The sequence below is a fragment of the Bufo bufo genome, chromosome 1 (genome assembly GCF_905171765.1).
Source record: "Bufo bufo chromosome 1, aBufBuf1.1, whole genome shotgun sequence".
Lineage (NCBI taxonomy): Eukaryota > Metazoa > Chordata > Amphibia > Anura > Bufonidae > Bufo > Bufo bufo.
This window is the reverse complement of record NC_053389.1, coordinates 769693692-769813068: the sequence shown is the minus strand read 5'-3', so window position 1 is coordinate 769813068 and position 119377 is coordinate 769693692. Positions and strand designations below refer to the sequence as shown.

The 119377-nt window shown below is 45.4% G+C and overlaps 1 protein-coding gene across 1 annotated transcript; it reads right to left on the bottom strand.

Moving 5' to 3' along the window:
- Nucleotides 1–8949: 8949 nt before the first annotated feature.
- BMP1 (bone morphogenetic protein 1) lies at nucleotides 8950–104490 on the bottom strand. The gene is made up of 20 exons (XM_040414772.1): nucleotides 104284–104490; nucleotides 82285–82380; nucleotides 62169–62324; nucleotides 60677–60794; nucleotides 60404–60582; nucleotides 59523–59628; nucleotides 59279–59403; nucleotides 51104–51219; nucleotides 49292–49394; nucleotides 49087–49203; nucleotides 38293–38438; nucleotides 35940–36135; nucleotides 33016–33141; nucleotides 32741–32901; nucleotides 31062–31242; nucleotides 28893–29018; nucleotides 25221–25348; nucleotides 23097–23310; nucleotides 21520–21770; nucleotides 8950–9751 (listed from the first exon to the last, which is right to left on the bottom strand). Exons 1-20 carry the CDS (start codon nucleotides 104417–104419, stop codon nucleotides 9617–9619), a joined length of 2916 nt encoding a protein of 971 aa, XP_040270706.1. The 5' UTR covers nucleotides 104420–104490; the 3' UTR covers nucleotides 8950–9616.
- Nucleotides 104491–119377: the final 14887 nt, after the last annotated feature.

Below are 119377 nucleotides of genomic sequence, written 5' to 3'. Positions count from 1 at the left end.
TATTGGGTGCTCTACGGCCGTGTGAACAAGGCCTAAGCCTGATTCACACGTCCCTGCTCAAATCCGTGAGCAGGTGGTCAGTGATGCATCTGTGAAGCTGTTCGTGAAAGATCCGTGTTGGGTCCGTGTTTCACTGACACTGAACAGTTGAAAAATAATTTTCAAAGCATCTCTTCCTAATCATCCATGAAACACGGATGTAACACGGACCCATAGACTATAATGAGCATGATGGATCTGTGAAAATGGACAAAATAGAGCATGCATCCATACTAAAAACACGGACCATGCTAAAACACTGATGTGTTAATGCACACATTAAAATGAATGGGGACGTGTGCTGTCTGTGGAAAACACGTACAGCACACGTCCGTGGAACACTGATGTGGGAATGAGGCTATATACCTTATGTCTGTGTAGCCTCCACTCCTGGTTTTGGCTCACAATCACTAATGGAAATCACTGACCAAAACGCTAAAGCCTCATGCACACGTCCGTGAAACACGGACCGTGTGATACCGGCCTGGATTTCTTCTGAGCGCAGGGCGTCATTGGTTGCTATGACGCCGTGCGCTTCCTGCTGCCGCCGCAGTACAGTGATACACTGGTATGATCTATACCAGTGTATTACTGTACTGCGGTGGCAGCAGGAAGCGCACGGCGTCATAGCAACCAATGACGCCGTGCGCTCCTGCGCTCAGAAGAAATCCAGGCCAGTATCACACGGTCCGTGTTTCACGGACGTGTGCATGAGGCTTTATGTGTGAGTGAGGCATAATGCAAAGAAAATGGCAGTTCGCTGCATGAGAGCGCTTCCTGCTGCACGGCCGATCCCTGTGCTTGGATGGTCTTCGGCTGCCAACACCAGTATAGCAAACTGTCATCTATTAGCCTCAGTGCAGGGCACCAACAAACATAGCGTCTCTCCCTGAAGGACCCGGCGTGCCTGTGCCTAAAGGTCCTTCTACCCATACCGATAATTGGCTGAAAGCTTGTCCCTGGTCATTGGCTCCTGTAAACATAGCAGCGATCAGCCAACATATGCGCGAATCCTTATAGGTCAGCCGATTGCATCATTTAGGCCTAAGAAATCATTGCTGTGGGCAGCGAATCCCCTCATGTAAAGAAGCAGATGTGACGCTGACAATATCCAAACTGTAGGGAGGCAAATGTCTCAGTGAGAAAAGCCCTTAAAGGGGCATCTGTCAGCAGTTTTGTACCTAAGACACTGGCTGACCTGTTACATGTGCACTTGGCAGCTGAAGACATCTGTGTTGGTCCCATGTTCATATGTCCCCGCATTGCTGAGAAACATGATGTCTTAATATATGCAAATGAGCCTCTAGGAGCAACGGGGGCGTTACCATTACACTTAGAGGATCTGTTCTCTCTGCAACTGTTGTGCCCTCTCCATTTTGATTGGCATGGCCAGGTGTGCTGATGTTTTCACTGCCTGGCCGTGTCAATCAAAGTGAAGGGAGCGCGGCATTTGCAGAGAGAACTAAGCCTCTAGGTGTAATGGTAACGCCCCCGTTGCTCCTAGAGGCTCATTTGCATACATTAAAACATCGTTTTTCTCAGCAATGCGAGCACATATGAACATGGGATCAACACAGATGTCTTCAGCTGCCGAGCGCACATCTAACAGGTCAGCCAGTGTCATACTGTAGGTAATTTAATTTCTATAGGCACCATTAATACTTTGTGTGCCCTGTGGAGGCGCTGCAGGGGAAATGAACACTTGCTGCTTACTGAAGGTTTAACTCCTGTTCTAAGAAAAAAGATACTGAGCCATGACTTTACATAATAGAAGCAAATATGTAATTACAGCTTTGGGTGTGACTAGAGAGAAATCGCATCTTTTCTGCAGATTTTGTATTCCTTTATGTTTAGATTTAAAGGAGGTCACCCAGACACCTGTGCCTGGAAATGAAGGACTCCTATAGGACCTATGGAGGAAGGTGCCTGATGTCAGGCTAATCCCATCACCCGCTGCTATGGAAAGCTACACAGCGCTGTCCCTCTGCAATCACAGCAACATGAGGGGAGATTTACCAGAATGGCAAACCACTGTCTTGGCCAACGAAGCATAGAAAGAGCAGCAACAGCAGAGGGCGCCATTTTCCCTTTTTGCTTTGGGGCTCTCTATGTCTCCTCTCCTGACACATCTGCATTAATAGCTACTTGCATCCCCCATGTAATAACAATTATGGAGCATCTATTCTTAGGACGCTATGCTGTGCTGTTCCTCTATTATTCCTGCTGGTATTTATGAATGAATTGCAAGAAGTTTGCAATGAAGGTCCAGATGAGTGTTACCAGTTAGGACGCTGCCCCAGTACTGATTAGATAATGTGCACAGAGACTGGTGGGAATTCATTCATAATAGAGGAATGTCACCTCAGATAGATGCTACTTTTAGTAGGAAGGTGTTTGCTCCTGCCCGTGTTTATTTTGGATCTTTCATTTGTTCCGATAAAATCCAGACGTTATCTCTGCACAGATCTCACACCTCACGTAGCAGTATCATGGCAACCCGCTAATGAGGCTGCAATCATATTAATAACCCCTTTGTGAGATATGGAATGTGTGATCTACTGTACCCTCGGACCCTAATTTGATCGCTGCCCCCTCCTTTGCTCACGGTTGTTGCCATGGCCACCAGTCACGGGTATATTCTAGCATGTGCACTGCCTTGCCGCTAAAAGCAATGCTTTATATATTACCTTGGCTATTTCAATAGGAAGAGTTATTGCGAATGTGGGAGAAAATGTCTTTAGGAGGATTAAAGAGATTGGGTCACGTCGGCAAATGTCATTTATCATGTAAAGAAAGTTACTACAAGGCTCTTACTGATGTACTGTGATTGTCCATATTGCTTCCTTTGCTGGCTGGATTAGTTTTTTCCATCACATTATACACAGCTCGTTTCCATGGTTACAGACCACCCTGCAATCCAGCAGCAGTGGCCGTGCTTGCACACTATAGAAAAAGGCACCAACCTATTTACCCCTTGCAAGGAGGCACCCATGAAATTTGCCATGTCTTCCAGTTATCCAAGAGGTGTCCCCTTTTTCCGGGAGCATTTGCATGTATGCACTAAACCAGAGGTGCACAACCTGCGGCCCTCGATATCATTCTGTGCGGCCCTCAACCATCTGGTGACAGACATGTATGTCTATGTCTTGTGGCTACTCACATGCATTTTTCATGTATTCTCCCATTAGATGGGAGTCCTGGAGGTGTAAGCAGACATTTATGGTGTATACTGTATGTACAATATGCAATAAATACCCCTTTAACTTTTATTTTCGGCCCATGGGATTCCTTCAGTCTGACAATGTGGCCCCCAACCGGAAAAGGTTGTGCACCCCTGCACTAAACCCTAGCGATAATAGCAAGAAGCTGACTTACATGGCAGCCATTCTAACCAACGGCCATCCAGGTGACAGCTGGACACTCCAGGTCTGCCACAGCGGGGGCCACACTCCATTCTGGCACATAGAGGGGACTCACACGTTTTAGGACCCCTCTATGAAGTCCATATGTCCTAATAAAGTATATAGACAGGGGGGTTCTTGTCATGACACAGCCCCATGAAGGACATGTTCAATATCCGATACTGAAAAATAAGCCGCTAATTTGAAAAAAAAATCCAGGGCAGAGATTTGAGGTGAAGCATCGAATTTCCGTCACAAATTTGCAGTCTCTACTGCTATGTGGATTAGCCCTAAAAGAAAAATCCCAAACGCATCTAGTGCTGTCTTTACCGGATGCGCCACACAACGGGCCTCGTTAAAGGGGTTGTCTCACCTCAGTAAATAGCATTTATCATGTAGAGAAAGTTAATACAAGACACTTACTAATGTATTGTGATTTGTCCATATTGCCTCCTTTGCTGGCTGCATTCATTTTTCCATCGCATTATATACACTGTTCGTTTGCATGGTTACGACCACCCTGCAATCCAGCATCGGTGGTCGTGCTTGCGCCAGCCTATGTGCACTCCCACGGTCCCGTCCACCAGAGAGGCCCGATGCTTTTTCCTGTAGTGAGCAAGCATGGCCACCGTAGCTGGATGACAGGATGGTCGTAACCATGGAAACAAGAAATATATAATGTGAGGGGAAAATGAATCACGCCAGCACAGGAGGCAATATGGATAATCACAATACATTAGTAAGAGCTTTGTATTAACTTCGTCTACGTGATAAATGCCATTTGCTGAAGTGAGGGTACTTTCACACTAGCGTTAGTCTGATCCGGCAGGCAGTTCCGTCGTCTGAGCTGCCTGACGGATCCGCCGATCAGTGTGACAACTGACAGCATTTGTACAAATGCATTGCAAGAACGGATCCGTCTCTCCGCTTGTCATGCGGATGGACAGATCCGTCTTGCAGTCTTTTTCACAGTTTTCCCGGTCTGTATTATATCTGGCCAAAACGCCTGACAGTGACTGAACAGAAGTCATACTGATGCAAACTGAACGGATTTCTATCCACTCAGAATGCATTGGGATATGCCTGATCAGTTCTTTTCCGGCATAGAGCCCTTTTGATGGAACTCTATGCCGGAAAAGAATAACGCTAGTGTGAAAGTACCCTGAGACAACCCTTCAAATAATCAAAAGCTGGCCTTGTTGCTCATAGCAACCAATCAGAGCTCGGCTCTCACTTTTTCACAGCAGATTAAGAAATGGAACACGAACTCTGATTGGTTGCTATGGGCAACGAGGGCCGGTCTTCTGGAAAGTATTGAATAAGTGAGGCTCGCTGCTTCTGTACATTTACAGGAAAAGTCGGTTTACATTGATGGCTAAAATCTAGTTCAGTAGATTTCCATCCAAATGCCATTGGCCCACATTTAGGCCATGTTTCTTCTATATTTCTTGCACGCATAACAGCCCGACTGAGGCTTCAACTGGGGCCTTGTTCACACTTCAGCATCCGTTTGACATCTTTGAGAAAAATCAGTTCGGGTTTTGTCCGTGAACGATTCGCGTTTGGTCTGTGTCCATTTTTTTTCTCCCTCCGTGTGTCATCCATATTCCACGGACACCGCTCAGCCGAAAATTTATTTCAAAAGTATCTCCTGCCTGATTTTCACAGACCCATAGACTTCAATGGGAGTGTTTGGTCTGCATCACCGACCAAAGTAGTCCATGTCTCCGTGATTTTATCTTCACTGACCCACGGTCAGTAAAAAAAATAAAAAAATAAATACTGATGTGTGAACACGCACATTAAAATCAATGGGTAAGTGTGCTGTCCGTAGGAAATGCGGACAGGAACATGTCAGTGAAAAACAGAAATGTCAACAAGGCCTGATCCGTACAGACAGCATCTTAGGGATCATAGCCTGAACACGGATGTCTGAATCTGGCCTAAAGCCTCATGCCCACGCCTGTTCTGTGGTCTGCTAACCACGGACCTGCAAAATACAGAGACCTTCCAAGTAAAATCCACATTTTTCTCACTGCCATTACTAGAAATTACTATTCTTGTCCGCAATACGGGCAACAATAGGACATGTTCTATAAACTGTGGAACGGACACATGGATGTGGACAGCAAATATGACATCCGTTTTTTGCAGACCCATACAAATAAATTAGGTCCATGTGTAATCTGCACAAAAACAATACAAAATATGGTCGTGTGCATGAGGACTTACTAATATAATAATGCTTAGACCTTGTCATAAAATGTGCCACAATTTGGAGTATTTCTGGTCAAAATGTCACATGAAGGTTTAGACATATTTATGAAACAAATGCGCCAAAAAGGATAATTCACTGCATCTTGCTTGATTAGGGGTGTGGCTAATTGGGAAAGATCCTCATCTACTTGCGCCACAATTTTGGCCCAAAGTTCTGTTGCAAAGTATGGCAACTAATGAGTAGTACAGACAGTGGGCCACCAGTGGGAGAACATGCTTTTTCACATCCATGTGACCTAACAAGGCATATGGACAGGGATGGTCGGTGACAACCCCTTTAAGAAACATGTTATTCAGATACACATACTGGGGGTCATTTATCAAGGGACTTGACACTATTTTAGTTGTAATAATAGTCGCAAGTTGCACGGCCGGTGTCGAAAAGTTTTCGACAGTTGGGTGGAAGGGGAGCATGTCAGGGCCAGGACTCCGACCCCGGCAAATTTACCTGAAGCTAGGTGTACATAGGCCAATCACACAGAAATCAGCAGGTTTGGCCGACATACATTTAATATGCAAGAGCACCCTTACGTTTGAGGATAGTCACCAAAACGTGGCATAGTCAACTACAGCTGTATACACCTGCCATCTTGTAAAAAATTAAACACAAATCCGCAAAACTTGGATACCGTGTGCATTCCGTATTTTGTGTAACGAAACGGCCAGCCCCTAATAGAACAGTCCTAGCCTTGTTCGTAATGTGGACAATAATAGGACATGTTCTATTTTTTTATGCGGAAAAGGCATGCGGACATACGGACACGAAATGCCCATGGAGTGAATTCCGTTTCTTTAAGCGGCCTCATTGGAGTGAATGGATCAGGCCAGAAAGAAATGGAATGGACATGGACAAAAAAATACATTTGTGTGCACGAGTCCTAAAGGTGCATTCACACGACTGTAGATTCGGTCTGCATTTTTTGTGGATCATACGTGGACCCATTTGTTTCAATGGGTCCGCAAAAAACATGGACAGCACACTGCGTGGTGTCCAAATCTGTATGTCCATTCCACAGCGCCGAAAAAAAGAAAGCAGAATATGTCCTATTCTTGTCCACAGCGGCATTTATTACATAGTGGGAGACTTGTGGAAGGGGATATTGCGGGATGCACATGGCCAGTGTCCGTGTTTTGCGGATGCATGGTTTACAAAACAGGCTCAGATTGATTTTATCTTTGGATGTGAATGGAGAGGAACACACAAAAAAATTATAAAAAAATAAATAAATAAATAAAAAATCTTCTGTTCTGAAAAAGAGTATTTTTCCTTTAGGCCAGTGAATCACAGACGTGTACTGTACGTGGTCTCCATAGACCACTCGCGTTTGTTCACACATCAGTGGTGACACTACGAAGGATGCCCTATTTTCTCTGTGAATATGGATCCCTCACATGCACTATAGTCTACTTGTCTGTGAAAACCATGGACACCACAAGGATGGTATCCGCGTTTGGTCCGTGGTTTTCACGGATTATTGGTAGGAGAGGCTCTGGAAATAAATTTTCAGTCTAGCGGTGTCTGTGGAATATGGAAGGCACAGGGAGGGCAAAAAACAGACACATGGACAAAACACTGATCCTTCACAGACATCTTCACAGATTACCAGTGACCATCTTGCCATGGATGTCATCATGGACATGTAAAGAGGCCTATATGTCGTCCCACAAACTGAGTTTTTTTTAGGTAAACAAACAGTCCCCATAGGTCGCTTTCACACGTCAGTACACAGCTGTATATGTCAGGGCTACAGGTCTGTAGTGTTTTCAGGCATATACTGTACATTGATAAAATACACCTCTGTGGGAGACTTATAGCATGTTTTCTACCGCCAGAGGTGTCCAGAGACATTTGTCAAATTGGCGCCATATAGCAGTCCAGGTGACCGGACTACTTGCTCTGTCAACTACATCACCTGCCTTAACTTTCAATCCGTGGCTGGGGACGTGGCCACGCTTATAACTGGGGGTACACATTAAACGGGTTTGCCTGGTGTAGAATATTGATGAGTCAGGTCATCAATATCTGATTGGTGGGGGTCCGCCTCCTGGCACCCCTGTCAATCCGCTGTTTGAAGAGGCTGTGGCACTCACACACCATTGGTCACATGGACTTGGTGCAGCTCAGTCCCATTCAAACGAATGGGTGCCGGGAGTCGGAAAACCACTGAACAGACGCTGACCTACTCTGAGGATAGGTCATCAATATTTAAAGGGGTATTCCGGGAATTAAATACTGATGGATAACTTGCTTAGGTTTTTTGCTGAAACCTAAATTTGCCTTTAAATGGGCATTTTAGGTATCAAAGGAATATTTTGTTTTCAGCACAAAAAAAACATAAGCAAGTTACTTATTGTATAATGAAATTTACAATTTTCTGTATCGATTCCTCACAGTTCTTAAAATCTCTGCTTGCTGTCATCCAATAGAAACGTCCATTATTTTCAGTGGAAAAGAATCTGTCCTGGTCACGTGGTGGTCATGGCTATGGGTGTCAGATCATGTCCTGTTTTGGTCCGTACAGAGGATGAAAGTAGTCCTTTCTATCGATGGGAGTGAGAAAAACATGGAACGCACACCGAAGGCATCTGTATTTTGTGTGCCCGTGGTTTGTGGCCTGAAATAAGGACATGATCGTGTGCATGAAGCCTAAACAACAGTCAATGACAGCAAGCAGAGATCTTGCAAACTGGAGAAATTGAGCATGTTAAACATTGTATAGCTTTTAATCATGCTACACGACTGTATCCGTTTTGTAGTCTGTAAATTGCAGATCCACTAAACAGGGATACCGACCATGTGCATCCCGCACTTTCCCGAAACGCCTATTCTTGTCTGCAAGACGGCAGAACGGACGTATGGAAGCGTACAGCATGCGGTGTGCTGTCCGCATTTTTTGCAGACCCAATCGTGTGGGTCCGCATCCGATCCGAAAAAAAAAAAAACGTGGATCGGATGTGGACCAAATATTTGGTCGTCTGCATGAGGCCTAAGTGACATACTTAACCCTGCCAATCTGGTCCACCCCAAAAATGGTGAGAAGGGAGCTTCTGGCTGAATAACGCGATTCAGGGGTAATAATTGGGTGGGGTTTGACTGGACCCCTCTATGCAGTTGGAGTATATAACATACTCAGGCGTCCGGCACACTCATGTGCATTCCTATTTAATTGGCGTTCCCTTTGCATTAAATGCCACACCACCACGAGCAGAGCACCGACCCAAAACTTGGAACCACAGTGGCGACCATCTTTAATGAGTCCATAGATTACACACATTCATGGCAGACGCTCTCACTGAGGGGGGCGCAGGTCCCGAACCTGTGTATATGGCTCAGCGAGTACAATTTTTGTCTTTTTTCGAGATAGGATGAAGCAGGGAGATGCCTATAAAATGAGGGGGAAGAGGAGGGGGGGCCTTTACACAGACTTAGAATACGAGTCAAAGAACGCCAAATTTGAGAGGGGACAGAATAAGGGTTAAGTAGTATTAGAGAGAAGAAGGTGCATACAATGAGTTAGGGGGGCAGGTCGTCAGAATGACTTGGATGCAGAATTCACAGGATAACGTAGGACCCTCCCCTTTATATGTGTAACCAGCACTCAGCACAGCACCCATGACTTTCCAGCAGACTGTATGTCACGTGTATACATGTATGTAGGAATGGAATACGCTGTATATAGATGGAAAAAGTCCAGTTTCTTCTGCCAACATGAGTCTGTATCCTTGGGTATCCCTGAGGCTCATCTAGTTCTTTATTCCATGTGATATGGCTTTCAACCATAGATTTCTTCTTTTTTTTTTTGGGGGGGTGGGGGGTGGTCCCGTAGTTCAGGAGGCTTTCCCCGATAACGACCTTGGTTCCAGATCCAACGAGGCAGGGGACAGGGAGCGGTGGGGTGTCACTTGCGGGCTTGAAGAGTGTCCTGGAATTTAGTGCTGGTGTATCGAATGTGAAATCCCTTCTTGTTAATGGAGTCGTCCGAGTGGAACTTGATTGTCAGCGAGTCACCAGATGAATACACTTCCTCTGGGGGCTGCAGAATGGGGAAGGGGGGGGGGATAAAAAGAAAAACAAAAAAACAGGTGATGAAGCTTTTCACATTAAGGATAATACAGAAAGTTCATTCTACATTCAACAAAAGACAGAAACGCGTGAGCGATTTTCTATTCAGGAGTCAGGGAGCAGAATGAAAGCAAGGGGAGCTGCAATTGTCAAAGGGGGGTTCGGCACAAAGACCACACAAAAACGACAGTCCCCGGCTCCAGGGGCTATTCATGGCTGGGGAAGCGATCACAATGGCGACGACGTCCGGCTTCTCCGATTTATAATAGCGGCAGGAGAAAACAACGAGCCCACAAATTATTGAGTAGACGATAATTAGAGAACGCCACCATTTCTTCTGTTACTGAGGTCTGTACTGGAGATTTTAGCCAACAGGATCTGTTGAAACCAGACTTGGCTCTGGAAGATATTCTATATTGTGCCAATGTAGTTGCTATGGTGCCCATAAAAAGAAGAGAGCCAGCTTAGGTTGGCATCATCCCCCTTCTGCTATGGGCAGCCTTCTCAACTGCAAGTCAGCGGATTCAAGACCAGGTACAAGGGATGGGAAGGGGAGCAACAACATATGGACCCTCTTGTCCCCAGGAAGGGGGTATAATGGCACGAGCCAGTGCTAGAATTCAGAAGAGTGCCATATTTTTGGTTTTGCCATGGGTAAAGAAGTTCCGTAATAGCATGTTATCAATATGTGATTGATGAGGTCCCAGCGGTCGGACCATCACCTATCACAAGAACGAAGGAGGCAGTGGCCGCTGCGGTTTTACTATCCTTAACATGAGTCTCCACCCTTTACACTATTTTCTTATATAGAACCCAAATTACCATAATTTGCAGTCCACAAAAAAAAAAAAGGATACCGGAAAAAAGGATATGAACTAGAAAAGCTACAATTTCTGGGGAAATTGTGTGAAGTGTTCTGGTCTCCTCCAGTAGTCTACAACTGGAGTGGCTTGAGTAACTGTTGTGTGGTTGGAGTGGGAAGAGTAACTTTATGGAGTGGGCAGAGTAACTGTGTGGAGTGTTTGGAGTGAGTAAAGATAGTTAACATAACACTAACCAATTGATTGATCAAATTTAAATAGTGCACATGGCAAGCTTGATAAAGTGAGAAATTTCAACTTTTATTTATTTATATAGCACATTTAAGTGCAATATTGTTGCCTAAAGTGCTTCACAGTTACATTAAAACATACATTTATAAAAACATTAGCAGCCGATTTGTGTAGGTGGGCTTGAAAATGAGGGAGTGGTGGCAGTTTAGAAATCATGTCCTGATTTTTCAGCTCGCACTCTAGCTTTTGTCAGCTCGCACTCTAGTTAAGTGTTCTTGCATGGCAAGACCACTTACTGTTATTTTGAACATTCCACCATTCATTCCTATGTGACCAATGTCGCCACAAAAACGCTAATATTTCGTGAACCATTCGGCGAAACGTTCCACAAAGTAATAGCACACCAATCTGGAACAATCCGCACGTTTTATATTACTATCTATGTAGTATAAAAACTGTGGGAGGAGTTAGGGTGGTAAATTTGGCTATAATAATAATAAGAATATATATGTGAGATAACAGTAAGTGGTCTTGCCATGCAAGAACTTGTACTCACTGTACAAGGAAAAGCTCTACAACTTTCTAATATACCTTGGGGGTCATTTATTAACACTGGCGTTTTAGACGCCGGTCTTAATAACCCTGTGGCTGGCGGTGGATCCGTCGAAGTTATTAAGAAGCGCCGGCCTCTACATAACTTCGGCGCATCAACCGCTGGTCTAAATTTAAGACAGCTTCCTTGCTGGCTTAAATTTACACCATTTTCTACACCTAAAACAGGCGTAGAAAATGATGAATAAGTCAGGCCTGCCATCCCGTCCCAGCCCACATTTTAAGACTGGCGTATATGTGATAGTAAATGACCCCCTTTGTTTCTATTCTTCACCATTTTCAAGATATGCGCTTGCTTGCTGTCAGTGAATGAGAACACTCTTGTTTACATTCAGAGGCAGTAAACCTCTACTATTGTAATGTCCCGGAGTGCCATTACCACTCCTTGGCACTAATATAAAGTGTCATCTAAGGCTACTTTCACACTCGTGTTTGGTGCAGATCCGTCATGGATCTGCAGAGACGGATCCGTTCATATAATACAACCATCTGCATCTGTTCAGAACGGATCCGTTTGTATTATCTTTAACATAGCCAAGATGGATCCGTCTTGAACACCATTGAAAGTCAATAAAGGACGGATCCGTTTTCTATTGTGCCAGATTGACTCATAGAAAACGGATCCGTCCCCATTGACTTACATTTTGTGTCAGAACGGATCTGTTTGGCTCAGTTTCGTCAGACGGACCCCAAAACGCTACAAGCAGCGTTTTGGTGTCCGCCTCCAAAGCGGAATGGAGACAAACTGATGCATTCTGAGCGGATTCTTTTCCATTCAGAATGCATTAGGGCAAAACTGATCCGTTTTGGACCGCTTGTGAGAACGGATCTCACAAACAGAAAGCCAAAACGCCAATGTGAAAGTATCCTAATAAAGTAGTGTATTTATCTTCACCGTGCATATTTATTCATGTAAAACTGTTATGTTCATGCTATTGCCAGGTTTACCAGCAGGTGGCAGTGTAGTGTCCCACTACGTAAGGGTGGGCACTACACAAGGGTCAATTGGGTCACGTTGTTCTCCACCTCCTGTGGAACATGGTCATTGTATTTTATATTGCATTTTAATCTATATTGTCATGTTATTTATGTTATCTCATGTGTACCAGGCCTGTTAGGGGTGTAGTTCCTCCTCCTAGACAGTAGAGGGAGCTAGGGAACCCCCTAGTATAAATAGCCAGGTCCAAACCAGAGAGAGTCAGTCAGGGGAGAGTGTTCAGAAGCCAAGTGTGCACCTTAGCCAGAGGAGTAGCTGAGAAGCAGTTTCTGACATGCAGCTAGATAGCCCAGGCTTCTAGCTTGCCACCAGGAGAAGAGTCTGCCTCCTGAGAAACTGAGTTCCTACAAGAGTACAGTGCAGATCCAAGCTTGTTCCAGCCAAACAGAGAGCTGAAGGGCAGAAGGATATATTCACAGCAAGGAGTCATATACGAGAGGAAGTTTTCCCTAACCAAGGATAAAGCCAGCAATAGGGCATACGGGCCTTGGAATAAAGACAGACAGGATCTGAGGAAAAGTGCAGCCTGATCTGTAAGTGTTTAACCCTCTGAGTATCTTGCAAGAACATTGTGCCTGCCATTTGATGTAAAGCCTGCCTGTCACCATCTTATACATGTGGAACTGACCAAAGACTGTTAATAGTTAACCTGTTCAGTAAAATCAACTTTTGTTTCACTGCAACGTGTGTTCCTCACTTATTACTGCAAGAAATCGGTGTGCCACCGTTACCGGCACTGGCGTCACGAACTTTAAGGGATCTTGCCACAGGCACACTAAACCTACAACACCTAGGGCACCTCACCTACCACCTGGCCTGGTACCTATACACAGAGAGTGCCCCAGAGGATCCATGTGCCAACCACTCCATCACTGCTGTACGCCTGCCCGGGGTATATAAAAACTGTGAGTACCAAGAGCAACCCTCGTTCTGCCTATTAACCGTGATCTCACATTCGCTCACCCTGCAGGACTGGCGCACTGCAGCAGCAAATCTGTGCAGAGATAGTTTCTCTGGAGAGGAACCTTCTGGTTCCTTCCAGCCCTCTCTAGAGAGGGAGGAGTTAGTTAGTCAGTGTGTTAGTGTCTAGCCACCCTCCTTAGGCCTCCTGCACACGACTGTATGACTTTTTCAGTATTTTGCGGTACGTCTTTAACGGATCCGTTGTTCAGTTTTTTGTTTCCGTTGTGTTTCCGTTCCGTTTTTCCATTTGGTTTCCGTTTGCGATCTATTTTTTGCGGATCACAAACGGAAACGGAAGCATACAATAATGTTTAAACAGTAGGTACTGAAAAGAATTGGGCTAGGCATAAAATTTTCAATAGATGGCTCAGCAAAAACAGAACGAATACGGAAGACATACGGATGCATTCCATATGCATTCACTTTAATGAAGCCATGGAACTTGATTTCCGGGCAATAATAGGACATGTTCTATGTTTGAGGGCTCATTCACACGCCCGTGGTTTTGTTCCGCATCCGTGTGTGGACCTATTCACTTCAATGGGGCCGCAAAAGATGCGGACAGCACTCCATGTGCTGTCCGCATCCGTTGCTCCGTTCTGTGGCCCCGCAAAAATTATGAGGCATGTCCTATTCTTGTCCGTTTTGAGGGCAAGAATAGGCATTTCTATAATGGGCCTCCTGTTCCATTCCGCAAATTGCGGAAGGCACACAGAACGCAAAAAACGGAACGTAAACGGAAAAAAAAAACGTTTGTGGGCAGGTGGCCTTAGGCCTCTTGCACACGCCCGTATGGCTTTTTCAGTATTTTACGGTCCACAAAAAACGGATCTGCAAAAAATACGGATGACGTTCGCGTGCATTTCGTTTTTTGAAGAACGGAACAGCTGGCCCCTGATAGAACAGTACTATCCTTGTCTGTTATGAGGACAATAATAGGACATGTTCTATCTTAAGAACAAAACGGAAATACGGAAGCGGAATGCATACGAAATACATTCAGTTTCTTTTGCGGACCCATTGAAATAAATGATTCCGTATACGGAACGTAAAAAATGGAATGTAAACGGAATTTTTTATTTTTCCTGTGCAAGAGGCCTTAGGCTACATGTGGATCCATTGTAATAATGCCTATCCTTGTCCGCAAAACAGACTAGAATAGGACATCAGGGCTCCAGATGGCGACCAAAATGGTTGCCAATGCGACTTAGAATTTACAAATGGCGACAAGACTTTTTAGTCTTGTCGCCATTTGCGACTAGACCCGCCGCCGCAGCTCTGCAGTTGAATACAGCGGCGGGGCACAGGAGATGATAGTTCTCTGCCCCGCCGCCGATGTTCTATTCAGCAGCGCAGTGGAGAAGGAATCTCTCCCTCCCCCCTGTGCTGCTGCCGCCAATAAGAAGAGACGGGAGGAGGAGGAGGAGGGGCTGTGGCCACTGCGCCACCAATGAAGATAATTGACCTGTTAATACAAATACAGGAGGCGGGTGCTGGAATCAAATAGCCGGCACCCGACCTCTATGACAGGGAGCTGCACCTGAGGGGTTAACTGCAGCGGATCGCAGCACCCTGTCATAGAGGTCGGGTGCCGGCTATTTGATTCCGGCACCCGCCTCCTGTATTTGTATTAACAGGTCAGTTATCTTCATTGGTGGCGCAGTGCACCCCCCCCCAATATAATAAACATTGGTGGCGCAGTGCACACTGCGCCACCAATGTTTATTATACTGGGGTGTTGGGGGGGCGCACTGCGCCACCAATGTTTATTATAATGGGGTGTTGGGGGGGGCGCACTGTGCCAGCAATGTTTATTATACAGGGGCGTTGGGGGGCGCACTGCGCCACCAATGTTTATTATACTAGGGTGTATATGTTTATTATATTGACCTTCTACTATGCATTCTGTATTAAAGAATGCTATTATTTTCCCTTATAACCATGTTGTTATAAGGGAAAATAATACAGTGAATAGACTTTCATCCTAGCAACCATGCGTGAAAATCACACGGTTCAACCGGAAGGACGGATCCTGCATTCCGGTATTTTGAATGCCGGATCTGGCATTAATACATTCCTATGGGGAAAAATGCCGGATCCGGCATTCAGGCAAATCTTCAGTTTTTTTCGCCGGAGATAAAACCGTAGCATGCTGCGGTTTTATCTTTTGCCTGATCAGTCAAAAAGACTGAACTGAAGACATCCTGATGCATCCTGAACGGATTACTCTCCATTCAGAATGCATGGGGATAAAACTGATCAGTTCTTTTCCGGTATAGAGCCCCTGTGACGGAACTCTATGCCAGAAATGAAAAACGCTAGTGTGAAAGTACCCTAAAATATTAAGTTTAAATCCCCCCTTTCCCAATTTTAAATATAAAATATATAAACAATAAATAAACATATTACATAGCGCTGTGTCCGAAAAGTCCAAACTATTAAATTATTAAAAAATATCTCCTATGCGGTGAGCATTCGCCATTTTTTAGTCACCTTGTCACCCCAAAAAATAGGTTAGGACTGTTCTGTTATGGCCCGAACGTTTCATAAAATGCGAAATGCATGCTGCTTTTTTTGGTGTTTTTTATTTTTTTTTGCGCGGTATTGAGTATCGCAATACTTTTTTATGGTGACGAAAGCGAATCAAAATTTTGGTATCGAAACAACCCTACGCCAATCTGATCGGCGTAGCGTTGTCACGATACCAAAATTTTGAATTCGGTTTAGATTTGGCGACTAAAAATTTAATTTGGCTCCTTAATTTTTCAGTTCAGGAGCCAATGGCTACTAGGTATTTTTTTTAGTCTGGAGCACTGGACATGCTCTATTTTTTTTGTGTAGCTACGTAACAGACATACAGATGCAGATAGCACACGGTGTGCTATACAAATTTTTTGCGGACCCATTGAAATTAATGGGCCTGCATCCTATCCGCAAAAAAACGGAACGGACATGGAAACAAAATACGTTTGTGTGCATGTAGCCTTAGGTAGAGGTTGTGTGCTGGCTAGCAGAGCACTGTCTGCTCTGCTAGGCCCAGAGGCTCGGCCTCTGAAGTCTACATGGTTGCTTGTCCCCTCCTGGGCTTGCATTGCCTTCACCCAAGCTAAAGCTAGAGCTTGAGGTACTCCAAAGCCAGGAAAAGAAGTTCCTAGGATTGAAGTGAGAGACAGACTACAGACAGCTAAACTAAGTTCCAGCAGAAGAGGAAGAGTTCCTATTTACTCCAGCTAGCATATCAGAGCTAAGATTTTTGCAGAGAAGTAATTGCCTGCCAGATTAAGCCAATACCTGCTGATGACCAAGATACCGTTTGGAAACTGTTTGGATTACTATTTATGCCAAGTAAAGCGGTGTCCAACGTTACTACAAAGTCTGGACTCAATTTATTCAATTTCTACACTAACCAAGTTCAACTACCCCTTTTTGCACTTGCCTTGGACTACACCACGTCTGGGATCCACGGATATCCAGGTAGGAACACCGTAACACGTGTATATAACATCTACAGAGACTATAGGCCACCCTGCACCACTCTGGCAATCCTACCCCCGGGTACCAACATTACCATTTACAATAGGGAGCCTTGTGCTGCCGCTGCTTAACCTCAGCTGGCGTCACATTTACTTGCTCTATAAGAGGGACATATTTTGTTGAAACCTCCTAAGGGGCAAAGGATCCCCCAGACGCTGGCAGTGGGCCGCTTCACTAGTACTGCTCTTGGCTGAGGAGAGGATATAATTGTATCAGACAATGCTCTGTGAGCTGAACACATCAGCAGATGTACTAAACTCTCTGCTGGTTTGCTACAATGTATCAGTCAGGAGTCCTGGTTGTTTGACTCACAGAGCATTGTCTAGACCAGGGATCAGCAACCTCCAGCACTCCAGCTGTTCTGAAACGACAACTCCCAGAATCCTCCTCTCACTTTTATGGGAGTTACAAGAATGGTCGAGTAAGTGTGCATGCTGGGAGTTGTAGTTTCACAGCAGCTGGAGTGCAGAAGGTTGCTGATCCCTGGTCTACAATTGTATCCACTTCTTGAGCAGGGCTACATACAGGCTTACTGACTAACAGTAAGGGCTCGTTCAGACGTCCGTGAGTGTTTTCCTGTCTTCTAATTTCAGATCAGCAAAACACGGATACCAGCCCGTGTGTGTTACGCTAAATTCCAGCCCTATACAGAAAATAGGACAAGAATAGGACATGCTTTATCTTTTTTTGCGGACAGCACATGGTGTGCTGTCCGCATCTTTTGTGGCCCCATTGAAAATGTATGGGTGAGCTGATGCGGACTCATTCATATGGTGGTGTGAATGAGCCCTTACCAAGAGTGGTCTCATTCACTGACAGCAAGCAAATATTGAAAATGGTGAAGAATAGAAACAAAGGGGGAAAATTTATCATAAAACTTTTGATATGTCTCTGACATTTGACATTTTCAGTTTGCTGGAAACTCACTGAACCTTTAAGGAATGTGTTGAGCGAAGCGAGTTTCGGAGAGACGGATCTCCGTACAGTATTATTTCGAAGTTTTGAACTAAGCGACTTCAGATGAAGCATCCGAAACTAGCTTCGCTCAACACTAGTTGGAAATATAAAAATAAGCAAATTAATAATATATATTTATTAGAAATTCACTGATTTCTCAATTTGTGAAGACACACCCACTTGTTAGTTAAAGCCTTCTCGATGTTCTGCAGAGCGCTCCTGTCCTGAAAATGGCCGCTGATGGGGGGCCTCATATCATATACATCAGTCATTGTCTTCTAGGTATGCATGTCTCATCCCATGCCATTTACAGGAATGGAACGCTCTGCAGTCTCTGGAGAAGGCTTTTGCTTTATAAAGTGAGAAATCAGCGTAAAAACGGTATTAAATTAGTATGTTGCATATCTTTGTGTTTCCAACATATTTGTTATAATAACCATAACACTGACAACCCCTTTAAGCTTAAAGGTGTTGTCAAGGATTTTATATATTGGTGGCCTATCCTCAGTATAGGCCACGAATATCTGATAGGCGAGAGCCCAACACCCTGCACCCCTGCCGATCAGCTAATACAGAGTAGCTCCGGTGCCGGAACGACACAGCTCCATCTATTGTGTGGTGGATGGAGCTTGTTACTGTAGCGCTGCACCCACTGAACTGCGCAGCAGCGCTGCAGTAACCAGCTCTGTCCACTACACAGTAGATGGAGCTGTTTAATTCTGGAATCGGTCAGATTGTCTCAGCCGATCAGATAATGATGGCCTATCCTGAGAACAGGCCTTCAATATAAAAATCCTGGATAACCCCCTAAGTTCACATCGGCACTATGATTTCTGCTTGTCTGTCTTCTTATAGGGGCCGATAAACAGAACTGAAGCTGTAGCAGATTCATCACACAACGACACTGGTTCTGTCATTTCACTGGAAAAAGAAAAAAAAAAACATAGCTGCATTCTGACCTATTTTTCCATCAAATGTGATGAAATCTTCAGTGGTGGCTCCAACACAGATATGAACACGGCCTCATTTATTGCAAAAAACCCATGCACAATACAATTTTGTCAGCCTGCAGCCACCACTAGAGGGAGCTGACTACATACTGTTTTATTATAGAGTTCAACCAATTTTTTAAACATAGTGAGCTCCCCCTAGTGGCAGCTGTGGTTACTCTGTGTTAACATATATAGAGTCACAAGGTGACATAGTAGTTAATTACAAAAGGAATGCCAACATTAAGGCCTCTTTCACACTTGCGTTGTCCGGATCCGGCGTGTACTCCATTTGCCGGAATTACATGCCGGATCCGGAAAAACGCAAGTGAACTGAAAGCATTTGAAGACGGATCCGTCTTCAAAATGCGTTCAGTGTTACTATGGCAGCCAGGACGCTATTAAAGTCCTGGCTGCCATAGTAGTAGTGGGGAGCAGTATACTTACAGTCCGTGCGGCTCCCGGGGCGCTCCAGAAGGACGTCAGGGCGCCCCATGCGCATGGATGACGTGTCCATGCGATCACGTCATCCATGCGCGTGGGGCGCCCTGACGTCACTCTGAAGCGCCCCGGGAGCCGCACGGACGGTAAGTATACTGCTCCCCCGCTCCCCACTACACTTTACCATGGCTGCCAGGACTTTAGCGTCCTGGCAGCCATGGTAACCACTCTGAAAAAGCTAAACGTCAGATCCGGCAATGCGCCGAAACGACGTTTAGCTTAAGGCCGGATCCGGATTAATGCATTTCAATGGGCATTAATTCCGGATCCGGCCTTGCGGCAAGTCTTCAGGATTTTTGGCCGGAGCAAAAAGCGCAGCATGCTGCGGTATTTTCTCCGGCCAAAAAACGTTCCGGTCCGGAACTGAAGACATCCTGATGCATCCTGAACGGATTTCACTCCATTCAGAATGCATTAGGATAAAACTGATCAGGATTCTTCCGGCATAGAGCCCCGACGACGGAACTCTATGCCGTAAGAAAAGAACGCAGGTGTGAAAGGGCCCTAAAAGATTTCAAGAAATTGGAGCTCAGAAATCCTTTGTCTATATCTGGAAATGAAATGCCATGATGGTGGAGGAAATTCCTGCCACCTGGCCCTGTGTACGGCGGACTGAGCAGCAGGATTCACATTTTCCTTCCACAGTGATGAGAAATCCAGCTGTCTGTTTTTATAGAAGCCGGTTAAATCATTTCCTGAAATCTCGGGAATGGAGTCCCGCAACCGTTCATTTTCTGCATGGAATCCACCACTGTGTGTACTTATAGTGTACGCCGCTATTACACTGGGATCAAAGCCCTGTGGTGCCAGGTTATTATTTCCGATGTGCCACCTACATGGTTTACCCAGTGGATGTAGCGGAAAATCATACTGCACTCTAGCAGAAAGAGAACATTTATAGTTTTTCTTCCTCTCTCTTATATTCTTGCAAAGGGCCACGCTGATTCAGCTGGCAGAGGACTGGCCGTAATAGATGTCCTGTGCCCGCTAGACGACGAGGGGTATGATTAAGGCTACTTTCACACTAGCGTTTTTGCTGGATCCGGCAGGGTTCAGCAAAAACGCTTCCGTTACTGATAATACAACCGTCTGCATCCGTTATGAACGGATCTGGTTGTATTATCTTTAACATAGCACAGCTTTCTTTTCGTCCTGGGATGCGGAGCAAGAAGGATCCGCCATGAACTCTATTGAAAGTCAATGGGGGACGGATCAGTTTTCTATTGTGTCTGAGTTAAACGGATATGTCCCCATTGACTTGCATTGTGGGTCATGACGGATCCTTCTTGCTCCGCATCCCAGGACGAAAAGAAAGCTGCGGTTTGCTCTCCGGTTTTACAATACTATTAATAAGCCTCCTCCTCATAGTCAGAGCGATCCAGCTTCAGCAAGATCAGGAACAAAATTGCTTTAGATTCTGTCTCCATATTCTGACACCTGGAAAAAATAGCTATTTACTGACAGTTTTAATTGATACCATTATGGGGTACACAGGACCTTTAGATCATTTTTTATTCACTGTTTTTGTGAGGCAAGATGACAAAAAAAAAAGGTGTTTTTTTTTACGCCATTCAGCATAAATAACAGGATATTTGGTCATTTGGACGCTGCAATACAAATTAAGTTTAATTTTTTTTAAATCTGTATTACAGTGTATATGGTTTTCTACAGGCACTCTCTTACATCCTGCCAGAGGGCTGGAACAAGGCAGGTCTGGGCCTCTTCGGAATACCCTTGGCTGCCATGACAAGTACTGGCACGCCACATTTGCAAACTGCATTAGTGGGGTGCAGATCAGAGAACAAAGCAGCTCAAATGTTCGCTATTTACTGCAGGATCTGCGGAGTTAAACTGCCGAGATCGGGGGTAACTCTGATCCCAGCAGGTAGAGCAGGGTGCTAATATAAATATACAGCTAGTATCCGTAAGTGATGGCGCGGGCCCTCACTGTGCCTGCCCTAATATATCGCTGGGTGCTAACTTCATACACCCAGGAAAATAATAGTACGTCACGGAGTACAAAGGGGTTAATACGAGTTTATAACCACTAGACGAACAGAGATAAAAGTTCTCTAAACTTGCATGACAGAGAATGAGACACACAGGCATAATGCCGCCACACTGGCATACCTACCCCTGACCCGCAGTATCGCCCCATCCTGGGGGAATTCTCATTGGGCCCATCGTAGATCTCTATGTAGTCGTATCCACAGTCCTGCTCCTCCTCCAGCTCAAAGCTCTGGAACACCAGCTCCACGCCATATTTGCCCTCTGACTGCAGGTGCCACACACACTCTGTGGCCGGAGGGTGCACGTCATCTCCAAATTTAGCATGGGAGTATAGGTCCTTGGTGCGGACTTCTGCTAGTAGCGTCCCTCCGCATACTGAGAGGAGAAAGAAAGTAGATAGTAATGTGTAATATTACCACAGAGGCTAAGCAGATAGACAAGGACCTGTACCTGACACAGGGGTGTAACAAGTAACTATGGGGCCCCACAGCCCAACCTGGAATGGAGCCCGACTCTACTATGACCATATTCAACAGCAACTTCAGAACATTAGCGTCTTGTGATTATTTTGGTACACGGTGACATCACAGTACAGGGACAATGCATAGAGAGATGTTACACTACAGGGGCTATAATACAGTGACATCATAGTACAGGGGCTATCCCCACAGTACAGGGATAATGCACACAGTGATGTCACAGTACAGGGATAATGTACACAGTGATGTCACAGTACAGGGATAATGCACACAGTGATGTCACAGTACAGGGATAATGCACACAGTGATGTCACAGTACAGGGATAATGCACACAGTGATGTCACAGTACAGGGATAATGCACACAGTGATGTCACAGTACAGGGATAATGCACACAGTGATGTCACAGTACAGGGATAATGCACACAGTGATGTCACAGTACAGGGATAATGTACACAGTGATGTCACAGTACAGGGATAATGTACACCGTGATGTCACAGTACAGGGATAATGTACACAGTGATGTCACAGTACATAGATAATGTACACAGTGATGTCACAGTACATAGATAATGTACACAGTGATGTCACAGTACATAGATAATGTACACAGTGATGTCACAGTACATAGATAATGCACACAGTGATGTCACAGTACAGGGATAATGTACACAGTGATGTCACAGTACATAGATAATGTACACAGTGATGTCACAGTACAGGGATAATGTACACAGTGATGTCACAGTGCAGGGATAATGTACACAGTGATGTCACAGTACAGGGATAATGTACACAGTGATGTCACAGTACAGAATAATGTACACAGTGATGTCACAGTACATAGATAATGTACACAGTGATGTCACAGTTCATAGATAATCCACACAGTGATGTCACACTACAGGGATAATGCACACAGTGATGTCACAGTACATAGATAATGTACACAGTGATGTCACACTACAGGGATAATGTACACAGTGATGTCACAGTACAGGGATAATGTACACAGTGATGTCACACACAACATGACTGGCTCCACTACACTGAACACAAATCTACAGCTGCCTAAGGAGGCATTGTGAGATTTTTCTTTGATGGGTACACTGTAGCTCGCTGCACTGGTCTATGGATTTGGACCACGAGAAAGACTGGGTAAGTAATGTGGGGTCCAGCTGAAGCATCCATCAGTAAAGAGTGGTTGTCATGTATCTCACCGGTTGTCACCTCTGCCACGAATCCCTTTTTCTGCACTGAATTGTCGGAAATAAACTTCAGAAACATGTGGCTTCCCGGAGCGATGAGCGGATCGGGGACCTTGCTGCCGCAAAAATGCTTTAGGACAGGCGATTGAGCATTTGGACCAGAATAAACTTCAACGTGGTCATACAAACATTCCTGGTGGGACTCCAGCTCCAGCTCTTTCACCACCTGCCAGGAAGAACAAGGAGTCAGGAGATGGATGAGAAAACCAGAAGATATCAAAAGAATCTAATTTACATCCGTTACCTCTCTAATGTCAAGATACGAAAACTCTCCGGTCCTTTCAATCTATGCGTGAAGTGAGGCGGGCCATAGACATTAGATAAATGTTGTCCGACCCATATATAGAATTGTTGTGACAGAAAGGCCCAGCAAGTTGGATCTCAACATACCTGATCCTTTTGTTCTTGGGGAGGAAAGCCACCAGTGTATCTGGCAGAAGCTTCCTCCCTTCTCCCTATTCAGGACTAATGCACACTTGGCTGACCATTCAGCCAACAGCTACCTAAAGTGTATGGCCAGACTTAGAGCATCCCATCTTGCCAATCAAGTTGGATACCTTCTTCTCCAACTGAGAATTTTTTGCCGAATGGGATGTGGTTGCTTCACTGCGATCCTCCCAATCTGGTTTCTAACATCACTACCAGATCAACCAGTGAAGACCTGACTCTCTTGGCAGTCATTGACTCTTTGTCCGGTCCTTCACTATCTCACAGGCTCCTGCCCCCCCCCCCCCCCCCCCCTCCATCAGACTGCACAGGCCAGAAGAGGTCTGCGCCACTGGCTTCATCGCATAATCAACTGGCCACGTTATTAACTGGCACTTGTTCCTTGTGGCACAATATTTGGGGGCACTATCTATGTGGCACCATCCTTTAGGGAACACCTTTTGCTTGGCACTATTTTTGATGAGATTTTTTTTCTGTGTGGCACCAATTTTTTTTTGGTGGGTAGGGGAGCACCAATTGGTTGGCTTTGAGGGACACAATTTGTATGGCAGCATCTTTTTGGGGGCACCATCTCGGTGGTGGGAATTTTTCTCTGCAAGACTATTTTTGTTTTGGTCCACGTCTGTATGGCACTATACTTGGGTGCATTATTGCTTTGCGGACGATATGTCTGTATGGCACGATTTTTTGGTCTCTTTTTCTAGGTGGCACCGTTTCATGGTTCCTATGGACAATATGGTAGTACTACTAGACTGGTCTGCCATTTTAGAGACACCGTTAGGGCACACTGTGAAGTATAGGATGCTACTGGTGTGTACCAAAAATGGGGTTCCCAATATTACACACCTATATTTAGGATATTGTAGTTTGATGTACTGGGATAGAAAATACTTTAATATAATGGGACCAGGCTGGTTTCCAGCATGAGGACTCGGACATACAAAAACTAGTGCAAGCATCAGTTTTTGAATCCCGGCACTCATGCCAGAAACAGGCTGGATCCCTACGGGGTCCCACTATAGTCAGTGTGGTCTAGTGCTGCTCCGGCCCTATCCGGCTATGCTGGCTACTATGAGCTCTGGTCGGCAGTATATCTGTACCTATTAAACTGGCTGACCTGTTACATGTACACTTGGCAGCTGAAGACATCTGTGTTGGTCTCATATTCATATGTGCCCGCATTGCAGAGGAAAATGATGTTTTAATATATGCAAATGAGCTTCTAGGAGCAATGGGGGCGTTACCATTACACCTAGAGGCTCTGGTCTCTCTGCAACTGCTGCATCATCTCCACTTTGACAGGGAAAGGCAATGTAAACGCCATCATGCCTGGCCATGTAAATCAAAGTATAGAGGGCGCAGCAAATGCAGAGAGAGCTGAGCCTCTAGGAGTAATGGCAACACCCTGTTGCTCCCAGAGGCTCATTTGCATATAGTAAAACATCATATTTCTCAGCAATGCAGGCACATATGAACATGGGACCAACACAGATGTCTTCAGCTGCCAAGTGCACATGTAACAGGTCAGCCAATTTCATAGCTACAACTCTGCTGACAGATGCCCTTTAATGCATATGTGAAAGCACACTGTATAAACTTATAATGCAATTCAAAAGGACGGAAGCGTACCAGTTTCACTCGGTGTCCTGGGGTCGCAGACACCAGCCAGGTGCACACCTTCTTGTTGGGGTAGGTGTCCGGCCAGTTAGGGCTGGTGATGTTCTGATTACTGGCAGTGACATTGTGGTTACAGCCCGCTGAAATGAAAAATTAATACCCAAGATGTAAGATCCCATAGCATTGAGCATGAGTATGGGGCTCAAGGTTATACAGTATGAGAGTAATCTGCCTATATACAACTTTCAAACCAATTGCACCTGTGCCATTGGGGCTCCCATAAACAACTTTTATTACCTATTATGATCACTGGGAGTCCGACTGGTGTGATCCCCACAGATTACAAGAGGCAGGGTCCCTGATTCCCCCAAGTGTATGGTGGGGTAGTGCACTACAACTCCATTCACCCAGGGGACTCAGGAAGCATACCTCTTGTACCCAGTGATCATAAATTTATTACTTATTGGTAATAAATGCGGCTTATGGGAAAACCCCTTAAAGGCTGTGTACACCTTTTGCGGGGCAATTTTTTATGATTGCATTTTACTCATTTTGAGCTAACAATATTTTTTTCAATTGGTCTTTATTAAAAATATGGAGCCATTTTCTCTATACAGGGCTGAGATTCTCTAGCAGCTGGATCTGAATTTTCAGCTCATCTGATGGGCTCCTTATCTCTGCTTTCAAAACTTATAAACACTCCTTATAGCTCAGTCCTTATCTTCCTGATTATGAAGTGTTTATGACCTCTTAGTAAATTAGAGATAAGGGTTATTAGATGACCGACACAAAGCGAAAGTAAAAAGCACTATTCTAGTTTAAACTGTTTGTCTATATTCAGGGCCGGTTTTAGACAAAATGTGGCCCTGGGCGAAATTAAAAGCGGGGCCCCAAATTCTGAAGTACTGTATCAACAGTCACATTTATTCACTTGACGCAAGGGGAGAAGTCACCGCCATGGCCCACGATTTGGTTGCAGGCAGCGTCAAAATGAATGATAACATCCAGGGACCTGAGCAGAGGTCAGAGAGCACTGGAGGCGAGAGCCAGTGTCAGGAAGCAGGTAAGGCCCAGTTCACACTTCAGTTATTTGGTCAGTTATTTCCATCAGTTATTGTGAGCCAAAACCAGTAGTGAAGGCTACTCAGAGATAAGGTATAATGGAAAGATTTCCTCCTGTTCTGTGTTTTTGACTTGCATCTGGTTTTGGCCCACAATAACTGATGGAAATAACTGAAGTATGAACTCAGCCTAAGGGCTCATGCAGACAGCCGTTGCTTGTCTGCAATATACAGGCACCGGCCGTGTGCTCACCATATAATGGATGCAGACCCATTCACTTGAATGGGTCTGCAATCCAGAAGGAGCAGTGTGGAATGGAGCCATGGAACCCCATGGAAGCACTACGGAGTACTTCTGTGGTGTTTCTGTCCGTGCCTCCGCACCCCAAGAAAATAGAACATGTTCTATTTTTTTGCGGTGTGGAAGGATCACGGACCCATTCAAGTTGAATGGGTCTGAATCCGTCTGCGGCAACCGCATGGATAGTGCCCGTGCATTGGGGACTGCAAATTGCGACCCCCAACGCACGGAACGGCCGGCACATGATTGTGTGCATGAGGTCTAAGTGTGCCCAGGAGACTTGCTTAACTCTCTTAAATAATCAGAAAACACCTGAAAATAGACACTGTTACCAGTGCTCTGTATATAGAGACAGCGGGGACATGTAGATAATGTGTTCTCTGCATTCAAAGTAAAAAAAAGTAAATAATGAATAGAAAGAAATATGAAAAAAATAAATAAAAATGCAAGTAAAAATGAAAAAAGTGGATTTCTTTATTCACCTAAATAGTCAATGGCATTGACTGCTGGGTGAATAAAGGAATCCACTTGTTTCACTAAAGTCAGAATGCTGCCTTTCTTCCATAATTTTAGATAGACAGATAGGAGATAGATAGATAGATAGATAGATAGATAGATAGATAGATAGGAGATAGATAGATATGATAGATAGATAGTTATGAGAAATACAGATAATAAAGATATATGGGTAGATAGAGGATGCAGAAATAAAGATATTTGTGAGATAGACAAGCAATAGATACATTATAAATATTACATTATATTTAGACAACTGTGTTCCAGGCAGGAAATAGTTTAAAAAAACATCTACAGTGGGGGGAAAGGGGGTCCTGTATATTCTCTGCAGGCTATCTCCCTCCTGTTAGTCCAGAGTCTGGACTGTCCAGCTGTTCCTATCAGGTTATGTCTGCCAACTAGCAGCCCTTGTCATTTATTGCAGCACAGAGAGAGGAGAGAGGGGCCGGCAGCACATATTTTCCGGTCATTAGAGGGTGACATTCTGAACTCACCAGTAAACCTCCGGAGCAGAGGAGGCCATTACATTCACAGTGCAGGGCCTCCAGTGAGAGAGAGGGGAAGGGGCGGGGCCAAGGTCTGCCTGACTGCTGTGGAGCCCTGCTATGGATGCAGGACCAAGCTCCTCACTACAGCATAAGGACCCTGCGGGCTACAGTGGGAGGGAGACCAGAGCTCCTTGCTGTGCTGTCTGTGCTCTTCTCAGGGGCGGCCACCAGCTCTTTTCCACATGTGTCTGGACAGCTCATCAGGGGGCCCCATTTAGGGATGGGGGCCCTGGGCAATTGCAGTGTTTGCCCCTCCCCCCAAACGCCGGCCCTGTCTATATTATACTGCTTAATATTTTTAATAAATACCAATCGAAAAAAGATTTTTAGCCCAAAATGAGTAAAATGCATTCATAATTTTTTTTTGCCTCCGAAGGTGTACATAGCCTTTAAACTAAGATGAGTCCCATTCTGAGGGTCCCCCTTTATCATCTAGAAAGACAATACAACTGTCAGCCCCTGCGCTAGCATACTCATGTAAAACAATGGGTGTCAGGCATGGCTGTCTGTGGGTTTCAGTGGGTGGTATAGGTATACAGTACATACTACAAACAGTAGATCATGGAGAAAAAGAGAAGTTTCTGCCAACAGACTGAATGAGAGGCATCAGCAAACTGATATGGGGCCCCCAGACCGATCAACCCTTGTAGATGAGGGCTCCATCGTTGCCTTTGGTCACAGTAATATATTACGTTACCATGCGACCACAATAGGATAAAAAAAATATATAATCATGGCTGGAATTCTTGTGAATCCTTAAAGTGAACCTCCACCTTCTATTACCAGTTTCATTTTAGGTCCTAAATTCTGTACCGATTAATTTCTTCGTAAAGCTTTATAATGATCAGAGCTTTGTTTTACTGATAAAAAGCTCCAAATCCCCTGCATAGCCTTTGATTAAAAAAATAATAATAAAAAATAACATGCCAAGTGCCTCTACTAGTGGGAGCTTGCTGTTATACATTAAAATCTATGACAGTCTGCAGTCAGCTCCTGAGCTCCCTCTGGTGGTGGCTGAAAGCAAACTCAATGCTTTATCTTAAATCTGTCTACGCAGTGAATTTGGGGCCTCATATCAGAAAAACCAAGCCCCTACTGCTATAAAGATATATTAGGAAACTAATCAGCACAGATTATTTAGCTAAGATTTGCTGACCGGGGGAAGGTTCACTATATTAGAACAGTTTGTTCCATTGCTCAGACATGAAGATGAAGGGATAGGGAGTGAGACACACGTGCACATTGGTAGTTAGATTACCCTCTTTGCAGTCATGTTTGTTCTCGTGCAGGGTGAAGCCGCTCCGACAGCTGCAGATATAGCTGCCCTGAGTGTTGACGCACTCGTGCTGACAGCCCCCGTTATCCCGAGAACATTCGTCTTTATCTGTAACACAAGGACACGAAAAAGATCACTGCGGCGCACGAGCAAGCGAAGAGAACAAGAGAGGGGGAGAGTTAGGAAAAAAAAGCTCAGCACGTCCCCCAACCCACCCACCACCACCGATACCAGCTCTGCATTACCTGAGAAGCACAGAGGGGGGCACCAGAGAAGCAGCTTGATGTAGTGGGAGAGGAGCGGGAGTCAATGATGGAAAACATTCAGCGGGGATCTGTCACCCCCCATCACTCCAACTCCCAGTTATACCTTACAGCTCATCCCCTGAGGAGCGAAGCTTCCAAAGTTTCCCAATTTCCCTCCCCCCATAGGTACTAATGTAGGGATACGGCTTGTAAAAAACAATAAAAATAGATATTTATTTACTAAAATAATAAAAATCATCCATGTAACAGTTATTTGCCAAGATTCAGTTCCCACCAATCCCAAAAGTCTCCAAAGAGTGGTGGGAGGCAGACTTCTCGAATCCCTTTGGTAGCAATGTATAATGGGGGTGGTGGGCGGTGAAGGTATAGACAGGGTATAGAGGTTTGGGAGAGGGGAAAGGGAGAATGATGTATATGGGGAGGGGGAGCTTTCGTTAAGGGGAGCGAGTCTTTTTCGTCGTCCTTGTTTTCATTCGGGGACGCTTCCGGGGTAAAGCCTGCTGCGGCTGCTGTTTCATGTTTTTTTGGAGCTGTAATAACTTCTGTTTGTTCTTCTTCTCTGTAATGAGAGAGGGAGGGGAGAAGGAGAGCAGAAGAAAATGGGGGGAGAAGAAGAAGGAAAGCAGGAGTGGTGGAGGAGAGCGGCATAGGAACACAAAGGGGAAAGAGGAGAGAGTGAATGTACAAAACGTCAGGGACAAAGCAAAATAAATAAGGAACAAAATGTGGAAAAGCGGGGCGACCGGGTACAATAATACACAGCGGGGAAGATGACGGAGGGGCGTCAGGACAGAAGAGGAGAAAGAGGGGATAGGATCAGTCAAAAGAAAGGAGAAGGGGGATGGGGGTAATCGTTTCCTTGTTCTGATCCACTATACAGAGCTGGAAGCTGGCGTTATTATCGTGCAAGGCGAGGCGGTCATGCAGCTTAAATGCCAAGCACTGCATGCAGGCGCAGGAACGGGCAGGGCTTCCCCACAGGTCACTCGATGCCCCCCCCCACCCTCATCTTATGTTATCAATATCACTATACTCAACATCTACAGCAACTCTCACCCTATACCCAACTGTGTCTCATTACGTAACCTTATTCGGGTCATCAAGCTCCAAGACGTTAGTGGCTAGAGGTGAGCAAATAAGGTGTGCCCATTCTTTTAATGGAAGGAACCTGATATTACTGGTGCTCGTTGGGTCCCATTGACTTATAATATGGTCCTTCAGCTTCCAACATGGCAGCTTTTGCGCACAACGCCGTTTCTCCTGTCCTGTGTCTCTGACACAAATGTGAACAGAGCCTTTGGTAACACATACAACACGCCATGTAACCATATGGTCAGAGGCTCGGCAAAAAGAGCTGCCATGCTGGAACGTGAGGGACCACATTATAAGCCAACGGGGCCCAACAGACACCAATAGTATTTGTCGTAATGAATGCAACACAAACGTGCAGATTCTAGAGGAGGAAAATACCCAACATCTCAGAGGTTACATCTGGTGGCTCACACCTCCAGATCTCCGCACCCTTATGGTTGGGTCAGAAACGGGCAATGGAGGAGGAGAGAGGTTTTTGTCTTTACATGCAGATTTACTGTTCCTTTAAGCAGCCATATGCATACAGCTAGGAGCGGATACTCTATACTGGTGTTTGTGCAATCTCATACCCCATCACACTGGCTCTATATTCTCATGCCATTCATACCAGTGGACACACAGCACATCCAGAGAAGGAGGACACATTCTCCAAGCAATGCAGAAGTCTGAGCCGTCATCTAGCCAAGCCAAGGTTATTAAACCGTCCAATACGAGTATCCCCACCCTCCACGGTACAGAGGCGGCTAGGATGGAGGGGGGGTGGGGTGGCAGAACATGCAGGGAGGAGGCTCACCTGAGTAATAAGTCGCCTTGAACCCTTTCTTCGAGACGGTGTTGTCAGACTTGAACTCTAGGCGCATGTTGTTGTACTGCGAACTGATCACCGGGGGGAGCTCTTGACCACAGAACTTCCCGAGAAGTTTAGAATCTGATGTCAGACCGCTGCGGACTTCCACGTAATCATATTTGCAGACCTGGTGGGAACAGACATAGATAATAAAAAGCAGAGCCTGAAAATATACTGAGGAGAGAGGCCTGCAGATAAAACGTGTGCACGTGTATAAGTAGTAGTAAGTCAGAGAAACGGGTCTTGGACAGGTGTGTGTCGGTTTTGTGTTTTACAGGGGATGTGTCATCAGAAAATGACCTTTTTTATGTTAAACATACTTTCAAAGATTTTTTTTTAAAATTTCCATGTCACTATCTATATTGAAGAAAAAAACAAACGAAAATCCTGCAGTTTTCACACTGGCCACTAGGCCTAAAATGTGCTTTTGAGAGCAGCCACATGGGCCACAGACACAATGGACAGGCGATTGAAACTGCATAGGAGGTCAAGTAACTTTGCAAATACTTAACTTTTTTTACTATGGATTTTTTGACTTGCACAATGCTTTCTCTCTATTCACAGCCAAAGCTGCTTTCAAAATTCTACTGGTGGTCCTTGGCAATAGACTGCGGTTTACCTATGTAGTACGAGTTCCTACAAGGCAGTGTTGTCTAGTAATAGAATTGAGAAATGTAGCTTTAGCTGGGAAAGGAGAAGAAATCTCCAAACTGGAAAACAACTATGCTTCACATTTGAGGCCGATTGCCAGGATCTCCCCCAGACCCCATTATAGTATAAGGGGCTGGCGGGCATTCTGGTAAAGTCCGGCAATACTGGATCCAGAGCGCTTCGTCAAGCTGTTCTCTGATGGAACCCCTGCTGCAAATGTGAAAACAAAGTATTGTAGCTTACAAAGCATTATGTGAAACTGAAGTATAAATCTGGGGCTTACACAGCGACTTTGGTCGCAACGCACGTCACATAGCCAATGAAAGCAGGGTGGCGCTGCCTGAAGGGGAATGGGGTTGCGTTGCGACCTGCAAGTCGTTGTGACGCGAGTTGTCAGAAATGTGCTGGATTTCTTGCGACTTTGGTGTGATGGTCGTAACAGATAGGACTCTCGATACTCGGCTTTCGTCCATCACATGTGACACCAAGATATGGGGGATGTTTGTTGGGGTCTTCACAGTGCAGAGTCACTGTCCCTGCACCCGCTTGCGATACGCAGGGAACACTTTGGTCAACAGTGTTTCTTTCCACACAAATAAGCTGTCCAAATTTCAGCTTCCTGAATCCCCATGAGTAACGTAGGGGAACTGAATATCAAAGGGGTCGTCCAGGATTAGAAGAAAGTGGCTGCACCATTCCTGTCCATGGGTCGTGTCTGGTATTGCAGCTCCGTTCCACTGAAGTGAAAGGAGCTAAGCTGCAATACCATACACCACCTGTGGACAGGTGTGGCGCCATTTGTTAAAAAAAAAAAAAAAAGAAAGAAGCCACGTCTTTACAATTCTGGTGCAACCATGTGTGAATTTTCAGGTGTCAAGACACTCAAAAGTAGGAGCTATGGGTTAGTGGGCACCTCCTGGCAATCTGGCTAAAACTGAACTTTACATTTTGCCCGGAGACACGCATAGACTCACGTCGTTGCCTTCTGTCTCGAAATGCTGGAAAGTGAGCGTGATGCGAAACTGTGTGGGTGCCACCAGCTGCCAGACACAGTTCTTGTTCGGAGGGTACTCCTTGGGAAACCCCGGGCTGCTGATGGTGCCATTAAGCTTGGTCAAGAAGCCACCACAGGTCGCTGCAAAGTGAAGGAACATTCAGAAGGAAGGAGGGCCGAAATGGCAACGTAGACGACACCAAATCTAATAGCTGTGCCCAGAAATACAAGGTAATAACTGTTCAGAACACTTACCTGCGCAGGACTTCTTGTCTGCAGCGAGCTCATAACCCGGATCACAATCACACTTATAGCTGCCGAGCGTGTTCACACAGCGCTGGGCGCAGCCGCCTTTATTAGGTCGGGAACATTCATCCACCTCTGAGGGTGAAACACAAAATTTAGTAATGAAGCGGCAGCAAACACAAAAGGTAATTCCATCCATTATGGGAGTGAAAATCAGAAAGTTGTCATAGCCCCTGTGGACAGTGTCCTATTCATTGTTCTAATTCTACCATGATTGCTGAAGCCCATGGATGCACAACCTACAACCCAGGGGCCACACGCAGCCCACAATGCCGTTCCATGCGGCCCTGACCAATGGAGTCTGATGCCCTTGAGGAGACACTCTGTGATGGGTTCTGTTAGGTCACACAGAGGAGCAGGATTTTCCCGATAGCCGGGAGTACCCTCAGGATAGACATCAATATCTGATTAGTGGAGGGCTGAAACCCAGCACCACCACTGATCAACTGTTCAGAGCATTGGATGGTACCCATCAAAATCAATGAGCTTCTTTTAAAGTTCATGGACATGCTGGGTCCTCCAGAGTGAGAGATGCTCTTCGTAGAAACCCTCTAAACATGGCTCCTCTTCAAGCTTTGGGTGAATTTTGTAGTAGCAACTATTTAGGGAATGTCTAAGTTACCCTGTCCAAGAGACAGATTCCCTGTCCAGAGATGAAGGGGCACCTTTGGGTGCTGGTGACTTAGCTGGGAAACATTTGAAACCTGTAACCTGCTGATCGTTACAGTACCCCTGTAATCCTAGGGGTTCAGGACTTCCAGCTCCTAGAACAAATGGAGGTCCTAGGTAAGCCCTCCACAGTGATGTCTCTATGATGTGTCAGTGAAACATTCAGGGTGGAATTTCCCCTTGGATGAACATGAAGACCTCATAGCTTTGTAGTTACACCCGTTGAGATTTTCTTCCATAATGACATCAACGCTCATGACACATTGCTGGCCTTAGTGGTCAATGAACTTTCTGGTAATAATTACCACAAGAATTCTCAAGTCGCAAATCTCTCATGAACATGCTCCTAATCCTAGGCCTAACCCATTGTAGATGAGCAAGGCAGATCTACAGGATAAAAAAGTGAAGTGCATGGCAAGAAGGACTTCTGGGTAATTTCGATATAATCCACGACTGGTCAATGAAAAGGACGTAAGTCACCGTGATATAATCTTCACGTGTGTGTCCCTGGATGTGGTCATGTCAAGGAGAACGGGTACATACACCACGGACATTTCTGACAGCACGAAGAGGACAGTGGTCAGGGTGGGACTAGGGTTCCTTGGGCCCACCAAGAGGAAATTATTCTCAGGGTCCAACCCTTTTTTATTTAAAGAAATGGACTCTAGTGGCAAGTGACTTGCAGCTCCAAATGATTATTTTCTCCTGGACCTTTGGGGACCACTATGGTATGAGAGCCTGGGCCCACCAGAGGATCCTCTGGTAGGTCAGTCTGACGCCGACAGTGGTAGGTGCCTCCACATTGTGCTTGCAGCACACGATTGAACTATCCATCGGGAAGCATCTGCGTTTTGTCTGTGGTTTTCACAGAACGTTTCCAAAAGATGCTCTGGAAACCAATTTTCAGCCTAAGGGCTCATTCACACGACCGTATGGCTGTGGTGCCCGTACTGCGGGCACCACCTGTGTGATATGACTTGAATAGGTCCGCGATCTGCAAAATACGGCAAAATATAGGACATGTCCTATATTTTGCAGTGTGGACACACAGACCTGAAAGTTCATGGAAGGGCTTCCGAGTGTTTCCGTGGACTTCCGATCCGTGTCTCTGCTCCACAAAAGATCGGACATGTCCTATCTTTTAGTGTACTTGGCGGATCGCTGACCCTTTCAAGTCAATAGGTCTGCAGCACGGAGTTCACATGGCCGGTGCCCTTTGTAATACAGTCGTGTGAATGGGACCTAACAGGGTCCGTGAAATACGGGACTGTAAATCACGGAACCACGGATCAAACAAGGATGGATCACGGACATTCTCACAGATGAAACGTGGACTGTGTAGTCACGGACACAGACATGTGTACCTTACACAAACCTTGTAAATTAGAACCCTTCAGCAGGATCACCCCAATAAAACTAGGCACGCTGCCTGGTAGGGTTGATTCTCCTGATTAAAATGACACCCATCTGCGTTCCCAAGAAAAAAAACGCTTTTATTCTTTATGTAAATAAAATCTTCAGAGGGGCGTGGCCAGCACTAGAAAGCTGAGTAGCTGAGGTGCACCGAGGGGATAGGCTCCGCCTCTCAGTGCACAGAAGCCTTGATTTGCAGAAATAATAAAAGGTTTGTTTTCCTCTGCAAGGCCGCTACCAATATTCACAGAGAGGTGTCATTTTAAATCAGCAGGATCAACCCTACCAGGCTGAATGTCCAGTTTAATAGGGTTATTTCTGCTGATAGGTGCTCTTTAAGGTAACCCCTTTTCACTGCACATAGTTTTTACTTTACAGGTGGGGTGAGAAATCACGAACCCCAAATAGTAATGGGAGAGGCATTGTGCAGAGTGCCTTGTAGATTCATGTAATGCTTCTGAGAACAGAAGAACATAATATAGAAGCTGCATGTATGGCACATGCCAATAACAATAAGGGTTAACCTAGAAATGGTCTGCTTTTTTTTCCAGGAACAGCGCCACTCTTGTACATGGGCTGTGTCTGGTACTGCAGCTCATCCCAATTCAAGTAAATAATGAAATACCAGAGGCAGCCCAGGATGCATATAAGATTTCCCATTGATCACCATTAAAAAAAAACTCAAAAATCAAACGTCTACATGATTTGCCCACCTCTACTCTTTATGCGACCACCGAAGTAGACGTTGCGACGCTGCGCATATTAGACGCAATGAGCAGTTTTCTACTGACCTTTGAAGTAGTGGAGAGAAAAGCCGGCTTTGTTGATGGATCCGTCAGATACAAATCGAATGAAGAGTTTATTGCCTGAGCTCTTGAAGTCCTCGGGCTTGTCATAGCCACAGAAGCGACCGATCAGAGGGCTGGTTTCCGAGTCGCCGTCCCGTATCTCCAGAAAGTCATATGCACAGTTATCGTGTCTCTCAATCTGTGGAATGGAGCAGTGTTTTAGTCGTGGGTGGCAGATCATCCACATACTGCTTAAAGGGGTTACAAAATCAGACATTATATAGTACGAGACAATCTGTTTCTAACAAACCTAGAACCCATCCTGTACCGCACATGGATCAAGAGATCTGCCCATTCATTGCTTCAATTATTTCAGGCTGGCAGCGCAGCGGTGTGTCCTTTCTGCTGTAACTTTGGCCCCATCACAGCTCAAGGTGTGTGTCCTTTCTGCTGCAGCTCTTTACCTATCACAGCTTAGGGACGTGCCCTTTCAGCTGCAGCTGTCTCCCCATCACAGCTCATGGGGTGTATCATTTCTGCTGCAGCTCTCTCCGTATCACAGCTCAGAGGGTATGTCCTTTCTGCTGCAGCTCTCTCCCCATGACAGCTCAGGGGAAATTTCCTTTTCACCCACTCGTTCATTGGGTGATCCTATCGTTCATGCAGGCACCTAAATTATCCTTTCTGGGCAGCAGATTGTGCCGTTTAAACAGCGATCTGCTGCCCAGAAACATTGATTCTGTATGAGGATGAGGGATCACAATAGCGACCCCTTGTTCTCATACTGTGGAGGAGATCACTGCATGTACTGTAAATGAAGCGGTCTCCTTCACTGAACAAGCAGCCGACTGTCGGGAAGGAACGCTTCCTTCCCGACAATCTGCTGCTCTTCGGCGCCTCACCTTAAGGCTACATTCACACGTCCGTATTTTTCTACATCCCGATTTTCGGTCCGTTTTTTGCGGATCCGTTGTTCCTGAAAATGTTTCCGTATGTCATCTGTTTTTTGCGGATCCGCAAAAAAACGGAAACATGTGAAAACTCAAATCCGACAGTATATTCTAACACAGAGGCGTTCCCATGGTGATGGGGACGCTTCAAGTTAGAATATACTGAGAACGGTGTACATGACTGCCCCCTGCTGCCTGGCAGCACCCGATCTCTTACAGGGGGCTGTGATCCGCACAATTATTGTGCGAATCATAGCCCCCTGTGAGAGATCAGGTGCTGCCAGGCAGGAGGGGGCAGACCCCCTCCCTCCCCTGTATTAAATGTGACTAGTGCGGCCCCCCCCCCCTCTATATTCATTGGTGGCCAGTGCGGAAGTGACCAGTGCGGCCTCACCTCTTCCCCCCCCCCCATCATTGGTGGCAGTGCGGATTCCCAGTATTAATAAATGTGCCCAGTGCGGTCTCACCTCCCCCCCCCCCATCATTGGTTGCCAGTGCGGATTCCCAGTATTAATAAATGTGCCATATGCTCATATCAGGGGGGCCGGACGGGGGAAAATGAGATCTCTACATACAAAACTATGCACTTATCCCTAAGCTATAGCCTTTCCACATACAGAAGACACGTTTTTTTCTATGCTTATAAGCTAACACACATTACTGGTGTCTTTATAATCGTATATACTGTGTGTGAATAAAGCAGTAACATGTATATTAGCTTTCTGAGCAGATCTCAGTGTGGTAAGGCTATAGTACATAGAGTATATGATATGTAGATACTAGGACACAGCTCTGCCCTCAGCATGCTGATGTCTATCCCTGTCAATCAAGGGGAGGGGGGAGTGTACAGAGCACAGGGGGTGTTACAGAGCAGTGCTCCAAGTATTCAGCCCCGCCTCCTGGGGCTTGAACCTCTCATTTGCATATGAATAAAAACACAACTATCTCTGCAGCTATTTAGCATATAGACAAAAGAAAGGCATCTTTTTAATCATCATGATGAGCCCCACCAGGCAGTATGCCTGGTTTAATAGGGTTGATTGTCCTGTGACAGATGGTGGACCTGGTCTGTACATGCATTACACTGACGCCATGTCCGTACACTTGGCTTCCTCGGCCGATCGCCAGGGATTAGAGAAGCTGACTATTACTTTAACAAGGGTGGTCCTTGTAAGACAACCTGATGATGATGATGTGCAGTAAACCAATTAGACACCAGCCAGCGAAACTTCTCGTCTTCCTTTCTGAAGGAAAACCTGGTTCCTCCTGCAGGAAGCTTTACGTGTGAAGTGCATGTGTTTAGCCCCCCCCCCCCCCCCAATAGTAGTAGGTTTTACTTCCTACCCCACACACATTCAGAGGGTCCCCTCCCCCCATCCCAGGGATGAGCCTCGTTGGCCTCTAACCTCAAAGGACTGAAACACGATTCCTATGTTGTAGCCTTCAGCCACGCGCAGCTTCCATTTACAGTCCTTGTTGGGTCTGTAATCATCGGGATAATTCGGAGACTGGATGTGACCTTCATCTTTATTGACGTCTCCTCCACACTCGGCTGCAAGTAGAGAAGATATACATGTATAGGAGACATCATGGAGAAGGAAAAATAAATAGTTTAAAGGGGTATTCCATTATAGGATGGGTCATTAATATCAGATTGGTAGGGGTCCAACACCCCACCGATCATCTGCTCACGGGTAGCTCTGGCACCAGAGGACAGCAACTGTGCTGGTTACGGTTTCATGGGGGCAGAGCTTCAGTGACCAGTTCTGTCCACTACCTAGTGGGCGGAGCTTTAGCGTTTCGGCTTTGGCATTTCGGCGTTCAGCGCTGGAGCCACAGCTGATCGGTGGAGGTATGGGTGTTGGGCCCCGAAGTGAATGAAGGACATGCTGCACATGCATGGCATCCTCTCCATTCACTGCAAGGGGCCACAAACAGAGCGCATGAAGTCCTTACATTTCAGTACCCAAGTGCCTGTGTATGGTACTTGTGTATTGCACCGTGTTACAAAAATACTCTCCCCTGCAAGCAATACTTCGGGTGCCATATTATGGAGGCTGCAAGAAGCTATAGCGCCAGGTCAACCGAGTCCAGGCTGTTTATCTTACACAAGGATTGCCAGAATACAACTCTAGAAAACCCTCAGCTGTGCCAAGCATTAGGTCTACAGGTTTTTTTTCAGCCTATGACTGTAAACCATAAAATGTCTAGTCAGTTTTAGTGAGCAGATATTTGGCGTGGCAGATTTGAAGTTAAAGGGAAGGATAACATAAACTACTGACAGATCACTTACAAGTTTAACATGGATGACTACCACATTTTGAAAAACCTGTGTATTTGAGCTAAGTATTGGGTGTAGTTTTGGCCATAGTTGAAAAAAATGAGGGGGAAAGAGTGTTAGCTAGTGTCCGTGAGCGTCTTGACACTATTCTACAACCACCCTTCAGTACATTATGTAAGATGTATTTGCGAAAATTGCCTGCTGTTGGTTAATACTAAGGTAGGTTGTACAGTATTATTCTTGTTATTATTTTTATTTCCCCTATCCATATTTTGCTGCGTTTTTTCTGATCTAAAAAGCAACTGTAACACCCCAGAGTGGTGTTACCATTCCTGCACCTGGCTTCTATCAGTGTCTGCTAACATTTAATGTCATCTATGCATTCTGTTCCAGGTTCACCACACTGTGCATTTCTAATGTTATGTAACTGTTCATATATAATGTGCCTGGTTCACCGGCTGGTGGCAGCAAACATGGCAGAGCTACAGTTGGATAGAATGGAACCTCCATTCTAACCCCCCTCTGTGGAGAAGTGGGCGAGTCCCACTTCCTGCAGGAAGGGTGGGGACCAGTGAGAGTCTAAACTAGCTTACCCCCTGCTAAGGGACAAGTATGCAGGGGGCACGTCTCTGCTGGACGTGCCCAAGCCAGCCAGAGCACCCTCAGCTCTGCTGGCCATGGAGGCCAAAGCTTGAAGCCTCAGGAGCCAGGAGGAAAGTTCCTTGGCCAAATCTAGAGACAGACCATACAAAGAGAAGTGCAGCATACAAGAAGAAGCAAAGTCATACAGTCAGCCTGTCAGTACAGCATAGCCAGAGAGAAACAGATGTAGCAGAGTCGAGTTTGCCTGCCAGTTTTAATGCTAAAGCCTGCTCGGACCAAAACAAACCGTTTTGGAGAACGTTTATGCAAAGTAAAGCTGCTGCTCAACTAGATACAAGGTCTGGACTCAATCTTTCTTTCCAATCCCTCAATTATTCCCCCTATTTATTGCTTCAGAGCCAAAGCCTGGGGTCCAGCCGTATCCAGGTAGGAGCACCGTGACACACATGAAGAGACAATTTGGGCCGCACTATACCACACGGCATTCCTACACCTGGGACGCGTTTTATATATAACAGGCCCTAGGGGGAGGCGCCCGTTGCACAACTCCTTTCTTTTTTTATTCTTAACGATGCTGAGGGCTCTAGACAACACCCATTGGGGATATCCTCTGTCTTGCAGACGTAAAACAACTTCTCCACATTCTCTGTTGAAAGAAGCAGCAGTACTGCAATTCCTGCGTGCTCTGATCAATTCGCCTACAGGAATAGCTTTAAGAGAATGCATAGGGGGGCGAGTATTGGCCCTCAGTATCATATTGCCAGTTATTTCCTTCCGATAAGTGCCAGTCAGTGTGAGATCAAGAAAATTGATGGTATGTGAATCAAAGGAACAAGTGAACTTCAAATTGTATGGATTATCATTTAAATATAGCATGAAGGATGGTATGGCAGACACATCCCCCTCCCATATTAGGTGGATGATGGGCGCAAATGGAGACTGTGTATGTGTTATAAATCCCAAATCTCTGCCTCTGCAGAGAACCTGAATATATTCTTGTTGGCATTGATTCAAGGGATTGGTGTCCAACCTTTGATATGTGGAGACATCAGATAATATACCCATCATCTGCTGATGATAGATTTGTTTATCAAGCACTACTACTGAACCCCTTTTGTCTGCCGTTTTAATTACCACATCATTTAAATCAGCTAGTTCTTTTAAAGCAAATTTTTGTTTCTTTGTTAAATTACTATGAATGTTTGTATGAGGCTGCATATATCAAGTTCCTTTTCAATAGTTTCCTGAAAATCATCCATGCCATGAGTACGGGATTTAAGTGGATAAAATGGATTGTGACGCCCTTCACTTTCATGCTGAAGACTTGTCAGACACATCAGCGAGACTTGTTCTCTAAAGGAAAATTCCATGAAATTGTTTTTTTTTCTTCAAATTCTTTTTTATTGAAAACAATTCAATTGTAGATAGAGACAGAGATGTTACATACATAAAAGCTGACATTTCGACCTTATTTAAATTAGGACTCCAAGTCCTGATATCACTGACGAGGAATAAATTCCATGTAACATGTCTAAGCCACAATATCATAATGTTGAAAAAAAATTGGAAGAAAAGGAAGGGGGGGGGGGGGGGGAACTTAGGGAAGAGGAGAGAGAAAAGTTACACTTGGAGAGCACCTAGGGTGTCTTTTAGAGAGGAAGTGAGATACCAGGAGGTGTATTGGAACGGCTTGACCAACTCCGATATTTCGAAGGGAATAAACTGTGTAATGAGGAACGTCTTCCAATTTTTAAAAACATTGGTAGCAGAGCTTTCTTAATGTCTTTCAGCCTCTCAATCCTATCATGTCCCAGCAGTAATTTCAGTTCCAAAACCACTGCAGACATATCTGGCATGGAACTGTAAAGCCACTGGTGTAATAGGACTCTCTTGGCTTCCAGCAATATTGAGTGGAGAAAAAGAGGAACAATTGTCAAGCATGTGGGTTGGTTCGACGGTAGACGAATATAATGAAATAGCAATGTCTGCGGTTCAAAGGAGAGAGCAATTGACCAGTGCGTTTTAACATACATTATCAGATTTTCCCAGAATTCAGAAACCTGAGGGCATGACCACATGCCGTGCCAAAAATCTGTGGCCGGTTTGTTGCATTTAGGACAATGGGTGATGCAATCCGGGAACTTTGGAGAGGCCGGAAGGTTAAAACCATAAATGGCGTTATGCATCATTTTGAAAAAAGATTGTCGCCATCTCTCATTTATGACGCATTGGCGAACCTTTGTCTATCCCTCCAGGATTTTGTCCCCGATCTCAGTATCTATTGTTATATGTTCTTATTTACTGAAGAATTTGGATGGCACGGCTCTCGTGAAATTCCCGGACATAGCTCTGTAAAGATCCGAGAGCGACACCAGTCGTGGAGAGTTTCCTATTATATTATGGAAGGAATTTGTGGTTGCTTCCTTCGATAGGTCTCGAACCTTGTGTTTGCAAAAGCCTAGTACTTGCATGATATGTAAGAAATGAGAGTCTGGGAGATGATATCTTTCCTTCAATTCCCTGGGAGACAACCAACGCTTCTCCCCCATGTGCATCAGATGTTCCGCCTTAGTTATCCCCCTAGAGACCCAATCTCCAGAGAATCTCACGTGTTTTTCTTGAGGAAACTCCAGATGGCTCCATAGCTGCATCCTTTTGGACATCGAGTGGGGTAGACCAAAAGTTTTCCTGATTACTTTCCAAGCCAGCACCGTGTCTCTTATTAACACTGAATTCTTTACCTCCGGGGGGAGCGCAGCTAAATTAGACAAGACACCAGGCCCCAGGATTCTACAAAATTTTGCTCCAGATCTCTGTTAGAGAAGTAATCTGTGTTGTGTAGCCAGTCAAATATGTGTCTCATAAGACAAGTAAGATTGTATCCTCCTATATTTGGGAACTTCACACCACCTTCTGGCTTCCATAACATAAATTTTTGCAAGGATATCCGGGGGAGCTTGCCTGACCAAATGAATCGAATAAAGGTCTTGTTAAGAGTGTTGACATCTACATGTTTTAGCAGGATTGGAAGAGTTTGGAGAGGATATAATAATTTGGAGAAACTCATCATTTTGATTAAGTGGCACCTTCCTAAAAAGGACAAGGGAAGTGTGTGCCATTTCTTTAGCTCAGCTACTATCTTTCCTATGAGTGGCGGATAGTTTAGGTTGTACAGTGAGTCAGGTAATTTGGCAATTTTCAGACCTAGGTACGTTATGTGTTGGTTGACTGAAGTAGGGGCAAACCCATTAGTCCGCCACAAGTGAGGAGGATTTTTAGTAAGTAATTCCAAGATTTCACTCTTAGTGAAGTTAATGTTATACCCTGAGAGGGAGCCAAAATGTTTGAGCCGATCCATCAATGAGTGCAGATGTTGCTGGGGATCAGGGGCGTAGCTATAGTGGGTGCAGAGGTAGCAGTCGCTACCGGGCCCAGGAGCCTGAGGGGTCCCAAAGACCCTTGTGCCACATAAGACACTGGCATTATAGAAAGTGCATACTGGTCAATTTACACCTCTGGTTGGAGGGAAGGGGTTAGGTTAAGAATTTGGCATGAGGGGGTGCCCTTTCAATGTTTGCCTCAGGCAGCAGGAAGGCTATGTGCTCCCCTGCCCCTTGCCAACAAGCACTGAGGGACGGGGGCCCAACATGAACTCTTGCACTAGGGCCCATGAGCTCTTAGCTACGCCCCTGCTGGGGATTGGACATGAATATTAACAGGTCATCAGCATATAACTCTAGTTTGACCTCTTTCTTGCCCACCTTAATGCCCGAATATAAATGTGAGTCTTCCAAGAGCCTGGCCAAGGGTTCTAAAGCTAAGTCAAACAGCAGCGGGGATAAAGGACACCCTTGCATAGTGCCCTTTTTCTAGAGGAAAAGTAGGGGATAGAAAGTCGCTAGTATGCACTCTCGCCTTTGGGTTTGTATAAAGCCCCCTTAGGAAGGTGCAAAAATCACCCAAAACCTGAAACCTGTCCAGCACCGCCCCCAGCCAGTCCCATCGGACATTATCAAAAGCTTTTTCCGCGTCCAAGGCCAGCATTATGGGGGCCGTATCCAGTCGAGGGCGGTGCCTGACCCAGTCCAAGGTGGCCAAAACTTTTCTGATGTTGGCGACTGCCGACCTGCCTTTTATAAACCCTACCTGTGAACGGCCCACCAATGTTATGAAATTGTTTTTTGTCTCGTTGCGTGCCGGCGAGTGCTCAGATGAGCCAGTTGTATCATAGAAATGTCTGTTCACAGTTAAATTCCTAACAAACTTATTTATGTCTAAAATAGTGGAAAACATATCAAAATCCACCGTGGGTGAAAAATTTAGTCCCAGGGCCAACACCTCCCTTTGTTCATTTGTTAAAGTATGTCTGGACAAATTCAATACATCCAATATTTCTCTTGTATAAGAGCGATCTTTCACTTCTTCTGTAAGCAAGTGGCCATAGGACATGTTTTTTTATGTTTTCGTCCTGCACGTTTTGTTTGTTTTTTTAAACACTCGTAAAACCAGTTTTATTTTTTATTTATTTTTTATTTATTTTTATAATAGGATATGTTCTGTTGTGAACTGGTATGTTCCGTGCCTTTCGAAAAATCCTCCTGGTTAGAGTCTTGTGAGTCACCTGTTGTTTCAGCTGTCTCCTGATCAGATGAATTAAAACTCACTCGGTATGACTTGTTCCGATGTTTTGATTTTTTTGCTTTGTTTTTTTAAAAAGATTTGGGGGTATGAGTAACACTTTTTCATCTTCCCAATTTGTATATCTGATCATTGGAGTAATCATATAGATCTCTTTGAAATTTTGTATGTTTCGTTTATATAATGCCTTTATTGAAGATGTAATTCTTTTTTCCATAGTCTCATAATTAGGAACTGATTTATATTTAATTAAAGCATTTTTGCATATCTCAATATCATTTTGTACAGTTGATAATTTTTCACTTTCCTATTTCACAATCAAGTTCATCAGTTGTGATGAACATTTGGACAACATATCATTCCACTGAATTATAAAATCTTTAGAGTAGACAGTTGTCGGTATTTTTTTGATCCTCAAACTGCGAGGAATCATTGACTTTTCCAAATATTTAATCAGTGTAGTATGGTCCCACCACAACTTAATCTCCTGTATCATAAGTTTTTTTCCAAGTCATGCATTTTATTGTTCATATCCAAATGATCATAAGATTGTTGATCCAGCATAGAAAAAAAAACAGGTCTGCTTTCACTTTACGGTCAGACACCGAAGCAAGGCTTGGGGTGGAAGTGTATGTGTCCGTGGAATATAGCGTGGTGCTACAAAGTAACGCAACAATTCAATCAGAAAAGGGGGCAGAAGGTGATCAAAGTCCATAGAAAAAATATCCAGCTCACCAGCAGGAAATGAGCCAAGCAAATATCTCAGATATAAAATTGTTCCAGCACCAATGATGAAACTTTTCTCCACCCCAGCATAGTTGATGCGTTTCGAACACAGGTGTGTTCTTAGTCATAACCAAATGAGATCCCCCTTGTTAGGCTTTAAATACATATCCCACCTCCAATCAATATTAGGGGTGGGAATACATTAACCCAAAACTCATTAACTTGCCACATATAACACATAAAATCCACTTATACAATTATATAAAATGCGTCTTTACATGTTTTAAATTAACAATCAATATGTAGTCCAGACCTCAAATTAAGTCTGCAAACATAAAAAACGCAAAATGTCAACACAATAAAAAAGAGGAAAAACAAACTCTGGTAGTCATCCATGTAAAACTACTTGTAAATATGTTATACCTACTAAAGATTTTCAAAATTCGAATCATTTTTTTACATTTCCAATAAGTTATATTAACTGTAATACAGTTGGTATAGTGCCTATTATACAGTGCACTGACTGTGATTTGATGTACCGTACATAGGCAGTTCTTCTAGAAAACTAAAAACTAGAATATTAGAACATATTAATTATATAACAAATCCTTCCTGCCTGGGTACATCAAATGTAACCAAACACTTCATATCTTCACATGATCGTAGTTTAAGAAGTTTTCAAACCTTTGCAATAGAAAAAGTTGTATACCCTTCCTACAGGGACCAAGCTAAATCAGTTAGTGCAAAAGCAGTGGGAGAAGCAAGACACAAGAAAATCACATTATGTGCAGACCCAGAACCACACAGGCCCGAAAAGGCCCTTTAAACAAAAGAATGGGTGCGAGCTGTATCCCCCAATGAACGGAAGAGAAACAGATTTTACGGTAAGTACAAAAATCTAGTTTTCTCATTTGTCTCATTGGGGGACAAAGGCTTTGACCATGGGACCTTACAGAGCAGTCCCCAAAGGGTGGGCATAACAAGCAACCCTCCCGTCAATCAGAGAACTGCCATCTGCAAAACTCTACGCCCCAGAGACGCAAAGGTGTGCACTCTGTAAAACCTGGAAAAAGTATGCAAAGACGACCAAGTAGCCGAATTGCACACCTGAAGGGCCGAAGCCCCGTGATGCACTACCCAAGAGGCCCCCACTGCCCAAGCCGAATGACCAGTCACCCGGAAGGGCGGAGCCCGGTCCTTAACGCAGAACGCTTCCACAATAGCCAAACAAATCCATCGGAAAATGGAAGTCTTTGACGCTGCAAGCCCTCGTCTCGGCCCCTCTGGAATCACGAACAGGGAATCCGTTCGCCAAAAAGATGCCGTCTGGGACAGACAGACTCGAACGGCTCGTACCAAATCCAGGGTATGGAGCAACTGCTCCCGAGGATGAGACGGGTCCGGACAAAAAGAAGGGAGAATAATCTCCTCATTTAGATGAAATGATGACACCACCTTCGGCAGGAAGGACCGCACAGGGCGAAGGACCACCTTATCCTCATGGAGGATCAAGAAAGGTGACTGAAATGACAAAGCCGCGAGTTCCGACACCCTACGGTTAGAAGTAATTGCAACCAAAAAAGCCACCTCATAAGACAGGAAGCGCAGCAACACCTGCTGCAAAGGCTCAAATGGTGAAGACTGGAGAGCGTTGAGCACTAGATTAAGATCCCAAGGATCCAACAGAGGATGGAAAGGGGGCGCAGCATGCCCCAACCCCTGCAGAAAAGTCTGAACCGCTGAAAGCGAAGCTAAATTCCGCTGAAAAAGAATAGAGAGCTGAAACTTGCCCTTTGAGGGAGCTGAGAGCCAGCCCCAAATCCATGCCCGTCTGCAGAAACGTCAATAGACGCGGCTAAGAAAAGCAAACGGGAGACAGCTTTCGCCGCTCGCACCAACTAAAGTAGGACTTCCAGGTCCGATGGTAGATTCGGGAAAACGATGGCTTCCTAGCTCGAATCATGGTCTGGACCACCGCATCCAAAAACCCAGGAGCTTTGGCCATGGGTTCCCTGGACGGCACGACAAAGTCCTCGACCTTGTTGTTGAACCGTGAGGCCATAATATCCACATCTGGTTGACCCCACCTCTCGCAGATGGCCCAAAAGACCTGCGGATGAAGAGCCCACTCGCCGGGATCGAGACGCTCCCGGCTGAGGAGGTCTGCGATCCAGTTGTCGATGCCGGGTATGTGAACTGCCGACAGTGGCGGAACATGTTTCTCCGCCCAGTTGAGAATCGGCACCGTCTCCGCCATGACTGCCGGGCTCCGAGTGCCGCCCTGGTGATTGATGTACACCACCGCCGTGAAGTTGTCGGACTGAACCGGACAACCCCTGAGATGGAACGAGCTACCATTATTTGCCGCCCAGCAAGAAAGCCATAGTGTACGGCGAATAGCCACCAACAGGGCTGACGAGCGCGCCATCAGCCTGGCCGCGTCCAAAGATGCTTCACAAATATATGCACTGGCATGCGAGAGCTGCAGGGCCACATCTGCAAGTTCCCCCGAGGGGAATCCCGAGTCGAGACCCTGACGTAAATTAGCCTTGCTCACCCATGTAGAGGCAAATACTGGCTGCAGCGCTGTGCCCACTGCTTCAAAGGAAGATTTTACAAACGCTTCCAGCTTCTTATCTTTGATATCAGAGAAAGAAGCCCTGTCCGGCATCTTCTGCCCCCCTGGCTCCAGCCGGGTCACCACCTTCGGTGTGCGGTCCCTTGGTGAGGGATGCCACACGGGAACAGAGGGGACTTGTGGCGTGGACAGCTGTGGTGACCCGAATGCTGGCAGGAGACAGAGGTTTTTACCAGAACCTCTGGTCCTCCTTTTCTTCTGGAGCACAGGAAGGAGCAGGGGGTTTGAATGACCCCCTGGTCTCCCGTCTCTTTGGTGGGAGTGCAGGCAGTTTTACGGACTGCCTGAAACTTCCACTAAAAAAGAAAAGAAGAAAAAACAAAAAACCAGCAGACCTGCAATGCAGGTAGGTCTGCCTCCTACAGACACTAAGCTAAAACTGATTTAACTTGGTCCCTGTAGGAAGGGTATAGCTGAAGAGGGAGGAGCTTAACCTTTGTGCTTAGTGTCTGCCTCCTAGCGGCAACAGCTATACCCATGGATGAGAAAGACGCATTTTATATAATTTTATGGGTGGATTTTATTTTTTATATGTGGCAAGTTAATGAGTTCTTCCCAGTGTTGGCTTTATGTATTCCCACCCCTAATTTGATTGGAGGTGGGATATGTATTTAAAGCCTAACAAGCGGGATCTCATTTGGTTACGACTAAGAACACACCTGTGTTCGAAACGCGTCAACTATGCTGGGGTGGAGGACAGTGTCCATGTGTTATTTGCTACAAGAAGAAATAAAGTGCAACAAAGCTTCATCATTGGTGCTGGAACCATTTTTCCCTATCTTATATCTGAGAGATTTGCTTGGCTCGTTCCCTGCACTGGGCTGTGAATTAGGAGGTGAGCTGGATATTTTTTCTACTGACAGATCCCCTTTAAGGCAAGATAAAAGTAGACCAGACAGGCAGAAACTGCGCCAAATTCATCATCGCGCCGCATCTCGTGCACCTTGCTAGACTCTTTTGCTTACTTTACACCAATATTTTGTGCCAAAGTCATGGTGCCCGCTATTAATATGTGGGACACACTTTACGTCTTACACGTAGCACCTGTGGCACACAGCATGTACTTCAATTTTTGGCGGAATTTTCTTAGTAAAATCTCCCCAAGGTATATCTTTTTTGTACGCAATAACTTGCAACAGGAGTGCCGAAGGGTTTTAGGTCCCCCGCACAGCGTAGCGGATGGGGGAGCGTCATAGGGGAATTTCTGCACCAGTCTTGATAGCCCCTGTGCTGTCGGAGGATGCGTCTAATTTATGTTAGTTATTACATGGGGGATGGAAGGAGTTACTAAAACAGCTATTAAATGCACTGCACCTTCATAGACAGCGTGGAATCCTTTCCCGACGTAGTTGCTGCTGCTTCGAAACTCAATCCACAACCTACTATCGCTGGATAATATGGAGTCTGGAAGCTTGTCCCCACAGTAGCGGCCTAGGAAAGAGTACGGGAAATGTTAAGGACCAGACATTGTAAGTGCGATTCTCTGAAATCACTGCCATTATTAAGCAGGGAACATTACCGATGAGCGGAGCTTTCTTCCAGTGTCCGTCCCGGATTTCGATGTAGTCATACCAACACAATCGGCTACGGTACACATCCAAGGAGGTAAAATTCAGTCTGATCTTAGGGGAAAAAAGGGAGTTAGAATACATAGGAGAACGTGTCTACCAAGGACAGGAATAAGCCTAATACCCCATGCACACAGTCATGTCCGATTTTCGGTTTGCAAAAACTGATACCGTCCGTGTAAATTCAGTTTTTATCCTCCAAATACAGATAAGAATAGGCCTCGCTGTGAGAATCAGATCGGGCACACATTGACTTATATGGGTCAGTGTACTAGCTGTACTAACGCTGTTATGGGCCTGGAAATGTAGTTGAACCCCTGAAGCCCTAATGCAAAATCTGTAGGCCATGTTCAGATGCGGTGGAATTGCTGCGACTTTTGCAGTAATTTATAGCAAAACAGCGCAGAAATTTACAGTTTATTTTCATGCAAAGGGAAAAATCTGCATGGCTGTGCGCGGTCATTGGACACCAGGTGCGGCTACGATGGTGGCATCCCCGATAGAGACATGGGTGAAGTGGAACAGGTGCAAGGCTCCAATTCACAACAGCAAATGTGGGAGGGGAGGTTATAGAAATATGGACCTGCTGGTGCCCGCAAGGCCATCCGTCAGCAGATCTGTACCTATGAAACTGGCTGACCTGTCACGGATGGTCCCGCGACAGGTGGCAGGAGATCGGTGAGACTGCAACATGTGGTTTGATCTGACAGGTTTCCTTGTGGATCAATAGGCGGCTGTGTTGTTTCTGGTAATGGCAACACCCCTTGCCTCTGGTGTTGCTAATGTGGTCATTTAACCTTCCTTATTTATTGTTGTTTCTCCCACTATGCTGTGCGATTTATAGCTTCTGTTTGAGTTGTGGATAGCTGGTGTGTGGATCTCAGCGGAGTTCCTGGTTCTTCCATTTCTCCTTTGAAGTTAAGTCTTTCCTTTCCCTCTTTGTATTTTGTTTGAGGTCTGTGTGTTGCATTTCCCTGTCATTTGTATTAAGGCCTGAGGGAGACTCCTGTTTGTCCTTCCTTTTGGAGGAACAGGTTGTCTCAGTCCTGACATTAGTACCAGGGTCCTATAGGGCGAGTTAGGACATTAGGTATTCCTGTGTATGAACTCCCCTACCTCTGGGGTCTGTTCATACCGGTAGTTAGTCAGGACTTTGATTAGGGTTTTACTAGGAGGTGTCCATCTCCTTTCCCTAGTTTCCAGGCCTTATTCCCTCACCCCTTTTCTTCCTATGCTTGGTGTGGTGTTTCCCTCCCACACCCGAACGTGTCACCTGTTTCATGTGCACTTGGCAGCTGAAGGCATCTGTGTTGGTCCCATGTTAATATGTGCCTGCATTGCTGAGAAAAATGATGTTTTAATATATGCAAATGAGACTCTAGGAGCAACGGGGGCGTTACCATTACACCTAGAGGCTCTGCTCTCTCTGCAACGTCTGAGCCCTCTCCACTTTGATTGACAGAACCAGGCGTGATGATTTTTTCACTGCCTGGCTCTGTCAATCAAAGTGGAGAGAGAGCAGCAGTTGCACAGAGAGCAGAGCCTCAAGAAGTAAAGGCAACGTCCCCATTATACCAGTGACTTGTCCATTTTATGGTGGTTATGTTTGTACACTTACATGTCACCCCTATGGCTATTTCTCTAGAGCTCTATGTCTATTCTCATCCACACACAATATGTCCCTGAAGCTCTGATCCATTAAATCCATTCACAATGAAAACACAACAGTGATAAAAAAACACCAATGGTGGTATACTCTCTACCTTCTCTCCTGGGGTGACGGACAACCTCCATACACAATGCTCGAATGCTGAGTAGCCATTCGGATACCCCGGAGATGAGAAGTTCCCTTGACTGTCCTGAAGAGTCTCCCAACAGGCTGTAAAGACATATCAGATCCAGAATTTAGTCAATAATTCTACAGCACCAACATATTCCATATGGCTGCACCTAGACTGTAGGCAGATCGGTGTCTTCTCCAGCTGAGGTCACATACTAAGAGAGGACCACCATGTTGGTTTTAGCCAAAAATGATTTTTTTTTTTTAAATCCTTCATCACGCAGATGAGACGTTGAAAGGAAAGGAGAGAGAAAAATTCTGTTAAGACATCTATTCAACATGTCTCACAAAAGCAGCAATGTTTACCCCGATGAATAAGGGTTAGGGTTCATGTTTTAAGAATGTAGGGGGGGATGGAAACGATGCAGGATGGTGGGAAAGGAAAGTATCTGGAGACTTGGCCATAATGGGAAGGTCACAAAGGTGACAACAAGGATTTTGATGGATCAAAGACAACAAAACCTTCTGTCGCCCAAATTGCAAGGGTGCACTATGGCAGCATGACGTCCTATCACAGCTTGGTGTGGGCTTAGGGTATAAAAGCTGATGAACCTGTGAAGTACCTGTAAAGGATTATAGGGATTTCATTCTATACGATTTTTCAAAAAATTAAAGTATCAGGCTGCCATGGCACCAGAATGGGTCAATTATGGGTTAATAACTCAGCGGCACAAATAGTGGAACTGATAATGGTGTGTGGTTTCATTTGGGTGGGTAAGTCTAAATACGAGTGGACGTTCTAGTACTAGTACCTAAATAATACCGCCATATGTAACCAAATAATGTAAGGTATGAAGTCTCGCACTTACATAAGTATAGAACCCGTGGTGGTCTAGGGTGCTGAAGGGTTTACTATCAGTAGTGCTTTGGGTGACCATCTAATATCCCTGGATGTCTAGTGTGGTTTAGTATTTAACTTTTTATATCTCAGGTGGCTTTGGATGGTGAAGGAGATAAAGGAAATATTTTCGGTGGTCTAGGGAGGTAAAGGGCTTAAAGTGTATGTAGAATTTAATATAATCTAAGTAGGTCTGCAACTCTGTGTAATTAAGATGAATATATAATTTTTATGGTGGAGACTTTCTAACAGATGGCATATTTTCTCAATAGGCTATTAGTACCTGATCGGTGGGGGTCCGACACCTGGGTCCCTGCGAATCAGCTGTTTGAAAAGGCACCAGGACTTTTTTGTTCCCTGTGCTTGGTATCACACCCATTCCCATTCACTTGAATTGGACTGAGCTGCACCTAGGCCATGTAACAAATAAATGCGACATCACCGGCCTAGGGTAAGCTGCAAGAGGGCCGTGGCGCTACTGCAAGCTCCGGTGCCTTCTCAAACAGCTGATCGATGGGGGTTCTGGGAACCGGACCACCACCGCTCAGATACTGATGACCTATCCTGAGCAGAAGTGATCAGTTAAAAAGTCTTGGAAAGACACTTTAAATGACAAAATTCTGTTTGCCTGGAGCCACCACTAGGGGGAGATAACTGTATGTGGATGTAGACATCTCCTGTTCAGCCCAATACTAGCTCTGGGTTCACACCACATTCGGCATATATTTAGTAGCATTTCCCAGCACAATGGGGCTAATGGGTCCATAGACCTTATGGATCCCAAAAGAGTGTCCTTTTGGCACTCCGACGACCAGTATATGGTGTTTCTTTTAACAATGGGGGGCAATGGATGAGGCTTGCACCGTAGGGTATACAGTGACACATGTTGGGGGTTTACGTTCACCGAATAAATATGATGTGTACACAACCCAAATCCGTATGTACACAGGGCCCCTAATGGTGGCTGAGGGCTATCCATTACGTGCTCAGAGAGGATGGCTAAACATGAGTCTCTTCAGTAATCCTTTAACAACGCTAGATACTACCTATATGCCAACTATCGGAATACTAAAGCATTTCCATGAGGACTGTAGCATACTCTGACCTCGGTACTGGGAGTCACTGGAGGAAGACTGGTGACTTAGGTTGTCAGGCATCGCATCCCTAATGACCAGTCCCTCAGATGACTCAGGGCAGGGACAAAAATTGAAATGTGAAATAAGGACACCAACGGGGCCCAATGAATGGTTTGACCACCACCAAGCTTTCATTTAGTACTTTTTTGTGGAATATTCTGAGAAACAAGCAAAAACATGAATGAAAATAAAGTTAAATTTAGATCAGCCATGTTCCTGTATACAAAAGGACAGACGAGGAGACCAGACCATCAGGGTTACAACGCTCGTCTAATTACACCTTCCCTGCAGTCTAGCCCTTCCACCCTAGAGCTCGGTCTCTCTGACTTTCATCCCCCACCTCACTGTGGTCTGTCTCCCCTCTTCCCGACATCACGTCCATGTGTTTTCCAGATGTTACACAGATGGGTCCACATTACACGAGAGAAACTGAAAGACTGACCAATAACAACCCCATCTAACCCCCTATAAAGGCTGGTCTAATGATCGATATATTTTTTTTATTTCTTATTTTTTTTATTTCCTGTAATTAATTATTTTATACTTTTTTTTCATGGACTGCTCCTATTGGTCAGCGAGTGGGCCAAAATATTTTCCACAATCCCTATATCCTGTCGACACTGAGGAGGCGATGCCATCATGGCACAGAACTATAAATGGACTGCTGAGCAATGCAGACTGAAATGTAGAGCTTCATCCCCATTAAACCTTTCAGAAGGTGAGCGCCATGGCCATCAGCCGCTTGTGATGGGTCTGGTGGATTTCACTAGGAGTAGTTACACATGGCTGCATTTGGTTCCCGTTTCTGGCTCATAGAGGGGGCTACCGAGAGCGGGACCCAGAGGTGCACCTGGCCTTTCTGCTGCCTGAGGCAAAAACTGAAACGGCGACCCCCCCCCATGCCAATTTCTTAACCTAACCCCTTTGCCACAATGAAAGTGCTCATTTGCCATGGCCCTTCTGCTGCCCTTCTCTTGCCCCTTCCCTGGTGCTGCCTGAGGCGATCGCCTCACCTCGCCTCATTGTTGGTGCACCCCAGGTGGGACCCTCCTTTAGCAGTTCATATCTACCAAAAGGTATGGACCAGGTTGTCTTTATACAATAACACTTTCAATAATAGACTTAAAGGGGTTTTCCCATCTCAGGAAATGGGGGCATATCCTTGTCTGATAGGTGCGGATTTTCCCTCTGGGACCTGCACCTACACCGAGAACGGAGCACTGAAAGTTGTGGAGGGCGCACTGCGCATGCGCAGCCGCCCTCTATTTGTTCCTATGGGGTCGCCGAAAATAGCCGAGCGCTGGCTCGGCTATTTCCGTCGGCCCCATAGAAATGAATGGGAGCCGTGGCCGCACAAGCGCGGGTGCGATCACATTCAGTACTATGGGAAGAGCGCTTGGTGGTGGCCACACCCGGGGAAATCTGGAGTCCTCCGGCCACGACCTTCCCTCTTCCGTTCTCGGTGTAGGTGCGGGTCCCAGAGGAATGTGGACAATAGGGACATACCAGACAATAGGGACATATCTTAGCAATATGCCCTCATTGTCTCACATGGAAATACCCCTTTAAGGAGAATAGACTTTTACATAAGGGCAACATGGGCGAAAGTTGCATGGAAGGGACCTAGGTAAATTTTTTCTTGTCCAGGTCCTACAGTAAACGAATATAGCTTGCATAAGGGAATTATTTCTATGGACAACTCCTCTAATTTACTCTCGCACTAAGATTATAGGGGTTATCCCATAATTAATGTTAAAAAAAGAAAATCATATAGGACATGACAATCTCTTTCTAACAAAGCCAGAACCAGCCCTGTACCTCACATGGATCCAGAGATCTCCCCATTCATTGCTCCAATTGTTCTACTAGATTAATATCAAGCTGGCAGCTCATGGGGGGGGGGGAAGGGGGGGGTGTCCTTTCTGCTGAAAATCTCTTCCTGTAACTGTCACAGCTTCTAACAGTAGTAGATACTGCTGGTGGCAGTTAAAAGATGAATCTGAGCATGTGTGTCCACCTCAGCGATATTACTGAGGTGGACAGAGAAATAAGAAAAGGAAGAAACAGCAGGTGGCGCTGTACAGATGTTGGCTATACAAAATTTTAAATTACAGGCAATTTTAGAAGTATTCAGATCCAGGTGCTGATGTGAAAAATGTAGAATACTTCTCATCGGACAACCCCTTTAATAAATCACTGTCAATCTACCGACCAAAGAAGAATATAAGGGACCATTAAAAAAAAAAAAAAGTATTTTGCAAATAGAGAAAATAATTTGCCTGCCGCAGCTCTGCATTGTTTTATGATCTGCTTTGTTAAAAAAATAGGCAATTACAATAATGTGGGTATATTAGGGATTTGGTGCCTATACAATTATCATATAGAAGTATATAGGGGGAGGGGGGAGTACGCACGAAATGCGTTGGGTCACATGGCAATAACAGTAAGAGAAGCCAGCCTGCTGCAGGGACAGAGGAATACAATGCAGCAGCTATCCATCAGACTCCTTGAGAGCAGCGGGGCCGGCTCAGCAGTCTGCAGCGAAGTCTTAATAGCACTTGATAAAACGTAAGGGCGCCAACGCTTCCCCCCCAAAAAAAAATCATCTTTCAAGCTCAATTAAGGCAATCCGTGTGGCATGGATAGCTGAAATACCACGATATCCTAGAGAGAGGAATCTATGACCTGCAGCCTGAGAAAACACAACAGCATGCCAAGGCCTTTCGTTGAAATCTGAAGGCTAAAAGCTGGCAGACCAGATCCGCCAAAGACCAAACAGAAGAAATCTGCTCATGGTTAAGAAGGGAAAACAAAAACACTGGGGCCAAGGGGCCGCAAACAGCTGATCAGGGTGGGAGGAGGGTGGAACTGCTGTTTACTCTGCTAATGGGCTTATAGGATAATGGTGGAGGACTGGGAATATGAGAGTGTTGACCAATACAGTGGAGGCCCCGGGCCTAAACAGAACCTCGGACTGGAGGACCAGGTGCACCAGATAACACTTTCATTCCAATAACAGTTGTGTAATGCTTCATTTCCCCATCGGGGGCAGTGCAGGGGAACTGGACACTAGCTGCCAAGTTACTTCAGCAGCTGATCACTGGTGGTCCTTACAGAAGGATACCCAGTAATGACCGACCCCTTTAAGCATACCAGTTAGGCTCTGTGCAGCGGTTTCTTGCACACTGCACACATGTGGTAATTTCTCGTTCAGAATAATGCTAAACACATGTTGTGGGATCCTGCCAACTGGCCAGAGCACCGAGCGGCAGACTCCAAAAAGACCAAACGTAGGATTTCTTTTGGCTTCCTTCGAGTGCATTGAGAAATGACGCCATAAGCAAGCTAATGCAGGTCATCTGTGGTCACCCACTGCCTGCATGTAGCAATATCATTAGTCCCACACATTTATTGGGGGGGGCATATGACACCATGACAGCCAGAAATATAAAGTTAGGATAGAACACAGAATTGCACAACAAGAACCTTATCCCCCAACATATGACAGACAGAGGCCAAAAGGACGCTTTTGGCCTCTGTCAGAGGAATTGGAGCCGATGGGTACACTTGACGTATGTTCTGGGAACTTTTTAGGCACGTGGATACTGTGAGTTGATCGATGTGTTGCAACATTATGTCTCCCCATGCCCTAGCTCATGCCGTTTTACTAAGATACTTTTAAAGAACCTGCAGCTGCATCCCCCTTCCTCCCCATCATCTACTTCGATAAAGTCTGTAGACAGCTAGAGGAAGTTACAGTCTCCTGGAAAATGAGGACAATGCTCGTTCTCCTGATTTAGTAGGATTAATTAAGCATAATTAAATCGTGACTATACCTAGGTTGAAATGTTTGATATGAAAGCTAGAGGACTACAGAGGAGACGTCGTGTATCTAGACCAAGGAACACTTTTGCTTTGGTTTTCCTGAGCTAGAGTATCCTAATTGCATCCAGATACATATTATCGGGATATATACATCAATCTTTGTTAAAATACATGTCACACTCTTATAGGCTCATTTGTATTTTTATGTTGTAAGGGTGACGCCTGGGTTTTTGCTAATAAAAGGAGTCTTCTACCATTTGGGGTAGGAGGAAGAGGAAGACTCAAATGCTCTCCCCTCGTTTCTCCTCTGCCTATCTCTCCACTGGCTCCCCATTGCCCAGCAAATTCAGTTTAAAATACTTACAATTACATATAAGGCCGTCCACAACCTGTCCCCTCCTTACATCTCGGACCCGCTTTCTCGATACATCCCCACACGTAATCTCAGATCCTCACCGGACCTCCTTTGCTGTTCTCCACACAATTGACTACAAGATTTTTCATGTGCCCCTCCCCTATTTTGGAACTACCCCAACACATCAGAGTCCCCCAACATCCAAAGCTTCAAAATTAACCTGAAAACCCACTTCTTCAGGCAGGAAAGCCTACCACCTACAATGAGCATGCTGCCACCACACATCCACAAGAGCAGCCTATACCATCACCTACTGTGTTCTCCCCTTCCCTTATAGATTGCAAGCTCTTGCGGGCAAGGTCCTCTACCGCTCTGTGCCAGTCTGTTAATAGTTTCTTGTTTACTGTGTTTTTTATTTCTGTGTAACCCCAACTGGATGTACAGTGCCATGGAATTAATGGCGCTTTAAAATAAATAATAATAATAAAGCACCACCATGCCTTATTCTTTTACCCCCAGATTGAATTTTGGAGCATTGCAGACAACATAGATCCCTTGTTTAGGGATCATACAAAAATTCTACCGTAACATTCCTTAATCTCATATTTGCAAAAAAATTAAAAAAATATAAAATAAATGAACATTCAAACATGTGAAACATCTGCAAAAAGTATACGTCAAAGGAGGTCATTTCAGGTTTTTCAAAATCTTCCATTTCTCCTGGGCAGGACAGGGTTACAAGCCTAGTATCCAGAGTAACCCTGCGCTGGCGCTTGGACGACACCGGCTGCTGTGGACGCATAGTTCCTGCTGTCGTCAGGGAAACTTCCTTAGAGAGACATAAAAACATCTTGTACGGGGCATGACGGATGGGTATTAGGAGAGGGAGACTGCGGGGCAAGACTTAAGAAAGGCTGCAGGAGATGCCAAGGACAGACACAAGGGTGAGAAAGAAAACCCCCTCTACCAGCTCTCAGCACAGTGGGGGACTTTTATCATCAGTGTGATCCGCAATGCCATTTACAAAAAGAACGAGATGGTGCACGGTGCACAACACATTATTATTCCTAACACCAAGTCATGCCCGTCATACGTGTATGCAAGTATTATGTGTCAAAAGATTTTTCTGGTACAGAATGAATATTAAAAGGGGTTTTCCAGGGGTTCCATCATCAGTCATCTGATCGTTGGGGGTCTGACACCCAGCACCCCTGCCGATCAGCTGTGAGCGCTACAGCTTAGCAAGCACAGCGCCGTACATTGTATAGCGGCTATGCTTGGTATTCCAGCTCAGGCCCATTGCACTTGAATGAAACTGAACTGCAAACAGGCCTTGTGAACAATAAATGTGACATCGCTGATTGGTAGGGGTGCTTGGGATCAGACCCCCAACAATCAGATATTGATGACCTTTCCTGAGGATAGGCCATCAGTATTGAACTCCTGGAAAACCCCTTTAATTTAGGGCTCCACAGTGACCAGAGTGGAATTATTGTGGTCATCTCGTGTTGCCGCAAATTGTTCCTAACTTGGGGTCATGCTACATTGATGGTAACACAAGACTTGACCCAGGTGCCATGGTACCCATTTTAAAGGTGCTGCCCAAAATTAGCAGTAATCTGCATGCAGATCTAGCAGCGGAGTTACATTGTCAAGGAGAGTACAACCACATGCGATAATCTGCGTGCTGTTCCAGTGGCTGCACACTCCATGTGCATGCGTTATTGGTAACGTATAGTGTTGAGCGAACTTGTGTTTTAAGTTCGGCGTCTAAAGTTCGGGTTCGGGTTATCGAAGAATCGCGTTATGGATTCCGCCACCACGGACAATAACGGAATTTAGAATCCATAATGCGATTCTTCGATAACCCGAACCCGAACTTTAGACGCCGAACTTAAAACACAAGTTCGCTCAACACTAGTAACGTATACACATACGCTTTACCTGGACATTGATACAGCTTCCTGGCCTGTGCAATGTCTCCAGCACTGAGTCTTGTTCTTTGTCCTATAGACGGTTTTACTCCACTGACTTTATATCTTGGTTCGATGGTGTCCAAGTTAATTCCCCTGTAACAAACCCAGAAATAAGACTTAAAATATCATCTGTATCAATTCACATCAATAACAGGCTTTGACAAAACTGAAGGGATATTTAACAACAGGGTTACAATTTAGATAATCCTCACCTAGAAAAAGTATTGCGAGCGTAGTGCATGATACTGTCAAAGTCATACGTTTCATCTAGATAGTTTACTTCTTCTGGTTCCATTTTCAGGAAGTTATACTCCTGTCCTGAGGAAAAAAACATTCAGTTAGATAGATAAACAGGCATGCTACCCCTCTGGGAAGGAAACAAGCAGATCACAGGCTCCACCCTTGAGGAATCAGGCCCCACCCTTGAGGAATCTAACTTACATGATTATGGATACTTTATTTTTTTTACACCACACTTTTCCAGATTTCCTTATGTAATGTTTAATACATTTTAAGGGTATATCCACAAAAGACTGACTTGCTGCATTGTGGATTTGCGTGCTGCAAATCCGCTGCATTTTACAGTACCAACAAAGGGGATGAGATTTTAAGAAATGTCATACACAGCATAGAGAGGGTGGGTTATAAATTCACAGGATGTCAAGTTATGCTGTGGATTTCCAGCACGGATTTCAACCTCTGCAATGCGAAGGACGATCTACGACAAATCCGCATGTAACACATGATGTCCCATCTGGACATACCCGAAGGGTGTGGTTTTGTGGGCAAAGTTTAGCACTGGAATTTACATGCTGATTTGTTGCAGATTTGCTGAGGATTTCCCACGGATTTCATCCTATGCCTTTTAAAGGGTCAAATCTATGGTGGAAGTCGGCAGTATAAATTGACATTTCCGCTGCAGATTTTTTTTCTGCAGTAGGAGGGATCAGATTTTTAGAAAATTCATCCACTTTCCTGGTACTCCAATACGTGGAGGGTTTTCCACCTGCAATTCGGCGGCGATGTATCTGTCAGGTGTGAACATACCCTAATATTGCAGCCCAATAACACCCAGATAAACCTTCTCTAGTACCCGGCTGAATGTTTTCACGGACGATAGACACATGCTCATCTCGGTCTGGTCTTGTGTGCTCATGCCAAAATCCTATGACATGACCCAGCTCATGGACAACAATCCCAAATTTATCACAGTTCTTTCCGATGGATATGGCTTGTGGTCCTGCCCCACGTCGGCCCACGTACGAACAGCATCTAGAGAAGCAGATCCAAAATAGTATCTAGAATTACATAGCATACAGGCCTTTTTGCCGTAGGATGGGACTAAGAAAATATTTTGAGACATTACCCGCAGGGTCTGTATGTGAAGACGATGTAACTGTCCTCCTCAGTCCTCTCAACAAAGGTGACACAGACATGCTTCTCCCAGTGTCGCATAGCTTGTCTGAATATGGCTTTTTGTGATCCTAAAACGGACAACAATGCAAGGAACATTATTTGAACCATCCTCCTAGAAAGAGATAATTGGCATTAGAAAAGAAAAAATGCACCAACTCTTTCAAACCAGGCATACTAGTTTGCTGGTAGCGTTTATTCTACTGATTAAAATGATACCTGTCTTGTGAAAATTGGTTGCTGAGATCCTGAGAAAAGAGACTTTTATTCTTTATGTAAGCAAAGGCTTCAGTGCGCTGAGGGGTGTGGCCTAGCCCCTTAGTGTACCTTAGCTTTCCAGTGCTGGCCACTCCCCTCAGTGCACTGAAGCCCTCACTTGCATATAGAATAAAATACCTTTTTCTAAGGAACGCTGCAACTGATATTCACAAGATAGGTATCATTGTAATCTGCAGGATCAACACTAACAGGCAGTATACCTGGTTGATCCTGCTGACACGTGTCCTTTAAGGAAGGAAAAAGTACAATTACTGGGGAAAAAAGACATGGTTATCTTTTTGCCTTAGAATTTATGTAAAGCTTTTCTAAGCCATCAGCCATAAGTCACAGATCCCTCCTCCAGGACAGAGAAAGCATTTTCCAACTGTCATATAAAAAGATAGTGCTGGGGTCTCTTTAATAGAGACAGATACGGAACGCCACATACATCTGCTGGCTCGTTATAAGAGACGAGTACATGAGAGGTAGGAAGCCTAGCTGTGAACGGCTACTAAAAAGGGGGGTTGCTCTGCTAGGAATAGTAGGAAGGTGAGTTTGTGGTCTGATTGGACTAGGAGTATGTGTGCGGAGGCCACTGTGACTAGTGACTGTTCTGACAATTGGGGAAGTGGGGGGGGCGGAGAAAGAATAAGAGACCCATTTACTAATAGAGGTTCAGACTGGGCACTACTGTAACTACGAAGAGGATCTCCTTTTTGACTACTGGAATGGAGGGCAAAACTTCAAGTGAAGTCCAGTGAAGGCTCACGTGTTTTCGGTAGAATTTAATTTAATTAAAGTCCTCAGCTGGGACCAGGCCAAACAGCGCATAGAGTTGTCCTGCCTGTATCATCATACTATGAAATTCATTTTAGTCTATGATATTAGCTTCTGCTCCCCTCCACAAAGGCACCAAGTGGAATTCTTTTGGCCAAGCATGAAGAGCATGGGGGGGTGGGGGGGTTTATCAAAACTGGCGAAAAGGAAAACTGGCTTAGTCATCCATAGCAACCAGTCAGATTCCACTTTTCATTCTCCAGAGGTCCTTTGGAAAATGAAAGGATCAATATGATTGTTTGCTATGGATGACTAAGCCAGTTTTCATATGCACAAGTCTAGATAAACCTCCCCCCGTATGTATAAATATGGAGGCATTTCCAGAACCACTCAATGACTCAAGTACTCACCAGTGAAGTTCCCATTCACGACAAAGGGAATAATACCATGCGGCCATACTCGCTCTGGCCGAGAGGTAGCGGCTCGCCTGCCTCGAGAGACCCGTCTGTCTGTCCGTGTACGTCTGCCGGTCCTCGACGCAGAACTGTTCCTTGCAGGAGAAGACACTGGAAAAGGAAGACACCATAAAATTAGAAAAAACAAAAGGCCAAGACAAAGACAGCAACATAATGCTGCAGGAAAAACACATTTCTGGGCAGAAATCTCTGGGCGATGGGGAGAATCCCTCGTATTCAATATACCAGTGGTGGTTCGAGATCACAGACATATTGAAAGATTATTAGCCACAAAAAGTAAAAAAATAAAATAAAATAAAAATATAGCCCATTGACAAAACTTAGTATGGACCCCCCCTGCTCCATCCAGTTTCCTATTACGCATGCGTCATTCAATGTCAGGCAATGCAGAATGCAAAGCCCCAGATTTCTGATGAAATCATGTTTTTTGAAAATTGTTATAAAAAAAATAGTCACCCTAAGGGTCCATTCACACATCCGTTTTTTCTTTCCTGATCTGTTACGTTTTTTCTGGACCAGATCTGGACCAGATCTGGACCCATTCATTTTCAATGGGTCCTGGAAAAAAACAATGTGTGCTGTCCGTTTCCGTTGTTCCGTTCCGCATGTCCGTTTAAATATAAAACATGTCCTATTCTTTTCCTGAAAAATCGGATCCTGGTACAATACAAAGTCAATGGATCCGCAAAAAACGGAAGACATACGGATGTCATTCCGTATGTCATCCGTTTTATACGGAATCCGTTCCTGGAAATTACATTTAAATTTTTTTTTTTTCAAGAAATCCAAACAACTTTATTTGCTTATTGAAATTTATACATGTTTCCGCAAAAAACGGATGACATACGGATGACATACGGAAACATTTTCAGGAACAACGGATCCGCAAAAAACGGACAGAAAATCGGATTATAGAAAAATACTGACGTGTGAATGTAGCCTTATTTAGCCTCACCCATTTTATCCGTCAGTAACATGGAACAAGGGCTTCACACATATGGGGCACGTTCTGTACATCATATTTCTAAATCTGACAACTGTCATAAATACGCTGATAAATCTCCTGCCTGCCTGCAGCCACCACTAGGGGGAGCTCAGTTCATAGAAATGTATGGGGCAGCTACCACTGACCGAAATAGAAGCTGTAATAATCTGTTTGCACTGAGCTCCCTCTAGTGGTGGCTGCATGTTTTTCCCATCAGAAAACGAAAAAGAAGTTCAGTGCAAGGCCCCCGGGCCCCACAACAGCTGCGTAGTTGGCCTCCATTGAAGGGATGTCACTAGCCAACTTCATGGTGACCTCTTTTAAGTGGGTCCCAACACTACTGGGTGGGTCCAAACATGGTGACCTCTGCCTCTGCAAAGGGGGCAACCCAACAGTCCCCTTCTGTTAGGAAAAGATTATTAGGACTGAACTCCCCCTGCTGTCTCTCATGATACATTCCCAGAGCAGCCCTTTAAACTAGGTTCCTGCATAGTCTGGCCCTGTCAACCTAGGAGAGGGAGGGTCTAGCATAGGAAGCAGGAGGAGGAGCAAGGGTGCACTTAGAGTTGCTTGGACACTCCCTCGGTGCACTTAGCTGCTCATTTGCATATAGATTAAAAAGTACATTTTCTCCAGAATGAAGGATCACTAAGTGAAAGGTATCATTACATTGAGCTGAGCTTGACCTACAAGGCATTGGGCCTGGTTTATCAGTGAATTTCCTGCTGACAGATTCCCTTTGAAAGGGTTTTCCGAGATTTCCATATTGATGGCCTATCCTCGGGATCGGTCATCAATAGGAGATCGGCAAGGGTCCAACTCCCAGGTCTCCCGATGATCAGCTGATCGTCAGAGCGCTATGGTCTCCTCTCAGCTCGCCAAGCACAGCGCCGTACATTGTATAGTGGCTATGTTTGGTATCGCAGCTCACTTGAATAGGACACATAGGTCACGTGACTTATGAAAATGACGTCACGCGGTCTAGGAAGAGGCCGCAGCGCTCACAGAAGAGCCGCGGCCTCTCTTCATACAGTGTCAGACCACCCTCTGATCTGATACTGATAACTTATTGCGAGGAATACGGCATCAATATAAAAATCCTGGAAAACTCTTTTAAGCCAAGTGAAGATATGCCTTAGGAGCTTCCATCCGTAGTGGAGGCCATATTTGTCGTATGAATCCTGACCGTACCCGGCAGACACTATAGACTTACAACGGGGTCTGTCGGCCCGCCGCTGTACCGTTCATGGTCTTGATGGCAAGAATAATTCTGCATATCAATGAAGCCTTGAACTCAGATGTGAACACAGCCCTATATAATAGCTAAGTTCTAACTTACAGGAACATTAGCCCCTAGAAAAGGTGCAAATACCAAAAATTACATAATAATACCACCATAACACACGCGGGCAGGTGCCTGGGACAATGGACTTGGACAGGACGGATAGGAAGTCGCCGTTTTACGCTGACGAAGCAAACCACGCGCAGTGTTTGTGTGCTTTCATCCTGCCTTGACCTCGCTTAACAAGAGTTGTAAAGACAGGACACCCTGTCCAGAGGTACAGAGACCCTGACAGCGGCCAATTGAACTTTTCACCTACATACAGGCCAACGAGGGTAAACGTGTTTTTCTCTCCGGCATAGGGGCGGCCTCTGGCGAGCGAAATCCAGTGCACAGTCCATGGAGTCACTAGGATCTAGCAAACTCACAGGGCGAATTCTTTGGAAAATTCTTGTCGGCGTCTGCTGTGGTGTGTGGGCAACCTTGCACTTTAAGGAGTTTAACAGACAACCTGCCATCTGTTTCCCTCTCGGCAAAAAAAAAAAAAAGGCAGAAACGACGTCATGGTTTAAGTCCAAGATGATTCTGCATTTATAATGGCCCAAAGAGAATAATAAAAGGCTGCGCATGCTCACACGACCATGGAGACAGAGGATGACCGCTCCCTACAGCGCGCGTACATCCTTTGGGCTCATGCATGCACGTATATTATAAGGGTCTATCAGGCACACACAAAAGTCACCCAGACGAGAAAATATTTGGACTGCGCGCCAAAAACTCTCTCTAGAAAAAGTGCAGCCTGTCAATCAAAGTGGCGAGGGTGCGGCAGTTGCAGAGAGAGCAGAGCCTCTAGGTGTAATGGTAACGCCCCCGTTGCTCCTAGAGCCTCATTTGCATATAATAAAACATCATTTTTCTCAGCCACGCGGGCACATATGGACATGGGACCAACACAGATCCCTTCAGCTGCCAAGCGTACATGTAACAGGTCAGACCGTGTCCTAGGTACAAATCTGCTGACAGATGCCCTTTAAAGGCCAAGTCCACCTGCCCAATCATTTTTATTGTTCCAGTTCAATAAAAATGGAAAATAAAATAAAATTAAAAAAACTTTGCAAACAGACTCCATTAATAATTTTCTACAAAAACAACAAACAAACCTTGTGTGGTCGGAGTATCACACAACAGTAGCAAATAGTAATAGGACAGCGACAATGCTACCGCTCCGGATCAGGGACCGAACGGACTAAATCCCAACGGTCAACTGTCTGCTTCAATTTCAGTGTAATACGGTATATCACTCCTCACATCCATGGCGATAGAAGTGCATCAGTCTGCGCACAGGGCAAATTTGTGGCTTATTACAAGTCTTGAGGCTTTCTCAAGCCGATATACCCTGAAAAATCCTAGTGCGAATCTCTTCAAATCTGTCCTTTCTTCATTAGATTTGATGTGAGGCTCCATGATCCGAACCCCCCCACCAAAGCAGGGTCAATGCCACTAGTATGTGACAACTAGTGTTGAGCCAATCGAAGTGTCCGAAGTGGACTTCGACCCGAATTTCGGGTAAAATTCGATTCGCCATGAAGCCAAATTTCCTCATGCTTCGTAATAACGAATCGATTTTCCCTGAAATAAGGGTAAAAAAAATGAAATAAAAATCAAACCTCATCCATTTGATCGCGAAGAGCCGGCCGCCGACATCTTGATAGAAGATTCTGCCCAAAATCTCCTGCGCGGTGACGTTTGACGTCACTGCGTCGGGTGATGTGATGACGACATCACGTGCCGCGGGAGATTTCGTGCTGGATCTTCAATCAAGATGGAGGCAGCGGTAGGCTCTTGGCGATCAAAGGGAATGAGGTTTGATTTTATTTTTTTATTAGAGACCTTATTATTAATGTCAGATGCCGCGATCAGCAATGAACACGGCATCTGAGGTGTACAATGACGGGGGGCGGTACAACCATCGTTCTCCATCATTGCACCCAGAAATGTGCTTCATGATGAAGTAATTCTTCACAAAGCGGATTATTTTTTTTGTAAAATTCAGCAAAGCCGAATTTACAAGATCGTCGCTTAACACTAGTGATGATGTACGACGACTCAATTCTACCCCTGGTCATCTTCTCAGTCCAAAGCTTCGGCCAATTTCTTCTTTATATTCACATCCTGACCCTTGATAAGTCTATACTGAAATCCATGTGTGAAGAGAATCCCTTGAAAAATGAACCCCCCACTAGATCTGTCCGGCCCACCTTCACATGACAGCTTTTAGAAAAATCCTCCTACAATGTAATTTTTTTTACAATCTTCTCTCTTGTCGGCTCATGTTTGTGCGGATTTTGCAGACTACAAATTGCTGCCCGTCAGCTATATCATATCCCCCAGAGCCACACTCCTGTGATAATCCCTTGTGTCGCTTCCCCCGCCAAGTACTCTTCGTACGCTTCTGCAGGCCACTTTAAAGCCCCCCTCTCCTTATACTCCAGATTGGGCAGCCCACAGCTACAGATCCCAGTTTCTGCAGAGCAGTGGGAAACGCGTCGTGCCTCTCCAGTCCCCGGATCAGAACTCCTCTTCATTCCTTCATAACATGCAACGTTTCTTCTCATTCCAAGAAGGAGCTTCTGACTGTGGAAGGTCAATTAGCAGAACTGTTGACTGCCCGCTATGAGAACTGCTGACCCCGCAGCTTGACTGCAGAGATTATTACAAGATATAAATGTTATAGGTCTAAAAAGCCCAAAGACACATTATTTGTGAGCAGGGGTGCACTTAGCCTTTCCGCTGCCTGAGGCAAAAACTGAAACGGCGCCCCTCCCCATGGCCAATTTCTTAACCTAACCCCTTCCTTTCAGCACATGGCCCATGCGCTGCCCCCCTCTTCCCGCCTCACCTGGTGCTGTCCGAGGCGATCGCCTCACCTGGCCTCATTGCTGGTGCGCCCCTGTTTGTGAGTACAGTTAAAGGGAGTTTGTCACCAAGAACTTGACTGATAAACCAGGCACAGTGCCTTGTAGAACTAGCTCAGCAGAATGTAATTAGACCTTTCACATAGCGATTTGCAGCTTCATTTAGTAGAAAAAGGACTTTTAATCCGTATGCAAATGAGCAGTTAAGTGCACTGAGGGCAGGCCCTTACTCCTCCTGCTTCTTCTGCCAAACCCTCACTATCTCCTTTATGGACAAAGAGGTTCCTGTAGTCATTTCACTTGGCCCTGTCAATCAAGGCGAGGGAGGGGTTGGAAGAGGAAGCAGGAGGTGCAAGGGTGCACAGAGCGGTTTGGGCCCGCCCTTGGTGCACTTAACTGCTCATTTGCATATGGATTAAAACTATACGTTTTTCGGCAGAATAAAGAAACAGATCGCTAAGTGAAAGAGATCATTACATTCAACTGCGCTAGCACTACAGGACAATGAGCCGATGCAGTAGCCCAGAGCAGGAGGCATCTGCATATGGTTTGTTATATGATATGCGGTTATGTATTGTCATGTTACGTATGGCACTTTCTTCTTAGGTCCAAAAAGCTACAGAGACTCACCGATCTCTGCATCATCTACAGAATGGAGTAAGATGAAGGAGAGAACTTAAAGGGAATCTGTCACCTGATTTGAGCATATTAAGGTGTTACTACTGCCATGTACAATAAAATACATTATTTCTTGCTGTAGTTTCATTTTTTGTTTCATGGTTTCATTAGCGATAAAATCCACTTTTTATGTTATGAAAATGAGTGTCCAAGGTGCCCAGAGGGGCGTTATTATCCTTCTCTGGAGCCCAGTAACTCCCCCGTACAGTGCCCAGCCCGCCTTCCTTTAGAGCCCAAGCACGCCTCTTCCAGCATAAGTAACTGCCCACACCCGTACTTTTTGCCGCCGCCCCCCTCCGCTATGTGAAATCTCACGCATGCGCAGTACCGCGGACTTTCTGCGCGATGTAGAAGCTCCTGAGGGCAACAGCTTCAAATGTGTCACTGGGCATGCACCGAGCTGTGACAAATTGAAAGCTATTGCCCTCAGGAGCTTCCACATCGCGCAGGCAGTCCGCGGTACTGCGCCTGCGTGAGATTTCACATAGCGGAGGGGGGCGGCGGCAAAGAGTTTGTGTGTGGGCAGTTACTTATATTGGAAGAGGCGTGCTTGGGCTCTAAAGGAAGGCGGGCTGGGCACTGTACGGGGGACTTACTGGGCTCCAGAGACGCATAATAATGCCCCTCTGGGCACCTTGGACACTCATTTGCATAACATAAAAAGTGGATTGTAGAGGTAATGAAACCATTAAACAAAAAATTAAGACTACAGCAAGAAATAATGTATTTTATTGTACATGGCAGTAGTAACACCTTAATATGCTCAAACCAGGTGACAGATTCCCTTTAAGAGTTTGCATGGCTAAGCATTGGAGTCAGTAAGGTAACCATCTCCCTAACTGCATACAGATCTGTATTAATGAGGCTATGACATACATCTCGCTACATCTCTATAGGCTGCCCTTATACAGGGAGTGCAGAATTATTAGGCAAGTTGTATTTTTGAGGATTAATTTTATTATTGAACAACAACCATGTTCACAATGAACCCAAAAAACTCATTAATATCAAAGCTGAATATTTTTGGAAGTAGTTTTTAGTTTGTTTTTAGTTTTAGCTATTTTAGGGGGATATCTGTGTGCGCAGGTGACTATTACTGTGCATAATTATTAGGCAACTTAACAAAAAACAAATATATACCCATTTCAATTATTTATTTTTACCAGTGAAACCAATATAACATCTCAACATTCACAAATATACATTTCTGACATTCAAAAACAAAACAAAAACAAATCAGTGACCAATATAGCCACCTTTCTTTGCAAGGACACTCAAAAGCCTGCCATCCATGGATTCTGTCAGTGTTTTGATCTGTTCACCATCAACATTGCGTGCAGCAGCAACCACAGCCTCCCAGACACTGTTCAGAGAGGTGTACTGTTTTCCCTCCTTGTAAATCTCACATTTGATGATGGACCACAGGTTCTCAATGGGGTTCAGATCAGGTGAACAAGGAGGCCATGTCATTAGATTTTCTTCTTTTATACCCTTTCTTGCCAGCCACGCTGTGGAGTACTTGGACGCGTGTGATGGAGCATTGTCCTGCATGAAAATCATGTTTTTCTTGAAGGATGCAGACTTCTTCCTGTACCACTGCTTGAAGAAGGTGTCTTCCAGAAACTGGCAGTAGGACTGGGAGTTGAGCTTGACTCCATCCTCAACCCAAAAAGGCTCCACAAGCTCATCTTTGATGATACCAGCCCAAACCAGTACTCCACCTCCACCTTGCTGGCGTCTGAGTCGGACTGGAGCTCTCTGCCCTTTACCAATCCAGCCACGGGCCCATCCATCTGGCCCATCAAGACTCACTCTCATTTCATCAGTCCATAAAACCTTAGAAAAATCAGTCTTGAGATATTTCTTGGCCCAGTCTTGACGTTTCAGCTTGTGTGTCTTGTTCAGTGGTGGTCGTCTTTCAGCCTTTCTTACCTTGGCCATGTCTCTGAGTATTGCACACCTTGTGCTTTTGGGCACTCCAGTGATGTTGCAGCTCTGAAATATGGCCAAACTGGTGGCAAGTGGCATCTTGGCAGCTGCACGCTTGACTTTTCTCAGTTCATGGGCAGTTATTTTGCGCCTTGGTTTTTCCACACGCTTCTTGCGACCCTGTTGACTATTTTGAATGAAACGCTTGATTGTTCGATGATCACGCTTCAGAAGCTTTGCAATTTTAAGAGTGCTACATCCCTCTGCAAGATATCTCACTATTTCTGACTTTTCTGAGCCTGTCAAGTCCTTCTTTTGACCCATTTTGCCAAAGGAAAGGAAGTTGCCTAATAATTATGCACACCTAATATAGGGTGTTGATGTCATTAGACCACACCCATTCTCATTACAGAGATGCACATCACCTAATATGCTTAATTGGTAGTAGGCTTTCGAGCCTATACAGCTTGGAGTAAGACAACATGCATAAAGAGGATGATGTGGTCAAAATACTCATTTGCCTAATAATTCTGCACGCAGTGTAAATGGTGTCAGAACTTGTAATGTAACTCCCTCAGAAACCCCCCATTTATTCTTATGTAATGTCTGAACACCGCAGGCAATGAAAATACACTGCAATGGAAATATCCCACATCATGTATACGAGCCATTTAAGAAGCACGTATAGTTGGATAATTTCCTGTACGTCGAGAAGAAATAAATATCAGACGTGTACCATTTGGGTGGGTGAAGATAAAGTATTAATGTAAATTCCTGCCAGTGGACATGTTGGATAGAAGGGGCATTATGTGCGGAGCATTTTATGGCCATTTGTAGAAGGGACTACACTGTGGGCACTGCTATGTGATTATTTAATAGTCATCGTTATGCAGCAGGCATAATTTGTATGGTAATTTAGGGTACTGATGAACACCGTGCTGGCACTGCTATTTGGCCTACACTACAGTATGCTGCGGTGTCAAAGGACTGTTTAGATGTCGCCAGAATTATAGTTATTTCCAAAGTGTAGATGCCATCACTAGGGCAGGTCAATCAGAAAACACAGCATTAAAAGGAGTCTGTCAGCAGTTTAGCATGGTCAGAACTGCTGACAGACTCCTTTTAATGCTGAATTTTCTAGCACTAATTACATACTGGGAAGAGCAGCACAAACCTACCTTTTGAGGAGCTTTTCTCATCAGGAGTAGTGGGAATATGAAGTTTTATTCTGCCAGGTTCTGCTCCCGCAAGTCCTGCGGGACCTCAGACTGTGGATTTCTCTCTACCCTGAACTGCTTCACACCCCCTCCCCTCTGTAACATCCAACCAGGAGAGGAGAGGGGAGGAGTTGTGAAGCAGCTCAATGTAGAGAACACTTCACAGTGAAGATCCACCTCCTGGGCACTTGCAACAGAGCAGAATTTGGCAGAACAAAACTTCATATTCTCACTACTCCTGATGAGAAAAGCTTCACAAAATGTCTGATTGTCCGCAGCTGAGCATGGTCAAAAAAGCTGACAGACCCCCTTCCAAAATCATAAACGGGGTTGGTTTTGGACAAAAGGGCTGGGTATTTGTGGGTGACATGTGACTATGACTGATTGTTTGTTCAAACCCTTCCCAAAATTGCCCAGTGAAATTAAAAGTAAATAAAGCCAATACATGCAAATTAGCTCTCTAGAAGAAAGAAATGTTTCCCTCTAGTGCCGCTTATAGGTATATTCTCTATAAGTTAATGTCTGACCCATTAAAAGGGTTATTTAGGCATGTGATATTGATTACCTACTATCTAGCAGAAATAATAGAGGTATAGCACAACATAGAATTGTTATTACATGGGGAATGCAAGTCACACTCTTCATGCAATATGCCAAATATAAAAATAAAGTATTAGAGTAATTAGAGCCATGAATCCAGTCTATAGGATCCTGAGGTGTAAGGACAATCCGAGGCACAGCAATCCTGAACTGCGTAGCTAGGCAGCCAGTATACATCAGGCAGGCAGGCGGCGGCCCTCCTGTTTACATTCTGTTCCCTTGTATTCACACTGAATAAAATCCCTGTCTCTTTGATATGTAGACGACAGAACATAACAAATATCCAATGGCCCAACATCCTCGGGGTCATTCGGGGATTTCTTAGCAGATAATGCAGTGCAAGAAGGAACCGGGGCTGAAGTACAACTGCCCATTATCCTCTTTTCCATGGAAAACGAATTCATGACAGAATAGACGTCCTCAATTCAGTTTTTTCTTCCAACTGTGCAAAAACCCTAGTAAAAATTTATCGTGACATGTGAATGGGGTTGCGCAGGTTTGTCGCGAATTCCATGTCAAATCCGCATTTTTTGTGAATGGCAAAAAATCGGGACATTTAAAGGCTATGTACACCTTTGGGGGCATTTTTTTTAATTTATTATTGCATGGTACATATTTTGAGCTAAAAATCTTTTTTTCCATTGGTCTTTATTAAAGATACGGAATGCTTTTTTTCTGTACAGAGCTGACATGCTCTACTAGCTTCCTGTGGATTTTCTGTTGTGTCCGTCATTTGGGGAGCAGACGGACTCCTTATCTCTGCTCTCTGACATTATAACACTCATTACAGCTCAGTACTCATGTTACTGATAAGAATGTGGCTTAAAGGGAACCTGTCACCGGGATTTTGTGTATAGAGCTAGCTGAGGACATGGGTTGCTAGATGGCCACTAGCACATCCGCAATACCCAGTCCCCATAGCTCTGTGTGCTTTTATTGTGTAAATAAAAACCAATTTGATACATATGCAAATTAACCTGAGATGAGTCCTGTCCCTGACTCATCTCACGTACAGGACTCATCTCAGGTTAATTTGCATATGTATCAAATCAGGGTTTTTTACACAATAAAAGCACACAGAGCTATAGGGACTGGATGGTGCGGATGTGCTAGCGGCCATCTAGCAACCCATGTCCTCAGCTCTATACACAAAATCCCGGTGACAGGTTCCCTTTAAATAAGTGTTTATTACCTCTCAGTAGTTTAGAGATAAAGGTTATTAGATGACTGGCACAAAGTGAAAGTACCAGTCACACAGTTAGAAAAAACCCTATTGCGGTCCAGTTGCCATGACTGTCCTGGCAAAATTGGGACCGATGGGTTCACACTTAGAAAAACAGGGTCTTCTTTTTTCCAGAAAAATTTCCAGAAACAGCGCCTTCTCTTGTCCACGGAATGTGTCTGGTATTACAGCTCCGTCCCACCGACGAAAAAGGGGGTGAACAGTAATTTCCGACACATCTCAATTACAACTGGCGCGGTTTCTGCAAGAAAATGCACTTCATTTCTAGTCCAGGATATTGCCTTTCAGCTCGTTTCACGGACAGCATTTTGCTTGGTGTGCATTGTGTTTTGGCCAAAAATGCTGCAACTAGTTTTACGTTAAAAGGGTTGTCCAGAACTTTAAAACGGATGACCTATCCTGGTAAATAGGGCCTAAGCTGCAGTAACCAGGCACGGCCACTACACGGTGTATGGAGCTGTTGCAGGAGTTGAACCCTGCTGATCTGACGCAGGCGACCTATTCCAGTGAGATTTCCTAGATAGGGTATATTGAAAAGTAAAACACACTACATACAAAGCCGTTTAGTTTGTGGCACTTTGTTTTGTGGGTCAGTTGTGTATTTTCATTTTTCACAAAATGCAGCTCTGGGTATGGCATTTCTGGCCTTTTTGTTTTTTACATATTGTTTATATTTTTTTTTAATAGGACTTTTAAAATAAAAAAAACACCAAAAACATTTAGAAAAAAACTGTATTTTCTTTTAAACATTTAAAGAAGATGCTGCGACAAAAAAGGGTGTGTGGTGCCCTTAAAGGTACCATGATTGTCCACTCAAATACTTACCCAAGGTCTTACAAATTTTGTCCTGCCAGTACAACAATAAATAACCATACTCAAAGTGTGGACAGGGGGTTGGCAGCACAATGAAGGAGGTCCCAGGTATGGTAACAAGCAGCTCACCTCGGAGGGACCCACAATTTAACGGAGCAGCTGATGGGTCTTGTAATGACCCCACCTTTACTTACAGACCTCCCCAGCAATCTCTGCCTCATTACCTGCCATTATCGCCAAGAGCACTCCTCTATGTTTGGAGGTCCCTTAGCAGTGAAGGGCAATCGGATGCCATTTAAGTGTTGACATTAAACTAGAAGGGCCATCTGTCTTGACCCCCTATTCACATGCACGCTTAGCACGGCTCGGCTGAGTTTGCATGTGTTCTCCATAGAGAGTAGAGTATGCCTCTGCCAGACACCACTGATGCCAGCTTATCTCCCCCAGAACAAAAGGATTGGGCATGTTGAAATCCAAGTGCCCGATGCTTCTCTCCTGCTGTCAGAGCAGAGATGGGGGGTCAGAGCAGAGATGGGGGATTCATGTTCGATGTTTTAACAATCTCTGAAATCGTTGGGTTTGGTCGACATACATCAAAAAAGTATGGTCACTCTGGAAGACCCGGCCCAGTCTTGACCCATCTCCCGTCGCTGTGAGATACAGAAGAGGTACCCAGGGTGACCATTTGAGTGTCGTGCCAGCTTCCATTCCAATGTCTTGTCTTCATGAGATAACCGCTTTAAAGGGGTTCTCTCTATTGGACAATCCTTCCTGGTTAGAAAGGTTCCTTAATAATAAGCCGATACTAGAAACTGATACTTGAAAGTAGAAGGACCATCTCTCTCTACCCGCTATTCACTTGCACGCTCAGCTTGGCTCAGCTGAGTGTGCATGTATTCTCAATAGAGAGTGGCAGATAAGCAGAAAGGGGGTTATTTATTAAGCAGAAATACGCCTTTATTAAGCGTATTTCTGGCTCAATCGGCAACTTTCCCCCGCTCGTCACCAGGTCTAAAAAAGTGGAAGGTGATGGGCCTGCAGGCTTGTCTCATTCATCATTTTCTATGCCTGTTTTAGGCATAGAAAATGGTCTAAATGTAAGACAGCTAGAAGACACAATGTAAGACATTTAGAAGCGGCGGTTGAGCCGCAAAAGTTATGTAGAGACCAGCGTTTAAAATGGCGTTCTTAATAAATGTGCCCCTAAGTATTCAGTTTTCCTGCAGCACCTCAACAGGAGGGTGTAGGCATTACACAATTACCTATGCGAAACAATAAGTTGTCTTTGTAATGAAGGACAGGACAGGTCCTCCAAAGCGAGAAACACTCTACGTAATTACTCTCTATCCTAGCCAAGAGGTGAGCATCCTGAACAGAGGACCTTCCTTCTCCTAAAAGGGGTTATCCGAGACTAACAAATGCTCCCCCATATCCCGGGCCCCTTACACATAATCTACTTACCTGGCTCCCCGCGCCACTCCTGGTCCTCGCACCGCCAAGCTGCTTCTCCCTGTGCGCGGATGAAAACATCCGGTGTCGGGGGGTTGGGGAGAGCAGCCAATGTCAGGCGATGACAGGGACGAGCCTCCCTAGAATTGTGTGTGACGCTAGGGAGGCTCGTCCCAGTCACCGCCTGCCATTGGCTGCTCTCCCCCCAACCCCCCCGACACCGGATGTTTTCATCCGTGCACAGGGAGAAGCAGCAGCGGCGGTGCGGGGACCAGGAGCGGCGCAGGGAGCCAGGTAAGTAGATTCAGTGTGAGGGGCCCGGTCATATGGGGGACATTTTTTAGTATCTGATAACCCCTTTAAGGGCTCATGCAAACGACCGTTGCTGTTTTATGGCCTACAAATTGCGGATCCGCAAAACACAGATACCGACCTTGTGCATTCCGCATTTTGCGGAACGAAATAGCTGGCCTATTATAGAACAGTCCTATTCTTGTCCATATTGTGGACAATAACAGGACATGTTCTATTTTTTTGCCGAATGGATATGCGGACATTGCACACCAAGTCATTTCCGTTTTTTGCGGCCCTATTGAAGTAAAAGGTTCCACATCCGAGCCCTTTAAATGCCATGTTTCCATTTCCGAGCCGTGCCACAAACCGGAGAGACGCACACAAAGAGTCTGAGTGCTGTGGGGCGTGAGACTGAGGCCAAACGAGGTAGGGTCATAATTCACACCAGCATTATTAACGTCTGCTAAATTCTGTTGAAAGGAATATGCGGGGAAAAGGAACCACATAGAGGGGAAGACAAAGCCAAGCAAATGTGAATATACATGAAGAAAGGAAAGAATGTACATGATTGGAAGGGTGGGGGCATGAGAAATGTAAGAAATGGAGAAACGCCAGCCGTAAAGACAGAAATGTGGTTGAAGCAGGAGATGAGTGGGGTGAAATGCAGATAGAGAGTGGGATCAACATCTCCGGCACTGCACATTAATATTCAGCTTACATCGAGGTCGTAAATCTATATGTATTCAGTTTCTATAAGGAGGAGCTATAAGGAGTCGATGGATGTCGTATATCTGGAATTCTCCAAAGCATTTGACACTGTACCACATAAAAGGTTAGTATATAAAATGAGAATGCTCGGACTGGGAGAAAACGTCTGTATGTGGGTAAGTAACTGGCTCAATGATAGAAAACAGAGGGTGGTTATTAGTGGTAAACACTCAGATTGGGTCACTGTCACTACTGGGGTACCTCAGGGGTCAGTATTGGAGGGGTCACCATCACTAGTGGTGTACCACAGGGGTCAGTATTGGAGGGGTCACCATCACTAGTAGGGTACCACATGGGTCAGTATTGGAGGGGTCACCATCACTAGTGGGGTACCACAGGGGTCAGTATTGGTGGCGTCACCATCACTAGTAGGGTACCACAAGGGTCAGTATTGGAGGGGTCACCATCACTAGTGGGGTACCACAGGGGTCAGTATTGGACCGGTCACCATCACTAGTGGGGTACCACACGGGTCAGTATTGGAGGGGTGACCATCACTAGTGGGGTACCACAGGAGTCAGTATTGGAGGGGTCACCATCACTAGTGGTGTACCACAGGGGTCAGTATTGGAGGGGTCACCATCACTAGTGGGGTACCACAGGGGTCAGTATTGGACCGGTCACCATCACTAGTGGGGTACCACAGGGGTCAGTATTGGAGGGGTGACCATCACTAGTGGGGTACCACAGGGGTCAGTATTGGAGGGGTCACCATCACTAGTAGGGTACCACATGGGTCAGTATTGGAGGGGTCACCATCACTAGTGGTGTACCACAGGGGTCAGTATTGGAGGGGTGGTTGATCCAGGGAGTTATTCTGATGCCTGATTGGAGTCGGATAGGATTTTTTTTGCCTAAAATGAGTAAAATTGGCTTCTACCTCATGAAGTTTTTTTTTGCCTTCCTCTGGATAAACTTGCAGGATAACAGGCTGAACTGGATGGACAGATGTCTTTTTTTTTCAGCCATATAAACTATGTATACAGCTCATGGTATCTCCCTTTAAATCACGGACGGACATAGTCTCCAAAAGCAAAACAGAACGGATAATAAAGGGACCCCAGCAATAAGGTCACTGAACCCAGAGCGTAGGCCTCGGAGTCACAGGACAGAATGATTAATATCAAGAGGCTTTTATTAACTAGAAGGTTTGTTTATGCCTCCATTGCCAGTTTATCTTACCTCCTACTTTGTGTATATTGGTGTAATAAATAAAGTTTATACAAAAATAGTAGGAGGTGGATGTTGCATGTACTTAGATTACACAACAATTCAATTAATATGAAAAAAAATCATCACATATTTTTGTCCATAGGTCTCAGTGTTCTGGTGATTGTGCACTAGTGATCTTCACTGTGTAAGCCCAAATGTTCAATCGGCGCAAAGCGAACGGCCATATTTTTTGAGAGGTGGTCACTTCCTGTTACCACACTGTTCTTGCTAAAGAGGGTTGTTCAATAGGAGGGAGGGGGAAGGGGGGGGGGGGGGTAGTGCGACAGTGAGCACAGACCAGCAAGCCAGACTCAGAACAGGGTTGTCAGCTCTCGATATACAGGTGACCATGTCTGGGAGACTTCCAAAAATGGGATTTTGGGATCTCATCTAACATTGAGGACATATTCTCTCATATATGTCACAAAACCCCTTAATGCTGTACTACAATATCAAGATGGCGTCTCTCTGTGCTCATCCAGCCTGGATGCACCAGTCAGGAGTATAGAAACAGCCGAGTGGAGTGTGCTATGCCTTTTCCGTAGTGCTCCGTAGCACATCCCACTTGGCTGTTGATGTAGTTCCAACCACTTCTGGATGATGAAAAAACAATGGATTCCAGCTCTTCTTAATAAAAATGCTTTATTCGACTTCCATAAAATCCGACATCAAATAGGACACTTTGCTGTGACGCGTTTCGGGCTATAACATCTTAGCCCTTCATCAAGACAAACAAGTAAACTTAAAAACCTCTATTTTATACACAGGCGAAAGACATGCCTATTTGATTGAATAATCCCCATCACCTGGAATCAGCACCTGGTGGCTAGTCCAATTTTGACAGAGGGGAAATTCAGTCAAGTGGAATGGAGACTCAATATTGATGAAAATTATATTATTTATATTGTAGGGTTAAGTCATGTTTTCTATTCAACCCCTTAGGCATATACAAGTTCCACTTCTGGATGATGCAACCAGGACGGAGGAGATCGAAGGCCCTATTCCAGAGACAGATGTGGGTGCCAGAGGAGGGAGCTGCATCTCTGTTACAGTGGTGGCCCGTGGCCACCACTTCTCTGCTCACCTGTTTCTGTCCCAGCAGCGTGAACCCACCTGCCACTCCCCTCTTCTTCTTGGTGGGCCTGGCCTTTGGGGTAGCTCTGTTCCTCCGTGCAGGCTGCAGTTGGCTTGCTGGGAAAGCCACTCTCTGGCCACAGGACGCACCCTAGTTTTTACCAGCCAATGGCTGGCAACCTTGGGGTACTTTAGGCACCTTCCCCTATGGGAAAATGCCTGAGCAATAGCTTCCTAGTTTTCTAGTGTCCTGTTAGGTGTGCTGATATTCGTTTGTCTGCCTGTGTACTGACTTCTGTCTGTTTTCCAAATTTGACCTTTTGGTGCCTGTCCTGACCCCCACCTGATGTCTGTACTGACCCTGATCTCAGACTGTTTCTCAGGTTGCACATATTCTGCTTGCCCTGACCTCAGTCTGTCCCTGACTAGATTTTGCCTGACTACATGGTGCTCTGCACCGGTGTCACGAGGGTGTCAAGAGGGTGTCAAGAACCACGCCTGACTCCGTTATACCCGGGGTCAGGAAGTCGCAGCGGTTGCCTGCGCGCTCTATGTAAGATAGGTCTGTTTCCTTATGGTAGCTTTCTGGGTTTGCTTTGCAAACCCTTTTGGCTCACTCAGGGATCCGTAGCTCCTTCTCCTCAGCTGTTCCTTGTCCAGCACTCCCAACCTCCTTATATTCCCCTCTCACACTTCTCTGGTTGCCAGATATAGAGCTTCCTGCCTGGACATCTATTCTGACCCTCTGGAGCTGTGTTGCTGCGTTCTCTGGTTGTTGATCCAGAACGCTACCCTCCGGATCCCTGTTGGACCTTTGTGGACTGCTGTGGTCGCCCACCTGGGTGTATGTGTTTGTCTGTATTGTCTGTCCTCTCCCTGGTGTTTCCCTCTTAGTTCAGTGGTGCGGACTAGCGATCCCACCGGCCCGTTCACTATCTAGGGCTCATTTCAGGGAAAGCCAGGGTTTAGGCACGTGATCGCCGCACGGGTGAGGAACCCGTCTAGGGACGTCAGGGCAGTCAGGTGCCAGCTGCAAGGTGAGTCAGGGGTCACCACCTTACCCTCTCCCTTGGGCAGGGCTTTCCCTTTTCCCTCCCTGTGCGTGTCGCCGGTCATTACAACCGGTGTCCTTTGACCCCTGTGGGTCAGCTGTCAAACAAACAGACTACTCCAGGAGGAAGGCGTCCTGGTGGTTTCCCCTGCAGGGAAGTCCAGATGCCTTCACAGGGGTTAAAGGGTGAAAACTAGTGGACTGCCAGGATAACACCCTTCGGAGTAGCCCAAGTCAAATTTGTTTGGGTGACATAGTGGTTCAACACCCACTGAAGAACAATCTCTCAGACATTTATGGCATATCTTGTGGATATACCATAAATGTGGTGAGGTGGGAATACCCCTTTAAACCCAGTTATTAAGAGGCCAGTAAGAATAACAACTCGTATGAAGAAATGTAGCTGCTGACATAGGCCAGCTGTAGGATGGTATGTTCACAGGTCCCTGAGGGCATCATTACTGCACTTACATAATGTGCGGTATTACACAATACATTATAAGTTGGCCTGAAATATAATTTTTTTCAAGTATTTTTTTAATCTACAATATTGGCTTATGCCCATTACATTCTGGAATAACACCAGTACAGAACAAAACGCGTTTCATGCCATCCACAGTGAACTAGCAGCTGAAAAATATAAATTATTATCACGCCATACTTATTTAGAATGAACAGTGTGACGTCACCCGCAACTATGGTAGGGTGTCGGTGTGTGTACAAATGTGCCGACTGTATAGAATCATCTCCATGACAGTTATTAAAAACAGGAAGCTAAAGAGAACAACAGGATGAGAGTGGGGGGTGCACCTAAATCAGAGGAATTAGATAAAACAGGAGTTTTGGAGGAAGGTAAAGCCGGGTTATACGTGAGGAAGAAATGACAGGAAGGGAGAGAATGCAGACCGTGGAGGAGAACACTGATATTACAGACTCATGAAACGGGACAAGGGCGGTAGGAAACTAAGGGTTATTAGCGGGGCAGGGCGAAACATTAACAAGTTGCTTGATATTGTGTAAGGTTATCAGCTAGGAAGGTTCATCCCAAACCACAAAAATAAAGACATACAAAAATAATATCTGAAAAATTTCAGGCCACTCACATTATTCTTCATTTTACTCTGTACTCACTATTAGTTACTAGGCAAGGGGTCGGCAAACTTTTTTGTATGGTGTGCCAAATAAAATAAAAATTACAGGAAAGTCATAACACAAGCTGTATGTGCCAAAAGCCGAATAATCAGGGTAAATTACCATTCGGTGTGACACTTTCTTTGCAAAGGTTGTGGTTCATAGGAGGTGACTTTCAGGTCTCTCTGGCAGTCACATGCAGGCTTGCTATCCTCCAACACCACCCAAAGTTGTGAGAATCTTGCTCCCCATCATTCACATGCAGGCTGGCTATCCTCCAACACCACCTAAAGTTGTCAGAAGCTTGCTTCCCAGCAGTCACATGCAGGCTGGGTATCCCCCCACCCCCCAAAGTTGTCAGAAGCTTGCTCCAAATTGCTCACCCCATTACCCCCAGCAGTCACATGTAGGCTCACTATCCTTCCACCTAACAAATTTGTCAGAAGCTTGCTCCACATTGTCCCCCTATCCCCCAGCGATCACATCACATCATGAGTCACCATCCTACACTCAACCCCAAACTAGTCAGAATGCCTCCCCTATTCCCCAAGCTCTCCATCAACATTCCACCTCCCCGCCTCCAGCACACCATCCTCTGCTGTCACCTACTGCCTGAACTAGGGGCAGACCTAAGTTCATCACCTTGCTTCCTACAGAGGCAGATACATACAGATCTGCCTCTGTATATCACTGTTCTATCATTTCCCCCAAATACCCACATTTATCAAAACTGCCTTATTCTAAAGTTACTAGCCTAACACTGCACCCTGTGGGAAATCTGTTTTGATATTCAATTGCTGTAGGTTACGTCCTGCATTGAAGCCTTGAAATGTAGGAAGTACAAGCATCATTGGTAAGAACAAGGGCCATGGTTAGTGTCACATTTCCTGCTGATGTCATCTTGTCATCTCATTGCCCTAAAGCATGATGGGACAGCAGACACATGACAAATCAGGATTCAAGCATGGGGGATAGGAGAAAACTGCAAATGAGGTAAATTTGTTTTTTGTTTTTTTAAGGAGGAATGGGAATTGAGGAGAATAAACGTTAGAGTGAAAAGTAATTTATGGTACAAACCCTTTAAGGTGTTTGCCAGGTTCAGAATACTGCTAAGCTATCCTTAATATCAGTTATCTGGGGGTGTTTGAATAGGCCACAACACTGTGGCAGTTGTGCAGGATATTGCAGCTTTGCCCCAAGTTGCAATAACCTGCACTGCTGCTATGAAGTAGACAGCATGGGGGTGTTGCATTAGAGGTAGGCCATCATGTGGCCCCATGGCAAACTGACCAAGGATCACAACGCATTCTCAACTCCTTTCTTGACGAGATGACAAACTCAACCACATGCCAGCTAAAACCGGAGGTTGCATAGGAAATACCAAATAAGAACCACGTATTACAACTGACCTGAAGAACGTGTTCGGTTCCTTGAGCTCACGCGGAGATCTACCTTCAAGTTGGCCAAATCCTCTTCATCCAAAGCAATATCACCCCAGAAAGCAACTAGAAGAGAGGAAAAACAGAAATTAGTGGGCATGCTCAACCGTACTTTTGGAAAAGGTTCTTACTGGTTTTTGCTGAAGTTATAATTGACCGCAACTTTCACTCTCCACAGCTGTAAGTGAATGGAGACCTTGACCTTTTTGAGTTGAACCAAGGCAGGTCCCATCATGAGGTGTGGGTCACACAACTTCTTTACGAAGTAGCCCTTTCTTTACCTCTTACCTTGTGGAATAAGGCAAGAATAAACCAATGATTACTCCACTGGCACTCTGGAGGTTGCCAGACATGGATGACCCATTGCGGCAGGCTCCAATACACAGACTCACTTGCCCTAGGTAGGACTGGATGACAGCACCTGCTCCAATGCAATGATGCTCTTCTCTCCACCTGGAAGGGGCAAGAAGACATGGAGGAGAAGTTGGAGGGCCCTGTCCTTGCCTGGTGGGAGGAGGATCATCTCATGGTCAGGTGCTGTAATAGAGACTGAACAAAAACTTCTAGAGGCCAATGTTACTTTTTAGTGGTCCAAGAATAATAACATTCATAGAAAATGTGATGGAAAACAACATAAAAAGTGAGCTTCAAGATCCTAGGGGCACTGGAACCTAGGATTCATGCTGCACTATTCTGCAACAGTCTATGGGGGATGGATATCGTGAAGTAGATTGCGACTAAAACAAGGTTTTCATTTATGTTTACAAAAATATGATTAACCGGGCAGTAAGAATGATAATGTATGGTTTTAAGGCACACCACCAGGCAACCCAATGGACTCCAATGGACATATTTTCAGTTGTTTCACACTTGTTTGTTATGTATATAATTCCACATGTGTTAATTCATAGTTTTGATGCCTTCATAGTCATGAAAATAAAGAAAACTCTTTGAATGAGAAGGTGTGTCCAAACTTTTTGGTCTGTACTGTAGGTGTGTATATATATATATATATATATATATATATATATATATACACACACACACACGAACCTATATGTTAAAACACATGTCCATTTGGTCAAACCAGGCTTATATTTGTATGGGTGGAGGGTCAGGAGGAATAGCTGTTGGCTGAGTGCTGTGTATGGTTAAGTTAAGTTCAGTAACCTTTTGCCTTGAGGGCCTGAGTACTTTGAAAGAAACAGTTCTCAGATGAAGGCCTGCAAATGCCTCTGGACACACAAGTGTATGAGAGTTGAAAAAAATAACTAATAACAGCAACATATGTTATATAAATGCCGTATGACACCATGTAGATCTGAAATAAAAGAGTATACACAAAAATAGCCTCACACCATGTAGCACAGTCCTGCTGCATCCAAAGTTCTCCATCAGGAAAAGCAGAGGAGGTGGGATGTAGGAGGTGGAGTCATGGTGCCTTCATGTTATTTGCCCTTCTGAAAAACTCGTACTCTCTCTAATTACCAGAACGTCATATACATCAAAGTCCACATCATGGATTGTGCCATTAATTAGAATTTCCTAAACATATATTTACCGGTAGGTGGAAAGCCTGAAATTGAGGGGGAGGAGGTATGAGATATTATTCATGTTTGTCCACCTATAGAAAGGAGGAATTTCATAAATGTTCTCAGTTCGCAATCACATTTAAAAAAAAAAAATCTATCAATCACTCTCCTAGTAATTCTAGCTACAAGCAACGTGCTGTAACTTCCAGGAATTCTTCTATTCTGTATGGAAGCCGTCATTTAACACACTGAAGAATGTAACAGCTGCGATCTCACCTGGATGCGGTTATTGCATAGTTTTAGAAGCAAAAGTTTAACTCCATCAGATTCATTACAAACAAACGGAGGTATGACTACAAACTAGACCAAGACTGGCACTAAAATGTGGCCCAGGCAAACCAGTGCTCAACGGAACTACAAGCAACTGTCCATTTGACACAAGTCACAATCCAAAAAGTGTTGAAGGCCAAAAAACCACCACTTGGTGCCCCAACCCAATACATAGTATAATTCCAAGCACACATAGTTAAAGGGCTTTGTTTAAGAAGACAACCCTTGACCTTGACATGAAAGTTATAGAGGGGTGTCCTCTGCTCAAGACCCCCTCTCAATGAGCCAACTTCAGGCTCAAATGGATGGCCATACATGGTCACCATTTATTACTACACTTCCACATGAGAATTGAACTCTATAGCTGTCTGAACATAGATGCAATCATGGACAACCAAAAAATTATACACATGTAAACCTCTCCAAAATACTTAGAGATGACTACCCCCTACTTAGACCAGATATTACTCTGACAAATTTTCAATTGCCCCTCACCTTGTTTAAGAGGGCCATCCCTATAGAAGGCTAATTTTTACAGCAGTTTTGGGCGACTGCCTTAAAGAGTCTTCACTGATACAAAGTGTGGCTCCTCCATTCATGAACTCATGCAACCATGATCATGTCTTCAATTGGAAATAATCTAGTGTAATACTACCTTTCACCTGCAGAGTCCACTGCAGGAAAAACTAACAGCCGCAGGGAGCTTCCTCTGGCAATCACAACCGATCCAAGAGGGACCAGGAAGCCAGACACATGGAGGTCAATTACTCACCAAAGCAGCTTTAATCTAAGAGGGGACTATGCAGATGGGACAACTGCTCTAGATTAACAAGTGGAGACTATAGGCAAGGCAGAAAAAAAAAAAGCTCTCTAAGTGCTTATCTATGGTATACATAGTCCACAGGTTCAAGCGACACAAATCACATCATGATCTAGTAAATTTATACCCAACCAAACCTTACTCAACTAGCCAAGCACCTTCATGACTACAAAAATCAGACATGTCCATCAGAAAGGGCAACTCCATTAAGTTAGGAGGCTTCCTTGATGATAAGCTGATCATAGGGTGCCCTACTGCAGTGACCAGGGATCATCTGTGGATTCATCTATCAGCAGGTGTTCATTTATCCTGCAGCGCCACCACAGGCTAAATGAAGCATTACACAGTTGTCATGAAAATAAATTGACTGTCGTTGTAAATCACAGACATGCAGGGTCCTCCATAGTGTAGCCGTTCTCTACTCTTCATAATACATGAGGTTCCTCACTGGTGGATTCCCTTATTGTGAAACCAATAATGAGGCTTCACGTAGACAATATTTGTTTCTGTATACACAGGATAGGGGATAACTAGCTAATCGCTGGGGGTCCGACAGCTGGGAACCCACCAATCACCATAACAGAGGGTCCTGTTCCCTCATTGTGATGGAGAGGCAGGTCATACATGGGTACTGGTACATTTTTGGCGTGTCTTGCTTTAGAAAAATTGACAGTGCCTAGGTCGACAAAGGTGGGTTTTTCTTCATAGTCTGACAACGTCATTGCTCATTGATCAATGTCAGATCTATGTAGAGATGCACTGCCAACTATTAACACCAGTTGTTAATAAGTTTCCTGGAGGAAAAACAGAGGAGGGGCACAACACAGAGTTCCAAGAAGGGATTCTCCAGAATGGTTATCTTATGGAGAGTACAGTCATTTACTAATACAGACATGTCAGGAGAGGGGACCGCTCCGCTTTAAGCATGGGGATCACACTCCGGACGTCATCATTCTAGGTCAGTGACCCACATTTGCCTCTTTCCTTCCCCGTTCCCACATACAAATGACTTTAGCATGGTGGCATCCGGGCTGAATAGGCCATTAGCTGTAACTACAGTGCTTCTCTATAGCAGAACAGACCCGGCTATGTGAGCTGCAGACAGAGCGAGCTGTGTAAGCGGCCAAACATATGGACAGGACACCGACAATCACTGTGCAAATGCCGAGGTGTAACCCTTACAGGTCTGCACAGTGACCAAGGCAGCGTCCACGTGTGCACAAATGAAAGGACACGCGGACTCCTAGAAAGAGACAATATCGACCCCTGCAGCTATGAGTGGATGTATACATAACATCTCATCGGGCCAAGTCCAAACATTGGCTTGGAGTGGTATGACTTAAGGGGGTATTCCCATCTTAAAGGGGCTATACAACTTTCTACTCATACATTGCAGATGCTCTGGCTGTCCCCTGGTCTTTGTTCTCGGGTAGCCAGCATGCAACCATTCTAGGTAATCAGTGGCCTCAGCAGTAACATGCCCTACTAATGGCATCATGGCTACCATCACTGAGCAGTGACACCAGGGTATGGGTCACAGAGTTGCCAAAAATCAGCACTTCTCAACTTTATTTCTACTGCGGTCTAACCTACCACACTAGGACAGTAAACTTGGGTCTCACCACTGGTTGCCCAAGCCAATGTTATCTGCATTTATACACTAGCGGATGATGAAGAAAGAACACCTGGAAAACTTCATGTGATTGAGCTGAGACTGACAAAGTAATACCTACTAGTAGTGCTTGGTCAATGATCACACAACCAAGGGAGCGTGTGCTTTATTTGGATTCTGCAGTGGGTTTGTCGAGGCAAGGTCACATTATTACTGGGTGACATCTCCTCTGGCATGATAACAGCCATACAGATGATGGATGTCCTCCTGTTATAGGTCATTTCAAGCTCTTTCAACTTGGACCCGTAGTTCAGCCAAGGTGGTTGTTGGCTGCTGTGCATAGGAGATCCATCTCCCTCATCCAGTCCAAGACAATCTCAATGGGGGAGAAATCAGGAGATGGAGCTAGCCAGGAAGGCTGCTGGATACCCTGAAGAGCATGTTGTGTGGCACAGGCGGTGTTGTTGGACCATCACGTCTCCCGAATCAAAAATGGCAGTAGAACTGCTACCACAATGTCCTGGACATACCGAAGGTTGGGCAATATTCTCTCTATAAATACCAGACAGGAACGGCTATGGTAGCTAATGGTGCCCCACATCATGACACCTGGTATTGGTCCTTTGTGTCTCCACACTATGCGTGATGGCAGAAGGTGCTTTCCAGCTGTCCTGTGAGGACAAGGCAGAACCTGCTTTCATCACTGAATACCACTGTTTGCCAATTATACCTCCAATGGGTTGTCATGTGGCACCAGTGCAGGAGCTCTTGGTGATGATGAGAGGTCAGTGGCAAATGAGCTAGTGGAGTGTATGAATGCAGTCCTGCTTCAAGTAGATGTTTTCTTATGGTCCGGGAGGTCACTGCAGGGACCACTACAGAACCAATTTGTGATTTCGCGGCTGTCCTTTAGGATACAGTAACTCTTCTAAGGTGATCTTGGCATGCACTGTTTGCCCATCCAGAACCCTCTCTGTGTGTGTGAGTGAGTTCCCTCCTCAATACAACCGATGCCCTACAGCTGTATCCCAGTATTGAAGGATGGACCATCCAGCTTCTCAAAGTCTCACTTCAACCCTTTTCAAAGTCCATCAATTGCACAAATTATATATGCCTTCATTCAGAAGGCCCAATGAACACTTCAACAACACCCAATCAACAGTCCTACAAGAGAGATGAAAACCAGTGCTGCCATACAAAATACTAAAACAGTGATGCCAGACAAAAAAAAAAAGTCTGTGGAGCATCTGTATGTAAAGTGAGTATTTTAGGACGTTGGTTCCTACATGTAACACTCTCCAGCACTGCCATATTGTAAAACAGGCTTTTTATATTAACTCCTTCTAAGTGTTCTTTTTATATTTTAAGGTATTGAATTTCAGTGACCTCTTGAACCCAGTATATCATTATAATAAGCACAATATGAGCAAATGAAATTACTAATCAAAATTGCCTATTTAAAATTTCCTATACCACGCGGGGGCACCTCACCGGTGAGACCAGCCACGTAGTATGTACCATAAATTACTGAAAAGTATGGGTCTCCCCTCTGCATTGTAAGGAGACTGCTGTTTTCCAACAAAGAGGTAACTATTAAGCATTTATAGCAAACATAGAAGAGGATTCTTTACGGTAAGAGCAGTGAGACTATGGAACTCTCTGCCTGAGGAGGTGGTGATGGTGAGTACAATAAAGGAATTCAAGAGGGGCCTGGATGTATTTCTGGAGCTTAATAATATTACAGGCTATAGCTACTAGAGAGGGGTCGTTGATCCAGGGAGTTATTCTGATGCCTGATTGGAGTCGGGAAGGAATTTTTTATTCCCCTAAAGTGGGGAAAATTGGCTTCTACCTCACAGGGTTTTATTTTGCCTTCCTCTGGATCAACTTGCAGGATAACAGGCCGAACTGGATGGACAGAGGGCTTTTTTCAGCCATACTATGCTACTATGTATGAGGATACACTAATAATTCTTAATGGGAACTTGGGATCAGAAAATGGCTTATTGTTTAAAATAAAGGGGTTTTCCAGGATTCTTTAACCCATGACCTATCCTGTGGAAAGGTGATCAGTATCTGATCGGCGAGGGTTCGACATCCTCATGGACCGTGCTTGGTGAGCTGAGAGAAGGCCGCAGCGCATACAGGAGCTCCAGAGCCTTCTCAAGCAGCTGATTCATAAGGGTACCGGGTGTGACTGGCCACTGAGCTTTATAATAGTCTGATTCTGTGGAGATTACTGCTCAGTAGTCATCTCATTATCATCACTGGCAGAATTACAATTAGATATACAGGGAGTGCAGAATTATTAGGCAAGTTGTATTTTTGAGGATTAATTTTATTATTGAACAACAACCATGTTCTCAATGAACCCAAAAAACTCATTAATATCAAAGCTGAATATTTTTGGAAGTAGTTTTTAGTTTGTTTTTAGTTTTAGCTATTTTAGGGGGATATCTGTGTGTGCAGGTGACTATTACTGTGCATAATTATTAGGCAACTTAACAAAAAACAAATATATACCCATTTCAATTATTTATTTTTACCAGTGAAACCAATATAACATCTCAACATTCACAAATATACATTTCTGACATTCAAAAACAAAACAAAAACAAATCAGTGACCAATATAGCCACCTTTCTTTGCAAGGACACTCAAAAGCCTGCCATCCATGGATTCTGTCAGTGTTTTGATCTGTTCACCATCAACATTGCGTGCAGCAGCAACCACAGCCTCCCAGACACTGTTCAGAGAGGTGTACTGTTTTCCCTCCTTGTAAATCTCACATTTGATGATGGACCACAGGTTCTCAATGGGGTTCAGATCAGGTGAACAAGGAGGCCATGTCATTAGATTTTCTTCTTTTATACCCTTTCTTGCCAGCCACGCTGTGGAGTACTTGGACGCGTGTGATGGAGCATTGTCCTGCATGAAAATCATGTTTTTCTTGAAGGATGCAGACTTCTTCCTGTACCACTGCTTGAAGAAGGTGTCTTCCAGAAACTGGCAGTAGGACTGGGAGTTGAGCTTGACTCCATCCTCAACCCGAAAAGGCCCCACAAGCTCATCTTTGATGATACCAGCCCAAACCAATACTCCACCTCCACCTTGCTGGCGTCTGAGTCGGACTGGAGCTCTCTGCCCTTTACCAATCCAGCCACGGGCCCATCCATCTGGCCCATCAAGACTCACTCTCATTTCATCAGTCCATAAAAACTTAGAAAAATCAGTCTTGAGATATTTCTTGGCCCAGTCTTGACGTTTCAGCTTGTGTGTCTTGTTCAGTGGTGGTCGTCTTTCAGCCTTTCTTACCTTGGCCATGTCTCTGAGTATTGCACACTTTGTGCTTTTGGGCACTCCAGTGATGTTGCAGCTCTGAAATATGGCCAAACTGGTGGCAAGTGGCATCTTGGCAGCTGCACGCTTGACTTTTCTCAGTTCATGGGCAGTTATTTTGCGCCTTGGTTTTTCCACACGCTTCTTGCGACCCTGTTGACTATTTTGAATGAAACGCTTGATTGTTCGATGATCACGCTTCAGAAGCTTTGCAATTTTAAGAGTACTGCATCCCTCTGCAAGATATCTCACTATTTTTGACTTTTCTGAGCCTGTCAAGTCTTTCTTTTGACCCATTTTGCCAAAGGAAAGGAAGTTGCCTAATAATTATGCACACCTGATATAGGGTGTTGATGTCATTAGACCACACCCCTTCTCATTACAGAGATGCACATCACCTAATATGCTTAATTGGTAGTAGGCTTTCGAGCCTATACAGCTTGGAGTAAGACAACATGCATAAAGAGGATGATGTGGTCAAAATACTCATTTGCCTAATAATTCTGCACTCCCTGTATACTGTATATACACACACACACATATACACATAACACAGGATTTGCCTTTCACACTATGAAATATACAGAGCTCACTTCCTCCCACTCCCTGCACAATGACCTCTGACCAGGTCACAGAGCATGCCTACAATACTTTCCTCTAGAAGCCAATGTGTCATCTCGAGGCTATAGGTATTGTTTTAATCCCAAAAAATATAGTCGACACATTCCTTTTAAGATGAGAACACCTCTTTTAAGGCCATATTATACAGCAGCTCTGTATAAAACAGATGAGGCTTTTCCATAGATGTCCTTGAGGCCTCTACTATACCTCCATGTGCCTAAAACTTCATATAAAGCCATCCAGAGTTATTTTTTTATGTATTGTTCTGTATACAAAAATCCCGGACTGCTCCATCAGACTGTGAATGAACATAGTAGCATTGTGTCTATGGGAGAATATCTCCATACACACAGAGTTGGACGTGTAGTGCACTAAAGAGGCGCTGCAGAAGGATCTGCCGATACTGCACATACAACAGGAGGATACGGCGATGAGACCCTGGTTTTGTTACCAGGGACAAGTCTTTTCTGCAGAAGTCGTCTATTTTTTCCCCTTGCAGATTATTACAGGCAGAAATACGATTCTTGGCACGTATCACATCTTGCTGCAAAAGCGAATTTAAATTATGACCATATGTTTAATTATTTAATTAGATTACTAAGACAGTTGTGTAGAAATGGCAGATGTCTCATGCTGGTGATATGAACCCTACACAAATATACAGCACATTAAGAGATTTAAGCACAGAAATGCTCCTATCACCCAGCACCCACAGGAATAGTGCAGGAGGTGGGCAGGGTGGGGCTGAAAAAAATCAAAACCCAACACAATCTAATTAGAAGTGATGTTACGTTTCTGCCCATATTGTTCCTGGTGGAAAAGAGGCCATCTGCCAAAAAATCTAGTATCCAAGTATATAACATCAGAAAGGACTAAAAAAAAAATCACTATCTAGTACCTACTGACACCGAAAAGAGGAGTAAGAGAAGATCATTAGAGGGTCACCTTCCCAGAATTATGGGCAACAAACTTTTTTCCTCCCTACAGGATTTTTGTGTCGAAAACCCGCAGAGTAATACAGTAACAGCAAAGTGAATGAGGCTTGCCGAGTCCCATTATTGTGACCACTTCCTATCTTCATGTCAGCAGTGTGTAGCTCATAAGGGGAGGCATCTGTGCTGAGCTGGCTTGGTGGGTATATAAGGTGGGTGATAGGCTGTCTGCACACATATCCCTCGTTCCTGTCATGGGGAAAAAGGGGCGATTTATCAGAATTACAAAACGGGATGATTATTGGCTTTCGGGCCAAGGGTGGCAGTATTTCTGAAACTGCGCAGTGTCAATTGTTCTCGTGCTCCGGCGGTGAAAGTATCATGAGTGGACAAATTGCACCATTGTGAATAATTGAGGTGGAAACTGTGGAGCACAACGTGCCATTGATGTGAGAGGTGAACGTTGACTATGTAGGTGTGCGAGGACGGACTGACACACTTCAGTAGAGAAGCTCACCACCAAAATGAACCAGGGGCTACCAGACGTGTGTCTAAGGCCTCATGCACACGACCTTTTTTGTGTTCCGTTCCGCAAAATGGGGTTCCATTGTTCCGTGATCCGTTTCCGTTTTTGTTTCCGTGTGTCTTCCTTTATTTTTGGAGGATCACCAGACATGAAGGAAAGTAAAAAAAAAGTCTAAGTCAAGTTTGCCATGCAAATGATAGGAAAAAAACAGACGCGGGTGACAATCTTGTGTGCCTCCGCGTTTTTTCACGGTCCCATTGACTTGAATGGGTCCGCAAACCGTTTTCCGTAAAAAAAATAGGACAGGTTATATTTTTTGACGGACTGGAACCACGGACGCGGATGACAAACGGTGCATTAGCCGAGTTTTCAACGGACCCATTGAAAGTCAATGGGTCTGCAGAAAATCACGAAAAACGGAACGGACACGGAATAAAACAACGGTCGTGTGCATGAGGCCTAAAACAACAGTTCAGTGAACCATACTGTGTATGGGGCTCACTGCACCTCTGATAATGAAGTATCAGCTGATTCCCAAAGAGTCACATTTTCTGCTTCATCGAACAGATGAACGTTGGCATGTCAGGCGAGAAACATCAAAGGACAACACCCTGCAACCATTGCTGGAAGAGCACAAGCTGGTGGTGGCAGCGTTATGGTCATTCTCTGGGCCTCCTCCATGGGGAAGGCACTCTCAACCGCTTTGAGTATGAATCCAGCCTTGCAGATCACGTACACCCATACAGGTTGATTGTCTCCCCTGGGACAGATGGGATCTTCCCAGCAAGACAATGCGAAGTCCGATGGCTAGAAATGTCTGACATAGGTTGGAAGAGCATGACCAAGACCTCCAAATACTACCCTGGCCCCATCATTTCCCAGACTTGAACCCAATTGAGCATCAGGGGGACCACCTTGATATTCATGTTCACTCTATGGATCCTCCAGCTGCTGTGGGATGCACTGGAAGCACCATGGCTCCACATACCTGTGACCACCTCCCAGCCTGTCTAGCTGCTGTCCATGCTGCACACATTGGATATACTGGATATTAGCTGGTGGTCATAATAATGTGACTTGACTGTGTAGAGAATTTAGCACTGATCCATCATTCCCAGCTCAGAAATCACCCCCCAAACCACCCACTTGGATGAGGTGACCAGAAGTGTTCAGAACTATGGAAACAGCCAAAAGGTCTCTGCTTTGCTTGGCAAGTGAATGGGAATAACAGAAAGAGTGTAGTACGGCAAGCTTCACTTGCAAGGTCCTGTGGATATGACATAAAGATTTGGGAATACCCCTGCTCTCCTGAGAAGTGGACACAATGCGGTCTAGACAATGCTCTGTGCGCTTGAACTCCCAACTGACACATTGTAACGTTTGTGCACCTGTTCAGGCATTGACTGATACAACTGTATCCTATTCACGGAAGGAGCCGTCCCATAGAAGTGAACTTAGGCGCAATTACACTGCTCGTCGCTGCAACTGCGAAGGCGAGCAAGTAAACAGAGCAGAGAAGGCCATGCTCTCACAAGCTGATCATGAGGGTGCCAGGTGTCAGACCTCTGCCGATCTGAGGATAGGTCATCAAAATAAAAAAAAGTGGACAACCCCTTTTAATGGACCGCCGCGACCTCCTCAGACAGCTGATCAGCGGGGATGTCCTCGGTAGAGGCCAGGTCACACAGAAAGGCTATTCTTTCTTGCCCTTAGATGGGGGTCTAGACTAAACAACAATGGGTATCCTGGTGTAACCGAAATAACTGGGGGTCCGGGGTTCCATTAAGAAGATCTAGTAATAGTCGGATGTGATTTTATGCCATAAAGATTAAAACTGTAACCTTCCCCCATAACAATGTAGGGGTCGGGGTAGATAAGTACGTGCCTTGGATGCTTCACATTTCAGCTTTGTTCAGCTAAGGGCCTCTCAGGCTGCCTGTGTCACCACTGCACCAAAAGTTTTGAGTAATTGCAACCCGGAACCAAAAAGGCATTAGGTTTATCTGCAGTCCCATGTAAAACCTCATTGTGACATCACCATAAGCTTTCCAAAAAGGACAGCCTGCGCCTGCAGGTTCCTGCAAAGCGACAGCATGGTTCCCATCAGATCACTCTCAGGCTACTTTCACACTAGCTTCAAAATGCATTCCGTTCCGTTCTCGCACCGTTTCCGTCCTGGGATGCGGAGCAAGACCCGCAATGCAAGTCAATGGGGACGTTTTCTCTGACACAATAGAAAACGGATCCGCCCCCCCATTGACTTTCAACGGAGTTCATGACGGATCCGTCTTGGCCATGTTAAAGATAATACAACCGGATCCGTTCATAACGGATGCAGACGGTTGTGTTATCGGTAACGGAAGCGTTTTTGCTGAAACCTGCCGGATCCAGCTACAACGCTCATGTGAACGTGGCCTCAAGTGTAGGAGGGAATTGCTAGTTGTTCAATTCCATTAAAAGTTGCTGCAGAGTTCATGACAATTCTCGCACCTGTTTATGCCGATATTTGACAAATTGCGGGCCAGAAAGAACAGATGAATCACAGCAGCTGTGTCACCAGGTCTGTCGACTGCGGGGGTAGCGGCCTCCAAACTGGAGGACAAACATACGAAAAACTTTAAGCTCTACTGCAGCTGTGAGCAACGAGGCTTCAGGGTCCCGCAGTGCGACCTGTAGGACCTTTATGTATGTTACATGCACTTACACAATCCAGGCCTGAGTCAGCGTATGAGTGCATTCCCATGCGTGAATCATATGAATGAGTGTGTCCGAGCCTGTATCTGCCTGTCTGCCTTTGTGTTTATGTGGCAGATCTGGGGAGGGGAGAGGAAAAGTGTCTATGTGTCAGTCTGCGAGCGTGTAAAGGAGACGAGTGCTGTGGAAGTGTGCAAGAGAGATGGTGCCGGAAGGAGAGGAGGCTTGCAGAATACCTACCTGATCATACTCCTAAGACTGCTGTGTCTTTGGCCAGGGGCGGGCTACCATGGCATGTGTCCTGGGTGCTAGTAGCCAGGAGGGTCACCAATAAGGTACTTTGGCTTGGGGCTAAAACAATGAAGTGAACCTTTGCCCCGGGTGAAGAAAACCCTAACTATGGCTCTGTGGGGTTTTCTTCTGCTATTGAGATCCTATGACGGGTTTCAATACCGGAAAGCGAAAGCGCAAGTGTGAAAGCAGCCTAAGTTAATGGTTTTTATGTCCTTAAGGCTACATGCACACGAACGTTGTTTGTTTCCGTGTCCATTCTGGGGTTTTTTGCGGATAGGATGCGGACCCATTCATTTCAGAACACCGTGTGCTGTCCGCATCAGTAAGTCCGTTCCGTAGCCCCGCAAAAAAAATAAAAAAATAGAACATATCCTATTCTTGTCCGTTTTAGGCATTGTCACATTGCAGACCGCAAAACACATGCGGTCGTGTGCATGTAGCCTCACTATGAGAACTTCAACGGACATCAATAGTTAGTAGGCTCCTCTGAAGACAAGAGGCATGGACATCTTGGCTCTTGACCATTAAAAATAAATAGATGCCCTCTGATTTCAGTGCGTGACAATCAAGGCTAATTTTGGAGATCTACAACGAAGGTCATGTTTAGTAGAAAAAATGGTGAAGGCCTCGGGAAAGGAACTCCTAACCATATCAATTCTGGCTCCAGATCCATTCCTAACTAGGAGATAGACATGAATCACGGGAAATCAGGAAAAGATATTCTTATCCTCCGATAGGACGCTGGGAACACGACTCGGGACATCCTTTTACATGATACATGGGATGACCCTGGCCAAGAATAATCTCATTTACTGTACACAGTAAGCATGTTCTAGACAGGTCTGACAACTCTGTATATGATTATCTTGTACCGGAAATTCTGCGAAATACAATATCAGAAATGATAAGTCCCATTTCACAGAACCAAATTTCCGAGGGAAGGTGTAGAGGTGACCATACACATCAGATGAACGTTGGTCGAACCCACTGATTTTCGTGGACCAGCCGACCATTTAATGTGTATGGGGGTGCCCTGATTGCAGATTTCAGGTGAAGGAAAGATCGGGCAGTTGAATTTCAACATGACCAATACTTTTGGTCTGAAGAGAGATAAGCCACTGCCAGAGGTATTCAGATGACCAGTATAAAGGTCCATTCACAAGTGCTGAGGAACGGGCTAACTATGGAGAACGAACTGCCCGTCATAATTTGTCAAGTGACCGGATTGTTTACGCGTCTCGTGCAATATTTGTTTGCTGGCAGCTCATTGTCCTGTGTAAATAGGGATGTGCCGTCAACAACCAACGCATCTGCATGGGGACGAATGATCGTAATAATGATCATTCATCCCCATACAGAAAAGATAATTGCTCACAAAACCAGGGCAATGATTGGGAACGGTCTATTCCTGATCATTGCTGTGAATATCACGTCAAGTACATGGGTCCTTCACTATCCAATTATAAATAATAATAAATTACAATGATAAATTATCTAAGAATGTAATTATTTTAGCCTTTAAAGGTTTAGTCTAGAGGGTGTCTGAGATAAGCTGATCACAAGTAGTCCCACTGCAAGTAAAATTTCCAAGCGAAATAAACAGAAAGTGTTCAACTCCCCTGCAGTGCCCCCAGAGGGGAAGTGAAGTATTACATGGTGTTCATTAAAATTAAGAGTCTGTTTGTGTAATGTCTGGTCCTCCAGAGAAAGATTTGCTATTTCAAGGTCCACTCTGCTCCAGCTTTTCATGAGGGACCTAAATCGGACCCTCATCCATGACTCAAAATGCTCTAACAGGTTATTTGAAAATAGGTCTTCAAAACCAGAGAACCCAAACAAAACGGGGAGAGGGGGGGATTTAGGTCAAGGTGGTTAGGGGCTTCACACAGTAGCTACGTACATCATAAAACTCTCAATATTCTAGCGTTTGACATTACACCCATACATGGAAACGCTGAGATTTAGCATTTCAGATTACAATCTGTGGTTATCCTCTCTTCTCACACGAGACAACCAAGTCTGAGTCTCCTCAATATCTGTAGCCGCATGATAATCTATATCTTTCTCATTTGCAAATTTTTTCCTGTATGTAACAGCAGGGGTCAAAGATGCAGGACTTTTTGGAAATTAGCCATTAATCTTCTTAACAGAAGGGATAACCCGCTTCAACCCGATATTTCCTGAGAAAGTTCTTCTACCAGAAAACTCCTACTTCTGACTTGAACTCTCAGACACAGCAGAACAGAAACATATCTGTTAGTGAAAGGACTCTTAAAGGGATTCTCCACTCCGAGAAGTTCTAAGGTTCCTTTTACAAGGGCCCATAACAAGCTGTGATCGACAATATAGTTTGTTGGCTGATCGCTTGGCATATTTACACAAGGCACTGGTTGGGAAATGACATATGTGGATTTAGAATGTGCAACGTAGGTCTATTTACGCAGATTTTTTTTTAAAATCTCCCTGTCTGATGTCATCAGGATTCCCGCTGGTTTCTACACACATGATGCCTGCTAAGCCAATCGCTAACTTAGATGGTTCAATGCTACGGGAAATCATTGGTTGGGTACAAATTTCCTGGGTATCGAGACACAGAAAGTAGCGAAGTAGAGACCAGCAAGAACCCAGGCAGAACAGGAGCAGTGGGAGATCGGACAACGGTGTCCTGCCGATTCCCGAGAATGCTGCCAACATTTGGACCATCTCTTTCGAAAGTTCCAATCTGCAACACCTCTGCATAGTTATAGCAGTGGCTTAAAGGGGTTTTTCACTTTTTAGACATGGAAGACCCATCCTCAGGATAGGTTGTCAATAGTAGATCAACACCCGGCACCAAAACCAATTGGCTGTTTGTGGAGCTGTTGGTGTAGGCAACGTAACAGTGGGGATGTCAGACCACTATTGGTCTGATAAAGATGATCTATCCAGAGGATAGGTTATCAATATCTAAAAAGGTAGAAACCTCCTTTAAGCCACTGCTGCCAACTGGTACTATTGTAATAGTGTAGACCAGGCATGCTCAACCTGCGCCCCTCCAGCCGTTGCAAATCTACAACTCCCAGCATGCTGAACAGCCTACAGCTATCAGCCTACAGCAGGGCATTGTGGGAGTTGTAGTTTTACAACAGCTGGAGGGCCGCAGGTTGAGCATGCCTGGTGTAGACAGTCCAAATGTAGGTGTTGGAGGTGTTCCCATAAATCAGTGAGAAAACTAGTTCAGTTCAGAGCCCTGAACACCTCCGTAATATATACGCCACAGCTACACATGGGGACTATATGGATTTCTTCCAAACTTTTGCACCTTTTTTAGTCTTTTCAAAAAGCTGCAGTTAATAAATCTGATGTCCAGGAGTTTTTTCATGGAGTACAATATTGATAACCAATACTCAGGATAGATCATCTACACCTGATTGGTGGAGGTCCGATTGCAGGCACCACATCCGATTAGTTGTTTGAAGAGGCCAGGGCACTCCAGTGAGCGCTGCAGCCTCCTCACGGCTCACCAAGCACAGCGCCGTACATTGTTTAGTGGCTGTGATTGGTATTGCGGCCCAGGTCAATTCACTTGAACGGAACAAAGTTGCACAAAGGCTACGTGACTGATGAACCTTCAAGAACCACAGTGCTCAACGGACACTTCAAACAGCTAATTGGTGAGATGCCCAGTCAGATATTGATGACCTATCCTCAGGCCATCAATATTCTACTAATGGAAAAATAATTTACTGAGCTAAAAATGCACAAAAGTGATTGATGCAATGTAAAAAGTAAACAAATAAAATCCCAAACAAATGACACGTTTGTGCGCAAATATTGGTGACTTTTTCCTATTAGAATAATGGATTCCCCACTCATCATGGTCTTTTTTTTGCCATTTTTTCCCATGTGTCCATATGTTACTTTAAAGTTATTAAATTCACTATAGACAGTTTTTTTTTTAAATGTTTTTGCGTTGCATCTGTGCATCTTTATCTGGGTATGGCATCCCTATAGGACTTAATAATTGCAAAAAAAAAATTAATTGCACAAATAGCAGCAAAAAAAAGAATCTTATTTTTCTGGATACCATGTAGTATACGGAGATCCTATTTAACGGTTCTGAGACAACCCCTTTCAAAAGCAGTAGCTCTCGATGTCATCTGATCGTCCCGCTCCCTGAGAAACAGATGATTTAGGCCTCATGCACACGGCCGTTGTTCGGGTGCATTGCGGCCCACAAACAGCCAGTCCACAATAAACAGGCACCGGCCGCGTGCACCCCGCGTCACGAATGCGGACACATTCACTCGAACGGGTCCGCCATCCAGAAGCTCGAGTGCTTCCATGGAGTTTCTGTCCGTGCCTCCGTACCGCAAAAAAGAAGTGCATTTAATGTCAATGGGTATCATGTAATGCTTCACATTTCCTGTGGTGGCGCTGCAGGAAAATTAAGCACCTGCTGTTAGGTTTCCCTGCAGATTTAGGCTGCACAGCGACATTTGGAGCGTGACATTTTTTGTAATGATAGTCAATGGTGTCGCACTGTGACATACTGTGCTAGACAGTAGCAAAAAATTCATCCAAGTTGGATTTTTGTGCGACTGTTGCGTTGCATCGAGCAGTGCGACACCATTGACTATCATTTAAAAAAATGTTGTGCGACATATGTCACAATGTAGTTGTAACCCTTTTGTCGCGCGACACATGTTGCCGTTGAGCCCTAGCCTGAGGCCTCGTCCACATTTCCGTGTCAGTGGCACGTCCGTGAAAAAAAGCATACGTGTTTTATCCATGAAGATGTCCGTGTGTCCGTTTTTACCCTCCGTGTGTCATCCGTAATTCACTGATGTTGCTCAGCTGAAAATTAATTTCCAAAGAATCTCCAATTACTCTTCAGTAAAAAACGGATGCACGACGGATGCCACCCGTGTTGTGTCAGTGATTTTCACGGACCCATACACTTCTATGGGCGTGCTTGGTCCGCATTGCGGATCGAAGTAGCGCATGTCTCCATGAGTTTTTTACTGACCCACGGTCAGCAAAAAAATACTGAACTGTGAACAGACAAACTTTAATCAATGGGTACGTGTGCTGTCCGTGGAAAATGTGGACAGAACACGTCAGTGAAAAACGGAAATGTGGACGAGGCCTTACAGCTGATCAATGTCAGAACTTATAACCAGGTTTGTTTGTTTTTTGAAAACCCATTTAAGTGCTCAGGAGACAAATATCTGGTATTTAGGGGAAGGTTAAAGGGGTTCTCTAAGCGTAAAAGTCTTCAGTTAGAATGAGGTCTCTATTAAATACCGGTAGATGTAAACTATGCGGAGTAGAGGGGCAGGGGGAGCTCGGGGGTCTTCTCTCATGCTAAAGATGGCAAGAAAAGTGGGTCAGTGACCTCCCAAACTCTTTGAAGCTAAAGCACACAGGCTGTGGTATGAGAGGAAAAGACAATGGTGCAGAGAGGAGAAAACGAGGAAGACAACGACCAACAAGATGAACAGAGACAACTACAGACCTCAAGAACACGTCAGTGAGCGCTCATGGACACAAACGCGTGCGGCCCGTGCTATGGACCGCAAATAGTGGCTCCGCGATCCACTATTCAGTCCGCAATGCAAAATGGACTGAAATCCCATGGAAGTGCTCTGTCCTGCATCCATGGGCTTCAGCTCCGAGTCTTGTGGAGTAACGTGAATGAGTCAGCATCCGTGATACGGAGCACACGGGCGGGCCACAATGCGGGCACGGGCCGCATACGTTCATGGGCATGAGCCCTAAGAGTCCTGAAGACCCAAGCACAAGACAGGACCGTTCTGGAGATGCGCAGCATGTAACGGTACAATGTGACCCAACTATAAACACATGTAAGAATACAACGTAACATAATATAAGCAAAGTATGAAAGGATACAATGTAACCATACTATAAACACGTGTGCCGTTACAATGTAACCACACTATAAACACAACGTGTGCCGATACAATGTAACCACACTATAAACACAACGTGTGCCGATACAATGTAACCATACTATAAACATAACATCTGCCCATACAATGTAACCATACTAGGGGTGCACCGAAATTCCGGCAGCCGAAAATATCGGCCGAAAATGCACCTAATCCACTTCGGCCGTGTGGGATTTGTCACCCACCATCTGCGGGCGGGCGGTTTACTTTGTCACTGCATCTTTATTTTACCTTACAATCGTGAGGCTCCAGTAACTAACAACTCTGCAGGCAGAGCGGAGGCCGGCGTAACGTCACTTACTCACGTGACGCGCCTGCTCCGCCTCCTTCATTCATAAAGTGGGCGGAGCAGGTGCGTCACGTGAGTAAGTGACGTTACGCCGCCCTCCGCTCTGCCTGCAGAGTTGTTACCGGAGCGTCACGATTGTAAGGTAAAATAAAGATGCAGTGAGTGATGCTGTGAGCAGCAGGGCCGGGGCTGTTATGGGTAGGGGGATCGGTCTATGGCACTGCTATGGGGAGGGGGGATCTGTGCACTGTTATGGGGAAAGGGATCTGTGCACTGTTATGGGGAGGGGGGATCTGTGCACTGTTATGGGGAAAGGGATCTGTGCACTGTTATGCCCATAACAGTGCACAAATCCCCCTCTCCATAACAGCGCCACCCACAGATCCCCCTCTCCATAACAGCGCCACCCACAGATCCCCCTCTCCATAACAGTGCCACCCACAGATCCCCCTCTCCATAACAGCGCCACCCACAGATCCCCCTCTCCATAACAGTGCCACCCACAGATCCCCCTCTCCATAACAGTGCCATCCACAGATCCCCCTCTCCATAACAGCGCCACCCACAGATCCCCCTCTCCATAACAGCGCCACCCACAGATCCCCCTCTCCATAACAGTGCCACCCACAGATCCCCCTCTCCATAACAGTGCCATCCACAGATGAATTTCATTCATGAAAAAGAATTATTAATAAAATCATTAAAAAAAAAGTATTTTAAAAGTATTTGGGCAAAAAGGCAGTTTCGGTTTCGGTTTTCGGTCAAGGGCATCCTGAATTTTCGGTTTCGGACCAGAATTTTCATTTCGGTGCACCCCTAAACCATACTATAAACACAACGTGTGCCGATACAATGTAACCATACTATAAAGACAGCACTATGCAAAGAGGTATCTCCCATAGTAAGGGTACTTTCACACGTCAGATGACACAGGAGAGACGGACCCGGCATTTCAATGCATTTGTAAGACGGATCAGGATCCTGATCCGTCTTACAAATGCCATCAGTTGGCATACGTTTTGACGGATCCGGCAGGCAGTTCCGGCGACGGATCACTCTGCCGCAAATGTGAAAAGTAGCCCAAGACGGTCATCTCGTTAGCGCCACCTTCTGGAAGTGACCTTCTACGAGTCAAAGTTTGACTTTTTAACAAGCCTTGGTACATGAAGGGGAAAATGGCCAAGTCAGATATCCATCCGTAGACTGTCAAGGTGCTTGACTCGTAGGGAGCCACTTCCAATAGGGGGCGCTGGAGAGATGGTTCCCTTTCTTGGGAAGATGCCCCTTTGTACGTTCGCTTCCCATGGAGCATTGCCGATAAGTCTCCAGAACGTGGAGTATTTCCAGTAATTGTCCATACAGGACTGGTCTCTTTAAAGGGGTTCTCCGGGCTTTTACTATTGATGACCTACTCTCAGGATAGGTCATCAATATCCGATCGGAGGGGGTCCGACACCCGGCTGTATGAGGAGACAGCGGGCGCAGTGTGTACGTGCCGTCTCCCGTCTCTCTTCCTGCTCGCCATAGACTGCGCCCGCTGTCTCCTCATACAGCTGATCGGCGGGGGGTGCCAGGTGTCGGACCCCCTCCGATCTGATATTGATGACCTCTCCTGAGGACAGGTCATCAATATTAAGAGCCCGGAGAACCCCTTTAAGAAGAGCCGATACTCTATCTAAACTGCATGAAGAGAACACATCCCGATACAATGTAACCCTACTATAACCGCCGCATGTAACAATATAACGTAACCATGCACATCAGCGGCGTACGGCGCGTTTTCGGAGCAGATGTCTGGAGCTCCCAGTGCATGTTCACACCAGTGTGTCACATAGTCGGGGGGAGTCTGTTCCCGAGCAGCCGAGGAGAAAAGCCTCAGTGTCCACACGGGACAGGACGCAAAGCATTTCTTACATGTAGACAAGACGGTGATAGGAGGACATGCACATACACCGCAGCCAGTGTCCGCAGACCATGGAGACAGGGCGCCCTCTCTGGCTAGAAGTGGCCGACACATGTCGGTGTGGCGGGACCAAATATCCATGACCAGAGAAGACCCCGGCCTGGGCACCACGGAGCTACTGCCAGAAGCCGTGCCCCACCACATAAACACATCCAGATGTAGCAGAGCTCAGTTTGACATTTGGCACAACTCGTGACAATTGCACAGGACTGCAGAAATACCGCACTAGGGTCATGTTCCCCCATAAAACCATATATCCTGTGCTGAAAAAAAACCTGTCCACTTCAATGAATCCCCTGGACGTGCAATCCGCGTCCAGAATGGACGTCACTTCTCTTTTCCGCTGCGCGGTTTTTAAGACCGCAAGCGAAAAAAAAACAAAAAAAAAAAACGTGGTGTGAATTAACCAGAACTTCCCTATGGGGGACGAATCCAAGCGTTTTCAGCGAGGTTCTTGGCCGCGGAATCCACCCCATAAAAAAAAACCTCTGTGTGAACGTACCCCAAGTGTAGCAGAGCCTGCGCCCCTGGGTGCCCCCGTACTGGCTGAACCTCTACCCGCGGCGAAGAAGAGCTTTGTGACCATTTGAGAGGAGTCACACAAAGGGTTAAAGGACAAACTCCGCTAGGACTTCTCTTATTTATTTATTTTTAATCCGCTCCAGGTTTCGGCTTCAAAAACTGCATCAAAAAAACCTGAGCGTGTGAACACTGGCCACAGAAGTCTTCCAGAATGTATACACCCAGGCCAACGTATATAGCGGCTCGTGACGCCCCCCTAAATATAATGGTGGACTTTACAGGGGGCAAAGGACTGTGGAGATTTGTAGAGATCCATGAAAAGTGATTTTCCAAGAAGAGATGGCCAGTATATATATATAGGGGTAACCACTATGGTAAATCAGACATCACCCACCATGCCCAGGAGACTCTGAGGAGTGTGCCCAGGAGCTGACATCTCTTTTTAAAGGGGCACACACACTTGTCACAGAGCCCACCATAAAGTCCTGTGTGAAGTTGTCTCCCTTCCCCCTCCGCTCCCTCCCCCCGGGCCCCCCCTTCTCACCAGCCTTGCAGGGGTCCTTGTAGTCGATGTCTTCCTCCGGCTCGTAGTCCGGCAGCCCCCGTCCCCCCGGCGGCAGCAGCAGCAGCGGCAGCAGGAGGAGCAGCAGCAGCAGCGGAGCTCTGCCTGACCCGGGCATCCCGGCAGCTCGGTCCAGGGCTTGTGTCTGTGGCCGCCGCTGCCTCGTCTGCTCCCTGCGCTCAGAGAGGCGGGCTCCGCGCGGATCAGCCCCCAGACCTGCCCCGGGAGAGAGCCAGCCTCATGGGGAGGGAGGAGGGCGGCAGGACCTCTCACCTCAGCCGGGATGCTGCGGCCCCTGACCCGGGCACAGGAGGAGGAGGAGGGCGCTCATCACCGCGGAGTGGACAGCGCAGCAGCCTGGCTCCTCTGTCTGCAGAGCGTCACTCCTCTGCCTGTGCCTGCAGAGCATCACTCCTCTGGCTGTATCTGCAGAACACCACCTCTCTGTCTGTATAGGTTTCTGCAGAGTATCACTCCTCTGCCTGTATATGTATCTGCAGTGTATCACTCCTCTGCCTGTGTCTGCAGAGCATCACTCCTCTGGCTGTATAGGTATCTGCAGAGCGTCACTCCTCTGCCTGTATATGTATCTGCAGTGTATCACTCCTGTGCCTGTGTCTGCAGAGCATCACCTCTCTGTATAGGTATCTGCAGAGTATCACTTCTCTGCCTGTATAGGTATCTGCAGAGTATCACTTATCTGCCTCATTAGGTATCTGCAGAGTATCACTTCTGTATCTGGACAGGTAGGTGCAGAGTATCACCTCTGCATCTGGACAGGTACACGCAGAGTATCACTTCTGTATATATGGATAGGTACACGCAGAGTATCACTCCTGCATCTGGACAGGTACATGCAGAGTATCACTTCTGTATATGGATAGGTACACGCAGAGTATCACTCCTGTATCTGGACAGGTACACGCAGAGTATCACTCCTGTATCTGGACAGGTACACGCAGAGTATCACTTCTGCATCTGGACAGGTACATGCAGAGTATCACTCCAGTATCTGGACAGGTACATGCAGAGTATCACTCCTGTATCTGGACAGGTACACGCAGAGTATCACTCCTGTATCTGGACAGGTACACGCAGAGTATCACTCCTGTATCTGGACAGGTACATGCAGAGTATCACTCCTGTATCTGGACAGGTACACGCAGAGTATCAATCCTGTATCTGGACAGGTATGTGCAGAGTATCACTTCTGCATCTGAACAGGTATGTGCAGAGTATCACTTCTGCATCTGGGCAGGTACACGCAGAGTATCACTTCTGTATCTGGACAGGTACACGCAGAGTATCACTTCTGTATCTGGACAGGTATGCAGAGTATCACTCCTGTATCTGGACAGGTACATGCAGAGTATCACTTCTGTATCTGGACAGGTATGCAGAGTATCACTCCTGTATCTGGACAGGTACACGCAGAGTATCAATCCTGTACCTGGACAGGTACACGCAGAGTAACACTTCTGTATCTGGACAGGTATGCAGAGTATCACTCCTGTATCTGGACAGGTACATGCAGAGTATCACTCCTGCATCTGGACAGGTACACGCAGAGTATCACTCCTGCATCTGGACAGGTACATGTAGAGTATCACTCCTGCATCTGGACAGGTACATGCAGAGTATCACTCCTGCATCTGGACAGGTACACGCAGAGTATCACTCCTGCATCTGGACAGGTACACGCAGAGTATCACTCCTGTATCTGGACAGGTACACGCAGAGTATCACTCCTGCATCTGGACAGGTACACGCAGAGTATCACTCCTGCATCTGGACAGGTACATGTAGAGTATCACTCCTGCATCTGGACAGGTACATGCAGAGTATCACTCCTGCATCTGGACAGGTACACGCAGAGTATCACTCCTGCATCTGGACAGGTACACGCAGAGTATCACTCCTGTATCTGGACAGGTACACGCAGAGTATCACTCCTGTATCTAGACAGGTACATGCAGAGTATCACTTCTGTATGTGGATAGGTACACGCAGAGTATCACTTCTGTATCCGGACAGGTACACGCAGAGTATCACTTCTGTATCCGGACAGGTACACGCAGAGTATCACTCCTGTATCTGGACAGGTACACGCAGAGTATCACTTCTGTATCCGGACAGGTACACGCAGAGTATCAATCCTGTATCTGGACAGGTACACGCAGAGTATCACTCCTGTATCTGGACAGGTACACGCAGAGTATCAATCCTGTATCTGGACAGGTACACGCAGAGTAACACTTCTGAATACAGAAGATTTGGGAGGTTCGGGGGGGATATGCTGGGTAGGAGATAACGTGTCAGCTCAGTGACTAATGAGAAGTCCAGAAAGTAGTGGTCTGGGGTGGATTGTCACCGCCCCACCTTGAGCCTCAGTGACCCAAGCACATCTGCTGTGCCCACGAATGGGCACCGGTCTTGCACCTACGACATGCATAGCTGTGATGTTGTTGAGAACCATGGGCCCTGGCGCCCATTTTCACATCTCCTCTCCGTTAAATTTATTGGGACTGATAGAAACATCTGAAGAAGCAGCGTCCTATGATACCCCCACCATCCTTACTCCTGTCGGACACAGCTGGCGCCTGAGGGCGACATCCAGGTAACATACTCCGCAGCTTTGCCCCCCCCCCCCCCCCCCCCTTCAAGGTTTCATTGCCCGAGGAGGAGATTCTTCAGCTAAATAAACCCAGGTGTTTGCCAGAATTATTCCTGATAGAAGTAATGACTGAATTACTAGCAGTTTGCAGTAAGGGTCCAGATGGGTGTCACCAGCTGGGGCATGTCCCTGCAAAGTCTACCACTATCCAGTCAGTGCCACCAGTGTCAGACTATGCAGGGACCCTTCCTCAAAGGTAACACCCAGCTGGATCTTCATTGGAAACTGCAAGTAATTCTTGTATAACTTTTAGCAGGAACAAGAGGGATGGCACAACATAGATGCCCTAGAATTGTTATTACATGGGGAATGCCAGAAGTGATTAAAACAGACATGTCAGGAGAGGTCATCTTTAAAGGACATGTCAGCTCTCATGAACTGAGTTAATACAGGGATGGCCACCGTTCAACACCCTCCTCTATTAGCCATAGTAGAGAGCTGCTGCAGCGTGTCTATGGTGCTGGAGGACCAAAGGTTCCCAAGAACACAGTGGTCTCCATAATGCTTAAATGGAAGAACTATGGAGACCACTGTGCTCTTGGGACCTTTCAGTGCAGCAGAAATATTTTTGGTGCCTTCTCTAGATCTGCACCTCCACATAATCCTGACTCTGGGCTCTACAGGCAGTTCTTTCCTCCTCATGGCTTGGTTTTCGCTCTGATATACTGTACAGTCGTGGCCAAAAGTTTTGAGAATGACACAAATATTAGTTTTCACAAAGTTTGCTGCTAAACTGCTTTTAGATCTTTGTTTCAGTTGTTTCTGTGATGTAGTGAAATATAATTACACGCACTTCATACGTTTCAAAGGCTTTTATCGACAATTACATGACATTTATGCAAAGAGTCAGTATTTGCAGTGTTGGCCCTTCTTTTTCAGGACCTCTGCAATTCGACTGGGCATGCTCTCAATCAACTTCTGGGCCAATTCCTGACTGATAGCAACCCATTCTTTCATAATCACTTCTTGGAGTTTGTCAGAATTAGTGGGTTTTTGTTTGTCCACCCGCCTCTTGAGGATTGACCACAAGTTCTCAATGGGATTAAGATCTGGGGAGTTTCCAGGCCATGGACCCAAAATGTCAACGTTTTGGTCCCTGAGCCACTTAGGCTACTTTCACACCTGCGTTCGGGTGTCCGCTCGTGCGCACCGTTTGAAGGGGCTCACGAGCGGCCCCGAACGCATCCGTCTGGCCCTAATGCATTCTCAGTGGAGGCGGATCCACTGAGAATGCATCCGCCTGCCAGCGTTCAGCCTCCGCTCCGCTCAGTGAGCGGACACCTGAACGCTGCTTGCAGCGTTCGGGTGTCCGCCTGGCCGTGCGGAGGCGAGCGGATCCGTCCAGACTTATAATGGAAGTCAATGGGGACGGATCCGCTTGAAGATGACACAATATGGCTCAATCTTCAAGCGGATCCGTTCCCCATTGACTTTCAATGTAAAGTCTGAACGGATCCGCTCAGGCTACTTTCAGACTTAGAAAATTTTCTAAGTAATAATGCAGAAGGATCCGTTCTGAACGGATGCAAACGTCTGCATTATCGGAGCGGATCCGTCTGATGAAACATCAGACGGATCCGCTCCGAACGCTAGTGTGAAAGTAGCCTTAGTTATCACTTTTGCCTTATGGCACGGTGCTCCATCATGCTGGAAAATGCATTGTTCTTCACCAAACTGTTGTTGGATTGTTGGAAGAAGTTGCTGTTGGAGGGTGTTTTGGTACCATTCTTTATTCATGGCTGTGTTTTTGGGCAAAATTGTGAGTGAGCCCACTCCCTTGGATGAGAAGCAACCCCACACATGAATGGTCTCAGGATGCTTTACTGTTGGCATGACACAGGACTGATGGTAGCGCTCACCTTTTCTTCTCCGGACAAGCCTTTTTCTAGATGCCCCAAACAATCGGAAAGAGGCTTCATCTGAGAATATGACTTTGCCCCAGTCCTCAGCAGTCCATTCACCATACTTTCTGCAGAAGATCAATCTGTCCCTGATGTTTTTTTTGGAGAGAAGTGGCTTCTTTGCTGTCCTTCTTGACACCAGGCCATCTTCCAAAAGTCTTTGCCTCACTGTGCGTGCAGATGCGCTCACACCTGCCTGCTGCCATTCCTGAGCAAGCTCTGCACTGGTGGCACTCCGATCCCGCAGCTGAATCCTCTTTAGGAGACGATCCTGGCGCTTGCTGGACTTTCTTGGACGCCCTGAAGCCTTCTTAACAAGAATTGAACCTCTTTCCTTGAAGTTCTTGATGATCCTATAAATTATCGATTGAGGTGCAATCTTAGTAGCCACAATATCCTTGCCTGTGAAGCCATTTTTATGCAACGCAATGATGGCTGCACGCGTTTCTTTGCAGGTCACCATGGTTAACAATGGAAGAACATTGATTTCAAGCATCACCCTCCTTTTAACATGTCAAGTCTGCCATTTTAACCCAATCAGCCTGAAATAATGATCTCCAGCCTTGTGCTCGTCAACATTCTCACCTGAGTTAACAAGACGATTACTGAAATGATCTCAGCAGGTCCTTTAATGACAGCAATGAAATGCAGTGGAAAGTTTTTTTTGGGGATTAAATTAATTTTCATGGCAAAGAAGGACTATGCAATTCATCTGATCACTCTTCATAACATTCTGGAGTATATGCAAATTGCTATTATAAAAACTTAAGCAGCAACTTTTTCAATTTCCAATATTTATCTAATTCTCAAAACTTTTGGCCACGACTGTACATTGTCAGCTGTGAGACCTCACATAGACAGGGCAGTGTCTTCCCAAATCATCTCCAATGAACTGCATTTACCAGAGGTGACTCCAATCAAGGTGTAGAAACATCTCAAAGATGATCGAGAGAAATGGGAGGCCCCAGAGCTAAGGGCTCATTCAGATGAACGTATTTTCTTTCCGTGTCCGTTCCGTTTTATTTTTGCGGTCCGTATGAGGAACCATTCATTTCAATGGGTCCGCGAAAAACAAACGGAAGTTACTCCGTGTGCATTCTGTTTCCGTATGTCTGTTCCGCAAAAAATATAGAACATGCCTGAATACATATGTCTAAGTGAAATTTTAGTTTTTCCTTTTTAATAAATTTGCAAAACATTTCTAAAATTCTGTTCTCACTTTCTCATCATGGGGTACCGAGTGCAGATTGATGGAGAAAACTTTTTTATTTTAGCACAAGGCCACAACAGAAAAAAATGTGAAAAAGTGGAAGGGTCTAAAGGCTTTCCAAATGAACTCTAAGTAAAAATAATGGGGCCATTTATCAAACTGGTGTAAAGTAGAACTGGCTTAGTTGCCCATAGAAACCAATCAGATTCCACCTTTCATTTTTCACAGCTCCTTTGGAAAATGAAAGGTGGAATCTGATTGGTTGCTATGGGTGACTAAGCCAGTTCTACTTTACATCAGTTTGATGAATGACCCCGTGAATTTATTCCTCAAGTTAAAGTTGTCCATAGCCTTTAGACAGCGGTGGGACCAGGAGGAGGTGGAGTAGACTAAGGCCTCTTGCACATGACCGTTTTTTTCCCCCGTTTACTGGCCGTTTTTTGCGTTCCGTATACGGAACCATTCATTTCAATGGTTCCGCAAATAAAACGGAATGTACTCCGTATGCATTCCGTTTTTCCGTTCCGTTTAAAGATAGAACATGTCCTATTATTGCCCGCAAATCACGTTCCGTAGCTCCATTCAAGTCAATGGGTCCGCAAAAAAACGGAACACATACGGAAACGCATCCGTATGTCTTCCGTTTCCGTTCCGTTTTTTGCGGAACCATCTATTGAATATGTTATGCCCAGCCCAATTTTATCTATGTTATTACTGTATACTGTATATGCCATACGGAAAAACAGAACAGAAACAGAAACACAACGGAAACAAAAAACGGAACAACAATCAAAACACTGAAAAAGCCATACGGTCGTGTTCAGGGGGCCTAAGGCTACTTTCACACTAGCAGCAGCCTTCCCCGGCGGGGGTACAGCCTGCCGGATCCGTGCTACAGCTATCTCACCGTGCCACCGGAAGGTAGGGTGCTTTTTTTTTTTTTTTTTTATAAAATGAAGACCTAGGAGCGGTGATGGATGGAGCCAGGAGAGAAGCCACAGGAGCCAGCATTATAAATGCGTGATGTGAATGATGACGTGAATCACGATGGTCTTTGTGACCGCACTTCACCTGACAGGACATCTTTCAGCAGTAGATTTGTCTGGCAATGGCTAACCGACGGCACTTTAGCTGTGGTGAAACTACCACTCCCAGCATGCTCCATGCGTTTTAGTGGAGTCCTGAGAACAGCCAAGCAAGTGTGCATCTTGGGAGTTGTAGTTTTACCACAGCTGGTTTGCCGGAGGTCGGCCATCACAGGTCTAGGGAATGGGATTACTGATTGAACATCTGCTGTGACTCTCATCATCTGCTGTGACTCTCATCATCATCATTAGTGATGAGCGAAGCGAGCTTTGAATGTTACATTCATAACTTCGGAATAATACTGTACGGAGATCCATCTCCGTACAGTATTAGAATGTATGGGCTGCGATGAGCCGCAGTTAGTTATTTGCGATGTCGCGCGTTACTTCGTTGAATCATTTCGGTCGTTGATTTTTAAAGTCGAAAACCAACTAGTACCTCGGAACCGAAGTCAAGTTCGGCTTCAAGTTTTAAAGTGGTTTTCAACGACCGAAATTATTCAACGAAGTCACGCGCGACATCGCAAATAACTAACTGCGGCTCATCGGAGCCCATACATTCTAATACTGTACGGAGACGAATCTCAGTACAGTGTTAATCCGAAGTTGTGAACGAAGCGACATCGGATGTAAAATCCAAAGCTCGCTACGCTCATCACTAATCATCATTCCCACCACCGTATGAATGAGTCCGCATCCATTCCGCAATTCTGCGGAACGTGTGTGGAACCATTCATTTCAAGGGGGCTGCAAAAGATACGGACAGCTGTCCGCATCCGTTGTTCCGTTCCATGGCCCCGCAGAAAAAAATGGAGCATGTCCTATTCTTGTTTGCGGCCAAGCCAGTATCCGTGTTTTGCAGATCCGCAACTTGCGGACTGCAAAACACTACAGTTGTGTGAATGTAGCCTAAAGGTTCACGTTAAAGGGGTATGCCCGAGATGGGCCATCAATATCTGATCGGTGATTGGGACTCAATATTAAAATCTTTGACATCCCCTTTAAGGGCCATTTAAATAAAAGGATAACCAATCAGTGAGCAGCAAACAGTGAAACTGCTTCACGAATGAGTAATTTAACTTTTTTTCCTTTTTTTTTTAATAGATCATTCCGTCCATCTGAACGGCTTACAGATTTCATTATGTAATGGGCGTGTGCAGATCATCCATACGGCTCGCACTTCTCCGAGGCGTGACAGGATCGAGCATGTGATGATAATCAGGATTTGTAAAGTGCCCCGGGGGCAGTAGATCTCACTCATACATTTCTGGGATTCAGATGCTGATATCTCCAGGGCAGGTATTATTAATCTCTATTATCCAGGGCTGTCTATTTTTTGTTTTTGGTGTTGTTTTTGGCCATTAACCCTTTCATGATTGGGCCCAAAAAAGGCCTGAATGTCCAGGCAACTTTTTGTGATTTTGTGCACGTGGTGTTTTAGTGAACTTTTTTTTGTTTGACTGCCAAAATAATATATTTTTTTTTTACTTGACACTTTATATTACTTTCTATTACAATGTTTTTTTTTCGAGATTTTTTTTTCCTTTTTTTAGGTTTAATTTGGAGGAAAACCACAAATTATTATTCAAAAGTAATTTTTTTAATTATAGCTTTTAATTTCTTAAATATTAAAATTGACGCAACAATTATTTATTGCAATTTGTTCCCTATTTTGTGACGATCGTTTTGATATATAGAATGTCTAAGTTTGAGCGAATGGGGCAACCATGGCGACAGTTTCCGCTAGCGACTGCATATATTATTATATTTTTACTTATGTTTAAATTTATTTTTGGCACATACCGGTAATATGTCCCGCAGGAGATCATTAAAAGACATCTGGAGGACAATGGCTTTTTTTTTTTTTTAAACTTTTTTTCCCTCTGTTTCCACTGTAACTGGGGCATCCACAGGAGCCCCAGTTACAGGGGAAAACAGGCCACTGTGGGGGCATTACACACAGACAGAGCTGATCAGGGTCTCCAAAGTGCAGGAGGGCTGTAAGCTACATAGAAGTGAATGGAGCAGTGGCCATGCTTGTGCAGTGCGCTTCCCATTAATTTCAATAGGACTTCTGAAAATAGCCGAGTGAACTGCACCACATTTATCATCTAGCCTGTCCCCCTGAAAAAAATCTGGTTCAGGTGTCGACAGCCAGTCTAAGTTTATGCAGAGGCAATTTTTAGTAATTTGCAGCTTTTGCTCCTTTATGCCATGCTCGCCACTCGCTCGGAAACTGGGTATGGCATGGGGAGAGCTTAACAGGAAGGGCATAGCCTCCTGCAGCCCAGCTAATTTACTATAGCTCAACTCTACGCTGCCATAGATTTGACGTTCTAGCACATATACAGTCAGCCCCAGCCCTTGAGGAGCAGGAGCAGAGCATGGGAGTAGTAGTAGCGCTGATTATAGGATGTGTCTGTCACGGCGGGGAGTGGGGGAAACCCCCTACCGTGCGGTATCAAAGGGATAACGGGTAGCCAACCCAGATGGTAGGAGGGCTCATACTCCGGAACCTCGGGGCCCTACTAACCCTCAGGAAATCCCTGGACTAGGAGCAGGGTAAGACGACCTGTTCCTCCACAACACGGACGAACAGGAGTCTCCACTGGCCAAGCTGCAAGGAGAGGGGAACACATACAGCATATGGAGATGGCAGGTAAGTGAAACCAGCAACACACTTACCTGCCACAGACACACTGACTGGAACCCGTGCACAAGTGCTGATGTCCACACCAACATAAAAGGACACAGCACAAACCACACAGGAACCCAGGATACCATAGCTGCAACAACGCGAGACACCACAAGAACATCTACTTAACATCTTCTATGACCACAAGGGTGGCCCTCACTGGACAGATGGACTATGAAGACCAGGAGGATAGCTCCAGCATACACCATGGCTGGAGTACCCCCCAGCTTCAGGCATCCAGCAGAGGCTAAATAGCCCAAGAAGCCACACCCACACACACATAAACCCAGTGTTAAAACACTAGGAAGGGAGTTAACCCTTCCAACACCAGACAAGGGGAGGAAGCCACTTAAAGGGAAAGTGCACACACAAGCATGGAAAGCTACACGTTGCTGCAGGCAACAACATGCATGGCAACCATGTCACAGCAATCACCCAGAAGGCCGAGACACTGCCACCGCATGCACACACAGCAACACGTTGCCGCGGGCAACTGCAAGTGTAGCAACAGTGTCACAGCGCACACCATAGGCCGTGACAGGGTCACAGGGATTTCCCTCAGACCCTTGCTCCCTATGAGTGGTGCACAGAGGCAGATTGGCCATAGTCCGCCTTGGCCTTCCTCACGGCCGGCCACTGGAAGTTTTTGGGGATGCATTTTGTTTCTGCTGGCAGTATTTTGTGATGGACTGTGGTATTTGGCTCTGTTGGGGTGGTATGATGTGCCACAATATGGTATTGCTGGCCCTGCCTTCCATCAATTTGTACCCAACTACAAAATGGGGCCACTTTTAGTATTTTTCTTCCAGGGCCACTTCAAGTTCCCAGTAGGCCCCTGGTGGTGCAGTAAGAGGACGGTGTACCCTTTCTTCCCTCTGGGCTTTCCCTGTAGTTAGGGCTCCTGCCTGATGGTAGTTTGAGGTGCCCTTGATGGTGGTTGTATAGGTGACGGGCAGGCCAGTTATCATGTAGGTGCAATGGTACACTATGGTACAACATTTTTTTCCAATAATTATATAGACCAGGCATCCTCAAACTGCGGCCCTCCAGCTGTTGTAAAACTACAACTCCCACAATGCCCTGCTGTAGGCTGATACCTGTGGGCTGTTCGGGCATGCTGGGAGTTGTAGTTTTGCATCAGCTAGAGGGGCGCAGTTTGAGGATGCCTGATATAGACACTACTGTGACGTCATACAATTGTTAATTTCTAACATGAATCTGTTAAGCAGCACAATAATGGAGTATTTCTGCCCCTATGTACTAGATGGAATTTTTTATTGAATCAAATTAAAAACTAATTAATTAGAGACCCCTGAGCCTATATAAGGATAGCTAGCTCCTCCTACCCTGTGTTTGTTATAAAGAAGTAACGTACTTATAGAGGGAAGCTTGTGCTGCTGTTAGGACTAAGGGAAAATAGATTAAAATTATGTAGTGACTGTTCTGCAGGGGCGCCCATGAGTGTGGGTGGCTGGATGGGTGTAGTAGTCTTACTCCCGGTTTCCTAAAGCTCCCTAGGTCAGGGTGAAGTGACGGAAGGGCCCACCGGTTCTTCCCTTCACATTCTGGTTCTGGGGTTCTTCTGCCTGATGGTGGTTGAGGTGCCCTTGATGTTGATGTTTTACGGTGTGAGGCAGGGTCCTGGTTGTTGTGAAGCCAGCACCTTGAGGTGCAAATGTAGTGCGGTATAATGATGAGATCGGTTTTGGTATAACAAATCCACAGTACTTTACTGAAGCCAGTAAGAAGTTGATCTACACAAGCACTATTCACATGAAACGCAGTCTTTACAGTAGAAAGGTTGTATATGCTAGCTTCTCTGTCACGGACGTACCAAGACATACGGATGTCCCTGCAACAGTGAGTGGCAGAAGATCTTTGAGACTGGCAACACGTGGTTTGATTTGACATGTTTACCTTGTGGATCAATAGGCATCTGTGTTGCTTCTGGTACTGGCCACATCCTTAACCTCCAGGTGTGGCTATTAGGGTCATTTAACTTTCCCTATTTATAGTTGTTTCTCCCACAATGCTGTCCGGTTTATAGCTTCAGTTGGACCTGTGGATAGCTGGTTTTTGGATCTTGGCTGAGTCCTGGTGCTGCCATAGCTTCTTGGAAGTTAGGTGTTACCTTTTTCCTTTGTATTTTGGCTTTTCTATGTGTTGCATTTCCTTGTTGTTTTGTATTAGGCCTTAAGGAGACTCCCGTTCATCCTTCCTTTTGGAGGAACAGATTGTTTCATTCCTGTCATTAGTTCTAGGGTCCTTTAGGGTTGGATAGGACTCTAGGTATTCTTGTGTAGGAACTCATCTACCTCTGGGGTCTGTTCATACTGGTAGTCAGTCAGGGCTTTGATTAGGGTTTTCACTAGGAGGTGTCCATCTTTCTTCCCTAGTTTTCAGGCCTTGTTTCCTTTCCCCTTTCCCTCCTATGTTCGGTGTGTGGTTTCCCTCCCACACTAAAGCGTGACATTCTCTCTCTCCAATCAGACTCGTCAATCTCTCCTTTTCCCAGCCTAAAGGGATGCACGTTCTCTATCATCAGATATAAAAGTATATCATATCCACAGTATCCTCAGAGGAATACAGTCTCTGAACAGGGTGCCCTCCTGTCCTTTGGTTATAGTGGGAAGCTTGTAGTTTACAGTATTCCCACCACATGCAGAGGAGGCTATAGCCAGAATAGCGGCAATTACCTGCTTTGCCAAAGTCCACAATCCCTTTCTGTCAGCTAAACCTTCTATAGATCTTTTCCCTTCTGAGGGCTGGCACATACGTTGCTTGTGGGCTGTAGGGGAATGGGATTTGCCTACAGGAGCTGCTCCGAGGTGTTCACTCCTCAGAAGTCAGCCATTAACTCCAGAGAGGACTGGTGGAGCCAACCCTGGGACCTCGCACTCCTTATACAACCTTATGGGATTTGTTGTGCATGTACGTAATACATGAAATACAATGATATTAACACCTTCAGTGCTTTGCAGTATATTTCAGGACACTGCAATTAGAAATCAACGATTCCCTTATGTCCTAACCAGCAGCACAATCATGGGGCATTGAAAAGAGGTATCCCCATAGGAAGGGCCCTCACATGTCAAACCGGATGTTTACCGCGAGGGAGCATGGCAGAGCATCACAGGCTGGGAGGAGAAGAAGCGGGGAGCCTGGTAAGAGCGCTTCCCTTTACAGGTCCCGCCCCCCATTTTTGCACAACCCCTTTAAGAACATAACAAATCTGCAGGCTCAGATAACAAAACTGCGGGTAAGGACCTGTACAGTTCACCTAATAGGGCTTGTCTCAGATTTCACTAATTGTATTGTGTGGGTGAAATCAGCTACAAAATATTTTATAGTTTTCTTTTTGTGTTTTTTATTTTTCGGGGGGGGGGGGGGGGGGCGGGGGCGGGAGCTGGAGATGTCTTCTTCAGCATGTGAACCCAACTGTTAGGATAGATGTGACCAAACTTTCCTCTCACCCAACCCAGAGAACCGCGGTTTTTGAGATCATAGCCCAGGAACAAATTGTAAAACAGAATAAATTTGGACATTCGAGGTTGTCTGCCTCCATCATTTGAGCTGTATTTACAAATTAATGGAGAACACCCCTAGTCTGGGGTACATACACCCCTAGTTTGGGGTACATACACCCCTAGTCTGGGGTACATACACCCCTAGTTTGGGGTACATACACCTCTAGGCTGGGGTACATACACCTCTAGGCTGGGGTACATATACCCCTAGGCTGGGGTACATACACCCCTAGATTGGGGTACATACACCCCTAGGTTGGGGTACATACACCCCTAGGCTGGGGTACATACACCTCTAGGCTGAGGTACATACACCCCTAGGCTGGGGTACATACACCTCTAGGCTGGGGTACATACACCTCTAGGCTGAGGTACATACACCCCTAGGCTGGGGTACATACACCTCTAGGCTGGGGTACATACACCTCTAGGCTGAGGTACATACACCCCTAGGCTGGGGTACATACACCTCTAGGCTGAGGTACATACACCCCTAGGTTGGGGTACATGCACCTCTAGGCTGGGGTACATACACCCCTAGGCTGGGGTACATACAGCCCTAGGCTGGGGTACATACAGCCCTAGGCTGGGGTACATACAGCCCTAGGCTGGGGTACATTCAGCCCTTTGGTAGGGCGACAGCTGTAATAACAATTCTCCACCCAAATACACGAATAACATGCTATCTTCACATGACAAAACATAAAAAAGATAAAAGTGGTAAAAAAAAGTCGCACCTAAGTCACACAAATTTTTAGCAGCTGCTACAATAGTCGGCATGCAGCCCCATTCTCAAAGGGAGAGCACATATCAACATACTAAGGCCCTGATTTATCATACCTTCACTCCAGAATTCCGGCATGAAAAATTAGCAAAATAGGACTTTTGCGACTTTTTACCCTCACTTGCGCCAAATTTTGCGACTTTTTGCATGTGTACACCACTTACACCAGTTTTGTAATATGGGTGGAAAAGTGGGCGTGGTGAGCTAGTTTCACTCCAGATTTATCATTGAGACTTTTTTTAAAAGTCGCAATCTCACTCCAGGAGCAGGGTGGAGTAGGAAAATTGGAGTAGCTTCTCTAGACAGAAGTGTTAGGTTTAAGGACAAGCCAAATTTATCAAACAACATGCAACATTTGATAAATGTGGCACAAAGTACTCCAACACAGACTGAAACAAAACTGACTTCAAATATTCCCCTAATGATAAATTCCCCCCTAAGTGCTGATTCAGGACAACTTAGGCTCCAAAACTACCTTGAAAATCCTGTCTTCACAGAATCTGTTTATCATTAACCTCGGTGGATGTTATGATGTGACACTGCACTTCATCCAAACCCTAGCCATAGAAAGAGCTTAGAGGATAGGAATTTGTGCAGAGGGGGACACCAAGTGGTTATAAGTGGAAGTGCATGTTGACAGAAACCTGATTCTGGTTACTGTATGTTACATCTGCAACGGACGCCTCCCCCTAAGGGCCCTCTATATCGCCTCCCAGGTTTAGTAGGAATGCCAAGTGGTATAGTCCGGCCTAAAATGTCTCTTTATGTGTGTCACGATGCTCCTACCTGGATACGGCTGGACCCCATGCTTTGGCTCCGAAGCAATAAATAGGGGGAATAATTGAGGGATAAAAGAATAACTTGAGTCCAGACCTTGAGATGAAGTTCAATGGCAGCTTTACTTTGCATAAACGTTCTCCAAAACGGTTTACAGGCTTTGTCTTGGTTCCAGCATAAGCATGAAACTGGCAGGCAAATTCCACTCTGCTTTATCTGTTTCTCTCTGAATCTGCTGTACTGACAGGCTGGCTGTATAACTCAGCTTCTTCTGTATGCTGCACTTCACTTTGTAGTCTGACTCTAGGTTATGCCGGGGAACTTTCCTCCTGGCTCCTGAGGCTTGAAGCTTTGGCCTTCATGGCCAGTAGAGCTTAGGGTGCTCTGGCTGGCGTGGGCACGTGGAGCAGAGATGTGCCCCTG

What these genes read in the sequence shown, in the direction of transcription:
- BMP1 (XM_040414772.1), bottom strand. Translation starts at nt 104,419, where the DNA reads ATGCCCGGGTCAGGCAGAGCTCCGCTGCTGCTGCTGCTCCTCCTGCTG. An exon ending in GAACCGAACACGTTCTTCAG is followed by an intron (nt 62,325 to 82,284) that starts GTCAGTTGTAAT and finishes TTCCTTTTCCAG; the next exon opens with TGTCTTCTCCTGCAAGGAAC. An exon ending in CAAGGCGACTTATTACTCAG is followed by an intron (nt 29,019 to 31,061) that starts GTGAGCCTCCTC and finishes CTTGTGTTACAG; the next exon opens with ATAAAGACGAATGTTCTCGG.